General features: G+C 38.1%; 3 protein-coding genes and 3 pseudogenes across 7 annotated transcripts in view; all 6 read right to left on the bottom strand.

Annotated features, from left to right (window-relative positions):
• Nucleotides 1–37462: 37462 nt before the first annotated feature.
• LOC104110857 (putative late blight resistance protein homolog R1A-3) lies at nucleotides 37463–127202 on the bottom strand. Of its 4 annotated transcripts, none has more exons than XM_070202027.1 (5): nucleotides 126176–127202; nucleotides 125790–125880; nucleotides 124769–124893; nucleotides 107224–111250; nucleotides 37463–37489 (listed from the first exon to the last, which is right to left on the bottom strand). In XM_070202027.1, exons 3-5 carry the CDS (start codon nucleotides 124826–124828, stop codon nucleotides 37479–37481), a joined length of 4098 nt encoding a protein of 1365 aa, XP_070058128.1. In that variant the 5' UTR covers nucleotides 124829–124893; nucleotides 125790–125880; nucleotides 126176–127202; the 3' UTR covers nucleotides 37463–37478. The 4 variants fall into 4 exon arrangements, with proteins under 4 accessions (XP_070058128.1, XP_009618706.2, XP_018631367.2 ...); XM_009620411.3 differs by lacking the exon at nucleotides 37463–37489 and adding an exon at nucleotides 106867–107127 and having other exon boundaries at nucleotides 126176–127201; XM_018775851.3 differs by lacking the exons at nucleotides 37463–37489; nucleotides 126176–127202 and adding an exon at nucleotides 106867–107127 and having other exon boundaries at nucleotides 125790–126054.
• LOC104104679 (putative late blight resistance protein homolog R1A-3) lies at nucleotides 37496–41213 on the bottom strand (annotated as a pseudogene).
• On the bottom strand, nucleotides 58173–61926 carry LOC104120225 (putative late blight resistance protein homolog R1A-3; annotated as a pseudogene).
• Nucleotides 84501–88030, bottom strand: LOC104120224 (putative late blight resistance protein homolog R1A-3; annotated as a pseudogene).
• Nucleotides 127203–138640: 11438 nt separating the features above from the next.
• LOC104101829 (uncharacterized) lies at nucleotides 138641–139258 on the bottom strand. Its single transcript, XM_009609354.1, has one exon. The coding sequence runs from the start codon at nucleotides 139256–139258 to the stop codon at nucleotides 138641–138643; it is 618 nt and encodes a 205-aa protein (XP_009607649.1).
• A 2070-nt stretch (nucleotides 139259–141328) lies between these two features.
• Nucleotides 141329–144179, bottom strand: part of LOC104101828 (transcription repressor KAN1-like) — a 7340-nt gene continuing 4489 nt past the window's right edge. For both annotated transcript variants that reach the window (XM_070202026.1, XM_009609351.4), the window contains exons 5-6: nucleotides 143190–143289; nucleotides 141329–141817 (exon numbers count right to left, since the gene is read on the bottom strand). In XM_070202026.1, the coding sequence (XP_070058127.1) occupies nucleotides 141725–141817; nucleotides 143190–143289 (193 nt within the window). In that variant the 3' untranslated portion in view covers nucleotides 141329–141724. The remainder of the gene's footprint in view (nucleotides 141818–143189; nucleotides 143290–144179) is intronic.

Raw genomic sequence — 144179 nt, 5'->3', positions numbered from 1 at the left:
GGACTCAGAGGAAGTTCAATGCAGCTTGGGTGATTATGGATAGAATGACCAAGTCAGTTCATTGCATTCCCATGATGACGACCTACTCTTCCGAGCAGTTGACTCGAATCTATATTCGCGAGATTGTCAGATTTCATGGCGTACCGGTATCTATCATCTCTGACCGGGGTACGCAGTTTATATCTCGGTTTTGGGGGCAGTACAACATGATTTGGGTACTCGGGTAGAGTTGAGTACAACATTTCACCCTCAGATGGATGGGCAGTCCGAACGCACTATTCAGATACTGGAGGATATACTTCGTGCGTGTGTAATAGATTTTGGAGGTTTTTGGGATCACTTCTTACCATTTGCGGAGTTTGCTTACAACAATAGTTACCAGTCAAGCATTCAGATGGCTCCGTATGAGGCCTTGTATGGTAGGCGGTGCCGGTCTCCAGTGGGTTGGTTCGAACCGGGAGAGGCTAGGCTATTGGGTACAGACTTGGTTCAGGATGCCCTGGAAAAAGTTAAGTTGATTCGGGATCGACTTCATACAGCCCAATCTAGACAGAAAAGTTATGCGAATTGGAAGGTTTGTGATGTTGCATTCATGGTTGGTGAGCGGGTATTGCTCCGGGTTTCGCCTATGAAGGGTGTGATGAGGTTCGAGAAGAAGGGGAAGTTGAGCCCTAGGTATATTGGGCCTTTTGAGATTCTTTATAGAGTTGGAGAGGTGGCTTACAGACTTGCACTACCACCTAGTCTTTCTGCGGTTCATCCGATATTCCATATTTCTATGCTTCGGAAATATCACGGCGATCCGTCTCATGTGTTAGACTTCAGTTCGGTTCAGTTGGACAAGGATCTATCTTATGTTGAGGAACCAGTGCCTATTTTAGATAGGCAGGTTCGAAAGCTGAGGTTAAAGAACATTGCTTCCGTAAAGGTTCAGTGGAGGGGTCATCCGGTCGAGGAGGCAACTTGGGAGGTCGAGCATGATTTACGCAGTTGTTATCCACACTTATTCACCAGCTCAGGTACTTTTTTAACTCCGTTCGAGAACGAACGTTTGTTTTAGAGGTGAAAAATGTGATGACCCAAAATATCATCTTTAAATTTAATGATTAATTATGTGATCTAAGCACTACTTACCATTACTCGACTTGCGTGCACACTCCGTAAAATTTTTCGGAAAGTTTTCAGGTGAAAAATGGATTAAAATGTGAATTAGATGTTTAAAACATAACTGAGTTGACTTTAGTCAACATTTTGAGCAAACAGACTCGGATCAGTGCTTTGACAGTTCCTGTAGGTCCGTATCGTGAATTGGGACTTGGGCATATGCCCGGAATCAAATTCTGAATTCCCTAGCCCGAGATATGAAATTTTGATGAAAAATTTAAAGTTTAAGTTCAAATAGTGACCCGACGTCGAATTATATGCAAATAACCCCGGAATAGAATTTTGATGATTCCAACAGCTCCATATGATGAATTTGGAGTTAGGATCGTGATCGGAATTTTATTTGGTAGTCCGTAGTGGAATTAGGCTTGAAATACCGAAAGTTGAATTTTTGGGAAGTTTGACCAAGGTGTTGACTTTTTGATATCGGGGTCGAAATCTGATTCTGAAAATTTTCATAGCTCCGTTATATCATTTATGACTTGCGTGCAAAATTTGAAGTCAATTGGACTGGATTTGATAGGTTCCGGTGTTGTTTGTAGAAATTGAAAGTTCAAAGTTCATAAATTTTGATTTGAGGTGCGATTAGTCGTTTTGACGTTGTTTGATGTGGTTTGAAGCCTCGACTAAGTTCGTATTGTATTTTGGGACATGTTGTAATAATTGGTTAAGGTGCCGAAGGTCTCAGGTGGAATTCGGAAGGTAAACGGAATGAATTTCGGACAAATAAGGTTGCTAGAAATTTGAAGAAATTTCGCTAGAAATTTGTAGAAATTTCGCCAGAAATTTGTGGTGTGTGGAGCCAATTTTTGAAGCTTATATCTCGTAATTAATAAGGAATCGGAAAAATTATCAAAACATGAAAGTTGTAGTTGTTTGTTTCTAGTTTCCATAAAGCTAAACCATTCATTATTTGGACATTTGTACAGAAAGTTATGATGGATTGAATGAAGGTTGGTAGAGCAATTTTGCTAGAAATTCTACTGCATGGAGCCGACTTTGAAAGCTTATATCTCGTAATTCATAAGGAATCAGAAAAGTTGCAAAACTTGAAAGTTGTAGTCGGTTGATTCTAGTTTCTAGAAAGTTAAATCATTTATCATTTGGACATTTGTACCTAAAATTATGATCAATTGAAGGAAGGCTGGTAGAGTATTTTCTGGTGGACTTTTAGTAACAACCAGTTTGTCAAATTGGATGTTTTCGAGCCGAGTCGAGTTTTGGCTTGTGTGGTTTCTCAGTCTTCCCTTTATGACCGTATCATGGAACGTCAGTATGATGACCCCCATTTGCTTGTCTTAAGGATACAATTCAGCACGGTGATGCCAAAGAAGTCGCAATTGGAGATGACGGTGTATTACGGATGCAGGGCATGCTATGTGTGCCTAATGTAGATGGTTTTCGTGAATTGATTCTCCAGGAGGCTCAGAGTTCACGGTACTCCATACATCCGGGTGCTGCGAAGATGTAGCAGAACTTGAGGCAACATTATTGGTGGAGGAAGATGAAGAAAGGCATAGTGGAGTATGTAGCTCGGTGTCTAAATTGTCAACAAGTGAAATATGAGCATCAACGATAGAGTGGATTACTTCAGAAGTTAGAGATTCCGGAATGGAAATGGGAGAGGATCACTATGGATTTCAGAGTTGGGCTCCCACGGACTCAGAAGAAGTTCAATGCAGCTTGGGTGATTATGGATAGAATGACCAAGTCAGTTCATTGCATTCCTATGATGACGACCTACTCTTCCGAGCAGTTGACTCGAATCTATATTCGCGAGATTGTCAGATTTCAGGGTGTACTGGTATCTATCCTCTCTGACCGGGGTACGCAGTTTACATCACGATTCTGGGGGCAGTACAACGTGAGTTGGGTACTCGGGTAGAGTTAAGTACAACATTTCACCCTCAGACGGATGGTCAGTCCGAATGCACTATTCAGATACTGGAGGATATACTTCGTGCGTGTGTAATAGATTTTGGGGGTGTTTGGGATCACTTCTTACCACTTGGGGAGTTTGTTTACAACAACATTTACCAGTCAAGCATTCAGATGGCTCTGTTTGAGGCCTTGTATGGTAGGCGGTGCCGGTCTCCAGTGGGTTGGTTCGAACCGAGAGAAGCTAGGCTATTGGGTACAGACTTGGTTCAAGATGCCCTGAAAAAGGTTAAGTTGATTCAGGATCGACTTCGTACAGCCCAATCTAGACAGAAAAGATATACGGATCGGAAGGTTCGTGATGCTGCATTCATGTTTGGTGAGCGGGTATTGCTCTGGGTTTCGCCTATGAAGGGTGTGATGAGGTTCGGGAAGAAGGGCAAGTTGAGCCCTAGGTATATTGGGCCTTTTGAGATTCTTGAGAGAGTTGGAGAGGTGGCTTACAGACTTGCACTACCACCCAGTCGTTTTGCGGTTCATCCGGTATTCTATGTTTCTATGCTTCGGAAATATCACGGCGATCCATCTCATGTGTTCGACTTCAGTTCGGTTTAGTTGGACAAGGATCTATCTTATGTTGAGGAACCAGTGGCTATTTTAGATAGGCAGGTTCGAAAGCTGAGGTTAAAGAATATTGCTTCCGTAAAGGTTCAGTAGAGGGGTCATCCGGTCGAGGAGGCAACTTGGGAGGTCGAGCATGATTTACGCAGCTGTTATCCACACTTATTCACTAGCTCAGGTACTTTTCTAACTTCGTTCGAGGACGAACGTTTGTTTTAGAGGTGGAGAATGTGATGACCCAAAATGTCATCTTTAAATTTAATGATTAATTATGTAATCTAAGCACTATTTACCGTTGCTCGACTTGCATGCGCACTCCGTAAAATTTTTCGGAAAGTTTTCAGCTGAAAAATGGATTAAAATGTGAATTAGATGTTTTAAATACAACTGAGTTGACTTTGGTCAACATTTTGAGCAAACGGACTCGAATCAGTGTTTTGATAGTTCCGGTAGGTCCGTATCGTGAATTGGGACTTGGGCGTATGCCCTGAATCAAATTCCGAGGTCCCTAGCCCGATATATGGAATTTTGATGAAAACTTTAAAGTTTAAGTTCATATAGTGACCGGAAGTCTAATTATGTGCAAATGACCCCGGAATAGAATTTTGATGATTCCAATAGCTCTGTATGGTGAATTTGGACTTAGGATCGTGATCGGAATTTTATTTGGAAGTCCGTAGTGGAATTAGGATTGAAATACCGAAAGTTAAATTTTTGGGAAGTTCGACCGAGGGGTTGAGTTTTTGATATCGGGGTCGTAATCCGATTCTGAAAATTTTCATTTATGACTTGCGTGCAAAATTTGAGATCAATTGGACTAGATTTGATAGGTTCCGGTGTTGTTTGTAGAAATTGAAAGTTCAAAGTTCATAGATTTTGATTTGAGGTGCGATTAGTCATTATGATGTTGTTTGATGTGGTTTGAAGCCTCGACTAAGTTCGTATTGTATTTTGGGACATGTTGTAATAATTGGTTAAGGTCCCGAAGGTCTCGGGTGGAATTCGGAAGGTAAACGGAATGGATTTCGGACAAAGAAGGTTGTTGGAAATTTGCAGAAATTTCGCGAGAAATTTCTGGTGTGTGGAGACAAATTTGGATGCTTATATCTCGTATTTAATAAGGAATCGGAAAAATTATCAAAACATGAAAGTTGTAGTTGTTTGTTTCTAGTTTCCATAAATCTAAACCATTCATTATTTGGACATTTGTACAGAAAGTTATAATGGATTGAATAAAGGTTGGTAGAGCAATTTTGCTAGAAATTTTGATGCATGGAGCCAACTTTGAAAGCTTATATCTCATAATTCATAAGGAATCAGAAAAGTTGCAAAACTTGAAAGTTGTAGTCGGTTGATTCTAGTTTCCAAAAAGTTAAAGCATTTATCATTTGGACATTTGTACCTAAAATTATGATCAATTGAAGGAAGGCTGGTAGAGTATTTTCTGGTGGACTTTTAGTAACAACCAGTTTGTCAGATTGGATGTTTTCGAGCCGAGTCGAGTTTTGGCTTGTGTGGTTTCTCAGTATTCGCTTTATAACCGCATCATGGAACGTCATTTTGAGGACCCCCATTTACTTATCTTAAGGATACAATTCAGCACCGTGATGCCAAAGAAGTCACAATTGGAGATGACGGTATATTACGGATGCAGGGCATGCTATGTGTGCCTAATGTAGATGGTTTTCGTGAATTGATTCTCTAGGAATCTCACAGTTCACGGTACTCCATACATCCGGGTGCTGCGAAGATGTAGCAGGACTTGAGGTAACATTATTGGTGGAGGAAGATGAAGAAAGACATAGTAAAGTATGTAGCTCGGTGTCAAAATTGTCAACAAGTGAAATATGAGCATCAACGACAGAGTGGATTGCTTCAGAAGTTAGAGATTCCAGAATGGAAATGGGAGACGATCACTATGGATTTCAGAGTTGGGCTCCTACGGACTCAGAGGAAGTTCAATGCAGCTTGGGTGATTATGGATAGAATGACCAAGTCAGTTCATTGCATTCCTATGATGACGACCTACTCTTCCGAGCAGTTGACTCGAATCTATATTCGCGAGATTGTCAAATTTCACGGCGTACTGGTATCTATCATCTTTGACCGGGGTACGCAGTTTACATCACGGTTCTGGGGGCAGTACAACGTGAGTTGGGTACTCGGGTAGAGTTGAGTACAACATTTCACCCTCAGACGGATGGTCAGTCCGAACGCACTATTCAGATACTGGAGGATATACTTCGTGCGTGTGTAATAGATTTTGGGGATGTTTGGGATCACTTCTTACCACTTGTGGAGTTCGCTTACAACAACATTTACCAGTCAAGCATTCAGATGGCTCTGTTTGAGGCCTTGTATGGTAGGCGGTGCCGGTCTCCAGTGGGTTGGTTCGAACCGAGAGAGGCTAGGCTATTGGGTACAGACTTGGTTCGGGATGCCCTGAAAAAGGTTAAGTTGATTCAGGATCGACTTCGTACAGCCCAATCTAGACAGAAAAGATATGCGGATCGGAAAGTTCGTGATGCTGCATTCATGGTTGGTGAGCGGGTATTGCTCCGGGTTTCGCCTATGAAGGGTGTGATGAGGTTCGGGAAGAAGGGCAAGTTGAGCCCTAGGTATATTGGGCCTTTTGATATTCTTGAGAGAGTTGGAGAGGTGGCTTATAGACTTGCACTACCACTTAGTCGTTTTGCAGTTCTTCCGGTATTCTATGTTTCTATGCTTCGGAAATATCACGGCGATCCGTCTCATGTGTTAGACTTCAGTTCGGTTTAGTTGGACAAGGATCTATCTTATGTTGAGGAACCAGAGGAACCAGTGTCTATTTTAGATAGGCAGGTTCGAAAGCTGAGGTCAAAGAATATTGCTTCCGTAAAGGTTCAGTAGAGGGGTCATCCGGTCGAGGAGGCAACTTGGGAGGTCGAGCATGATTTACGCAGCTGTTATCCACACTTATTCACCAGCTCAGGTACTTTTCTAACTCCGTTCGAGGACGAACGTTTGTTTTAGAGGTGGAGAATGTGATGACCCAAAATGTCATCTTTAAATTTAATGATTAATTATGTAATCTAAGCACTATTTACCATTGCTCGACTTGCGTGCGCACTCCGTAAAATTTTCCGGAAAGTTTTCAGCTGAAAAATGGATTAAAATGTGAATTAGATGTTTTAAATACAACTGAGTTGACTTTGGTCAACATTTTGAGCAAACGGACTCGAATCAGTATTTTAACAGTTCCGGTAGATCCGTATCGTGAATTGGGACTTGGGCGTATGCCCTGAATCAAATTCCGAGGTCCCTAGCCCGATATATGGAATTTTGATGAAAAATTTAAAGTTTAAGTTCATATAGTGACCGTATGTCGAATTATGTGCAAATGACCCCGGAATAGAATTTTGATGATTCCAACAGCTCCGTATGGTGAATTTGGACTTAGGATCGTGATCGGAATTTTATTTGGAAGTCCGTAGTGGAATTAGGATTGAAATACCGAAAATTAAATTTTTGGGAAGTTTGACTGAGGGGTTGAGTTTTTGATATCGGGGTCGAAATCCGATTTTGAAAATTTTCATTTATGACTTGCGTGCAAAATTTGAGGTCAATTGGACTGGATTTGATAGGTTCCGGTGTTGTTTGTAGAAATTGAAAGTTCAAAGTTCATAGATTTTGATTTGAGGTGCGATTAGTCGTTATGATGTTGTTTGATGTGGTTTGAAGCCTGAACTAAGTTCGTATTGTATTTTGGGACATGATGTAATAATTGGTTAAGGTCCCGAAGGTCTCAGGTGGAATTCGGAGGGTAAACGAAATGGATTTCGGACAAAGAAGGTTGCTGGAAATTTGCAGAAATTTCGCGAGAAATTTCTGGTGTGTGGAGCCAAATTTGGATGCTTATATCTAGTAATTAATAAGGAATCGGAAAATTATCAAAGCATGAAAGTTGTAGTTGTTTGTTTCTAATTTCCATAGAGTTTAACCATTTATTATTTGGACATTTGTACAGAAAGTTATGATTAATTGAATGAAGGCTAGTAGAGTAGTTTTGCCAGAAATTCTGATGCATGGAGCCCACTTTGAAAGCTTATATCTCGCAATTCATAAAGAATTAGAAAAGTTGCAAAACTTAAAAGTTGTAGTCGGTTGATTCTAGTTTCCATAAAGTTAAATCATTTATCATTTGGACATTTGTACATTAAATTATAATCAATTGAAGGAAGGTTGTTAGAGCAGTTTCTGGTGGACTTTTAGTGACAACCAGTTTGTCAGATTGGATGTTTCCGAGCCGAGTCGAGTTTTGGCTTGTGTGGTTTCTCAGTCTTCTATTTATGACCGTATCATGGAACGTCAGTATGAGGACCCCCATTTACTTGGCTTAAGGATACAATTCAGCACGGTGATGCCAAAGAAGTCGCAATTGGAGATGACGGTGGATTACGGATTCAGGGAATGCTATGTGTGCCTAATGTAGATGGTTTTCGTGAATTGATTCTCCAGGAGGCTCACAGTTCGCGGTACTCCATACATCCGGGTGCTGCGAAGATGTAGCATGACTTGAGGCAACATTATTGGTAGAGGAAGATGAAGAAAGACATAGTGGAGTATGTAGCTCGGTGTCTAAATTGTCAACAAGTGAAATATGAGCATCAACGACCGAGTGGATTGCTTCAGAAGTTAGAGATTCCAGAATGAAAATGGAAGAGGATCACTATGGATTTCGTTGTTGGGCTCCCATGGACTCAGAGGAAGTTCAATGCAGCTTGGGTGATTGTGGATAGATTGACCAAGTCAGCTCATTGCAATCCTATGATGACTACCTACTCTTCCGAGCAGTTGGCTCGAATCTATATTCGCGAGATTGTCAGATTTCACGGCGTACTGGTATCTATCATCTCTAACCGGGGTACGCAGTTTACATCACGGTTCTGGGGGCAGTAGAACGTGAGTGGGGTACTCGGGTAGAGTTGAATTCAATATTTCACCCTCAGACGGATGGGCAGTCCGAACGCACTATTCAGATACTGGAGGATATACTTCGTGCGTGTGTAATAGATTTTAGGGGTGCTTGGGATTAGTTCTTACCACTTGTGGAGTTTGCTTATAACAATAGTTACCAGTCAAGCATTCAGATGGCTCCATATGAGGCCTTGTATGGTAGGCGGTGCCGATCTCCAGTGGGTTGGTTCGAACCGGGAGAGGCCTGGCTATTGGGTACAGACTTGTTTCAGGATGCCATGGAAAAGGTAAAGTTGATTCAGGATCGACTTCGTACAGCCCAATCTAAATAGAAAAGTTATGCGGATCGGAAGGTTCGTGATTTTGCATTCATGGTTGGTGAGCGGGTATTCCTCCGGGTTTTGCCTATGAAGGGTGTGATGAGGTTCGGGAAGAAGGGCAAGTTGAGCCCTAGGTTTATTAGGCCTTTTGAGATTCTTGAGAGAGTTGGAGAAGTGGCTTACAGACTAGCACTAACACCTAGTCTTTTTGCGGTTCATCCGGTATTCCACGTTTCTATGCTTCGAAAATATCACGGCGATCTGTCTCATGTGTTAGACTTCTGTTCGGTTCAGTTGGACAAGGATCTATCTTATGTTAAGGAACTAGTGGCTATTTTAGATAGGCAGGTTCGAAAGTTAAATCATTTATCATTTGGACGTTTGTACATAAAGTTATGATCAATTGAAGGAAGGCTGGTAGAGTAGTTTCTGGTGGACTTTTAGTGACAACCAGTTTGTCAGATTGGATGTTTCCGAGCCGAGTCGAGTTTTGGCTTGTGTGGTTTCTCAGTCTTCTCTTTATGACCATATCATGGAACATCAGTATGATGACCCCCATTTGCTTGTCTTAAGGATACAGTTCAGCACGGTGATGCCAAAGAAGTCGCAATTGGAGATGACAGTGTATTACGGATGCAGGGCATGCTATGTGTGCCTAATGTTGATGGTTTTCGTGAATTGATTCTCCAGGAGGCTCACAGTTCGCGGAACTCCATACATCCGGGTGCTGCGAAGATGTAGCAGGACTTGAGGCAACATTATTGGTGGAGGAAGATGAAATGAATTAGGATGAATAACGAACTGAAACTCAAGTTTTTTTAATACAAAATTTCCCAAAATCGTACCAAAAAGTCAGTATCCTTCTTAAAAAGTGTGATGACCCAAAATGTCATCTTTATATTTAATGATTAATTATGTGATCTAAGCACTATTTACCATTACTCGACTTGCCTGTGCAGTCCGTTAAAAATATTCCGGAAAGTTTTCAGGTGAAAAATAGATTAAAATGTGAATTAGATGTTTAAAACACAACTGAATTGACTTTGGTCAATATTTTGAGCAAACTGACTCGGATCAGTATTTTTACAGTTTTGATAGGTCCGTATCGTGAATTGGGACTTGGGTGTATGCCCGGAATCAAATTCTGAGGTCCTTAGCCCGAGATATGGAATGTTGATGAAAATTTTAAAGTTTAAGTTCAAATAGTGACCGGATGTCGAATTATGTACATATGACCCCGGAATAGAATTTTGATGATTCCAACCGCTCCGTATGGTGAATTTGGACTTAGCATCTTGATCGGAATTTTATTTGGAAGCTCGTAGAGGAATTAGGCTTGAAATACCGAAAGTTAAATTTTTAGGAAGTTTGACCGAGGGGTTAACTTTTTTATATCGGGGTCGAAATCCGATTCTGAAAATTTTTATAGCTCCGTTATATCATTTATGACTTGCGTGCAAAATTTGAGGTCAATTGGACTGGATTTGATAGGTTCCGGTGTTGTTTGTAGAAATTGAAAGTTCAAAGTTCATAGATTTTGATTTGAGGTGTGATTAGTCGTTTTGATGTTGTTTGAGGTAGTTTGAAGCCTCAACTAAGTTCGTATTGTAATTTGGGACATGTTGTAATAATTGGTTAAGGTACCGAAGTTCTCAGGTGGAATTCGGAAGGTAAAGAGAATGGATTTCGGACAAAGAAGATTGCTGGAAATTTGCAGAAATTTTCGGTGTGTGGAGCCAATGTTAGAAGTTTATATCTCATAATTCTTAAGGAATCAGAAAATTGTCAAAACATGAAAGTTGTAGTCGTTTGTTTATAGTTTCCATAAAGTTAAACCATTCATTATTTGGACATTTGTACATAACGTTATGATGGATTGAATGAAGGCTGATAGAGCAGTTTTGCTAGAAATTCTGATGCATGGAGCCGACTTTGGAAGCTTATATCTCGCAATTCATAAGTAATCAGAAATGTTGCAAAACATGAAAGTTGTAGTCTATTGATTCTAGTTTCCATAAAGTTAAAACATTTATTATTTAGACATTTGTACATAAAGTTATGATCAATTGAAGGAAGGCTGGTAGAGCGGTTTCTAGTGGACTTTTAGTGACAACCAGTTTGTCAGATTGGATGTTTCCGAGCCGAGTCAAGTTTTGGCTTGTGTGATTTCTCAGTCTTCTCTTTATGACTGTATCATGGAACGTCAGTATGATGACCCCCATTTGCTTGTCTTAAGGATACAGTTCAGCACGGTGATGCCAAAGAAGTCACAATTGGAGATGACGGTGTATTACGAATGTAGGGCAGGTTATGTGTGCCTAATGTTGATGGTTTTCGTGAATTGATTCTCCATGAGGCTCACGGTTCATGGTACTCCATACATCCGGGTGCTGCGAAGACATAGTGGAGTATGTAGCTCGGTGTCTAAATTGTCAACAAGTGACATATGAGCATCAACGACCGAGTGGATTGCTTCAGAAGTTAGAGATTCCAGAATGGAAATGGGAGAGGATCACTATGTATTTCGTTGTTGGGCTCCCACGGACTCAGAGGAAGTTCAATGCAACTTGGGTGATTGTGGATAGATTGACCAAGTCAGCTTATTGCAATCCTATGATGACTACCTACTCTTCCGAGCAGTTGGCTCGAATCTATATTCGCGAGATTGTCAGATTTCACGGCGTACTGGTATCTATCATCTCTGACCAGGGTACGCAGTTTACATCACGGTTACGGGGTGTAGTACAACATGAGTTGGGTACTCGAGTAGAGTTGAGTACAACATTTCACCCTCAGACGGATGAGCAGTCCGAACGCACTATTCAGATACTGGAGGATATACTTCGTGCGTGTGTAATAGATTTTGGGGGTGCTTGGGCTCAGTTCTTACCACTTGCGGATTTTGCTTACAATAACAGTTACCAGTCAAGCATTCAGATGGCTCCGTATGAGGCCTTGTATGGTAGGCAGTGCCGGTCTCCAGGGGGTTGGTTCGAACCGGGAGAGGCTAGGCTATTGGGTACAGACTTGGTTCAGGATGCCCTGAAAAAGGTTAAGTTGATTCAGGATTGACTTCGTAAAGCCCAATATAGATAGAAAAGTTATGCGGATCGGAAGGTTCATGATGTTGCATTCATGGTTGGTGAGCGGGTATTGCTCCGGGTTTCGCCTATAAAGGGTGTGATGAGGTTCGGGAAGAAGGGCAGGGTTGAGCCCTCGGTATATTGGGCCTTTTGAAATTTTTGAGAGAGTTGGAGAGGTGGCTTACAGACTTGCACTACCACCTAGTCTTTCTGTGGTTCATCCGGTATTCCATATTTCTATGCTTCGAAAATATCATGGCGATCCGTCTCACGTATTAGACTTCAGTTCGGTTCAGTTGGACAAGAATTTATCTTATGTTGAGGAACCAGTGGCTATTTTAGATAGGGAGGTTCGAAAGCAGGGGTCAAAGAATATTGCTTCCGTAAAGGTTCAGTGGAGAGTTCATCCGATTGAGGGGGCGACTTGGGAGGTCGAGCATGATTTACGCAGCTGTTATCTACACTTATTCACCAGCTCAGCTACTTTTTCTAACTCTGTTCGAGGACGAACGTTTGTTTTAGAGGTGGAGAATGTGATGACACAAAATGTCATCTTTAAATTTAATAATTAATTATGTGATCTAAGCACTATTTACCATTACTCGACTTGCGTGCGCACTCCGTAAAATTTTCCGGAAAGTTTTCAGGTGAAAATAGATTAAAATGTGAATTAGATGTTTAAAACACAACTTAGTTGACTTTGGTCAATATTTTGAGTAAACGAACTCAGATCAGTGTTTTAATAGTTCCGGTAGGTTCGTATCATGAATTGGGACTTGGGCGTATGCCCGGAATCAAATTCCGAGGTCCTTAACCCGAGATATGGAATTTTGATGAAAAATTTAAAGTTTAAGTTCAAATAGTGATCGGATGTCGAATTATGTGCAAATGACCCCGAAATAGAATTTTGATGAATCCAACAACTCCGTATGGTGAATTTGGACTTAGGAGCGTGATCAGAATTTTATTTGGAAGTCCGTAGTGGAATTAGGCTTGAAATGCCGAAAGTTGAATTTTTGGGAAAGTTGACCGAGGGGTTAAGTTTTTGATATCGGGGTCGAAATCCGATTCTGAAAATTTTCATAGCTCCGTTATGTCATTTATGACTTGCGTGCAAAATTTGAGGTCAATTGGACTGGATTTGATAGGTTCTGGTATTGTTTGTAGAAATTTAAAGTTCAAAGTTCATAGATTTTGATTTGAGGTGCGATTAGTCGTTTTGATATTGTTTGATGTGGTTTGAAGCCTCGACTAAGTTCGTATTGTATTTTGGGACATGTTGTAATAATTGGTTAATGTCCCGAAGGTCTCGGGTGGAATTCGGAAGGTAAACGGAATGGATTTTGGACAAAGAAGGTTGCTGGAAATTTGCAGAAATTTTGCCAGATATTTCTAGTGTGTGGAGCCAAATTTGGATGCTTATATCTCGTAATTAATAAGGAATCGGACAATTCTCAAAACATGAAAGTTGTAGTCGTTTGTTTCTAGTTTCCATAGAGTTTAACCATTCATTATTTGGACATTTGTACATAAAGTTATGATGGATTGAATGAAGGCTCATAGAACAGTTTTGCCAGAAATTCTGATGCATGGAGCCGACTTTAGAAGCTTATATCTCGTAATTTATAAGGAATCAGAAACGTTGCAAAACATTAAAATTGTAGTCGGTTGATTCTCGTTTCCAAAAAGTTAAACCATTTATCATTTGGACATTTATACATAAAGTTATGATCAATTGAAGGAAGGGTGGTAGAGCAGTTTCTGGTGGACTTTTAGTGACAAAATGGACTTTTAGTGACGAATTGACAGAAACTTAAGGACCAAAAATGGTCATTTCATTCATTTCGTTTTGGATTTTTGAAGCACGGTTCTTGGGCGATTTTCACGGGAAAATATTGGGGTAAGTGTTCCTTATACTATATTGATTATATTTAATGATTCCATACTCATTTACATTATTAATCCGTGAATTTATGGAAGAAAAATCAAGATTTTTGCAAAATCTTCCAAAAACGATAATTTAAGATTTGGAGGTCGAGTTGTTATCGGATTTTGGTAAAATTGGTATGGGTGGACTCGTAATTGAATGGGTTGTCGGATTTTGTAAGTTTCGCTGGATTCCGAGATGTGGGCACCAAGGGCAAATTTTGAGCTAATTTCGGATTTTAATAAAAATATAATATTTTCTTATGAAATTGATTACTATAATTTTTGTTGACTTTATCGAATTAATTATGACTAGATACGAGTCGATCGGAGTCGGAAAATCGAGGAAAAAGCATAATACTTGGTTAAATTGGAGCTAGTCGAGGTAAGTGACTTGTCTAACTTTGTGTGGGGGAAATTTCCCCTAGAATTGATATTAATGTGATTATTAAAATATGTTGAAAGTCGTGTACACAAGGTGACGAGTGTGTACACGGGCTAAATGTGAAAGATTATATTTTTAAATTGTGTAGATCATTGTTGCGCATTTATTAAATTATTTTATCTTGTTATATTCTTCATCATTGATATGTGATATATATTTTAAATTTGTTTGCCTTTTTTCTGCTAATTATTTTACGTGTTTAATTGAAACTTGGTTTCTTTCATACTGTGCATTATTTGAAGGTTGATTTTCTTTAAATTAAATATTATTAATATAAAGTATTTGACATTTTTAATTTTGATATTGAAGCAACGTATTAATATTTTGGAATATTATTTTCCTGAATTATTTATTCTTGAATATTTTCGTGAGATTTTTTTCGTGGAAAATTGAAATATTGGGCACTTGGGATGCAAATTGTGATATATTATGATATTGATACGCATGCGGTGGTATAAGGTCTGGGTGTTGAAACGCATGCGGTGAGATAAGGGTGGCTTGATACGCGTGGCTAGTAGGGGTGACTATTAGAAGTGATGCGGTGTGATAAGGGTGGCTAAAACGAGGGATGCAATTTCGAAAAAAAATATATTTTCTTTAAATAAATTGTGAAGGCTCCCGCGGTGATATAAGAAAATGAGATATTATGAATTTGTTTATGATTTGGGACCAAGAGGCGGTACCTCGGGAGTGCCCTTGTTGATATTGATTTATGGCCGCAGTTGTCTTTGATTATTGTTGTGATTTTCTTCAAGTTGGAAATAATTCTGTTTTGTTTCCACGAGGTATTTATTTGCCATTATTTGATGTAATTAAATGTGACATACTACTTGATTCATTTCCATTGTCATTTTATCTTATAATATTGTTTAAACATTTTAACATGCCATTATTTATTCTCCAGTAGGGCCTGACCTGACCTCGTCACTACTCTACCGAGGTTAGGCTTGATACTTACTGGGTACGGCTGTAGTGTACTCATACTACGCTTTTTTACATCTTTTTGTGCAGATCCAGGTACATCTTATCAGACCACGCATCAGTAAACTAGTTGTACGAGGAGACTTCGAGGTATATCTGCCAGCGTCCGCAGACTCCGGAGTCCCCTTCTATCTTACTATGTTGTCTTCCTTATTTGCTTTAGACTCTAATGTATAGATACATAGAGAATAAATTCTTAGAAGCTTGTGACTTATTTCTACCGGGTTTTGGGAGTTGAAATTGTTTGAATTGTAGTTTATTTATTTCAGATATTTATTATTATTCCACATTGATAGGCTTAGATAGTCTTAGAGACTAGGTGCCATCACGACATCCTACGGAGGGAATATGGGGTCGTGACAAAAAGGCAAGAATTCTCTCTATCAGTTTGAATAGTAATTCCTTTGATAGAATATCTTGTGCGCTTTCCGCTTAATCTGCCTTGTACTTGAGTTCCATTGTAGTTTTCCATATACACTAAACAGAATATGCAGAACAAATTACATCAAGTTAGAAGTTGTTCATTTTGCTGTTTCTGATCTAGTGACTGTGCAAATTGTCTTGTTATTTTGGCATTATATTAAATCAATTAAGTACAATTTTGAAGCAGCAAGCAGATTCAAATTTCTTTTTGAAAATAATCTCTGGCTCATTCTGTGGGAATGTTGTGCATGGCATTGGGAGCAAAAGTAAAGATGTCAGTAGATTTAATTTAAACATGTCCCAAAAGATAAAAGTTTTGTGGGATCTATAAAAGAAATAAAGAAAAAGATGTAAAAGTTGGAGAAGACAAATTAGGCGGCCAGAAAATTTGCAAAAGTTGGACGGTTGGACTTTGCAAATTATTGAACCAATTTGATTGGTTGGGTTGGGGGCAATTGTGTCTATAAAAGGAGTTATCCGTTCCTCGTTGAATACACACCAAAACAAAGAGAAGCAATAGAAGTTAGAGAGAGTAATCCACAGATTGTAGTCTGTGAGATAAATAGTGACCGTCAGTAATATTGTAGTAAAATATTTTAAATAAAGAGTGTTATTTCTTTCAAAATTATAGTAGTCTCCTGACACTACTAAGCTATAATATTATAGTGGTAATATTCCTCCGCTCGGATATTGTATTTACCTCGTTAAAAGAGTTGGTATCGGTGTTACTTTCTTGTGTTATTATTATTTTCCGTGGATATTATTTCTGGGCGGGATTATTATTTTTCCCAACAATGTAGTATCAGATCCATGGTGAATATTGGTCCGCTATCTTTTCAGTATCCCCGTCTCACAAAAGATAATTATGAGAAATGGTATCTACGTATGAAAGTCATTCTTGGCTCTCAGGATTGGAAAATCGTAGACAGATATGGAAAACCCGATAATGAGAAAACTCTTCCTCAAAATGAAAAAGAGGTCTTGGCAAAGACGAGTAAGAAGGATCAACAAGCCCTCGCGCTCATCCACCAATGTTTGGATGATGCCATGTTTTAGAAGGTGGCAGATGCTACCACCTCAAAGAAAGCTTGGGGGATTTTATAAAATTCTCTTCAAGGAGTTGACAAGGTGAGGAAAGTAAAACTTCAAACTCTAAGGGCTGATTTTGAAGTTTTAAAAATGAAAGAATCCGAATGCATTTCGGATTATTGTTCCAAAGTGAAGGCTGTTGTAAATTAACTAAGAAGATACGGGGAGGACATAGAAGATGTCCGTGTGGTAGAAAAGATTCTTCGCACTTTAACACCTAAATTTGATTTTGTGGTATGTATTATTGAGGAGTCTAAAGATTTAGACTATGATGGTAGAGAAATTGGAGGGCTTTTTACAGGCCCACGAAAAAAAGATCAAAAGGAGACAAGAAGTGTCATTAGAGCAACTTCTTAAAACTCAGGCATCCTTCAAGGATTATGGAGGTGAAAAGAGCTATCGTGGGAATGGACGGGGCCGAGTCCGTGGCGGTCATGGAAGAGGAAGAAGTAACGGTAACAACTTTAACAATGAAATTAAAATCCACCAGACATTCAGAGGTTGTGGTCGTGATCATAGAGGAGGAAGAGGGCGTGGCTACTACCAAGAAAATAATGGACAAAAGTATGACAAATCCAAAATTGAGTGTTATAATTGTCATAAATTTAGCCATTACTCTTGGGAATGTCGTAGCAATGTTGAAGAAAAAGCTAACCTTGTTGATGACAAGAAAGAAGAGGATGAGTCAACGTTGTTGCTGGCACTCAAGAAAGAAGACATTGATGATTGTAGCTCGTGGTATTTGAACAATAGAGCAAGCAATCATTGTGTGAATGCAAAGAGAAATTTGTGGATATCAATAAAACGGTGAGAGGTAATGTGTCCTTTGGAGATACCTCAAAGATTCAAATCGAAGGGATAGGTACGATTCCGATCTCCTGTAAAGATGGTAGTCACAAGCTAATTCAAGATATTTATTATGTGCCAAAATTAAAAAGTAATATTTTGAGTTTGGGCCAGCTTCTTGAAAAGGAATATGACATCCACATGAAAAATATGCATCTTTGTCTTAGAGATTAAAGTGGAATTCTAATTGCTAAAGTGCATATGGCAAAGAATAGATTATTTTCTCTGAATCTTAAGACAATTAATGCAAAGTGTTTGAAGGCTAATGTGCAAGATGAATCATGGTGTTGGCACATGCGATTTGGGCACTTGAATTTTGAAGTGCTCAAATCAATGGGAGAAAAGAACATCATGCATGGGATACCATCAATCAACCATCCCAATCAATTGTGTGAAGCTTGTCTTCTTGGAAAACATGCAAGGAGGAGTTTTTCAAAGGAGGCCATGTCAAGATCAACCAAACTGCTCCAGCTTATTCATACTGATGTGTGTGGGCCAATCAATCCACCTTCCATTGGTAAAAGTAAATACTTTATACTCTTCATTGATGACTTTAGTAGAATGACTTGGGTTTATTTCTTGAACCAAAAATCTGAAGCTTTTGATGTTTTTAAAATTTTTAAAGTACTTGTAGAAAAAGAAAGTGGCAATGAAATAAAAGTTTTAAGGTCCGATAAAGGAGGCGAATTCACTTCAAAAGAATTTAATGAATTTTGTCAATCTCATTAAATTCGTCGCCCTCTAACAGTACCTTATTCACCCCAACAAAATGGAGTTGCAGAGAGAAAGAATCGAACGATTCTTAATATGGCTAGATGTTTGTTGAAAGCTAAAAGTACGCCCAAGGAATTTTGGGCCGAAGTTGTTTCTTGTTGTCACGACCCAAAATCCTAACCAGTCGTGATGGCGCCTATCGTGGTACTAAGCAAGTCGACATTACGGAATAATCCCAACATTTCTAACAGAAAATGAATTAAAGTAGTTTAAATAACAAAAATTCTCATAAACAAGGATAGAAACCCAAAATCTCATCGAGGAATTCCCATCTACCGGGATGTTACAGAATACATGAGCATCTATACATCACAAGTATGGAAAACACTGTCTATAATAGTCTGAGACTAAATACAATAAGAAAGAAGATAAAGAAGGGTAGACAAGGTCTGCGAAACACCGACAACTACCTCAGAATCTCCGAAAAAATTCAACTGCACGAAGAAATCAACACCCATTGTGTTCAGGAACACCTGAATATGCACACGAAGTGCAGGGTGTAGTATGAGTAAAACCAACTCGATAAGTAACAATACTAAATAAAGAGCTGAAAGTAGTGACGAGCTTCACAGCTAAGTCCAATCACAGTAATTTCCAACTAAAGAAGGTAGGCATGCTTTCAAGTTCAACATTTAAAACTCAAACAATAATTTTATATCAAATTCGACTGAAACATAAGATAATGTCTTTTAGAAATTTCCAAAACACGTGATATATGACAACTGAAGTGCAAAAATAATAAAATCAATGCATCATCTCAGAGCAATAGTCATTCAGTCATCACAATCACTCTTTCGTCACAGTCACTCATTCCTCTCAATTACTCAGCACTCGGCACTCGCACTCAGTAGGTACATGCGCTCACTGGGGGTGTGTACAGAATCCGGAGGGGCTCCTTCAGCCCAAGCGCTATAACAAGCCAATCACGGCATAAATCAATGATACATGATGCGGCGTGCAGCCCGATCCCATAAATATCCTCACAATCAGGCCCTTGGCCTCACTCAATCATCAACCTCTCTAGTCTCTTGGGCTCAGAAATCATGATAAGCAGCCCCAAACAACAATGATACGATGCATCAATAATGAACAATAGAGACTGAAACGAAATGTGCAAGTAAAACTGTGACTGAGTGCAAAATAATAATTTAGCAGATAATTCAACAAGTACACGATCTATGTGGGTCCCTACAGTGTAAACAGATGTTTTAAACATGATTTATAGTTTGATTTCTCTAATATGTGGAAAATGTACAGATATCAATAGATTATTCAACCACATGGTTACATGGAATTTATCAAGACACAATTCCTACGGTGCACGCCCACACGCCCATCACCTAGCATGTGCGTCACCTCAAAACCAATCACATATCACAAAATCCGGGGTTTCGTACCCTTAGGATCAAATTTAAAACTGTTACTTACCTCAAACCGTATAATTCCTTACTCTGTTATGCCTTTGCCTCACGAATCGGTCTCCAAACACCTCGAATCTAGTCATAATTAATTCGATTGAGTCAATACAAATTATAAAAATTAGTTCCATATGAAAATACTAATTTTCCAACAAAATCCAAAATTTAACTCAAAAATCGTCCGTGGGACCCACGTCTCGGAACCTGAAAAAGTTACAAAATCCAAAATCCCATGCAACACGAGTTTAACCATACAAATTTTACCAAATTCCAACATCAACTCGACCTCCAAATCTTAAATTTTTATTTTGAAATCCCTAGGCCCAAATTAGGGGTGGCTAGTGGGCCGGTTAGGACCGAGACCGGCCCAGGACCGCAAGCCCACATGGGCGGTGGGCCTAAACGGTCCTAACAGGATAGGACCGGGACCGTGGGGTGGTGGGCCGGGTAGTGGGCCGGTCTCATAGGGGAGGCTCGCGAGCCGGGACCGTTTAGGACCGGGACCAGCTCAGAAGTGGGTCGGTTCAAACGGTCCTAAACGGGCCCAACGGATAATTTAAAAAAAACAAATTGACCGTTTGGCCATTTAAAAACTAGCCGTTTGGTAAAAAAACAAATTGACCGTTTGGCCATTTAAAAACTAGCCGTTTGGTCTACCAAAATAGCCGTTGGCTATTTGCAAAATAATATATGGGGCTGAGTGTTGGCCCGTTAAGAACTCACATATCCAGAAGATGAAAGTAGCAAAAATGAGGATGTTGCGGTGGATTTGCGGGTACACTAGGATAGATAAGATTAGGAATGATGATATCCGGGAGAAGGTGCATGTGGCTCCCATTGATGACAAGATGCGGGAAGCGAGGCTTAGATGGTTCGGACATGTTCTGAGGAGAATCCCAGATGCTCCGGTACGGAGGTGTGAGCAGCTGGTTATGGAAGGCACAAGAAGAGGTAGAGGGAGACCTAAGAAGTATTGGGGAGAGGTGATCAGGCAGGATATGGCGAGGCTCCAGATTTCCGAGGACATGTCACTTGATAGGAAGATGTGGAGGTCGAGCGTAGGGTTGTAGGTTAGGAGGTAGTTGAGTCGTGCCTTACTTCGTACCATTGTGGGACTAGCCAAGTAGGGCTTTTGTCTAAGATAGCTAGTGGCAATGTTGTGGCTTACTATTTCGCTTTTCAGTGCATGTCCTATTTACTAGCTATCGCTTTTGCTTTGCATCTTTCTTCTAGATTTCATGGTGTTCTTATTTTTCTTATGATTGTTGTGGTGATACTAATATTGTCTCTCTTTGTTTTGCATATTGCTTCTGGATTTCATGGTGTTCCTATTTATCCTATGATTGTTGTTGTGATACTAATATTGTCTCCTTTTTGTCTTTTTGTCATTTTGTCTTTTTATTTTTTTGAGCCGAGGGTCTTTCGGAAACAACATCTCTACCCCTTCGGGGTAGGCGTAAGGTCTGCGTACACACTACCCTCCCCAAACCCCATTAGTGGGATTTTACTGGGTCGTTGTTGTTGTTGTTATTTGCAAAATAGCCATTTAACCCCACAAATTTTGTTTTAACCCCATACTTTTTATAATTACAATTTTACGATTTATGCAAAATTATGAAGTTGGTGAATTGAAGTCTTCAAGTCTTCAACGATAATTATTTTTCAACAAGTTGTTCGTCAATTCGGTAAACTCATTCCAACTCTTAAGTTTTAATATTATAGTTTTGTTTGTTTTATTTACTTTGCTTGATTAATTAAGATGGCTTATTCCCTAAAAAAAATGTTTAGTAAAAATAAGGAAAAATTCAAGAGTGGTGAATCTAGTGGCCAATCTGTTCCTCCTCCACTTCCCCCGGCTCCCCGGCCGAAACCGGTTACCCGTCCTACACCTGCTATTCTTGATAGCGATAATAGTTTATTATAATTTACTGAGAGTCAATTTTGCCATAATATTTCACCCGGTGAACAATTAAACCATGAATATATGAATGCTCTTTATGGTAATCCAACTATTGATGAAAATGATGATGAAGAAATAGATTTTGATGAAACGCAATCGGATGACGATACATCCACTAGTCCTGCTCCTGAAGTTAACCCAACTAATAATAATCTAAATGATCCCCCATCTAACCCTCCTGTTACTGCCCCTACTTTTTCTAGACAACCTTCTAAACAGACAGAAACATCTCTTGTTTGGCCATTTTTACTCAACTAAGAGGAAAAAATAGGGCAAAGTGTAAAACTTGTGGCAAAGAGTTAGTTTTTAAATATGTTGGAAGTCGGGGGGGGGGGGGGGGGGGGAGTTTGACTAGACACATATTGCTATACCCTCAAGATAAAGCTAGATATTTTCATATGAAAGCTTTGGCCGAGGGGACAAGTGCACCTAGTATAGCTGACCTTAGTACCGAGTCAAATCAATTTCAACCGGGAATTAACACTGTTACCGGTGGTATTTTATATTATGATCCAAAAAAAGATCGGGAAGAATTGGCAAAAATGGTTACTGTTATGTGCTTACCCTATAGTTTTCCTTCTAACCCTCACTTTGTGCATTATATTAGAAAAGTTTATAATCCTACTTATAAAGGTTTTCCTCGCACAACCGTAAAGAGAGATATTTATAAATATAAACATGAATATGAACAATATTTACGCTATTTATTTACTCATATAAATTGTCGTGTTGCTATTGCAACTGATATTGGTATAAGTGGTAATGACTGTGATTACCTTACTGTTACCAGTCATTGAATTGATGAGGATTGGATAATACAAAAGCGCATTATTGCTTATAGAATAATTAATTCATGTCACACAGGGCAGTTTATTTCTAGAACGATTACGAATATTTGTAGATATTTTTGCATTAGTGATAAAATAATGTCAGTTTCAATGGATAATGCTACTAGTAACACAAATGTTGTAGCCTTACTTACCACTACACTAAGTCCTGCATTTAGTAATATTTTTCATGTTAGATGTATTTGTCATATTTACCATTTAATTGTGGGTGATGGTATGCGAATTTTAAATGTTGAAATTGAAAAGGTTAAAATGGCTCTTAATTGGCTTTTTTATTCAAACCGTAGAAGTAGACTTAGAGAATATTTTAAAAGATGCGATGAATTTGGCCTAAGAGAAAGAAAGGTTCCTAAACCTTGTCCAACTAGATGGAATTACATGTATGAAAGTTTAGTTGTTGCATATGAATATAGAAACCCCATAAACTCAACGTTTAATGCTCATGTAAGTGATGATGATGAGCACCTTACAAATGCGGATTGGGCTAATATTAAAATGCTTGTAGATTTTTTAGAAAAAATTCATATTGCTACAAATGAATTTTCTGGGCAATATTATCCTACTATTTCTAACTGTTTAGTTTATATTGCAGACTTGCAAATTTGTTTGATCATTTTTCAGAGGGTGGGGAAATTTATCAACTTGTTATTGATTCCATGAGAAAAAAATTTAAAAAATATTTTTTCCCTATTCCCCCTATTTATGGTGTTGCTGCATTGTTAAATCCTACTATGAAATTAGGAGGTCCTCAATTTTGGTATGAAACTGTTTATAATAGTTTAGCACTTGAAGATGAGGAGTTGTCTACACTTGCGGACGCAATAGTCTCAATTAAAATAAATGTTCAAACTATTTATAATGCTTATCAAGTTGCATTAGATCATGCTAAACCAAATGTTCCAACTCCTTCTTCTTCTAGTTCTCAATCATCTAAAAGAACTGCGGGAGTAAGAGCACTTAGTGCTTGGGCAGGGTTCAGGGTTCTCAAGGTTCTAGTACTAGTGATTTTTCACAACTAAATGAGCTTGAAGTTTATTTGTCACAGGAAATTGAGGGAGTGAATCCCGACGGCTCCTTTAATATTTTGGAATGGTGGAAGGACAAAGAAAAACACTTTCCGATTCTTTCAAGGATGGCCCGAGACATTTTAACTATTCAAGCTTCAACAGTGGCATCAGAGAGTGCTTTCAGTCAAGCAAGACTTCAACTCGGTGATTATAGAGCGTCTATGAGGGAGAGCTTGGAAAAAGCAGTACTTTTTAGAGATTGGATCCGTTCGGAAAGAAAAAATTTTGGACTTGCTGAATCACAACCAGAGGTAGACGAAGCTTATGAAGAAATGCTAGCTGAACTTGCGGAGGATGATGCTTCGCTGGAAGTGGTGATGACCAAGCTTCATTTCCGCCACCACCAACGAAAATTCCTCCGGACCTTGAAGGATTTATGAAATTTGTAAGAGATACCATGTAAATTAATATGTAACTTGTATTTTGGCACATCTTGATTAGTTTCTTTTTCTTCTCAATGGTGGTATTAGCACCTTGTTGTGCTCATTCCATAGGGGGGAGGAAGACTTAGACAGATATTGCCATGATTTTTTAATGCTATAATAAAAATATAACGTATTGCTTTGAATATCTCTTTACAATATTTTTGTCTTTTTATATACCTTAAGCTATACATATAGTATAATATAGTATATACTATACTCTCTCTCTCTCTCTCTCTCTCTCTATATATATATATATATATATATATACATCTTACTATATACATAGTATATAAGCCATATTCGATAGTATACATCTTACGATATACTATATATACATCTTAATATAGTAAGATGTATATTTAGTGTATATATATATATATATATCTTAAGCCATATTCGATAGTATATAAATATATATATCGAATATAGCGATAGTATATAAATATATATATCGAATATAGCTTATATATATACTATATATATAGTATACATCTTACGATATACTATATATACATCTTAATATAGTAAGATGTATATATATATATATATATATATATATATATATATATAAGATGTATAGTATACATCTTACGATATACTATATATACATCTTAATATAGTAAGATGTATATATATATATATATATATATATATATATATATATATATATATATATGAAATTGGGTCGTGACAGTATATATAGTATATAAATCGAATATTAATGTATAAATCTTAAGATGTATATATAGTAAATCGAATATAGCTTATATATCTTAAGATATATATATAGTATAGTATAGTATATATATTATAACGCATTGCTTTGAATATCTCTTTACAATATTTTTGTCTTTAAATTTGAATTAAAAAATTTAGGTGACAATTCTATAATATAATTTACTAGGAATTGCCTTGGATATTTTTATTACTATTTTTTTTCTCTAGCTTGTATAAAAATAATTTAAAAAATAGGAAGTTTCTGTTGGGCCCACTTGGGCCCGGGACCAGCCCACTTAACACGGGATCGCTAGTTCGTGGTCCCGGTCCCGGACCGGTTCCAACGAGAAGCCCACGAAGCCCGGGACCGCATAGGACCGGCGCACCTAGGACCGGCCCACTTAGGACCGGGCCCGGCCCACATGCCACCCCTAGCCCAAATCCTCTAATTTCACTTCAAAAATACGTAATCTAGCCGGAATACTCAATGGTAATCCAATATTATTGACTAACAATGATCACAAGTGAATTACCTCAACTTTTTCCATAAATTCCCTCTGAAATATCGTCCAAATCGTGCTTGAAATGTTACAAATGAAGTCAAAATCGCGAACCCTTATTTTTAACGTTCTGCCCAGGTTTTTCGCTTCTGCGGCTCACTAAGTCGCTTCTGCGGTGAAGCTTCCACTTCTGCGGCTGATCACGCTTCTGCGGAAACGCTTATGCGAAGAAGCTGTCTGCTTCTGTGATGGAGCCTGCCCCTCTGTGTTCCGCTTCTACGATCACAAAGCCGGTTATGCGGCTTCGCAGATGCGATGAAATCTCCAAACATGCGAACACTACCTTGCCAGCCCCTCTCCGCTTCTGCGCTTGCCCAGCTTACTTTTGAGAGCTCTCACCTGCGAGAAATTGTCCGCAGGTGCGATTACACCAGAAGGCAAAATTTTCAGATTTTTCCTTTAAGTCCAATTTTCGATCCGTTAACCATCCGAAACTCACTCGAGGCTCCCGAGACCTCAACAAAACATACCAACAAGTCCTAAAACATCATACAAACTTAGTCGAAATTTCAAATCACATTAAACAATGCAAAAACCATGAATCATACCCCAATTCAAGCTTAATGAAACAAAAAAAATTCAACTTCTACATTCGATGCCGAAACATATCAAATCAAGTCCGATTGACCTTAAATTTTGCGCACAAATCACAAATGACATAACGGACGTATTCCAATTTTCAAAATCGGATTCTGACCCCGATATAAAAAAGTCAACTCCTCGGTCAAACTTCCAAACTTAAATTTCTATTTTTAGCCATTTCAAGCCTAATTTAACTGCAGACTTCCAAATAATTTTTCGGACACGCTCCTATGTCCAAAATCAACATACGGAGCTATTGAAATCATCAAAATTCTATTCCGGGGTCGTTTACACATAAGTCAACATCCAGTCAATCTTTTCAACTTAAGTTTTCATTTTGGAGACTGGGCTAGCTTCAGCTAGAACTATAGACCAGGAAAGACCTAAGTGTCTCAATTCATTTCAAAACTTTACAGACTCCAACCAATTACCCTGGAAAGTCACATAACAACTGTAAAGCACAAATTGAGCAGTATATGGGGGAAGGGGGATGTAATACTCAAAATGACCGGCTGAGTCATTACACTTGTGCAGTTTATTTGAACAACAAGTCTCCAACAAGGAATGTTAGAGATCAAACCCCTCAAGAAGTATGGAGTGGAAGAAAACCTAGAATAACACTTGGGATTTAACAACTCTTCCCAAGGGTCATCGCGCAATTGGAGTAAAATGGGTATACAAGACAAAGAAGAATGTTGATGGAGATGTGGAGAAATATAAGGCATGACTTGTGGCTAAAGGCTACAAGAAAAGGCAAGGCATTGACTATGAAGAAGTTTATGCACCTGTTGCTCGCATAGAGATGATTCGTTTGCTGATCTCTTTGGCGACGCAAATGAAGTGGAAGATCTATCAACTAGACGCCAAGTCAGCCTTGTTGAATGGCTATCTTGAAGAAGAAGTCTATGTTGAACAACCATTAGGCTTCGTGGTCAAAAACCATGAAGATAAAGTGTTGAAGTTGAACAAAGCTTTATATGGATTGAAAAAAACCCCACGAGCATGGAATAGTTGCATCGACAAGTATTTTCAAGACAATGGGTTTACTCGTTGTCTCCATGAATATGCTCTTTACCTTAAAGTTCATACTAATGGAGATATCTTGCTTGTTTGTCTTTTTGTTGATGATATTATTTTCATGGGTAATAACCCAAGTTTGTTTGAAACTTTAAAGAAAGATATGTCCCGTGAGTTCGAGATGACAGGCGTAGGGCTCATGTCATACTACCTGGGCCTAGAGGTGAAGCAGATAGAGGATGAAATTTTCATATCTCAAGAAAGCTATACGAAGGAGATCTTGAAGAAGTTCAACATGCTCGATTGCAACCCCATGAACACATCGATGGAGAGTGGGATAAAATTGTCCAAGTTAGATGAAGGAGAAAATGTGGATACCTGATGGTAGTCTATAATCTCATGTTTTAGTCGATTATTACATTCCAGTTTACTGCACTTTAGTTGAGTTTGAGCTTTAATTGCTAATGTTTTGCACTAATTATGTGTTTTATGCCTTGTAGGAGTGATTCCGAGCTATGTAGATGTTGTGGAATGAATTCAAGTGATTTTGAGCTTTGAAATCTGAGTAAACGCCCAAGGAATTATGTCGGGATCATGTTCGGGGATCAACGGATGATAGTTTAGAACGAACGAAGAATCGAGCAGGCATATTGCGCAGTGTCTAGTAAAATGCACATAACATTTTGCTCGAAACTCGGTTTGGGCTCCCCAATATATTGTTGGAAAGATAATTCAAAGGGATACAACTTTCATGTTTTACATTAAACAGGATGAATATTGCACGGCAAGTGAGCGGTCGCGCACTGACCGCACATATGGGGCAGTCCAACTCCGAAAAAGTGTCTTTTGTTTGCGTAGGAGAAGGTGTATATGTTTGGGGCCGACCCTACTTGGTATATATACATAGAAAACGGTATTTTGAGGACTTTTGATATAATTTATACCTCAGGAAGCTAAGGAGAAGAGGGAGAAGCAAGAGCATAAGGATTTCACCATTCATCCTCACTCAAGACAAGGGTTTGGATGTTTTATGTTTTCCTTTGACTTAAACTTAATTGTGATGAATTTCTCCATATCCATGGAGTAATTCTTCCTTAGAGGTTGATGGATTTGGTGTTTTGAGAATTGTTTGTGGATATTAACTCTAGTTTTATGTATTGAATCGTTTTGGGTATTTTTATTATTGCATATATATTCACATGTTTATGTAATCGAAAAAGGCATAATTTGTGATGTTTTGCATTATCTTGTTGGTTGAATACATTGATTCTTATTAGTAATCTAAAGAGGCTAGTTGAATAAATGTTTAGACCTAGTTAGGAGGATAATCGAAAGAGGTTCTCCTAAAGACTATTCCACTACGAATTCCTGCATATTTTCACCGAGCTTAAGTTAGTTCATATTGCGAGGTTGAAACTTAATCGAGAGAGGAGTTTCTACTAAAAGGTTAACTATAATTGAGTGAATTCGAGAGACTCACTTGAACCTTAGAAGTGAATAAACTAGAGTTAATTCCCAAACAAGTATCTTACACCTATCCAATCAATCCCTATTTTCTCCCTTTGATATCTTCTTGCTTACTCTTGTTGCGATTGTCATTAGCCAATAGTTTAGACTTTTAGTAAATTTTAGCTTTAAATCATACAAATTTAAAGTGTTGTTCATCTTGGATAGCAATTAAAAGAAGCTACGAAAACACTGTTTAACTCCAATCCCTCTGGATACAATAATTTTCTAGACTATATTCGACTAGCGAGCATAATTTTAGTGTTGTGTTTTTATCTAGTCAAATTTGGCGTCGTTGTCGGGGATTGGCAATCAATAGTGTTTGAAATAGTTTGTAGTGCTAATTCAGGAATGTTTTTTATTTTATTTTATTTCTCTCTTTTTACGTTTAGGTGTTTTTTGATTGTGCGTAGGCTACAAGTTAGATTGGTGCATGACCCGATCTTCTGGGAAGGAGTTGCAACCATACGAACCAAAAATCTAGAAACATCTGCGATAGTTGAGGAAGGAAAGAAATCTCTTCGAGAATATAGAAACGGTTGGGCAATCCTCAACCAAAGAAAATATGGCTGGAGATGATGATAATGTTGATTTGGATGGGAGAGAGGCAGCCCCAACTCAGAGAGAAAGCTGCAAGAGATGCTGAAGAAGCAGCACTCGGAGATGCACAAATTTCTTATGAGGAGGAGAGAGATCGAAGAATAGCTCAGAATCAGCCCATGGGCGTTTCCGGCCAAGGGAGATCACTTGGTGATTATGCTAGACCGGTCTACAACCAAAGATTTATCAAGTGTGAGACCACCTTCAGTTGCAGCCAATAATTTCGAGCTGAAGCAAGGGTTGCTTCAAACCCTCCAAAAAATTTGTGTCTTCAGAGGTAAGATGAACTAAGATCCAAACAATCATCTAATGGATTTCGAGGAGATCATGAACACCTTTCAATACAATGGTGTGTCACAAGATGCAGTGTACTTAAGGACATTCCCCTTCACTCTGAAAGATGATGCAAAGCACTGGCTTCGAAGCTTGCCCCAGGGATCAATCAGAATATGGGAGAAGATGCCTCAAAGTTTCTTGCTAAATATTTTTCCTCATCTAAAACATGCAAGTTTAGAAGAGAAATCCATAACTTCTGCCAGAATGAGACTGAGACTATGTTTGAAGCATGGGAGAGGTTTAAAGAGATTGTGTGAAAGTGTCAACACAGCGGAATTGATCTCTGGATGCAACTCCAGAACTTTTGGGATGGTTTGACACCGACCTCATGCAGAACATTGAGCAATGCAGCTGGAGGTCCATTAATGAAGAAGACTCCAGAGGAGATAGTCACTATTCTAGATGTGTTATCTAAAGATGCAAACTAGTGGTCCTCAGAGATTGCTGAAAGAAGAAGATCAACTGGTGCTCACCAAGTTGATACTAACACATCGGTGCAGGTATAACTTGATGTCATGTCAAAGGAAATAAGGAAGCTAACCTTAACTTCAATACATAATGAGCCCTATGCAGCATGTGACATATGTGGAAGAGGACACCCTACTCATGAGTGTCAAGCTTTAATGGAGGAAGTTAATGCGGTGGGTAATTATAGTTTCAATGCAATGGGTCAGAAGCACCCCGATTTTTCATGGAGTTCACCGGGGGTACAGCAAATGCATGGCAACAAAACAACTCCAGATTTCAAGGAGTTCCTGGTTTTGTGAATCAGCAAAGGTCGCAGTTTCTGCCTCTACAGCCAATTCAGTCTAGATTAGAAGATCTAATGAAATCCTTCATTGCAAAGACTGATGAAAGATTAGATACTCATGGTGCAGCTATCAAGGAACTTGGGACAGGTTTGCGTAACTTGGAGAGACAAGTGAGACAAATTGCAACTATATTATCTGAGAGAATCCCAGGTACTCTGCCAGCTGACACTGAAAAGAATCCCAAAGAAACGGTAATTGTTGTGACCTTCAGAAGCGGACAAGTGTTGAAGGATACCACTCTATTTCACAAAGAACTTGCGCTTGAAAAAAGAAAGTGGGAAGGAGCTGAAAATTGAAGATGATAAAAAGACTGAAAAGAAGAAAGGTAAGAAGGGAGTAGAGAAAAAGAAGAAGGAGGAAACTTCAAGAAGGGAAGAATTTGAAGATGTGAGCAAGCACATGCCTGCTCTACCTTTTCCCCAAAAGCTCTATAGAGAAAAGATGGACAAGCAGTTTGAGAAATTTTTAGATATGCTAAGATAGGTTAATGTAAACCTGCCATTCACTGAAGTTCTCTCACAAATGTCAGCTTATGCAAAGTTCTTGGAGGAGATCCTTACAAATAAGAGGAAAATAGAAGATACCCAAGTGGTCAAACTTACAGAGCATTGCAGTGCTATCTTGCAAAATAAACTCCCGCAAAAGTGTGGAGATCCAGAGAGTTTTACTATACCTTACTCTTTAGGCACTCTAAATTTTGATAAGTTTTTATATGATTTCGGTGCCTCAATTAATATAATGACATTGTCTATTTATAGGAAACTGGAGAAGGAGATTGGAAAGATAAGGTCGGTGCCAATATCTTTGCAGTTGGTAGACCAAATGACTATAATACCCAAGGGGATAGTAGAAGATGTTTTGGTGCAGGTGGATAAGTTTGTATTTCCTGTAGATTTTATAGTGGTGAATATGGAGGAGAACAAGGAAGTCCCCCTCATCCTAGGAAGACCATTTTTAGAAACGGGTAGAGCTATACTGGATATACATGATAGAAAACTCATGCTTAGAGTGGGTGAGGAGATTGTGACTTTCGAGATGAATGTAGCAACTGGAGTGAAAAAGGAGAAGCCAACTGCAAGTGTTGAGTGGAAGGTGAAGAGTTTGAAAGAGAAGGCTGATGTTAGTGAAAAAGATAAGTGTGGGTTGTACTCCAAGAAGGCTGAGAAGAACCTGTCTGCATGGATGTGTGCACTAGTTCGGGCGCGTGGAATGGAGCTCGGCTTTGATTCAGGCCCCGACTAGAGATTCAGGGAAGTTTCCTCCACCTTATGCTTTTTAAGTGTGTGTCATGAGGACATACCACAACTTAAAGTGTGGGGTGGGGGATATTTGTATGTTGTATGTAGATTAGTCTTAGTTTTTGCTTTAATTAGCTTGATGTCTTAGTTTTTACTTTAATTAGCTTGATTGTTTTTGCTTTTGTTAGTTTGGGTAGTAGAAAAAAATTGAAAAATAAAACATTAAAATTTTCAATTTTTCCCGACGATGGATATCATTCGACATGTTTCTTGAGGGATTATAGTCGAAAGAAAAAGATCAAAAATATTTTCTTTTGTAGGTAGTGTATCAATTCCCCCTTGGTTTTTCTTTGTGTCGCGATTCTTTTTCAAGGGTTTTGTTTGAACCGGGTGTAGTTAGTTTTTATTTTTGTTAGGTGTAGGAAACCTTGTGCTGTCATTTGTAATGGAAGCAATGTCTTTTGACTTTATTATGCCTTGAGAATAGTAAGTGCTTTAATTGTGATGCTTAGGCTTAGTTTTTGACTCTTGTATAAGTACCTTAAACTGTATGATCTTAACTTTGCTTAACTGCTTTGACTAGAGTGTCTTGATGAGTCCAACCATGAGTGAGTTATGTGTCATGTGTGTGAGGTTTGTATGATTATGTGCATTACATTTGTTGTCTAGAACTTGCTCTGTGTGTCTACAAAACGAAATGGTAGTTGTGTTCAGTTTAGGAAGTGATATAGGTGTTTCTTTGTTGAACCAGTTATATGTTTTACCCACCAAATTGCTATGTAATCGTAGTTAACCCCATTGAGCCTGTAATCCTATTTCTTTGGCAACCACATTACAAGCCTTACCCAGTTGTTTGAATTGATCATCTATTTGAACCAATTACGTCTCGTAAGCACTTAAAATTATTATGAACTTTGTAAAAGTTGAAGTGCGGGATGGTTGGTTTGGCTTTTGAGTGGAACTATTGAAATAAGGAGAAAGGTACAATGAATTGAAAAAAAATAAGAGTCACTTGAATTGAAAAATAAAAATAAAAAAATAGTTGTATTGTTGTGAATGAGATTCATTGATAAATGGTAACTCTCGATGTAATGGTGCTTAAATAATTTGGGGAGTTAATGCATGTTGATGTAAATGTGGAGTATGGTTTGACATAAGTGTGAGATTTTGAATGTTAAAGTGTATGTATTAAAGTGCTCAGGGAGGTGTAGTCACTCTTATAACTAAATGTATCATACCCGTCCTGCGGCCTACATTACAACTAGTTAAAAGTCTTACTAGATCCTTGACTGAATGAGCTCAATTAGTAGAGTAGTACACTACGGGAAAGCCTATGGTGCATCTTTTGTGGCACATGAATGTCGTTTCTCAGAGTGAGTGAATTCTTTCTATCTTGAGTTCCTCATTGTTCTTGAATTTCATTATTTGTGGAACTACTCTCTTTTGTTGTGTGAGGGTACTTGATTCATGAAGGAAAGGTAATTCTTGACATCTATGTTAGATTAAGTGAGTAAGTTATGAATAATGTGTGGTGCTTGTGAGTCAATTCTTGAGGTGAATATGTTACACTATTGTGCTTAGTTTATTTTAAATATTCTCGGTGTGATGAGTTAGGAGAGTTACTTAGTAAGGTTGTGTCTATATAAAGTGTGGTTTGATTGCTCGAGGACGAGCAATGGTTTAAGTGTGGGGTGTTGATGGTAGGCTATAATCTCATGTTTTAGTCGATTATTACATTCCAATTTATTGCACTTTAGTTGAGTTTGAGCTTTAATCGCTAATGTTTTGCACTAATTATGTATTTTATGCCTTGTAAGAGTGATTCCGAGCTATATAGATATTATGGAATGAATTCAAGTGATTTGGAGCTTTGAAGTCTGAGTAAAAGCCCAAGGAATTAAGTCGGGATCGTGTTCGGGGATCAACGGATGATAGTTTAGAACGAACGAAGAATCGAGCAGGCATACTGCGCAGTGTCTAGTAAAATACACATAACTTTTCGTTCAGAACTCAGTTTGGTCTCCCCAATATATTGTTGGAAACCTAATTCAAAGGGATACAACTTTTATGTTTTACGTAATTTCAAATTCCCAACAGAACATGGTGAATAGAGAGCGGCAAGTGAGCAGCCGCACACTGACCGCGCATATGGGGTAGAAAAGTGTGAAAAGTGCGCAGCCAAGTGCGTAGGAGAAGGTGTATATGTTTGGACCCGTCCCTACTTGGTGTGTGTGTGTGTGTGTGTGTGTGTGTGTATATATATATATATATATATATATATATATATATATATAGAGAGAGAGAGAGAGAGAGAGAGAGAGAGAGAGAGAGAGAGAGAGAGAGAAACGGTATTTTGAGGACTTTTGACATAATTTAGACCTAAGGAAGCTAAGAAGAAGAGGGAGTAGCAAGAGCACAAGGATTTCACCATTCATCCTGACTCAAGACAAGGGTTTGGATATTTTATGTTTTCCTTTGACTTAAACTTAATTGTGATGAATTTCTCCATATCCATGGAGTAATTCTTCCTTAGGGGTTGATGGATTTGGTGTTTTGAGAATTGTTTGTGGATATTAACTCTAGTTTTATGTATTGAATCATTTTGAATATTTTTATTATTGCATATATATTCATATGTTTATGTAATCGAAAGAGGCATAATTTGTGATGTTTTGCATTATCTTGTTGGTTGAATCTGTTGATTCTTATTAGTAATCGAAAGAGGCTAGTTGAATTAATGTTTAGACCTAGTTAGGAGGATAATCGAAAGAGGTTCTCTTAAAGACTATTCCACTACGAATTCCTGAATATTTTCACCGAGCTTAATTTAGTTCTTATTGGGAGGTTGAGTCTTAATCTAGAGAGGAGTTTCTACTGAATGGTTGACTAGAATTGAGTGAATTCGAGAGACTCACTTGAACCTTAGAAGTGAATAAACTAGACTTAATTCCCAAACAAGTATCTTACACCTATCCAATCAACCTCTATTTTTTCCCTTTGATATCTTCTTGCTTACTCTTGTTGCGATTGTTATTAGCCAATAGTTTAGACTTTTAGTAAATTTTAGTTTTAAATCATAAAACTCTAAAGTGTTGATCATCTTAGATAAATATTAAAACTAGAAGCTAAGACACTGTTTAACTCCAATCCATGTGGACACGATAATTTTCTATACTATATTCGACTAGCGAGCATAATTTTAGTGTTGTGTTTTTAGCTCGTCAATCCACATTTTTCAAAAGTCTTGTGGGAAGTTTGAGGTACTTGACTTGTACCAAGCCAGATATACTCTTTGCAGTTGGAGCAGTAAGCCGCTTCATGGATGCTCCTACATCCACCTATTTGAAAGTCACTAGAAGAATTCTTTGTTACCTAAAAAGTACGATTGACTTTGGGTTATTTTATTCTTGTTCTAGTGATTTCAATCTTATGGAATTTTTTTATAGTGATTATGCGACAGATATTGATGATAGAAATAGCACAACTAGTTTTGTATTTTTCTTGGGTGATTCTGTTATTTTTTTGAGTTCAAAGAAACAATCAATTGTTACTCTCTCGACTTGTGAAGCTGAATATGTAGCAGCAACATCTTGTACGTGTCATGTTATTTGGCTAAGAAAATTATTGAAGGAGCTCAATTTGCACAAATTGAAGCTAAAGAGATTTGTATTGACAACAAATCCGCACATGCACTTGTCAAGAATCCGGTGTATCATGATCGAAGCAAGCACATAGATACAAGGTATCACTTCATCAGAGAATGCATTGCCAAGAAGGAAGTCGAGCTCAAATATATGAAGTCTCATAATCAGGCTGCAAATATCTTCACAAAGCCTCTCAAGTTCGAAAATTTTCCGATGTTGAGATCAAGACTTGGAATGACCAAGAAAATTTAAAATTAGGGGGAAGATTTGTGGGACCCATAAAGAAAATAAAGAAAAAGATGGAAAAGTTGGAGAAGACAAATTAGGCGGCTGGAAAATTTGCAAAAATTGGGCGGCTGGACTTTGCAAATTATTGAACCAATCTAATTGGTTGGGTTGTTAGCAATTGTGCTAGGAGTTATTCATTCCTCATTGAAGACACACCGAGACAAAGAGAAGCAATAGAAGTTAGAGAGAGTAATCTACAGATTGTAGTCTGTGAGATAAATAGTGAGTGTCAGTAATATTGTAGTGAGTTATTTTAAATAAAAAGTATTATTTCTTTCAAAATTATAGTAGTCTCTTGACACTACTAAGTTGTAATATTATAGTGGTAATATTGCTCCGCTCGGGTATTGTATTTACCTCGTTAAAAGGGTTGGTGTCGTTGTTACTCTCTTGTGTTATTATTATTATTTTCCGTGGATATTATTTTTAGGCGGGATTATTATTTTTCCCAACAAGTTTAAATGGTCACAATACGAGAGTAGTTGCAGAATCTCTATTTTCTGCTAAGCAAGTTAACTTCAAGAAATCTCTATTGCTTATATCTAAGATCTGTACAGTAGTTATGTTAGGTAAAGTTTAGTGACTTTACCGATATATACGGAGGGTAAAAGTTAATTACTTTACTATAGCGAATAATAGTTTTATGACTTTACTGTTATAATGAGTATTGTTCAGTGACCATATGTAAAGATAACTCTTTTGTTAGTTTTTGAAAATAAATAAATAAATAAAGAATGTTGAATTGGTTGGAAATTCAAAAAAGTTTATGTTCTGTGTACTGGCAATATAATGAATTCAAAATAGTCCGGTCTTGTTGACACTAAAAGTTCCACATGTATCAATTGTTATGTATGTGAGGCAAAGGAAAAAGAAGCTTCATCTTGAAAGGATAGTTAGATGGTCAAAATTTCAATTGGATCATGTATTAATTGCTATGTATGTGTGGCCAAAGGGACAAAGCTTCTTCTTGCACGAATAATCCAATGGTTAAAAGGTTAGAATTTGAAATAATATGTAACATCTATCATTCAATTGTATCAACTGCAATGTATGTGAGGCAAAAAAGACATAAGTTTGCTCCGGCAAAATGGTTAAAAAAATAATTATCTACTCATATTATCCATTAAAAATAGATTATATAATGATTTTTTTGAAAACAGGTCAAATATGAATAAAAACCATATTATCCACTTCGAAAATGGATAACCAATGAGTTTAACTTATACATTTGTAAAGCCTCAAATGATGGATTCCTCAAGTTTGGAAGACTAGGAATACTCCCAAAAGTAATCATATTCAAGAAGCCATGAATAATATGGATTTACATATTATCCGTCGATTAACCCGTTTTTTATCAGTATTAAATATGAGTCGTGTCGGATAATTTATCCGTTTTTACATTATCTGTTTTCGACCCGCTCATATCTGAACCAACCCGTCCGTTTACCACCCCTACGATCTTCCACAAATAGTATAATACTATAATGGTCATGAGGTTAAACTATAGTGTTACATCTACTGTTCAGTTAGATTCCATCTTCCTGTCTAACTATGTAAAAATAAAAACAACAGATACTGATCCTCAATCAATAAGTTGATGAAATTTTGTGACTGAAGATTACAGCTGCAATACAAGAGTCACAAGCTTTAGAAGAATTAATACATCCGTTCTGAGAAACCTCTTTCAGAAGAATCATAATCGCAGCTATTTTACTTTGAAGAAGCGGAATAGAACCAAATTTCGAACAAACATGATACTTTCTGTCTATAAGCAGCTTTAATCGCCAGAAAAGAAAAAGAAAAAGGAAAAGGAAATTGAACAGAAGTCCAATTGGAAAAACACTGCACAACCACATAAAAGAAATAGTAAAGAAACAGTTTGGAGAAGGCATAAGAGTGAGGATAGGTCCATCATTTGAAGCCTTAGCAGGTTGGTTAATGTGCTGGCCAACCTTTATATGCGCTCTGCGAACAAGATTGAACAGGTTAAACTACTACAACAACAACAACTCAGTATAATCCCACTAGTGGGATCTGAGAAGGGTAGTGTGTACGCAGACCTTACCCCTACCATGAGGTAGAGAGGCTGTTTCCAATAGAAACACTCGGCATCCTTTCCTCCAAGAACTCCCCACCTTGCTCTTGGGGTGACTCGAACTCACAACCTCTTGGTTGGAAGTGGAGGTTGCTTACCATCAGAGCAACCCCTCTTGTCAAAAGGAGTTAAACTAAATGGAATAAAATATCTATAAAACTTGACATACGAAAGAAATTAATTAGTTCGTATATACTCACAGAGATTCACCCAGATAAGGACCTAAAATACCCCAATTAACTCGAGCTTGTCTTCTCCCGTCATTTCTTCAACGTATTCCTTAATCTTTATTGCTGAATCTTTTAGTTGATAGTTGTTCCACAGTGAGATGGACTTTAATGAAGCAATATCCCCAAAACTGTCTGGGATCTCCTTAAGCTCATCACAGTATTCCATTTGTAATTCCTCGAGCACGGGAAAGGATTCCTCTCCATTTACCTGCCATTCAGAAAAAGACATCTTATACAATGTTAGCGATTAGAGATTCTGGAAGATGACTTGTTCCATGTTCCATTCTCCCCCCTGGATGCTTGCTAATTTTAGATGCAGGTCTTGAAGGTTGGGTAGCGATCTCGCAATTCTTGACAATACATGGGATGAAAGATGAAAATATGACAACACCAGTTTTTTCAAGCTCGAAGGTAAGTGAAAATCCCACTGATGTGTATGTTTTCCGGACTGACCGCAGTCCGCAACGAAAATATGTGGTAACTTCTTCAAGTTCATTAAGAACATCCAATCTTGGAAAACGAATCTTCTCTGCTGGACATTTCCTTGGTTCATTAAAAATGAAGTTAAGGCTTCGAAGATTGGGAAATCTTTGGAAAAACTCCTCTGTGTCTTCCGAATAGGTAAATCTGACCCATCTTAATATTCTCAAGTTCTCTAACTTTGAGTCCTCTTCCAACACTTTTTGTTCAAAGAAAGAACAGCGGGAGATGTTCACCTGTTGTAGCTTTGCAAGACTCCAAAGACAAGGTGATATATCCATGTTGTCTGGGCCAAACACCCGCAAAGTCTCTAGATTCAAGAGGTATGAAAATGATGGAGGGAGAACTTCCGCAAACGTATGAATGTGTAAGTACCTCAAATGGACAAGCATGCCTATATCATTCAGCAAAGAATCTGAAAGACTTATGCGGCGCAGCTCCAACCTTTTAAGAAGCCTCAAGTGTCTTATGTAGGGAAGATGATACATTCACTTTCATCCGTGTATAGCTTCAAAGAGAGGAGATGTTTAACATAAGGATTTTTCTTTTCTGGATTGAACAGGGCACAAAATTCATCCGACTTAACGAGATGTTCATTGTGCTGAATGGTAATTCCACGTGTCATCAGATCTAAAGAAGAACAAATATCTGAAGAAGAAAAACTGTTTCTTGAACTTATGAAGTCAAACAAATTTTCCTTTCTAGCTTTTATTGAACAAAAATCATGCACGAGATCATGAATTTGGCAACTCGGGCCCCTGCCACGTTTCTCATTGAGAACTATTACCAAGCTACTAGAAATTAACTCATCCATATAAACCTCCATTACTTCTTCCACACTCCTCATCTCAGACTGTTCAACAAACCCTTCGGCACTCCATAAATCTTTCAATTCAGAGATTTCAATATCTTGGTCCTTTGGATAGCTTGCAAAGTAAAGCAAGCACGGCTTGAGGTGATTAGATAGATGGTCATAACTTAATTGTACAACTTTCATCACTTCCTCTTCATCCTTAAAAATAAAGGAATTCAAATTTTTTAGAACTTCAAGCCACAAAACCTTTTTCTTTTCCTTTTTTGCAATGACTCCACCAATCAGATCAAGTACCAAAGGCAGCCCACCACACTTTCGGGCTATTTTTTCTCCAACATCCAATAGTTCATCAGGGCAATGTTCTTCTCCAAATACCCTTTTCTCTAATAACTCCCAACTTTCTCCTTGTGTGAATAATCGAAGATAAAGAGGATCACTGTGGCATTTCCCATGCAAAGCCACTTCCTGTTTTCGACTTGTTAAAATAATTCTGCTTCTTTTCTGAAATTCAGGAAAAGGTCTTGTCAGCTCATCCCATGTTGCAGTATCCCACAGGTCATCCAAGACAATTAGGTACCTCTTTCCAAATAGTCGCTTCCACAGCTTATCAGCAACACCATCATCTATGCGATCCTCACTGAATTTTTCTTTCATACCAAAAACTTGATTATAAATTTTCTGCAACAACTTTTTCTCATTACGTTCTTGGTCGACTATACACCAAACACGAACGTCAAAATGTTCAACAACAGACTTATCATTATATACTTTGTAAGCCATAGTAGTTTTTTCAAGTCCTGGCATACCCACTATGGATATGACATCTATCTTAGCTGGCCCAGTGGTGAGCTTCCTAATTATCCAGTTTGTCTCCTCCTCAAAACCTACAATTATTTTACTAGCTATTGATGACTTACTTTCAACTAGCTTGTTGGGAGAATTTACAACAATAAGACCCCTGTCCTTGGGGATCTTCTTTGGTACCTCTTCTTTGATGAACTTGATCTTTTCTACGGTATTGGGAAGTAAGAAGATAAGCTGCAAGAGACCATGATCTCTGACAAGAATTGATTTAATGCCATGTTCCGCCTCATATGCCACATCTAGGACACGAGTCCAGAGATCTCTATTCAATATTTGCTCAACATTCCCGAAGAAAAATCTTATGAATTCTAGGCCTTCTTTCACCATCCTAATTTCTTCCTTTATCACAGCAACAGAACAAGCATTGGAATTGTGCATGTCATGTAAGTTTTTGAGTAGAAGAGCCATGAAGAGTGGTCCATCACTCTTGGGGAAGCACATATGAGATGAGCCTGTAGGGGATTTCAAGAAAATATATTTGAGATCTTCCTTCAGAAGTTCAATACTTTCCAGCAAGTCTAGACTGCTGTGACTTGTTTCATTCATATTCTCTTCGTTCCTTGAGTTCTCTTCTAAGTTGCGAACAAGAATGGATACCTCCCGGGTAAGTGCTCCAACACGTGCCAAAAGAATAAATAATTTGTCATGATGAATAATGTCCTTGAGCGTATCAGTAACAATAATCAATAGGAACTCTATCATGACATGAATGTTTCGAGCTGAAGTGCTAGCAGTAATAACATTGACCATGTGCGCTTGTAGAAGAATCAGATATTTCCTGAGAATGTCTGGAGAGGCTTTTAGGAGCTGCGCGGTGAAGCTTCCAACTTGTTCGGACTTTAAAGCTTTCAAATTTGTAGAACATATGTGCATAACCTCCAGTTCGACAGGAATAATCTTCACAAGTAGATGAGCTAGCATGCAATTGACTTTAGGGACATCAAGTTCATGAGACAATAGGACAAAACAGAAGTGTCCTACTGTCTCAGCCATAAGTTGAAACTGAGGTAAGACATATTCAATTGTCCCACTCTCAATGCAACCATTTACTTTCAGCCCATGGAAATCTCTTAAATTGCGACATACATTCTGAAGAAGCCCATAGTGAGTCATTGATGGGAAAATCAACTCAGCATGACACTTGGGTAGATAATTGAGATTCAAAAGGAGGGCATCCAAAAGTTCAACCAACTGATCGTCAGTCATGTTGGCACTTGATTCATAATGATGATCTGAGGTGATAGAACTTTTGATGTTTTTCAGGAGGTGGGGAACAACATGATCCTTTAATTTTAACCAGCAGGTTATCTCCACTCTGATGAAAAAGTGACTGAACTAGATCATGAACCTCATATGATATGCACAACATTTCAGCATTGAAACCACCCAAAATGAAATAGTAAAGCTGTAAACATGCCGATATAAATGTCAGCTCCAATGCAAGCTTTTCAATTTCATCCATGTAAACAACAATTTTATCTAGTCCATTCTTTCGCCTCTCAATGAAATCCAGAAGATTGACAATGTCCTCGCGAAGTACAGCAGATGAAACCTGTCAAAAGACCAAATGTGTATCAAATTTTTAGTGCCACATATTCGCCATGTCAAATTTTACTCTAAATTAACAGGCAACTCACATAAGTGTAGAGAGCCTTCTTCAAAATAGCCTACTGGATAACTAAATGTTTGTCATGTAGTTACAACTTATGCCGCAAAGCAACCATGTCAAAGAAGTATGGTTTACTTTGTTTATGTTATTTACTAAAAATAAGGGTGAACCAAGTTCAACAGTAAAAAAAGAGAAAAAAAGAATTGGTATATATAATGATTTGCATATGAATTCCAATGATATTATGCTATGTCATTGACAACAAGAATTGTTATATATAATGTTGGCTGAATACGTAGTTTACCCCAGAACTATGGATCAAATCCCTGTGACACATTATTTGACCATGGAAATTGCTTTATACACCCAACCTTTTCAATCTGTATCTAAGGCACACCACTTTTTCTACGTGGCACGCATGCTTTAACAGAAAATATAAGCGCGTCAACTATTGATTTTTTATCCCAATGCTTATTTAGATGACACGTGTCAAAAAAATTCTTGTTCTTTAAACATTTGGTTCCTTAACTTTGACCCCCCCCCCCCCCCAAAGGTCTTCTTTCTCATGTCTCCGCACCATTATCTTCTTCTCTTGCAAAATTATTCCCATTCAATGGATTTCAAATTGTTAAAACCCTTTGAATCATTTTTCTCATAGATCCCTATTTTTTTTGGTTTTTAGCTTCTAGTTTTTCCCCTTCAGTTCTCTTTCATTTTGTTTAAAGATTCAATTTTTCGTCTTCTTCCCCACATTGTCTCTGTTCATAACTTTTGGAAATTGATAAAGAAAGCTAAATGATCGAGAAAAATTACAGAGCGCCATTGCTGTCTTCTCGGTACACACTAATACAGTACATGGATTTTTTTTTTTGATAAGGTAAATTGTATTAATCAAAAGGGAGAGAACTCCCGTATACACGAAATATACCAAAGACGTAGAGAATTTACATCAGAACATGATTCTCTATAAAAGACGCTCAATCTTCTATACAAGTAGGGGCTAAATGAGTGCACCAAAAAGCGATCAAAGATAAAAGACTATTCTTAAGATGTGAAAAAGGAGACTCAATCTCCTCAAAAGCTCTCCTATTTCTCTCCCCCCATACTACCAACATGAGAGCTAACGGGGCGAACTTTCATGCCTTTTGCTTTCTTCTTATACGGAAACTAGCCCAGCTATATAACATTTCCTTTACAGTGCTTGGCATCACCCATTGAACACCAAAAAGATTTAGGATTGCCCTCCACAAAGCAGAGGACACAGGACAATGCAACAAAAGGAGATCAACTTCTTCCCCTGAGCTTTTACACATGTAGCACCAACTAACAAGTGTAATTCCTCTCTTTCGGAGATTTTCAGCAGTCAAGATCACTCTCATCGCCGCTAGCCATGCAAAAAAGCACACCTTCGTGGGTGCCCTAGGAATCCAGATCGAGGATTATGGAAAAGTTGTCTCCTCTCTTACCAACATACTCTGGTAAAAAGACTTTACGGTGAACAAACCATCACGCAAGCCCCATCTCCAAGAGTTGCAGGGTGGCTGGGGCCTGTCTTGCCCGTATAGCAGTGCCAACAAATCTTGGAGCTCCACAATCTCCCAATCTTGCATGTTCCTTCTGAATGAGAGGTCCCATACTACCCCCTTCATGCTCATTACGAATCTGTTGGACCATCAGTTCCTTCTGGTTTGAAACTCTGAAGACATGGGGGAAGGAGACCCTCAGAGTATCCTCTCCACACCACCTATGATTCCAAAAGCTGATTCTCCTTCCATCTCCCACCCTGTAAGTGATGTTGCCACCGAATGCTTCCCAATTCTTCATGATGCTCCTCCACATGCCACACCCGAAAGGTGTTGTGATCGCCTTGGTCCTACAACCCCCTCCCGTTGAATCGTACTTTTCTACTATGACCTCCCTCCATAGAGCATGCTTTTCTATCCCGAATCGCCACAACCACTTTTCCATTAAAGCTCTGTTAAATACTCTAAGATCTTTCACACCAAGTCCACCCCACTTCTTTGGGGAAGTGACTGTCTGCCAATTCACTAGATGATACTTTCTAGTTCCATCTGCCGCATCCCACAGAAAGTTCCTTTGAAGTCGCTCCAGTTTTTGTGTGATGCTCACCGGTGCTTGCAACAGGGATAAGTAATAGGTGGACATACTCGATAGAGTGCTTTTGATAAGCACTTCCTTACCTCCTTTTGACAAATACCGTTTCTGCCACCCTGCTAATCTTTTTTCAACCTGTTCGATCACTGGATTCCAAGCCGTAGTATCCCTATATGAAGCGCCCAAAGGGAGGCCCAGGTAAGTAGTGGGAAGGGAGCCCACCTTGCATCTGAGAACATAAGACAAGGCATCAATATTAGTAATCTCACCTACCGAAAAAATCTCACACTTGCCGATGTTGATTTTGAGTCATGATTCTAACTGAAACCACTGCAGGACCTGCTTCAGGTAGGTCAACTGATCCATATCGGCATCACAGAAAACCAGTGTGTCATCCGCAAAAAGCAAATGTGAGACTCATCCGGTACTGAGCACCCCAATCGGAGCTGAGAATCCTCTCAAGAAACCTCTGCCCGCCGCACGATCCATCATTTTGCTCAGAGCATCCATCACTAGAATGAATAACATGGGGGATAGTGGGTCACCTTGCCTGAGACCCCTGGAGTTGCCAAAGAAACCACACGGGCTACCATTAACCAGGACAGAGAATCTGACTGACGAAATGCAGAACTTGATCCATCCCTTCCATTTTTCCCCAAACCCCATCTGCATCATAATGAAGCCCAGGAACTCCCAATTGACATGGTCGAAAGCCTTCTCAAGGTCCAAATTGCATAGTAAGTCGGGTTCTCTATTTTTCCTTCTGGAGTCTACAAGTTCATTTGCCACCAAGGCAGTATTCAGGATCTGCCTACCTTCCACAAACGCATTCTGGGAGGACGAAACAGTCATGTCAAGAAGTCTGTTGGTAAGCACTTTAGAAATAATCTTGTAAATGCTCCCCACGAGACTAATAGGCTTGTAATCTCTGATACAAGATGCACATTCTTTCTTAGGCACAATAGTAATAAAGGAAGCATTGATACTTCTCTCGAAAACACCATTCGCATGGAAGTATTCAATGACTTCCATCAACTCCCCCTTGATGGTGTCCCAAAAGAGCTGAAATAAAGCCAAGGAGAAACCATAAGGCCCGGGAGCCTTATCGCCAGCACAACTCGACACAGCCTCGTGCACCTCCTCCTCCTCGAAAACCCTTTCTAGCCACTCGTTGTCTCCCTCCCCTATATGGTTGAACTCTATTCCCCCCAAAGTCGGCCTCCAACTAACTTCCTCTTTATATAAGTTCTCATAAAACCCCGCTATCGCCCTTTTTACCTCCTCCTCTCCCTCAATCCTCACCCAATCCACAACTAAGGACTCTATGAAGTTTCTCCTTCGATTTGCAACCGTTACTCTATGGAAAAACTTGGTATTTGAATCCCCCTCCTTTAACTAGAGCGCCCTCGATTTTTGCCGCTAACTAGTCTCCTGAGCTATTGCTAACTCGACTATTTCCCTCTTAACCTCCCCCAATCTCTCTTTCTCAGATTCATCTAACTCCCTCGCCCCTTTCCCTCTTTCTAAATCCCCCAATTCATGCATAAGCTCCCTCATTTTAACCTCTACCCTCCCAAAAACCTCCTTATTCCATCTAATAATATCTCCCTTGAGCAATTTGAGTTTCTTTGAAAGACAGTATGAAGGTGTCCTTGATACCCCGTAGCTTGTCCACTATTCTTTCACCTTGTCACTGAATTCTGACATTTTCAACCACATGTTTTCGAATCAGAAGGGTGCACGCACCCCCCTCACTATGCATCCATCTAGCAAAATAGGCAAATGATCTGAAGTCAACCTAGGTAAAGGAATCTACAGCACATTCGGCACCAGCTCATCCCATGAGGGAGATGTTAGGAATCTATCAAGTCTAGACTTTGAGTTGGAATCCTCCGCCTTGGCCCAAGTAAACCTTTCCCCTGATAGAGAAAGGTCAATGAGAAAGTGATCATTGATGAAGTCAGAAAACTCCTCCATGGCCCTCGAAATCACACTACACCCTAATCTCTCCTCCGGGAATCTAATAGTGTTGAAGTCTCCCCCTAGAACCCATGGAATATCCCATTCCCCCATAATATTGGCCAGTTCCTCCCAGAAAGACACCTTGGACCCTTTCCCTACCGGCCCGTACACTCCCCCAAATCCCCACTCCAACCCACTCACTCTATCTTTGACGAGAGCTGCCAAAGAGAAAATTCCCTTCCAAATCTCATTTACCTCGAAGCTTCTATCATCCCACATAAGTAGAATGCCCCCGGCACTTCTCGCTGCTGGTACCCAGTCATATTTTACCCAACTACCTCCCCAGACACTTCTCACGATCGCATCCGACAAAACTTCCATTTTGGTCTCCTGAAAACGAACTAGGTTGGCACTCCACTCCCTAACTCCCACTTTGATGATAGACCTTTTGTTAGGGTCATTCATTCCCCTCACATTCCATGAAAGGATCTTAACTTTCATAAGCGACAATAGCCCCCATTTCCCCACCCCCCCTAGCCGAGGTCCCTTTCTTTCTGTCACACATTCGCCCCCTTCTCTGATACATCACTATATCCCCTAAGTTATTTTGCTTAACACTTTTACCCAACTCCCTCCCTGCACTATCGTAAAGAGATTGTTGCTCAATCTCCCTCAACAATTCTAACACCCTATCTTTCTTTCCATCAACAGAAACACCTAGAAACTTCCCAAAGTTTAATAGTTTGTCCTCCATCCAGAAAGACATATCCCCTCCTCCGATCCTTGACGAAATTGGGCAGGCGTCTTCTATATGTACCCTTTCCTTGCTACTACCAGAGGAATACAAGACCATAGCATTGCTAGCACTAGGAGTTTTAACCTCCGAAAGGGTCTCACCATGTCCTTGAGGGGCAGCAACCTCTGAAATTAACAACCCGATGTTAATAAAGGAACCCTTGGCGGCATATTAACTGAAAGTACTGGTCCGACACTAACATTAATTGGGATATGCTCAACAATCTCCCCAGAAGAAGAAGAAACTTTAAGTGTGACCTCAGCACAGCTAAGCTCATGAGCAGGTGAGGGGTTGATGGAACCGGGTCCATCAGAGGCGGGGGGCCGTGGATTAACAGCACCATCCTTAGCCGGTTCTGCCTGCAGCAGCGGCCATCGTAGAGGGGCACATGTCACTAGAGCTCGGCGAAGGAGTGCCACTGTGTGAAGTACCATAGCCAGAGGAAGGAGGAACGACTGTTCCCATATGCTTAGGAGCCTTATCATGCACAATGGGCCCTTTAGGATCAATTCTAATGGAATTGGGGAAAGTTGTTGAGCCCATATGAGGAGGCCCAGGCCTATACTTGCTGAAAACTTGCCCGGCCCTATGATAAATAGAAGAGGATCGTCCCATTCTGCCTTTCTAGCCCGCATCACTGACCCATTCACGTCTTCTCCTCCTGTTAAAATTTTGTCTTCCTCCCCCAATTTCAAACCTCCCGTCTCTTCTCGATCTAACGTCTGATTCCAGCTTAATCCAGTGATCCGGTAAGCCTTTCCCTCCCCTCAGAGACTATTTCCCCTCCCCTCCCTTCTATTTGACCTTCCCTTTTCTTCCGTCGCTATCACAGACTTTTGTAAGAGATAAAATGTTTTATTTAAAACATCATCCATACATTGTCAGAATCCTTGAACTATGTCAAAACCGAAACCACGGTCGTGACCGACGCATAGAGAGATCGAATCCTCCAATAAGCCTACTCATATCATATGAAAAACTCCATTCTGTTTTCCAAGTACTATAATACTTATCTCAACATTGTACTAGTCAGCAAACATATCCATCCTTTACATGCGATCACCCAAACTTTCAATAATCACAAATCATCAAATAACTCTAATTTAGTATCTGTATGATGTACAATGGAATGTAAAATTAGAGTTTAATATACACACCATTAGTTTAAAAAATCTCACACTATCAGGCTGTCCAAGTGATATCTATAGGTAAATCTCCTTAAAATGTGAATATCGTAATCTTGAAAACAAGACAAGTTACTTGCTAAAATAGATAAAGATTACTTGATGGTATCAAAATTCCTTACACTAACCGTGTATATAACTTTAACTCAAAATAATAATGTCGTACACATTACTTAACCATAACAATATTAGATGAATGCAAAATGTAGTAACTATGTCTCAGACAGTGTACCTAACAAAGAAGATACTACACCCACACAGAACAAATGCAGCGCTCACCAGAGTGCACAGATAGTAAATCGCGCAATTGGCTGAACTTGGAATCAACGGTCGTATGTGTATCATGTATAAACGAGTGGAGTGAATCCACAACTTAGTGAGAGATAATGTGATACACAACTTACGGACGAGACAAGTTATTTCATCATATGCAATGATATTACGTATCTTGAAACATATATAATTGAATTTTCAATAACAGAACATAATCAAAATATCTCAAGCATCAAAATAGTCTGTAAATTGTATGCCAAAATTATAAAACATGTCTTATCATTAAATCATGATTTTATTTTGATAGTCATAAGTCATAATACTAAAACTCTTTAGGGCAGGCTAAGACCACTCTTTTGGGGACACCAAATAGTTTAAGTAGGAAATTAACAAAAACGTGATAGTTTAAGGGGTTTTTAGGGTATTAACTCATTCTTTTAATCTAATAGCTCATTTTACATTAATCAAACAGATTGTTTCACTCCAAACCCACCTGATAACCCATTTCTAATTTATTTGAAGACAAATCTCACAAAAACTATTAGAAAGTTAAAATAGGAGAAACTATGAAAAACGATCAATGATAAAAACTTCACATTGCAATTCACCGTGAAAAACTGACTGGAAACTCGACCCGAGTTTTGATAGGAGGCTGTGCATGGCGGCATTGGATACGGAGAAGATGGGCTACCAGAAAACCATGTTAATGACAAGAAATGTCTAGGTGTATATTTAGACATGAATAATCACTCTAGGATACATCTTTCTTTAGTTGCTTTTTTGGACTAGAAGCTAGATAAAGCTCGAACCTGTTAACAGATTGTAGAGACTCTTCCTGAAATTGCCTGAAATTGATGCTGTACGTACTAACACCAGCATGCCCTCGCAACAGAGCATTCTATGGCCGAGACTCTTCCCTCTCTTCTTCCTCCTAAGATTCCACCATACCCATCAAGAGCCAAGCTCTCCGCGTCCAAACCCCAGTAAATTTCTCCGGCAACCGAGCCCTCACGCGCCGCCAACTCGCCTGTTTTTCCGGCGAGATCTCAGCCACGCGCCGGCACGTGTGCCTTTTTCCGGCGACCTTTCAAATTTTTTTCTTCAGACAGCCTCTTCTCGAGGCATTTCCGAGCCATCCCGTGCCAGTTTCACCAAATTCCGACGATTTTTTCTTTTTCCGGCCTTTAAACCCCAGATTCTGACGATTGTTTCCTTTGATCAGTACGAGAAAACCTTACTCCCTTCGTATATACTGTTTTCACCCACTGTGAATACTGTTATTCTAACTATTGAGATTTTTTCCGGCCAGATTTTTCGGGACAACCGCATTTAGAATATGATGAATTGTACAGAGAGAAACTCTTTTTTCTCTCTAGAATCTAGAAAACTGAAAAACATGTCTTTTATCAAAGTTGTCTCTTGGCCAGCCCTAGAACTTGGGGGAAGATGCCATCGAAAGCTCGACGTAGGACAGGAGCCACACTTCTCGCTATCCGAGGAGCACACTCTAAGGCGCAAGGGTTTCTTGGAATCTAGTCTCATTGGGTCTTTCTCCAAATGGGTTGGTTCTCCGGAAGCTGTTAGGAACTGGGCAGCAAAGGCATGGAACGTCAAGGACGGGCTGAAAATATCGCAATTGGGGGACACTCAATATCTCTTTCGTTTTGTTGACAAGTCTCAAGCTTCAGAAATTCTTGTCAGAAGAAACAAGTGGTTCGATGAGAACTTTTTAAATCTAGACAGATGGGTGGAGCATGATGGGTGTCTTGACCCTCGTTTCACTGGCGAAACATTGATGGTCAACATGGTGGGTCTCCCGGTGCATCTTTGGTGTCTTGACCTATTCAAGAAGATAGGGAAAATCTGTGGGGTTTTTATTGATGTCACTTGCAGTTTACACGATCTCTCGCGAGTGAGGATTGTGGTGAGGAAAGGGGGCAGAATCCCTGTCTCCACTGTGGTGGAAGATGGCTACTTGAGTTATCGGATTTGGTTGAGCCCTGAATTTTGCCCTATCTTTATATTGAAGTGAAAGTTCAATATCGCAGAATTAGCTGGGACATTTGAAAGCCTATACATACTTTAAACTTTGTCATTTGAATACTCAAACTCGTGATTCCCTTGACTAATAAACACATGTCACCGTTTACCATGCCTTTGTGGTAGTGACAAATGTGATGTGAATCAAATGTGTGTCAATCAGTAAATGCGCGTGAATGCAATAATCTACTACAACAACAACAACAACAACCTAATATAATCTCACTAGTGGGGTCTGGGTAAGGTAATGTGTACGCAGACCTTATCCCAGTATATACTGGGATGACCCTCGGCATCCTTACCTCCAAGAACTCATAACCTCTTGGTTGGAAGTGCTTACCATCAGAGCAAGCCAGCTTGTCAGTGAATGCAATAATCTGATTAAAGAAAATACTTTATCAAAAGGAAAAAAATTAAAAAATGAAAAAGAAAAGGAAAAGAAAGACCCCTAGCGTATTAGTACTCATTTCCGCTCTCTTGCTTCTCTTCAACTTAAGCGAGGAGAGAGAGCACATCAGAGAGTTTAATTCCGGCTAAATTCGATATGAAGGTTGTGTAGTTTTACTTATATATTATGATTTTGGAGTTTCTAGAAATGGGTTATATGATTGGTTGCCGGCGAAATGGAGGTGGCAACTATTGGAGTTTTTCGGTGGTCAAAAAGCACTCACCACTCTAAACCACCGATGATCTGAAAAAAAGCCTATCATCGAATTCATCTTCGTCAAAACACAAAAAAAGGACAGATATTTGCAATAGTTTGGGCGGCCTCCATTGTTTCAAAACCATGAATTCCTATTGATTTTTTTTGAAATTCCAAAATTAATTTCTTTTACTAGTCTAACCATGAGCATAGTGGTGTTCTGAATTTGATTTAGAAATAAGAGAGAGAAAAAGAATATCGAAGAAAAAGAGAAAGAAGAAGAATAAAAATAAGGAAAGAAATGGAGGTGGGTGAACACAAGAAGGGAGGGTTACTGGGAAGTAGAGAAGTGTCAAGGTCTTTTTCCTCTCTTTCTTTTTTCTTTTTTTAATTTGTAACTTCTTTTTTTCCTGATTATTTATTTTAAAATAGGACCCACAAATAACACATGTCAAGTAATAAATAGTGTGGTATATGCCGTGTTGTACATGTCAGCACAATCGATATACACGCACTACTGGATGTATTTATTAATACTCATTCTGTCAAGTTGAAGTATTCAAATGAGAAAGTTTACAGTTCATGTATCAGCTTTTAAATGTTCTACAAGTCTAAGTGGCCATGAAGCCATTCCGCCTTAAATTAGACCTAGTTATAGTAGGTATAGTGACTTTACACTGTTATAGAGCGTAGAATTCAATTACTTTAATATTACAAATTAATTATTTTATGATTTTATATTTTTTCTGTAACATTACAAATTACTTATTTTATGAATTTACAAATTTACCCTTTCCCTAGTTCTCAGAAGTTAAAAAAAAAGAACAAACATTAATTGAATATTCAAAAGAGTTTATGTTATGTGCGCTAATAGTGTAAAGAATACAAAATAGTCTAGCCTTATTGACATCCCGTATCAATTGTTATGTATGTGAGGCAAAAAGAACATAAGCTTCGTCCTGAAAGGATAGTTAGACGGTTTAGAATTCCAATTAGATCATGTATCAATTGCTATGCATGTGATGTGAGGCAAAAGGGACAAAGCTTCTTCTTGCACGAAAAATCTATTGGTTAAAAGGTTAGAACTTGAAATCCTATGTAACATCTATTATTCAATTAGGTTCTTGTATCAATTGCAATGTATGTGAGGCAAAAAGGATAGTAGCTTGCTCTTGCACAAATTGTGTAGCAGTCATGAGGTTAAACTATAGTGTTAAATCTACTATTCAGTTAGGTAATTAGGTTCCCGCTTCCTATCCAACTATGTAAAAATAAAGACAACAGATACTGATCTTCAATCAATAAGTTGATGAAACTTTGTGATTATTAGAATCTTGGACCAAAATGATAAATCATAGATCATTTCTTGTTAGTTTCCTTATAGGAACTATATACTTCTGGTGCAGACGAGACCAATTAATTGTGAAGAATATTGGAACAGCTAGATGATTATAGTTCTGTATAAGGGACTTCAGACTTGAAGGGAGCATTGGCGTATATAACCGGTAAAGTTACTGCCATGTGACCAGAAGGTCACGGGATCGAGCCGTGGAATCAGCCTCTTACAGAAATGTAGGGTAATGCTGCATACAATAAATCCTTGTGGTTCGGCCATTCTCTGGACCTCGCGCATAGCGGAAGCTAGTACACTGGGCTGCCCTTTTATCAGGGGAATTCAGACTTGGCTTGTGAAAAATTGGGGCAGCTAGATGATTATGATGATCCTTGTATTATATGCAAACTACCATTATATGCGCGCACTTCCAAATTGGATTATTGATCTATCAAACCAAGTTTATCATGCAAGGACGAAGCACATTGATGTTCGGTATCATTTCGTACGAGAAATCATAGAAGAAGGTGGAGTCACGGTGAAGAAAATTCATACTACGGAGAACCCTGCTGATATGCTGACAAAAGTGGTGACTGCGGTCAAGTTTCAACATTGTTTGGATTTGATCAACATTGTTGAACACTAAAGATTGAAGATGAAGACACAACCAAAATTTGTTATTGAGAGAAAATTGAAGATGTGGAATTTTGCCAAGGTGGAGATTTGTTGAAATTGGCAAAAGTACCACATCGGTGGATGACAATTTTGAATGAGAATTTCACCCTATAAAAGGAGGCCTAATGTTTAGGATTTAAATACACCTCTCATTTGCCTTTTATCTTCTTAAGGCATTTGTATCTTCTCTCTTTAGTATTATTTCACTTGTAATTTTGGAGTGGAATAAAATATTGATTGTGTCCGAGGAAGTAGGCAAAATTGGCCGAACCTCGTAAATTCTGGTGTTCTTTTATTGTTGTCTTATTGTCTTGTTTATTATTTAGTGGTTGTCATAATTTTTGGTATAGTAGTTGTGACTCATTCACACTATATACATTTGGCTTCCGCAACAATTGGTATCAGAGCCAAGGTACTGTCTAAGTATGCTCTGTGGTTGCAGCATAGTCTGATCTTCCACATCAGAAAAGATCTATCTTGGTAACTGAGTCAAGGTTCTGTCTGAGTATGCTCTGTGGTTGCAGCTTAGTCTGATCTTCCACACCAGAAAGGAAATAATCTTGATTTGTGTCGTCAGCTACTAAATAATATTTGTGTCAAAATGGGAGACAGTAAACAAGAAGAATCTACATCAAGTGTCAATAATACGTCATCGTTGGCATCTTCGCTTATGACAAGAATTGTGTCAAATGCGAAATTTGCGGTAGAAATTTTTGACGGGTCAGGACATTTTGGGATGTGGCAAGGCGAGGTTCTAGATGTTCTTTTTCAACAAGGGCTAGATCTTGCCATTGAAGAAAAGAAGCCAGATGTTATTGGAGAAGAAGATTGGAAAATTATCAATCGTGTTGCTTGCGGTACCATTCGATCCTACCTTGCTAGAGAGCAGAAATATCCATACACAAAGGAAACTTCTGCAAGTAAATTATGGAAAGCACTGGAGGATAAATTTTTGAAGAAAAACAGTCAAAATAAATTGTACATGAAGAAGAGACTGTTTCGCTTCACCTATGTTCCTGGTACCACAATGAATGAACATATCACCAGTTTCAATAAGTTGGTCACAGATTTGCAAAATATGGATGCAACTTTTGATGATGGTGACTTGGCCTTGATGTTGTTGGGGTCACTTCCTAATGAGTACGAGCACCTTGAAACTACTCTACTCCATGGAAATGACGAAATTTCTCTCAGAGAAGTTTGTTCGGCTTTGTACAGCTATGAACAAAGAAAGGGAGAAAAACAGAAGGGCGGAGAAGGAGAAGAACTAATTGTGAGGGGTCGTCCTCAAAATCAAACGAGGACTAAGAAGGGAAGATCCAAGTCGAGATCTAGACCCAGCAAAGATGAATGTGCCTTTTGTCGAGAAAAGGGGCACTGGAAGAAAGTCTGTCCGAAGTTGAAGAATAAGGCCAGACATAACAATGGAAAGGCCATTATGGATTCAAATGTAGTTGATTGTGATGATTCAGACTTCTCATTAGTTACAACAGAGTTATCAACATCATCAGACATATGGTTGATGGACTCGGCTTGTAGCTACCATATGTGTCCCAACAAGGACTGGTTCGTGAATTTTCAAGAAGGAGAATATGGAGTCATCCACACAGCGGATAACAGCCCTCTTACCTCATATGGCATTGGTTCAATAAGATTAAGGAGCCATGATGGAATGATCAGAACATTAACAGATGTTCGATATGTACCGGGTTTGAAGAAGAATCTCATCTCTGTGGGAGCCCTAGAATCAAAAGGGTTCAAAATCATTGCAGAAAATGGAGTGATGAGAATATGCTCCGGTGCACTAGTGGTAATGAAGGCCAATCGGAAGAACAATAACATGTACTGCTATCGTGGTAGCACAGTTATTGGGACAGCAACAGTGACATCCAGTGATGACAAAGAGGCAGAAGCAACCAGGCTATGGCACATGCGCTTGGGACATGCTGGAGGGAAATCCTTGAAAGCTTTATCTAATCAAGGATTGTTAAAAGGCGTAAAGACTTGCAACTTGGAGTTTTGCGAGTATTGTGTCAAAGGAAAACAGACAAGGGTTAAATTTGGTACAGCGATCCATAATACTAAAGGCATTTTGGATTATGTACACTCTGATGTTTGGGGTGCTTCCAAAACACCTTCATTGGGTGGGAAGCACTATTTTGTAACCTTTGTTGATGATTTTTTCCCGAAGAGTGTGGGTGTATACAATGAAGAGGAAAGATGAAGTGTTGGGAATTTTTCTCAAATGGAAAACGATGGTGGAGAATCAAACAGGCAGGAGGATCAAGTGTATTCGCACAGACAATGGAGGTGAATACAAAAATGATCATTTCAATAAGGTCTGTGAAAATGATGGCATCGTCCGACACTTCACTGTCAGAAATACACCACAACAGAATGGAGTGGCAGAACGTATGAACCGGACTTTACTGGAGAAGGTACGGTGTATGTTGTCCAATGCTGGCTTGGGCAAAGAATTTTGGGCTGAGGCAATTACATATGCATGCCACCTCATTAATCGTCTACCATCTGCTGCTATTGATGGCAAGACACCATTTGAAAAATGGTATGGAAAACCTGCTGTAGATTATGACTCTTTGCACGTGTTTGGCTCAATTGCATACTATCATGTGAAAGAGTCAAAATTGGATCCGAGAGCAAAGAAGGCTATATTTATGGGGATTACTTCTGGAGTCAAAGGATACCGCTTATGGTGTCCAGAGACAAGGAATATTATATTCAGCAGAGATGTTACCTTTGATGAATCTGCCATAACAGATAAGGTGACAGTTGAAGATGTCAAACAAACTGGTGGTGCATCAAAGCAGGTGGAGTTTGAGGGAAAATTTATTTTTCCTACACAAGAAGCAGAGGAGGAAACTCATGAAGATTACCCTCTGGAAGAAGAGCCAGTAGAAAGGGAGATTCCAACTCAGGAACCTCGACAACAACTTGAATCAATAGCAACCAGCAAGCCAAAAAGGACAATAACGAAACATGTTCGTCTCATAGAGACAGTTGCTTGTGCAACCTCAATTGTAACTGATGGTGTTCCTACCACTTATAAAGACGCAATCCAAAGTTCAGAAGAAGATAAGTGGAGGATTGCCATGAATGAAGAAATGCAGTCCCTTCATCAGAATCATACATGGAAATTGGCCAATCTCCCGAAGGAAAGAAAGCAATTGGGTGCAAATGGGTATTTGCAAAGAAAGAAGGATTTCCTAACCAAGAAGATGTTCGCTACAAAGCAAGATTGGTGGCCAAAGGATATGCTCAAAAGGAGGAATTGATTACAATGAAGTATTTTCTCCAGTTGTAAAACATTCCTCCATTAGAATTATGTTGGCTTTGGTAGCACAGTTGGATTTGGAACTAGTTCAGATGGATGTAAAAACTGCGTTTTTACATGAAAACTTGGAGGAGGAAATCTACATGACTCAGCCAGAAGGATTCAAAGTTGCTGGAAAAGAAAATATGGTATGCAAACTTGAAAAATCGTTGTACGGATTGAAACAATCTTCTAGACAATGGTACAAGCGATTTGACAAGTTTATGTTGCGGCAAGGGTACAAGAGAAGCAAATACGATCATTGTGTGTATTTGCGCAAACTTAATGATGGTTCCTTTGTATATCTTCTCCTATATGTTGATGATATGTTGATAACTTCCAAGAATTCGGAAGAAATTGATAAGTTGAAGATTCAACTGAAGGAGGAGTTCGAGATGAAGGATCTGGGTGAGGCAAAGAAAATTCTTGGCATGGAGATAATAAGAGATAGACATTCAAAGAAACTCTGTTTATCTCAGAAAGAATATTTGAAGAGAGTACTACAGCGTTTTGACATAGATAAGAAGACTAATCCAATTAGTACGCCACTTGCTCCCCATTTTAAGCTAAGTACTACTATGTCGCCAAAGGATGAAACTGAACAGGAGTATATATCAAGGGTACCATACGCAAATGCTGTTGGTAGCTTGATGTATGCAATGGTTTGTACGAGACCTGACATTTCACAAGCCGTTGGAGTTATTAGCAGATATATGCATAATCCAGGAAAGGAGCATTGGCAAGCTGTGAAATGGATTCTACGGTATATTCATAGTACTGTAGATGTTGGGTTAGTTTTTGAGCAGGAAGGCAATCGGTCTGTAGTTGGATATTGTGACTCAAATTTTGCGGGTGATCTGGACAAACGAAGGTCAACTACTGGTTATGTGTTTACTTTTATAAAGGCACCAGTTAGTTGAAAGTCTACTTTGCAGTCAATAGTTGCTTTGTCTACAACAGAGGCAGAGTACATGGCTATTACAGAGGCTGTGAAGGAGGCAATTTGGCTTCAGGGGTTGCTAAAGGAGCTTGGTATTGAACAAAAAAATATTACAATTTTTTGTGATAGTCAAAGTGCTATTCAATTAGCGAAGAACCAAGTTTATCATGCAAGGACGAAGCACATTGATGTTCGGTATCATTTCGTACGAGAAATCATAGAAGAAGGTGGAGTCACGGTGAAGAAAATTCATACTACGGAGAACCCTGCTGATATGCTGACAAAAGTGGTGACTGCGGTCAAGTTTCAACATTGTTTGGATTTGATCAACATTGTTGAACACTAAAGATTGAAGATGAAGACACAACCAAAATTTGTTATTGAGAGAAAATTGAAGATGTGGAATTTTGCCAAGGTAGAGATTTGTTGAAATTGGCAAAAGTACCACATCGGTGGATGACAATTTTGAATGGAAATTTCACCCTATAAAAGGAGGCCTAATGTTTAGGATTTAAATACACCTCACATTTGCCTTTTATCTTCTTAAGGCATTTGTATCTTCTCTCTTTAGTATTATTTCACTTGTAATTTTAGAGTGGAATAAAATATTGATTGTGTCCGAGGAAGTAGGCAAAATTGGCCGAACCTCGTAAATTCTTGTATTCTTTTATTGTTGTCTTATTGTCTTGTTTATTATTTAGTGGTTGTCATAATTTTTTGTATAATAGTTGTGACTCATTCACACTATATACATTTGGCTTCCGCAACAAATATGTCATCTGGTAAAGGCATCAAATGTTCCCAAACCACATAAGAAAAAGCTGTATGATTTAGCCTAGGATATTCTGTATTCTAAAGTGACGAAAATAATAGAAGAATCATAATATACAGAGTTTTTTTTTACTTTTAAGAAAAATAGATCGAATTTGGAACATAAAGGATACTTTTGTTTTTAAGATAATTTTGCTATCTATAAGGACCTTTACTCGCCAACAAAGGAAAAAAAAAGAAATTGATGGATCGTCTGAGGATCAATCCATCAATTGAAGCCTCAACAGGTTGATGTGCATGCCAAAGTAAATGGTATATCAACCTTTATAGACGCTGTGCAAAGAAGATTATACAAGTTAAAGTCATTGGAAAAAATATATATAAAAGGAACTCAAGTGTACGAAAGAACTTAATCATACTCACAGCTAGAAGAAAAGGCATAAAAGTCTGAGGATCGATCCATCATTTCGTGCAATAACTCACAAGCTGCACTTTACCTTAAGCTTCTCTCCCACGAGCTGCAGTTTACCTCAAGCTTGTCTTCTCCCGTCATTTCTGCAACATATTCCTTTATCTTTAGGGCTGAATCTTTTAGTTGAGTGTTGCGGATCAGTGAGATAGACTCTAATGAAGCAATATCTCCAAAACTGTCCGGGATCTCCTTAAGTTCATAACAGCTATATATTTTTAATTCCTCGAGCACAGGAAAGAATTCCTCTCCAACCTGCCATTTAGAAAAGGACACCTCAAGCAATCCTAGCGATTTGAGATTCTCAAAGGTGACTTCTTCCATGTTCCATTCTTTACCCCCCTGGATGATTACGTATTGTAGAATCAGGTTTTGAAGGTTGGGTAGTGATCTCGCAATTCTTGACAGTGAATCGGATGTTAGATTAAACCTCGTCAACTCCAATTTTTTCAAGCTCGCAGGGAAGTGAAAATCAAACTGTTGTGTATGTTCCATGGACGAAGCACAATGAAAAGTTGCGGAAACTTTTTCAAGCTCATTAAGGACATCCAATCTTGGAAAACAAATCTGCTCTACTGAACAATCCAATGGTTCCTCAAATATCGAGAATTCAAGGCTTCGAAGATTGGGAAACCTTTTGAAAATATCCTCTGTGTCCTCCGAATGGGAAAGGGTGAGCCCGTATAATTCTCTCAAATTTTCCAACTTTGAGTCCTCTTCTAACACTGTTGGTTCGTCAATGTACAAATCAAAGACAGAACAAGTCATGATCCTCAAATGTCGTAGCTTTGCAAGACTCCAGATAGTAAGTGATAGTACCATGGTTGATCTGAAGTTATACACCATCAGAGTTTCAAGATTCCAGAGATTTGAAAATGACGGAGGGAGAGCTTCTGCTTTCGTGTGAATGATTAAGCATCTCAAATGAACAAGCATGCCTATTTTATTCAGCAAAGAATATGTCAACCATATTTCGTGCAGCTCCAACCTTTTAAGAAGCCTCAAGTGTCTTAGGTGAAAGTTGTAGGAAAGATGAGTGTCCCTCCCATATGCCTCCAAAGAAAGGAGGTGTTTAACATAAGGAATTTTCTTTTCTAGATTGCGCAGGACAAGATTTTCATCCGAATGATCATAATGTATGGTTAGACCACGTGGCATCAGATCTGAAGAAGAAGAAAGAAGAAGAACTTGAACTTATCAAGTAAAACAACTTTTCCTTTCTAGATTTTATGGAACAAAACTCATGCACAAGATCATGAATTCGGCAAACAGGGTACTCGCCATCTATCATATTGAAATCTATTACCAAGCTACTGGAAATTAACTCGCCCACATAAACCTCCAGTACTTCTTCCACACTCTTCATATCAGTATGTACAACAAGTCCTTCGGCACTCCACAGATGTTTCAATTTAGAGATTTCAATATTTTCGTCCTTTGGATATCTCGCAAGGTGAAGCAAGCACGGCTTTAAGTGATCTGATAAATTGTCATAACTTAATTGTATTACCTTCATCACTTCCTCTTCATCCTTAAAAATAAAGGATTTCAAATTATGTAAAACTTCAAGCCACAAAGCCTTTTCCTTTTCCTTGCTTGCAATGACTCCACCGATCAGATCAAGTACCAAAGGAAGCCCATCACACTTTCGTGCTATTTTTTCTCCAACATCCAATAGTTCCTCAGGGCAACATTCTTCTTTTCCGAATACCCTTTTCTCTAATAACTCCCAACTTTCTTTTGGTCATAGCAATCGAAGATTAAGAGGATCACTGTGGCGTTTTCCATGCAAAGCCACTTCCTTTTTCCGACTTGTTAAAATAATTCTACTTCCTTTCTGAAGTTCCTGAAAAGGCACTGTTAGCTCATCCCATGCTACAGTATCCCACAAGTCATCCAAGACGATAAGGTACCTCCTTCCATATAGCTTTCTTCGAAGATCATCATAAACATCAAAATCCTCACTGAATTTCATATTCGAACCAGTGACTTGATTATAAATTTTCTGCAACATCTTTTTCATGTCATACCCTTGGTCGACTGTGCACCATGCACGAATGTCGAAATGACTAATAATTGACTTATCATTGTATACTTTGTAAGCTAGAGTAGTTTTACCGGAACCCGGCATACCAATGATCGAAATGACGTCTAGCTCTGATGGTCCACTAGTGAGCTGCCTAATTATCAGGATTGTTTCCTCCTCAAAACCTACAGTTATTTGTCTAGTTAGCTTTTTTGATGACTTGCTTTCAGCTGACTTGTTGGAAGAGTTTGCGACAATAAGACCTCTATTCTTGAAGATCTTCTCTGATACCTCTTCTTTGATCAGTTTGATCTTTTCTATAGTATCGGGAAGTAAGAAGATAAGGTGCAAGAGACCATGATCTCTCAGAAGAATTGAATTATTGGCATGTTCTGCCTCATATGCCACATCTAGAACACGAGTCCAAAGATCACTATTCAATTCTTGCTCAACATTTCCGAAGAACAATCTTATGAATTCTATGTCTTCTTTCACCAACTCAATTTCTTGTTGTATCAAAGCAACTGAGTAAGCATTGGAATTGAGCAAGTCATTTAAGTTTTTGAGTAGAAGAGTCATGAAGAGAGGTCCATCACTGATGGGAAAGCAACGTTGAGATGAGTCTTCTGGGGCTTTCAAGAAAACATTTTTGAGATCTTCCTTCAAGAGTTTAATATTTTCCAGCAAGTCTAGACTTGCACAACTTGTTTCGTTCATATTCTCTTCATGCATTGAGATCTCTTCAAACATGCAAAAAAGAATGGAAACCTCCCTGGTAAATGCTACAACGCGTACCAAGAGACCAAACAATTTGTCTTGATGAATAACGCCCTTGGCTACATCGGTAAGAATAATCAATAGGAACTCTATCGTGACATGAATGTTTCGAGCTAAAGTGTTTGCAGTAATAGTATTAACCATGTGGTCCTGCAGATGAATCAGATATTCTCTAAGAATGTCTCGAGAAGATTCTAGGAGCTACATAATGAAGCATCCAACTTCTGCTGACTTTGAAGCTATCAAATGTGTAAAAGATATGTACATAACATCTAGTTCAACAGGAATAATCTTCACAAGTAAGTGAGTCAGCAAAGAATTGACTAGAGGTACTTCAAGTATTTTATCAGGTTCATCAATTATATCAAATTGATAAGCCAGAATAAAAAAACAGAAGTGTCCAACTATCTCAGGCATATGTTGAAAATATAGCAAGATATGTTCAATTGTCTCATGCTCAACGTAACCATTTACTTTCAGCCCGTAGAAATCTCTTAAATTGCCACATACCTTCTGAAGAAGCTCATACTGAGTCGTCAATAGGAAAAACCACTCAGTACAGCACTTGGGTAGATAATGGAGATTCACGAGGACGGTGTCCAAAAGTTCAACCAACTGATTCTCAGTCATGGTGGCACTTGATTCAAAGTGATGATGTGAGCTGATTATATAACTCTGGATATTTTCCAGGAGAGGAACGACATGATCCTTTAATTTAACCAGAATGTCATCTCCATCCCGATGAAAAAGTGAGTGAACCAGATCATGAACCTCATATGCTATGCAAGATATTTCAGCATTAAAACAATCCGAAACGAAATAACTAAGCTGGAAAACTGTCGACATAAATGTCAGTTGGACTGCCAGCTTTTCAATTTCATCCATGTCAAGAGCAATTTGATCTCCACCATTCCTTAACCTTTCTATGAAATCCAGAAGATTGACAATGTCCTTGCGAAGTACAGCACATGGCATCTGCCAAAAGGCCAAATGTTGTATCAAAGCAACATATTTACCATAACAAATTTTTCTCTAAATTAATAGGCAGCTAACTTAAATGTAGAGGGCTTTCTCCAAAATAGCCTACCAGGACAAAATCAGAAATAGTCCTACCGTTTCAAAAGTAATCGAAATTTATGCACTTATCATGTAAAGATCACTTATCATGTAAAGATAAAATCTGAACAAAAATACTCTTAAAAATCTGGAAGTATTCCAACATAATATGTTGGAGTTATAATTTTTTACATATGAGTTTCCACCATAATATGTTGGAATTTATAATATGTTGGAGTTCCATCATAAAATGCTGGAAGTTTATAGGCAGGGGCTCCATAATCGCGCATATTATGTTGGAACTTTCTGTGTGCTGGAGTTTCAACATAATATGCTGGAAGTTTATACGCAGGAACTTCATAATTCAGCATATTATGCTATAACTTTCCATGTTTCAGCAAAACAGCGATTATTTTTCAATGACTCCATAAACGCTGGCTATATATTTTTCAATTACTAGTCCGAAAACTGGCTAGCGCGTACTATTTTTACTACCGGATATGCTAAATATTGTTGGTCCTGTAGTTACAGCCCATATCACAAAGCAATAAAGCAAGCATGTCAAAGAAAGATGGTTTGCTTTGTATATGTTATGTACCCAAAATAAGGTGACCCAAATTCGACAGTGAAAAAGAAAAAGGGTTTTCCAATTTATCCTTTTGAACTTTCGCACCATCGAGTTTCTACAGATCTATCCATCCACAAACGAGTTGGTTACTCGTGCATTGGAAAAGCTTGTATTCTATTGAAAGATTACTTTACAGGTATGCACTTGGATGATTTAGTACAGAATTTCTTAAACCATTTTTTGTAGGGAGAGATGAAGAGAGGTAACAAGCAAAGGTAGCAAACACCCGTCATCTTCCTAATTATAACTAGGCACAATACATAAACATGCCCTCAAACTTGGCCTCTGCTAGCAAGTATGCACCTCCAACTTTAGGTGTGCACAAGTAGGCACCTCAACTTGTCCCTACTTTGTCATTTGAACACTCTAACTTATAAAATGATTATCTAGATACCTCACTGTTCCAGCGGCACCACTAACTCCACCATAACGACCTGACTGGTCGTTTTGAGAATTTATACTTTTTTTAGTAGTTTGAGGCTCGAGTATCTCCGCATGATGTATTATGATTTCCGTAAGTCATTGGTGTTGGTTTTCAAGTTATCCAGAATTAATTTGGAAGAATGAACTTCAAGATTTAAGCTTTGAGTTGGAAGAGTTGACCAAGTTTGACCTTTTAGCATTGGATCTCGGAATGGAGTTTCGTGGGTTCCATTAGCTTCGATGGGTGATTTTGGACTTAGGAGTGCATACGGATTGTAATTTGGAGCTCTGTAGTCGAATTTGTACGAAAATGGCGTAAGTTGAATTTTGGAAAGTTTGACTGGGAACGGAATTTTTGATATCGGGGTCGGATTCGGATTCCGGAAGTTAGAATAGGTCCGTAATGTCAAATGTGATGTGTGTGCAAATTTTGAGGCCAATCGGACGTGTTTCGATAGGTTTCGGCATTGGTTGTAGAAGTTGAAGTTCCAAAGTTCATTGATTTTGACTTGAGGAGAGATTCATTGTTTCGAGGTTGTAATGCATGAGTTGAAGCTCCGAGTAGGTTCATTTCGTCATATAGAACTTGTCTGCAAGATTTGGCGCCATTTGGAGTTGATTTGATATGGTTCGGATGTTTGGCTATGATTCTAGAAGTTATTGATGTTTTCTTTGATTTTCATGCATTTTGGAGTCCGATTCGTGATTTTAGAGGTTATTTTGATGTTTGGATTGCTCGAACGAGTTCGTGTTATATTTTTAGACTCGTGTGGGTGTTTGGTTTGAAGCCTCGGGGGCTCGGGTGAGTTTCGGATTGTTTTTGTTCAAAGTTTGAGTTCTGGTTCACGTGTCATCATATTTGCGATGTATTTGTCGCAAATGTGACAGTCGCAATTGCGAAGAAGCCACCGCATTTGCAAAAATTTGGTTGTTGGGAAAGATTTGCATTTGCGACGTGTGGTTGTCCGCATTTGCGAGGGACCCTGCCGTTTTTTCGAAGTATTGGACTTCACATTTGCGAAGTATTATGTCACAAATGTGACCTTGACATGAAGGCTACTTTTTCGCATTTGTGATATATTATCCGCATTTGCGAGGGTCGCATTTGCGAACCCCCTATCGCAGATGCGACATCTGCAACCTGCTAAGTGCTGAGAATTCCGAGACTTAGCTTAATTTTGATATATTTTGAACCCTATCTTCGATGTGAGGCGATTTTGTGAAGGGATTTTCATACCAACTCATTGGGTAAGTGTCTCTAATCAATTCTCAATACTATTTCATAATTTTACACAAGATTCAACATCAAATTCAAAAGATATATAGGGAAAAATTTGGAAATTTTGTCAAAACTTTGAAAAATAGAAATTTGGGATTTGAGAGTCGAATAGGACTCGGATTTGGAAACAAAATACATATTTTTCACTCGTAAGGTTATGGGAAGTCAAGACCTACCCTTGGACCCGAGTTTTGACCGGGTGGGTCCGGGAGTTGACTTTTATTGACTTTTTAGAAATTGAATAAAAATCACAGCTTTATTAATTAAAATTATTTTCCCTTGCATTGTATGATATATTTAAGTCGTCTTTGGATAAATTGAGCCGTGCGGAAGTGGATCTTGTAAAGAAAAAGCTAAATTGAGTATTTAATTAGCCGAATTGAAGTAAGTGTCTTGCCTAGCTTTGTTGAGGGAATTTTTGCTACTATTTGATATTGTTTGCTACATGCGGGGGTGATACATATATGAGGTGATGAGCATATATGCATGTGCCAAGGTTAACCATGCTCGGGGGTAATTATATTATAAATTGTATCTTGTACATTCACGTGATCTTCTTGCCTCATACCTCACTTGATTCCTAGGTACTAAGAATATAGTATTAAATGTTGGAACCTAAGATTTAGTTCATTATGACTTGATCAAATTTGATGGAATCCTGAGGATACATTGATGTGTTTAAGTCGGTCATCACTATGCGTACTCATTATTATATTGCTACAGCCTTTATTAGTTTGTTTATGTAGTTTTTAGAAGCTCATGATTTGTACTACCAGTTCTTGGAAAATATGTACAAGTTCTGATATTTCTTCATTATTTTCCTATAATTTGTTTTGGCTTGTTTTGTCTGTCAGTTGGCTTACCTAGCGGGTCGAGTTTGGTACCATCACGACTGGTGATTTTTGGGTCGTGACAAGTTGGTATCAGTGCTCTAGGTTCATAGGTTCTACGAGTCATGAGCAAGTGTCTAGTAGAGTCTTGTGGATCGGTATGATGACGTCCATACCTATCATTGAGAGGCTACGGGGCATTTAGGATATACTTCCCATCTTTCTTTCCTTATTGTGCAGCATTGATTCAGCTTGAAGCTAACTCTTTGAATTCCTTCCACCCATTCGTATGCGCATGCGAGCGCTCGGTTTCGGTCGTGCATCAACGGCTTGTGATCCCATGGATGAGGTGCTAGATCTTATTTTTGTGTGCTGATGGCAGGTCAGACTAGAGGACTTGAGGCCGAGTTTGGACTGTAGCTTGAGCACATGGATTTTCGGGTGTGTGAACATGTGATTTTGGACCTAAACGTCAGGTAATATCCCTATGAGTGGAATTTGTGGTCGGCAAGTGGTTGGATGACTAAATGATGAGTAGGATATGACCGCGGGTTATGTTCAGATGATTGGAATGGGAAGAGAGGAGTTTGCTTGAGGTGTAAAAAGGACTGATGGGTGCTTGGTTTCTGTCTTCATGTGACGTGTAGTTCCGAGTTATAAGTGTGTTGGAAGGTTTTTCATGTTGTTTGGCTGCGGGACGAATTTGATTCGCATGCCTTATTGAGGAATTCAGTCTCAAGAAGATTAAGTGATGGCTTAGTCGTTGTGTCTGGGATCTGATATTTATAATGGATGGTGTCGAGACTCGTAGTATTTCTATGTCATTGCGATTATGCATTTCATTAACAAGAAGACTAAGTGGTGGAGGAAACGGATTTAGATTCACAGAAGGTCTCTTCAGAGTGGGTGCCTAGACTGTGGTGCTTTGGGGTTCCAAGAGGGAATGCAGCGGTTTATGGGCCTTGAGGCGGTGTGGTTCTTATGCTAGGATCTCTTATGGCGAGCTTTGGGGTAAGGATTATGGTGTTCTCGCAAGGAGGGGTATCAACTTAAGGGTAATTTGGAAGGAACTCCGAGGAAACAGGGCAGTTTGATTGTAAATTGGATCAACACTGTAATGATATGATCGGTTCTTTGAGTACTTATTATGTGGTGGGTCTCTACAGGTGTTTCGTGGCAATGCTCATGGGTTTTATGCAACTGCGTGGCTTGGTTGAGTTATAGGGATTCAGTTCTGATAGCTTGGTTATGTGCAAATGGATTTCCAAGGGGTTCTCGATGATTTCTACCATGGTTCGAGGTGAATATTTCCTACTTGTGTGAGGAACATGTTGCGTTTTGGGATTTTCTCCAGGATGAGATCAAATAGAAGGTTTCTGGCTGATCGAGATTGAGTTTTGCATGTGCAAGGTCACGGTTTAGTTTGGAATGGAAGGTCATGGATTCTTAGACAACACAGACGGTTTCAGATGCCTAGATGGATGTTATTACTACCTGGTGTTGCCTGAGAAGGGTGTGCATTTCTGAAGGCGCATTGTGTTTTGACTTACATATGCATCCTTGATATTGTGGTGCTCTCCTGTTTGGTTGACTGCTGAGATTCAGATTTGGTTATGTGGCATGAAAGAATTATGGGAATATTACTTGTGGGATAATCGTATTCGAGAGATGTGTTAGATATTTGGGCGGTGGAGTTGGGATCAGGAAGGGTGATTCGTGTGTTCTATTGATTTGAAAATCGAGAGTTCTCAGAAGAGGATCGTTTCATGATTGTGGATTGTGAGATATAAAGCTAGCCAGATGATAGTGTGTGTCAAGGTTATATTGTTATGGGATTTTGGAGGGCTATTTGTCTATTCGGGAATGACCATAGTTGAATTGGGTTTCTATTGGTAGGCCCAATGAGAATGTGTATTCTGTATCAGATCGGATTTGCTTGCCCCTGCGCAACTGTTACCACAGGTATATCATCGGGCTGAATAGATTCTATTCACGCCCTAGTTTATCTTATGTATTTCTCTCTTATGCTATGACGGGTTGTGAGGGTTACATGATTCTTCGCAGGCATAATGTGATTCAGTTTAGGCCTCATGGCATTATGGGCGAGATGGCCTTCGTGATATTGATTTGCTTATTTCACTATAGTTGTACTTAGACAAGAGTGGGTTGCTCTAGTTAGGGGTGGGCATAATACCGACCGAACCGAAAAAACCGGTCGAACCGAAAATTTCGGTTTATTCGGTTTCGATTTTCGGTTTATTCGGTCGGTTTGCGGTTTATAGTTTTAAAAAGTTCGGTTTTCGGTTTTAACGGTTCGGTTTTTGGTTAAACTGAAAACCGAATTTTTTTTCCTTTTTTTTTTTTTTTACTCTTAGTCCCTTTCCGTGTTACTGTTTGAAAGAATATATAGTTTTTACTAATATGGCTATATATATTTCCCACGATATGAATGCATAACTTTTACTAGTTCAAGACTATTAAGTAGTAATGGAATAGTGCGTTTGCTGAGGTAGAGATTTAAAAGAGGGAGCAACTACAGAGAGTATGTCAAGTGAAGCTTCTTTTCTTCGCGTCCACTTCTCTTGATATATTTAGTTATACAGTACACCCTTGTTTTACTTTGTTTCCTTCTTTTCTTTAGGTTTTTTCCATATAATGTAAAATACTAAATGCATTTAACTTTTGGGAAGCTTCTTTTTATTATTTTTTCCGGGATTTAATTAAGGTAAAAATTTACCGGAATTTATACTAAATGCATCAAACTCTTTAGTTAAGTTACACTTCCATAACTCTTGCATATAGATTCTTATCTTTTTAGTGTATTTGATGGGATTTCTTATTTATTTTGTTCTTTTTTGTAATAAGTAATTTATTTTCGTTGTTTTGTACTATTTTTACCATGGCCTGAAACCGAAAAATCGAACCGATTAAACCGAACCGAAAATGAATAAACCGAACCGAACCGAAGTTATTATGGTTCGGTTTTGGTTATTAAAATCACAAACCGAAAACCGAATAAACCGAACCGAAATTCTACAAAATCGAACCGAACCGACCGATGCCCACACCTAGCTCTAGTGATGAGAACCCTCCACTTTCAACCTAGAGGTTGTGAGTTCGAGTCACCCCAAGAGCAAGGTGAGGAGTTCTTGGAGGGAGTGAGCTGAGGGTCTATCGGAAACAGCCTCTCTACCCCAGAGTAGGGGTAAGGTTTGCGTACACACTACCATCTTCAGACCTCACTAGTGGGATTATATTGGGTTGTTGTTGTTGTTGTTGTTGTTGTTGTGCTTTACCTTCTCAGCATTGTTTGTTCCTAATAATTTTTTCACAGTTATATTTTGTGCACTCTGATGTGCTTGGTATTGACGCACATGTGATCAGTGAGCCCGAGTATTATGGCTCGATGGGTACCCTATGTGGATTGAGATTTAGGGATCGGGTTGCACACCGCAATGGTACTGTGATGAAATGTAACCCCTGATATTTACTGTGTAGTTTTACTTTCACTTTGTTAAAAATAGTTCATAGTAAAATGCTAAAATTTCCCTGCATGCTTAACTTGTTTAGTAGTCTTCTTATTTAGCTCTCCTACTGTTATCTGTCATATCTGAATTACTACTTGTTGGTATTCGGGACCGTGTTGTGTGGGGGCTCCGTATGATTATTATTGATGTATATCGGTGAGGCTGTTTAAATTAGCTGAGAAAAGATTTCTAGACTTGAGATTTGCACTATCATATTAGGATGAGGAAGGTTTGGAAGAACAATATTATATCTTGCTGAGGATTTAGGCAATGGCCCTGGTCGGACGAGTGAGTTTCTTGGCTTATTGATCAGATGGATAGTTAAGAGGTTATGCGTATTTCTTTCATCATCAGCAGGGTATGAAGGTTTTGAACAAGGCCCCAAATTGATATGAGGTTTGTTACCGGCACCGGGTTTGTTTTAGGTAGTAATGGTGGTCAACAGTTCCTGCTGTGAGTGTCTGAGTAATGGGGCATATTATGAGATTTCATCTTGGGGTTATGGTTATGAACGGATACAGTTGTTCAGGTTTATACAGTGTGTATATGTGAGAATCGGGGCTTGTAATAAATTCTGGATGTTGGGGATTTGGGTTCTAAGGTTAAGAACCAAATTTGAAGTAAGGATATTTAGTTATGTTGTGTTGGAAGGCTTATCTGGAGCAGGATGACGTGGATATCATCCCCGGGTATATGCATAGTAAGGTTACGTCATGGCTTGATAGCTTTGGAAGGACTCTTGGCACGTTCGAGGACGAACGTGAGTTTAAGTGGTACAGGATGTAACGACCCGACTAGTCGTTTTGAGCATTTGTACTTTTCTGGGTAGTTTAAGGCTCGAGTATCTCTGCATGATGTATTATGATTTGCGTAAGTCGTCGGTGTTGGTTTCAAGTTATCCGGAATTGATTTGGAAGATTGAACTTCAAGATTTAATCTTTGATTTGGAAGAGTTGACCAAGTTTGACCTTTTAGGATTGGATCTCGGAATGGAGTTCCTGGGTTCTGTTAGCTCAGTTGGGTGATTTTGGACTTAGGAGAGCGTACAGATTGTAATTTCGAGGTCTATAGTCGAATTTGTATTGAAATAGCGGAAGTTGGATTTTGGGAAATTTGACCGGGAATAGACTTTTTGATATCGGAGTCGGATTCCGATTTTGGAAGTTGGAATAGGTCCGTAATGTCAAATGTGACATGTGCGTAAATTTTAAGGTCAATCAGATGTGTTTTGATAGGTTTCGGCATTGGTTGTAGAAGTTGAAATTCCAAAGGTCATTAATTTTGGCTTGAGGTGCGAATCGTTGTTTCGAGGTTGTTATACATGAGTTGAAGCTCCAAGTAGGTTTGTTTTGTCATGTAGAACTTGTCTGCAAGATTTGGCGCCATTTGGAGTTAATTTGATATAGTTCGGACGTTTGGTTGCGATTCTAGAAGTTCTTGAAGTTTTCTTTGATCTTCATGCATTTTGGCATCCGATTCATAATTTTAGAGTTTATTTTGATTTTTAGATCACTCGAGCAAGTTCGTGTTATGTTTTTAGACTCGTTTGGGTGTTTGGTTTGGAGCCTCGGGGGCTCGGGTGAGTTTCAGATTGGTTTCAGATTATTTTTGTTCAAAGTTTGAGTTCTGGTTCTAATGTCATCGCATTTGCGATGTATTTGTAGCAAATGCGACAGTCGCAATTGCGAATCAGCCACCGCATTTGTGAAACGTTAGCTGCTGGGGAAGATTTGCATTTGCGAAGAAACCCATCGCATTTGCGATGTGGGGTTGTCCGCATTTGCGAGGGACCTTGCCGCTTTTGTGAAGTATTGGACATCGCATTTGCGAAGTATTGTGTCGCAAATGTGACCTTGACAGGAAGGCTTCTTTTTCGCATTTGCGAGGGTCGCATTTGCGAACCCCCTATCGTAAATGCGGCATCTGCAACCTGTTAAGTGCTGAGAATTCCGAGACTTAGCTTAATTTTGATATATTTTGAACCCTAACTTCGATGGGAGGCGATTCTGTGAAGGGATTTTCATACCAAATCATTGAGTAAGTGTCTCTAATCAATTCTCAACTATATTTCATGATTTTACACAAGATTTAACATCAAATTCATAAGACATCTAGGGAAATACTTGTGAATTTTGTCAAAACATTGAAAAATAGAAATTTGGACTCGTGAGGCCATGGGTAGTCAAGACCTATCCTTGGACCCGGGTTTTGACCGGGCGTGCCCAAAAGTTAACGTTTGTTGACTTTTTTAGAAATTGAATAAAAAATATAACTTTATTAATTAAAATTGGTTTTCCTTGCATTGTGTGTTGTATTTAAGTCGTCTTTGGATAGATTGAGCCGGGTGGAGGTGGATCTTGTAATGGAAAAGCTAAATTGAGTATTGAATTAGCCGAATTGAGGTAAGTGTCTTACCTAGCTTTGTTGAGGAAATTTTCCCTACTATTTGATATTGTTTGCTACATGTGGGGATGATACATATATGAGGTGACGAGCATATATACATGTGCCAGGGTTAACCATGCTCGAGGGTAATTATGTTATAAATTGTGTCTTGTACATTCACATGATCTTCTTGCCTCATGCCTCACTTGATTCCTAGGTACTAAGAATATAGTATTAAATGTTGGAACCTAAGATTTAGTTCATTATGACTTGATCAAATTTGATGGAATCTTGAGGATACATTGATGTGTTTAACTCGGTCATCACTATGCGTACTCATTATTACATTGCTATGACCGACATTCCTGAGATACTAGATTCTATGCTTGGTTGTAGATTATTCATGAGATTTGTGGAAATACCTGAAAAATAAGGTTCTTGTTGGTTTATTGAACCATTGTTGGCTTGGAAAGTTGTAATTAAGATTATTTTGGATTATCCATTTAAACCCTCTCCTTGATATTATTTATGTTCCTTGCCTTGTTATTATTGTTATACACATGCTTAGTGAGGAAGAGTGTAAAGCACGAAGGGTGATGTCGTGCCATTATATATACATTATCATGTGAGGAGAGTGTAAAGCACGAAGGGTGATGACGTTCCATATGATTGAGGACGAGAGACATGCATTATGTTGTGATATCCTTTTCTTGCAGATATCTTCATGTCTTTACTTTGAGTTGTTATTTTCGTGTTCATGGTTCGTATGTGATTTTTCGTTACTGTTCTGTCTTTATCCTCTATCACAATTATTGTCGTGTTACCATGCCTTCTATTTGCTTAACTTGCCAATATTATGCCGACTTTCTACTGTTATGATTGCATCCATGTTATCTGTTTTGTTGCACTTAAGTATAGGCCTTCTTCCATGTTAGTCGTTCATGTCTCTACTTGTTAACTTATAAAGAACATGTGTTCGCTTCCTTATTTGTCATATCTATCTTCATGCCTTCACCATGCTAGTTAGTTGAAGTTACATTCTTTTACCTAATCGTTGTCATTACCTTTATGCTTTCTGCCTAGTCTGTTACTGATTTTCTTATGTACATTCTCGTTCATCATTGCTACTTGCGTATTTCTTGCTTTGTTATTTCTGTTATCGGCATTTCTGTCATTTGGTTGGTACTGTTTTACGCATAATTGGTGAGGATGAGATAAATGCACGAAGGGTGTTGTCGTGCTGTTGGATTTGATGTCTTAAGTATATTTATCACACTATGAAAGTTTTGAGGTGATCATTATGATTTATTAGTTTTCGCTCTAAGGAAAGGATTGGGGTGAGATGTTGGAATCCGTTGAATTGCGATTTCTTCTAGTACTCTGTTATTATTTTGTATATTCGTTTCATGTATTATATTATGTTATACTATAGTATAGTTCTATTGCTAGATTTTGGTACAGATCTTTATTTGTAAGCATCCTTTTACTAAAAAGCCTCGTCACTACTTCGACGAGGTTAGATAAAATACTTACTGAGTGCATGGGGTCGGTTGTACTCATACTGCACTTATGCACCTTGTGTGCAGACTTTTGGAGCGGAGCTGCTGGTGATGTCGGGAGCTGACCCTGAAGATGTTCGTGCATTTTGGATATAGCCGCTACTTGTCGTTGGTGGCTTTAGATTTTATTAGTTTGCTTATGTAGTTTTCAACAGATCGTGCAAATTATTCGTATCATCTTGTAAATTCAAATTCTTAGAAACTCATGATTTGTACTACCAGTTCTCGGAAAATTTGTAAAAGTTCAGATATTTCTTCATTATTTTTCTATAATTTTATTTGGCTTGTTTTGTCTGTCAGTTGTCTTACTTAGCGGGTCGAGTTAGGTGCCATCACGACTGGTGGTATTTGGGTCATGACATCCACACAGTGAACTACAAAGAAATTTAACAACAATTTGGTTTGCAACTTTGAATTTTAAACCAACAGATGTGAACTTTCGAACACCCAACAATGTAGGTTCCCAACATTCACTATAGTGGACGAATCCAAATATCATTTCAGTCAGAACACAAATCGATTCTAAAAACTCAACTTGTAATATAGCCATTCAATTTCACCAACCATAATATAAAGTTAGAAATTGACGATCTGGAGCTGCAGGTGCAACTTTATCGAACTGCTGAATTTTCAGCTCAAAAGTGGTCTAAATCTTCATGAATCAGCTCCAAAATATGGGTATGAACTCTACAAAACGTTTTCGATTGTTTGGAACAATACCCAATCGAAATAGTTTCGATTTACCGAAACCCGATTATTGAATTCGGAGCTTCAAACTTCGTTAATGGTTGTTATGGAGTTTTCAAATTTCAGGTTCTCCCTCAAGCTTCTCAACTTAGTGAATTACACAACTCACCAGACAACATTTTATCCTACAGATGGAACTTAAACAATGATTCATTTCATTGTCAAGCCGAATTTTTTCTACGCCAAATGCACAAGCATTTTTGGGGTTGCTTTCAATTGTGTTATTATAAGCCGATCGCCCAGTTTTTCTAACTTCAATTTCTGTAATTTTCTTGTTGATTGGGCCAACCAAAGTTATGTGGTTTGAGGTTTCACAAATAGGGTCTCGGATAATTCAAGGTTTCATGAGAATGTTTATTAAGGATTGAGGATGTTTATTAAGAGTTCCATGGTAGAATCTCTTATTTTTACATCTTGTCATATGAATGGTTTGGGGGGTCTGTGGGATTTTAATTTGGTGGGGTCGAGTGACTTGGCAGCTGACATGGAAAACACTAAGGGGTTAGCTGCCACAGTGTAAATATGTTAGGGTTATGGGCAATTTTTAAAAGTTGATTAACGGTAGGGACTAGATTGGACAAATAGTATAACAAGTGACAGAAGTAAACAATATAGTATAGTAGAGGGGTAATTTTGGACCTTTTTCCTGTATTGGTGAAAAATAGACTTGACACTGGGATTAATGATGCGCTGACAGATGGCACAAGAGTTAGAACAACAAAAAAGAACGGAGGTTGGAAGAAAGGCATGGGGAAAACATTGTTTACAAAGAAACTGTATCTGACAATTGGGAAAGAAGAAATAGGCGCGGGATGCATAATTAAAGACTACAAAGAAGGAAGATTCATTAATAGTTGCAGATATGGAAAAGAAATCGACATGATCCCTGATTTAGCGCGATTTGTTATTATTACCATAACTGTTACAAACTATTCAAGCAACGGGCAATCAATGTAATTAATATCAGTAAAGAGAGGGAATTGAATATGGCAAAGCAGTTACATATCACATCTGTCATGGCCCAAAATCCATTAAGGATTGTGATGGCGTCGGACACCACTGTCAGGCAAGCCAAAGATAAATACTTAGTTTGAATCTCATTTTTAATATTTTTGAAATTTCTATTTCCTTCAATTAAGTAGTAAAAGATGGGATTTACAGAGTAAATTAATAATATTTATAACAAATTTCAATACAGTACAACACATAATCATCCCAAAACCCGCTGTCACAAGTGCATGAGAATCAACTAGGAATATAAAATAAAATACAGCATCTGTCCCGAATACAAATTGGACAGGAGAAATATAAATACTCTGAAGGAGACTCTGCTGGCTGCGGGTCGACAAATGGAATGCAGCTCACCTAAGTCCCTGCATGTATACACACCTCTGCTCTCACAAGGCCTCTATACATATATGTACTTGCACAAAAATGTGCAGCAAGTATAGTATAAGTACGTAAATCTACGTGTACCCAGTAAATATCTAGCCTAACTCCGGAGGAGTAGTGACGAGGGATCGACATCGACACACACTAGTTGTCCAATAACATCAGGTACGGTAAAGAGGTAAATAAGTATGGGGTAGAGTAAATAAATGAAATAAACAAGTATAAATCACGTGGTACAAATCCCGCTCTTTACGAGGAACTCAAGCTCTCCATTAGAAATTCCCTCCTTATCCAGAGTATATATATATATAGATATAGTGGATCTCGTCAAATAGATTGCCACAATTAAAATCCGGAAAACTCATAGATATATTGGCTTCTTGCCGAATATTACGCATGATTTCATGAGGATATGTTATAGAAATTGCCGAGGCGTACGGCCAGATCCAACATATTGATTACACCATGCACTGTCGAGGGTCGAACGACACGAATCACAGATGCATATATTAACCTGCCGAGGCGAACGGCCCGATCTCATAAGAGTAAAATACATAAACCTGCCGAAGCGAACAACCTAATCCCATAAGAGTGAAATACATAATCCTGCTGAGGCGACCGGCCCGATCCCATTAGAATAAGAAGCTTTGACGGGTCCTTGACCCCACTTACGAATAAACATATGAGTTGTAATTTCTTTAATAAAAACCTTTCAATGAAATATATATATAACGGAGACATGCCGTAGGAGGAGGAAAATTATCCGGTGACTAATCATGACCCCGTGAAGTCTCTACAATAGCAAGTCTAGTCTCAAGTAGAAATGTAAAACAGAGGAATTTGATAGGCGAGAGACTACTCAAATAGTACAGCTATAACATGATGTGAACCTATGTCTACCCGGACAGTATCATGAATGTAACTACGTACGGGCCCTCGTCACCTCGCGCGTACGTAGCGCCCACAACAAGTAGCATACATCAATAGTCAATGCCTAGGGGTAATTTTCCCCTCATAAAGTTAGACAGGAGACTTACCACGTCTCAAAGCTTTCTTTCCTGTCCAACATTGCTCTTTCAATCCTCAACTCGGTGCCAAACTACCCGAAGTTAGTCAAATGTTATATAAAATAGTCAATACATGCTCAAGAGTTCACATCCTAACTATTAAATTGAATTTTCAACCCAATTTAAAGAATTCCTAAAATTCACCCTCGGGCCCACGTGCCCGGATTCCGGAATTTTTCGAAGATAAATACTACCCATAACATTATGAACCCAAATTTATGATTTGTTCTCAATTCCATGCCCATATTCGTGTTCATAATAAAAAATTATCAATTCTAGGTTTTCCTCTTAAATCCCACAATTTCTTCAAATTTTCATGCTTAAATCCTTATAGAATCCATGTATTTAACTCATAATATGTGGGAATAACTTACCTTGCCATTGATGATGAAAACCTCCTCTTGAAACTCTCCAAGAATAGCCCAAACCAAGAGAGAATGAAAGAAAAATGGGCCAAATCCTGTTCTTAAAGAAACACACTGTCCAGCGACCTCTCGCACCTGCGGTCACTTGACCGCTTCTGCGGTCCTCCTTCAGGCCCCTTAACTCCGCATCTGCGGCCCCATCTGTGCTTTTGCGACTCCACGTGCGTAGATGCGGTCCTGCAGAAGCGGAACTCGACCACATCTGCAGTCCCAGCCTTCCCTAGCATGAACCGCTCATGCGACCCTCATGGCCGCTTCTGTGGCTCCACACCTGCGGCTCTAACCTCGCAGGTGCGGTTACACCAGAAGACAGCAGCCTCAACATTTCCCCCAAACACAACTCGATACGTTAACCGTCTGAAATCCAGCTGAGGGCCCTGTGACCTCAACCAAGCCTACAAACAAGTCCTAAAACACCATACGCACTTAGTCGATCCTTCAAATCCCATCACGCAATGCTAAAACCATGAATTGCATTCCAATTCAAGTCACATTCGACATTACGGACCTACTCCAATTTTCGAAATCAGATTCCGACCCCGATCAAAAAGTCCACTCCCGGTCAAACTTTTCAAAAACCTTCAAATTCCTAACTTTTGCCAAATGACCCCGAAGTGACCTACGGATCTCCAAATCCACTTACGAACGTGCTCCCAATACCAGAATCACCATACGGAGTTGTTCCCAGACTCGAAATCCCAAACGGATATCGATAACATTGAAATACACATCAACCCCAATTTATGAAATTCTTTCAAAATGCCAATTTCCACATTTGGCGCTGAAACTCTCCCGGGTCATCCAAAATCCGATATGGACATACGCTCAAGTCCAAAATCATCATACGAACCTGTTAAAACCTTCAAATCCCGATTCTGAGGCCGTTTACCCAAAAATTATACTTTAGTCAATTCCTCTAACTTAAGGCTTCCAAAATTAAAATTTTCTTTCCAAATCAACTCCAAACTTCCCGAAATTCAATTCCGACCATGCGTACAAGTCATAATACCTTAAGTGAAGCTGCTCAAGGCCTCAAACCGTCGAACAATACGCTGTGGCTCAAAACGACCGATCGGATCGTTATAGTATCCTTATATAAACTACCCTTACCATACATTATCTTAAGTTTGCATTGTAAAGTACACATTCACTAACTCTTTGTAACATTGTGTTCTAAAATAACATAATCATCGAGGAGTTCACAAATATATACTATCAGTCTCTTATTCTTACTTTTAAGCCTGATTGAAGATTCTTACTCTCAACTCTTGAAATTTTTAAGTTTGATTGAAGATTTTTACTCTCAACTCTTGGTAAGAAGCTACAATTAACAATAAGATTTCCTTTTCTTTATTCTCTGAATATTTTGCTTTCATTATTTCTTATTCTTCTATTGTATTAGTAAAAGTGAAGTAAAATTGGTTAAATTAGAAATTTGATTTATTTTATTATTTATTTTGACCACAAAAATTATTTTTTGGTTAAACACCAAGTACATGAGAAGTTCTCAACAGGAAAGTAATGTGGCTGTTTCGTCAGTTTCACATTCCTCTTGCATTTAAAATTTTGTTTTTAAAGGTATAGAAGAGTAACAAATAGTAGGCATAATATTTCAAGACTACGTACCTACCAGCAATTGCTTCTGGTTTGTACTCTTGATTGTGACACTTGCAAATCTTACTTCACATGCTAGTAATGTGAGGACAAGGTGTATAAGTTTCCAAAATAAATAACAAAATACCTTAGTATTATAGACTAGTGTATTTGCCCGCGCTTTGAGCGATTATAAAAAAATAAAAAAAATCATAAAAGAGTAATATTATAATTTTTCTATAAGCAAATAATATTTACTAATCAACCATTTTACATGATTTTATCATCTTTTCTCTCTTTTCATGATTCTCTTAAAAAACTATATATAAAATATTTACAGTAAAATCTTTTCATGATTTTATTTAGATATTATATATATAAAAAAACGGGACAAATTGTGAATATCCTTGGTTTTGAAACAATTCTTTTAAAATCATTTAGATAAATACATGTTACTTGAATTAGGAAAACACAATATTTTAAAGAAAGAACTAATGAAAAAAGAGAAAAAATGATAAGACAAAAATCTAGGAATATGAATCTGTGATATCGTTTGCATTCTTTTCTTTCTCTAAGGCTTCTTTTCCTTAATTTTTTTATTTTTTATAAAGTAGTAATTGTTCATATATATATATGTTTCATAAAGTTGACAGTTTTTCAATTCTCTCAAATAAAAGTTAATCAAAGAAGTAAAAAGAGAAGGGTAGAAAAAAGAAATAATTAAAAAAAAGAATCAATTAAATGTATTTCTCTTACTTGAGTACTTATTCCTTTTTAAGAGTTTCTTTTCCTTTCTTTCTTCTTTTTCTTCACCATCACTCATAATCAAATACTGCGCCAAACATGCATGCATGTAGTAAACTTCTTCTTCAATGACAAAGGCAAACACTTCAAGTAGCCCTTGACAAAAAGATAATCCATTCATTGTAGGCAGAATAAAGTTGTTGCAAGAATAAGTCACTCTACTAGTTTCGTAAAGTTCCTTTCTACTCCACCTCTCACGATATCATATTTACGAATTATCGGGTTTGTGTCGTCTATTGATGTTTAATGAAAATGTCGCATATTTCCAATATTTGCCATAGAGTAGGATATATCAAAAAGTTAAGTAACCAAAAATCATCAAATTAAAGACATATGCATTTGTCAAAAACATAACATTAATAAAATGATACAATTTGTCGATGTATTACAGTGCCATAAACTGCTCATTGGGAAGTACCGACGAGAATGGGGAAGGAAAACACGTGAAATATAGAATGACTCATAAGAGAGTCTTACATTTTGATTTATAAAGAAAACGGACTCAAAATAGATGTAGAAGATGTAGTAAACCCATACCAGTTTCGCTGTCTCGTTAGTTTTCTTTTTTCTGTTAAGCAAGCGCTTTCTTTTCATCAGCTATTGCCTTATCTTCTCCCAATTCTTCAGATGTAGATTTTTCTCAAGAAGTGTAGCAAGTTCTTTTGACTTTTAGACGCAATCACTCAACATAATAATGTACAAACTATCATATAAAAAAGAATTTGTGAAAGTTAAAACATAAGTTTGGAATATGGAAATACTATTCTGCAAGCCAAGAGGCACTTGTGCAACTTTAACGACCCATTATTTTAATTCAATGGTTGCAACTTTAATGACCCATTTTAGTATCAATTCAATCGTTGTAACCGTTAGTTTAATTGTTGCAACGTTTTAAATTCTCCAAGTTGGAACAAAGAAAATAAGACATTTAAACTTAATAAAAAATTAGAGGAAAAGTCCCAAAAAGGAGAAAAAAGATAAGTGAGTTCCTTGGCTAAATAGAGGTGTCACCTCACTTTTTTATTGATCTCTTTTATATATATACTAGTTTCTAGACACGTACGTTGTTTCACGTGTATCCATATTTCTTTAGAATGACATAAATATTATTAGAAAATGTGTATCAAGTATATATCACAAAGAATTAAAGGGAACAAATATAAACCGAAAAAGATGAACGGTGGAAATGATAGAGTGATGTAGTCAAATGACTGGACAAGCGAAGGTAAACAAGTCTATTTAGTTAGGTAGGAATGTTTCTGATTACATTAATTTTGATTTTATGAGGTATAATTAAATGATATGATTGTATATCTCACCTAATAAAATAATGGATGTCCTATCATAACAAGAACTTTTGATATTGATCGACATTAATATCCTTTCTTGTAAGTGCAATTTAAAGTTGTTCATACAACAAACACAAATAGAAACTAAAATTCCATTCGCACGTATTATATTTTTTCTGAAAGAATGTACAAATAAATATTTGCAAAAAAAGTTTGCCAATTAAGTATCAAGCAACTAACAATAATAAAAATAGAAAAAAATGAAAATATTGCAAAATAATACAAAAATTAGATAAAAGTGGAGGAATTTTCAGAAACGACAAGATGTAATAGTTTGCTATACCAGTAAAATTTCCTTAAAAGTATCGGTTGCCGTAGCTAATATGGAAACCATACTTTGACCCAAAAACTAAAAAAGAAATACCAACATCGTTAATAAAATAAATAAACTTCTCCCAAGGAATAATGCACTTGTTCTAATTTTAATAAATAAGAGAATTAAGTGAAATGCAAAACAAAAAAGTAAATGAATTGATCTGTTTTAATTGCTGCTTACTGACTCATAGATTGCAAGACTTTTCTCTTCTTCTTCTTAACGTCATCATTGTCGTTCTTCAGTTTTGCTGGCTTCTTGTCAATGTATAGACTTCTTTATCTTTGTAACCATACAGTAGAGAGTAAATTGGATGGAAAAAAATAAGTAAGTTAATAACATGCTAATCCAGGAACAAAAACTAATGATTGGATTTTAATAATATTTAGAGTCATATACTATAAGATCAGTATTCATATTAATGAAGCACTCCATTTCCTTGGACAAATTTGTTTCCTTCCTCCCCGTTTATTCCTTTTTTTAAATGAAAAGGCATCGAATACACTTACAAGCACAAGATCAAGAAAAAAGAATTATCGAACTTAAAAGCCAGGAAATTGAGGATACGACGACATTTATTTAATGACTATTGAAATAAATGTCGAAAAATTTCCTTTTTTTTTTGACATTTATGACAAAATGTCGTAAAAACTACGACATTTAATATTAATTGTCGTAGAAACAACGACATTTGATACTAAATGTCGTAAAAATGACATTTGATAGGAAATATCATTAAAACAACGACATTTGATACAAAATGTCGTCAACATAATGACATTTTTTAAGAAATGTCGTAAAAAGTACGGCATTTGATACAAAATGTTGTAAAAAGGATGACATTTGGTATAAATTATCATAAAAACAATGATATTTGGTCCAAATTGTAGTAAAAATACGACACTTATATCAAATGTTGTAAAAATATTTTTGATACAAATGACAAAAAAAATATGATCTAACTTTAAATGTCATATTATTTATCGGTAATTACGAACATTTACATCTACAATTGGAAATTTCTCTATATTTTCTAAATTTTAAATCATTCCGTCTTAAAAAAAATATCACACCCTTTATATTTAATATTTAATTTGTTAAAATATTATGATAATTACTTACAATATAGACGATTTCTCTTCTTGCTGCTTAATATTTTAAAAGGCTTGTCCAGGACTAGCTCCTGGGCGAGGCATTTGCACAATGCCTTGAGGCGGCTCAAGTGTAGGGCTTAATTTGTGAGGCTTACATACATCCCGAACATAAGATTATGCGCCCTACGCCTATCGCTCAGCGTTCGGGCTCGCTCAATAAGTACTAGGCAAATCATCTGTTAAATTTTATAATTAATAGCGTTGACCCTCAAAATACATTAACAAATGAATGATCTTAACTCAAATAACGAGTCATAGTATTGTATATTTACTAAGTGAGAACATCGTGAGGGTAAATATTATTTGAACATTTTCTCTGAATATATAAGGGTTTCAAGTTGAGCAGGACGAAGACGGAATACCTGGAGTGTAAATTCAGCGCTGAGCCAGGGGAAATGGGCGTGGATGTGAGATTTGATTCACAGGTCATCCCGAGTAGAGGCAACTTCAAGTACCTTGGTTCGGTTATCCGGGGGGGATGGGGGGGGAGGGGGAGATCGACGAGGATGTCACACACCGTACTGGGGTAGGATGGATGAAGTGGAGGTTAGCACCTGGAGTCATGTGTGACAAGAGAGTGCCACCAATACTCAAAGGTAAGTTCTATAAAGCGGTGGTTAGACCAGCCATGTTGTATGGTGCTGAGTGTTGGCCCGTTAAGAACTCACATATCCAGAAGATGAAAGTAGCAGAAATGAGGATGTTGAGGTGGATGTGCGGGCACACTAGGATAGATAAGATTAGGAATGATGTTATTCGGGAGAAGGTGCACGCGGCTCCCATTGATGACAAGATGCTGGAAGCGAGGCTTAGATAGTTCGGATATGTTCAAAGGAGAAACCTAGATGCTCCGGTACGGAGGTGTGAGTGGATGGTTGTGGAGGGTACGAGAAGAGGTAGAGAGCGGCCTAAGAAGTATTGGGGAAAGATGATCAGACAGGATATGGCGAGGCTCCAGATTTCCGAGGACATGACACTTGATAGGAAAATATGGAGGTCGAGAATTGGAGTTGTAGGTTAGGATGTAGTTGAGTCTTGACTTACTTCGTACCATTGTGGGACTGGCCACGTAAGGTTTTTGTCTAGGGTAGCTAGTGATAATGTTGTATTTTACTACTTCGCTTTTCAGTGCATGTCCTATTTACTAGCTATCGTTTTTGCTTTGCATCTTTCTTTTGCATTTCATGGTGTTCCTATTTTTTCTATGATTGTTGTGGTGATACTAATATTGTTTCCTCTTGTCGTTTTGTCTTTTTATTTTCTTGAGCCGAGGGTCTTTCGGAAACAACCTCTCTACTCCTTTGGGGTAGGGGTAAGGTCTGCGTACACACTACCCTCCCCAAACCCCATTAGTGGGATTTTACTGGGTTGTTGTTGTTGTTATTGTTGTTGTTGTTGTTTCTCTGAATATATAGATAGTCGAACTGTATATCTTCACTCGCTATTGATTTTTATTTCTTAGTTTTTTGTCTACCAAAAGAGACTTTAATACTTTGTATTTATTTTTGAAGGAGTAATATTTTGAATTATAATATTGATAAAGTTTATTGATTATTATTTTTAGGAAGGTAATTAAATGTGTAGTTTGATAATAATTTATAACTTCTAGCCTTTTAGGGAAGTAATCAAATATGTAGTTTGATAACAATTTTAACACTATTGCATTGTTTATACTTGTAAAACATGTTAGATATTTTGTTTTTTTTATGAGTTTCCTTAATTCTTTGATTTTCTTAAACTTTTAATATACTTTCTATATTTTTATGTTATATATATATATATATATATATATATATATATATATATTATTTTTATTTTTATTTCTTGAACTAAAAAATTTAAAGATTCATGAGGCTTACGACTCGCCCGATATTAAGTGAAATGCCCACGTATGATGGACTTTCGGACATAATTAATTAAGTAATTGAAACAAAAAATTAATTATATATGGGCTTTCGGACAGAATAAGTATGATGCAATTGATATTAAAATTATCCATTACCACTTCAATTTGCAAATAACAACTACTACTATATTTCCAATGTTTAACTACAATAAACAGAATAATGAAGAGAAAAATAAGCAATAATGAGAACTTCCAAAAGGAAAACTAACCATTGGAAGAATGTTTGCCATGTTATAGATTTAAGAGGTGGTTGCAACGATTTTTCGAATCAACACTCAATCAGCAGAAAAATCTCACTATTTAAATTTGACGTGTGATTAATGTTAAAACATGGTTTGGTAAGTTTCTTTTTAAGTAGTATTTAGTGTTGGAATTTAAGAGTTCCATAAATGTGGAAGTGGAAGAGACTGACGTACATTAAGGTGAAAGTGTATTTATTCCGAACTGGTTGTACAGAATTGGAATGGACTCTCGGGTATCAATACTGAATAGTGTAACTGAAATTATTTATTTAATAGATTTTTTTTGAAAAGGGCAAAATAGTGAATAAGTTTTTGATGGATATTTTCGTAATTCAACTTTGAATTTAGGAGCTTCCCACTTTTAGCATAATATATATATATATATGATTGGTTAATATGTCATTTCAAAAAAGCATGAAACGTTTCAAAACTGCATGGGAAAAAGCTAAATTTGAGATTCTCTGAATTCTAAAGTGACAAAAAGAGTCATTAATAGAAGAATCACATGCAGAGCTATATATGTTACTTTTAAGATACTTGTTTTTAGGATAATTTTGCTGTCCCTTAGCAGCTAATTTACTCACCAAAAAGGTAAAAAGAAGAAATTAAACAGAAATCCCAGTAACACTTGACAATCAGTTTTTGGCCACAATGGAATGGAAAGGAAACAGCTGGAATAAGATCCATCATTTGAAGCCTCTACAGGTTGATGTGTTGGCCAAAGTAAATGGTATGCCAACCTTTATATGTGCTCTCTCTGCAAACAAGATTATACTGGTTTAAGTAACTGGAAAAAGTACACTGGAAAGGAACTTAATGTACGAAGAAGATAATAAATTCGTATATACTCTCAGAGATTTGTGCAGATAAGGACCTAAAAGGACTCCTTTAACTCAAGCTTGTCTTCTCCTGTCATTTCTGAAACATATTCTTTAATCCTTAGGACTGAATCTTCAAGTTGAGGGCTGCTATCCAGTGTGATAGACTTCAATGAAGTTATATCACCAAAACTCTCTGGGATCTCCGTAAGCTCAGTACAATATCGTAATTGTAATTCCTCGAGCACAGGAAACGATTCCTCTCCAACCTGCCATTCACAAAAAGACACACTATACAATGTTAGCACTTTGAGATTCTCGAATGTGACTTCTTCCATGTTCCATTCTTTCCCCTGGATGGTTAATCTGCGTAGACACAGTTCTTGAAGGTTGGGTAATCCCGCAATTCTTGATAGTGAATTGGATGTCAGATCAAACCCTCTCAGCTCCAATTTTTTCAAGCTCGAAAGGAAGTGAAAATCCCACTGATGTCTATGTGTACTGATGTGCCAAAAGTGGTCCAAAAATGCGGAAACTTCTTCTAGTTCATTAAGGACGTCCAATCTTGGAAAATAAATCTGCTCTTTTATTGATCTGAAATTCCTTGGTATTCTAATGCTGAATTTAAGGCTTCGAAGATTGGGAAACCTTTTGAATATCTCCTTTCTGTCTTCCAAACAGAAAATGGTGGGATTATGTAATATTCTCAAATTCTCTAACTTCGACTCCTCTTCTAACACTGTTGGTTTGTCGATGGTCGGTTCAAAGAGAAAAAAACTATTCATTCTCACATGTTGTAGCTTTGGAAGACTCCAAATACTAGGTGATATTACCATTGTTGATCGACCATTATCCACCACCAGAGTTTCCAGATTCAAGAGGTTTGCAAATGATGGAGGGAAAGCTCTTGCCTTTGTCCGAATGTTTAAGCACCTCAAATGAACAAGCATGCCTATTTCATTCAGCAAAGAATCTGTCAATGTTATATCAGGTAGCTCCAACCTTTTAAGAAGCCTCAAGTGTCTTAGGTGACAGTTTTCAGGAAGCTTGCCATAAGGATTTTTAACAGTTTTCAGGAAGCTTGCCATGACTAGCTTCAAAGAGAGGAGGTGTTTAACATAAGGATTTTTCTTTTCTGGGCTGAACAGGACAAAATTTCTTTCTGAACGATCATAATGAATGGTCATTCCCCGTGGCATCAGATCTGAAGAAGAGGATGGATCACTTGAACTTATAAAGCTAAACAACTTTTCCTTTTCAGCTTTTCTCGAACAAAAATCATGCACAAGATCATGAATTTTGATACTCGGGTCCCTGATACCTCTCTCATTGAAAAGTATTACCAAGCTACTAGAAATTAACTCATCCACATAAGATTCCGATACTTCTTCCACACTCTTCATGTCATTTTGTTCCACAAACCCTTCGGCACTCCATAAGTCATTCAATTGAGAGATTTGAATATCTTCGTCCTTTGGGTAGCTTGCGAGGTAGAGCAAGCATGGCTTTAGGTGATCCAATAAATGGTCATAACTTAACTCTATAACCTCCATCACCTCCCCTTCATTCTTAAAGGATTTCAAATTATTTAAAACTTCCAGCCACAAATCCTCTTTCTTTTCCATCTTCGCAATGACTCCACCAATCAGATCAAGTGCCAAAGGAAGACCTTCACACTTTAGGGCTATTTCTTCTCCAACATCCTTTAGTTCATCAGGGCAACTTTCTTCTCCGAATACCTTTTTCTCTAATAACTCCCAACTTTCTTCTTGTCTTAGCAATCGAAGGTTAAGAGGATCACTGTGATGTTTTCCATGCAAAGCTACTTTCTTTTCTCGACTTGTTAAAATAATTCTACTTCCTTTCTGAAAATCCTGAAAAGGCATTGTTAGCTCGTCCCATGCTTTAGTATCCCACAAGTCATCCAAAACAATAAGGTACCTCCTACTGTGCAGCTTTTTTCGAAGCTCATCATAAACATCAAAATTCTCAGTAAATTTTGCATCTAAACCAATGACTTGATTAAAAATTTTATGCAACACCTTTTTGCTGTCATACTCTTGGTCGACTGTGCACCATGCACGAATATCGAAATGACTAGTAACTGACTTATCATTGAATACTTTGTATGCAAGAGTAGTTTTACCTGCACCAGGCATGCCAATGATCGAAATAACATCTAGCTCTGCTAGTCGATTGGTAAGCTGTGAAATTATCAGGTTTTTCTCCTCCTCAAAGCCTACAATTATTTGCCCAACTTGCTTTCTTGATGACTTTCTTTCAACTGGTTTGTTGGGAGAGTTTACAATAATAAGACTCATGTTTTCTTGTACCTCTTTCTTGATAAGCTTGATCTTTTCTACGGTATCAGGTAGTAAGAAAATAAGCTGCAAGAGACCATGATCTCTGACAAGAATTGAATTGATGACATGTTCTGCCTCATATGCCACATCTAGAACACGAGTCCAAAGATCCCTATTCAATTCTTGCTCAACATTCCCAAAGAACGATCTTATGAACTGTAGGTATTCTTTTACCAATCCAATTTCTTCCTTTATCAAAGCAACTGCATAAGCATTGGAATTGAGCAAACCATTTAAGTTTATGAGTAGAAGATTCATGAAGAGTGATCCATCACTATTGGGGAAGCAAAGTTGATATGAGTCTTCAGGGGCTTTCAAGAAAACATGTTTGAGATTTCCTTCAGGAATTCAATATTTCCCAGCAAATCTAGACTTGCACAACTTGTTTCATTCGTATTCTCTTCATTTCTTGAGTTCTCTTCTAAATTGCGAACAAGAATGGATACCTCCCTGGTAAGAGCTACAACATGTGATAAGAATACAAACAGTTTGTCGTGATGAATAATGTCTTTGGGCAATTCTGTAAGAATAATCAATAAAAACTCTATCATGACATGAATGTTTTGAGCTGAAGTGCTAGCAGTAATAACATTAACCCTATGCTCTTGTAGATGAATCAGATATTCTCTAAGAATGTCTGGGGAGGCTTCTAAGAGCTGCTTATTGAAGTGTCCAACTTCTGCTGATTTTGAAGCTTTCAAATTTGTACAACATATGTGCATAACCTCCAGCTGAACAGGAACAATCTCCAGAAGCATATGAGCTAGCTTGACTTGAGAGACGTCATCTATCACATCAAACTGATAAGCCAAAAAGGCAAAACAGTAGTGTCGTAATTTCTCAGCCATAAGTTGAAACTGAGGTAAGACATATTCAAATGTCTCATACTCAATGTAACCATTTACTTTTAGCCCATGGAAATCTCTTAAATTATCACATACATTCTCAAGAACCTCATATTCAGTCTTTAATGGGCAAATCAACTCAGCAAACAACTTGGATTGATCATGGAGATACACGAGGAGGGCGTCCAAAAATTCGACCAACTGATCCTCAGTCATAGACTCATAGTTGCACTTGGTTCAGAATTATGATATGAGCTGAGACAACTTTCCATTTTTTCCGGGAGGTAAGGAGCGACATCATCCGTCAATTTACGCAGCATGTCATCTTCACTCTGATGAAAAAGTGACTGAACCAAATCATGAACCTCATATGATATGCACAATGTAGGTCAAACATCGAATGGTGTGTGTGGAGCAATTATTTTGATGAATAACAACTTTCTGTACAATTAGACCCTAACACCAGAAATGTCAATCATAATCACACAAATGTCTAGACACGAAATCATACACATAATATCCCACATAATTATTAATATTTAAAAGAAGTTTATAAGATTATAAACTTATTTCCAACTCTTGGATATAAGAATGACCTTTGATTATATTGAACAAATATAGCTACCACAAACAGAGACAAAATCAGCAATTTTTCAGCATCACAGACATAATTAAAATATGGCGGAATACCTAAAAAAATTTTTTAACTTGACACGGATTATTAGTTACACCCCTAAACTATTCGTGGTCTTAATTACCCCCGAACTTGGCCTTTTGAGAGTTATAACCTCCCTGGACGCTGATGTGGCAAAGAGTGTGGGTGCACTCTCTTTTAAGCGGGTGGGAATGAAGAAAAATTGAAAAATCAGCTTCCAAGTAGGTTATTTTTTAACTTTTAATTGTTATATAGTCATATATAATGATTTATTTGTTACAATTATGTATTTCTTCTTGCTTCATCTTAGCATATAATGTGGACTTCACTTTAACTTTTATTCTTTTTTTATTTCTTCTATAGATATAATGTCTATTTGTTCCAACTGCATATTTCTTCTTTTTTTTGGGCTAAATTTGTAAAAGTTTGGTTGGAACTCCGTCATTTTAGCCAAATAGAAAACTTTTAGCAAAAATAATGGAGTACTAGTTGTGTATTTTCCGTTATTATTTTTTTTAGATATAATGTCTATTTATTTTAATTGCATGTTTTTATTTTCGAGTCAAATTAGTAAAAAAAAATGGCCACATCTCCATTATTTTTTAACAAATAAACGGTATAGCCAAAATAATGTTTGCAACTGTACATTCTTTTTATTTCTTCTTTTGATGCAATGACTATTGATTTCAACTTTGTATTTTTATTTTTTCCGGTAATATCTGTAAAAAAAATATTTTTAGAGCTATATAAAAAATTATAGCCAAAATAATAAAAATCAACTATGTATTCTTTATATCTTTTTATATGCCTTGACAATTTATTTCAATTGTATAAATTTTTATTTTCAGGTCAAATTCAAAAAATAATAAATAAAACTTTATTATTTTTAGCCAAATAAAAAAATGGAAAAGGGCCTCCTTTAATCTTTTGGTCTAAAAATACCCATAACGTTTTATTTTTTGCTCACATATATCCTTGTAACTAACAGAACATGGATGGTAAATTTTGGCACTTTAAAATATCCATGTGGTATATTTTAAGCTTGGCACGTGTATTTTTTATAAATAAAATTAAAACCCACCCATTTTCTTGTAACCCAACCCACCTAAGTCCCTATAACCCGCGGGTGGCTTCCCTCTTCTTTTAGAATTGACCACTTCAATAATGGAGGTAAGCAGAATAGACCCATCTCATTCTTCTCCTTCTTCCCGTCAGATAACCATAAATTTTCTTTTCTTTTTTTTTCATTCTATAGTCATTAAAAAAAAGATTCTAAGAAGAAGAAGAAAGAGAGGAATCAGTAGTAGAAGAAGGATAAGATGAAGCCATGGGACATGTGAAGAAAACTGGAAACGAAAGCTGAAGAAGTAGAAAAAGAAATATCCAATAGAACTCTTTAAATTGAGATCTGAGAAGTTGTTGAAAAGATTCCAGTACAAATTCAATTTTTCAGTTACAGATCACATCCGATTTGCAATTTTATTTTTATAATAATTTCAACTCCATCTTCATGTTTCAAGATCAAATCTGTAAAACCAATCTAAATCAACTATGCGTTTCATAAATAAATAAACAAAATCTTCATCCTCCTAATTTCATTTCTAACCGAAAGAAAGACTATGGTGGCAAAGATAATTAGAGTGGAAGACATCAGAAATAATGGAGAGAGAACTAGTGTTTGTCTGAAGAGAAAAATTAAGAATTTACTAAAAGGATCAATAAATTCTTATTTGTGTTTGATCTGGCAAGAATATTATAAGAGTATTTTAGATGATAAAAAAGAATCCAAGTCTAATAAAAAGGGTGGATGATGGGGACTTGGGTGTGTTGGGTTGTAAGAAAATGGGTGGGTTTTAATTTTGTTTATAAGAAATACACATGGTAAGCTTAAAAAATGTCATGAATATTTTAAAGTGCCAAAATTCATCATCTATGTTCTATTAGTTTCAAGGGTATATGTGAGTCAAAAATAAAAAGTTAAGGATATATTTAGACCAAAAGGTTAACGGAGGGCATTTGTGAGTCATTCTCAATACGTTATGGGTATTTTTGACCATTTTCCGTAAAAATAATTAGCCTAAATAATGTAGTTCTAGCCAAGTTTTATTATAAATATTATTCGAAAAAGATTATCTAAAACAATAACACACTTAAAAAGGTATAAAATATTTATTTTTTTTCAAAAAATGCCACATGGACAAGAAAATCCACGTGAGAGGCGAGTGCATGCCACTTAGGGGTGGCAAATGGGCGGGTTGGGCTAAATTTGAGCGGGTCAAGATGGGTTAGGTCAATAAATGAGTCATTGCATGTAACGACTCAGCCGGTCATTTTGAGTGTTATAACCTTTTTCCCCCATTTACTGCTCAATTTATGCTATATAGTTGTTTTATGACTTACTGGGTTAGTTGATTCGGGTCCGGAAGGAATTCGGAATGAAATGAGACACTTAGTCTCATAATTGAAAATTTAAGTTAGAAAAATATACCGGATATAGACCTATGTGTAAATGACCTCGGATTTGAATTTTTATGATTCCAATAGCTCTGTATGGTGATTTTGGGCTTAGGAGAGTGCCCGGAATATTATTTGGAGGTCCGTAGTGGAATTAGGCTTGAAAGGCCGAAAGTTTAATTTTTGGGAAGTTTGACCGGGGGGTTGACTTTTTGATATCGGGGTCAAAATCCGATTTTGAAAATTTGATGTCACGACCCCAAATTCCCTCCGTAGGATGTCGTGATAGCACCTAATCTCTAAGACTAGGTAAGCCTAACAATGCGGAATAACAATAAATATCTGAAATAAATAAACTACAATTCAAACAATTTCAACTCCCAAAACCCGGTAGAAATAAATTACAAGCTTCTAAGAATTTATTCTCAATGTCTCTATATATCAAAGTCTAAATAAAAATAAGGAAGCAATATAAAAATGATATAAGGGGACTCCGGAATCTGCAGATGCTGGCAGATATACCTCGAAGTCTCCGTGCACAAGTAACTCACTGACGTCTAGGCTGGTAAGATGTACCTGAATTTGCACAAAAAGATATGCAGAAGCGTAGTATGAGTACACCACAGCGGTACCCGGTAAGTGTCAAGTCTAACCTCGGTAGAGTAGTGACGAGATCAGGCCAGGCCCTACTAGAGAATAAATAATGGCATGGTAAAATGTTTAAACAATATTGTAAGATAAAATGACAATGGAAATGAATCAAGTAGTATGTCACATTTAATTACACCAAATAATGGCAAATAAATACCTCATGGAAACAAAACAAAATTCTTTTCAACTTTAAGAAAATCACAACAATAATCAAAGGCAACGGTGGCCATAAATCAATATCAACAAGGGCACTCCCCCGAGGTAACGACTCGTAGTCCCAAATCATAAACAAATTCACAATATCTCATTTTCTTATCTCACCGCGAGAGCCTTCACAATTTATTTTAAAGAAAATATTTTTCCAGAAATAGCATCCCGCATTTTAGCTATCCTTATCACACCGCATGACTTCTAGTACTCCCCCCTACTATCCACGCGTATCAAGCCACCCTTATCTCACCGCATGCGTTTCAATACCCAGACTTTATACCACCGCATGCGTATCAATATCACAATCACAATTTGCACCTCAAGTGCTAAAATAATTTAACTTGCAAAACTAATTCAACAACAATATTTTTTCACAATAAAGATCTCACGGCTCATGCCAAAATAAATTATCAATAATATTCTTCCACAATAAAGAACTCACGGCTCCATCACAATGAATACGAAAATCTTACAAAAATATTCAAGAATAAATAATTCAGGAAAATAATATTTCAAAATCTTTAATACGTTGCTTCAATATCAAATTTAAAATTGTCTAATACTTAATATTAATAATATTTAATTTTAAAAAAATCAACCTTCAAATAATGCACAGAATAAAAGAAACCAAGTTTCAACTAAACAGGTAAAACAATTAGCAGGAAAAGGTCAAACAAATTTAAGGTTTATATTTCAAATTAATGATGAAGAATATAACAAGATAAAATAATTTAATAAATGCGCAACAGTGATCTACACAATTTAAAACTTTAATACTTCACATTTAGCCCGTGTACACACTCGTCACCTCGTGTACACGACTTTCAACACATTTCAATAATCATATTAATATCAATCTTAGGAGAAATTTTCCCCACACAAGGTTAGACAAGTCACTTACCTCGACTTGCTCAAATTTAACCAAGTATTATGCTTTTCCTCGATTTTTCGACTCCGATCGACTCGTATCTAGTCATAATTAATTCGATATAATCAACAAAAATTATAGGAATCAATTTCATAAAAAAATATTATATTTTTCAATAAAATCCGAAATTAGCTCAAACATTGCTCGTGGGGCCCACACCTCGGAATCCAAAAAAATTTATAAAATCCGACAACCTATTCAATTACGAGTCCAACCATACTAGTTTCACTCAAATCCGACTCCGGATCGACACCGAAATCTCAAAAATTTATTTCTATGAGATTTCTAAAACTTTCTCAAATTTCTATTTCAAAACACTAATTAAATGGTGAAAACAATGATATATTCGTGTATATTGACCAAATCCTAGATAGAATCACTTACCCAATATTTTTCCTTGAAAATATATCAAAATCGCCTCTCTTCAAGCTCTAATTCGTCAAAAGGGCAAATGGGATGAAGTCCCCTGTTTTTCTAACTTATAGATTTGTCAGGGAGATCGATTTGTCAGGAGGCTCGCTATGTCAGGAGGCTCGATTTGTCAGAGAGCTCGATTTGTCAGGGAGCTCGATTTTGTCAGGGAGCTCGATTTGTCAGGGATCTCGATTTTGTCAGGGAGCTCGATTTGTCAGGGAGCTCGTTTTGTCAGGGAGCTCGATTTTATCAGGGAGCTCGATTTGTCAGGGAGCTCGATTTTGTTAGGGAGCTCAATTTTGACAGGCAACCCGATTTTGACAGGCATCCCGATTTTGACAGCATTTCCAGCAGAAAAATTGCAGCAGCTAAGTCCCACTTTTGATCCGTTAATCATCCGAAACTCACCCGAGGTCCTCGGGACCTCAACCCAATACACCAACAAGTCCTAAAATATCATACGAACTTATTTGAAACCTCAAATCACATCAAACAACGCTAAAATCACGAATCATGCTCCAATTCAAGCTTAATGAAACTTAGAATTTCCAACTTCTACATTCGATGTCAAAACCTATCAAATCAAGTCCGATTGACCTCAAATTTTGCACCCAAGTCATAAATGACATAACGGAGTTGTAAAAATTTTCAGTACTGGATTCCGACCTTGATATCAAAAAGTCAACTCCCCGGTCAAACTTCCAAACTTTAAATTCCTATTTTAGCCATTTCAAGCCTAATTTCACTACGGACTTCCAAATAAAATTTCGATCACGCTCCTAAGTTCAAAATCACCATACGGAGCTGTTGGAATTATCAAAACTCTATTCCGGGGCCGTCTGCATATAATTCGACATCCGATCACTATTTGAACTTAAACCATCAAAATTCCATATCACATTAGGGACCTCGGAATTTGATTCCTGGCATACGCCCAAATCCCAAATCACGATACATACCTATCGGAACTGTCAAAATACTGATCCGAGTCCGTTTGCTCAAAATATTGACCAAAGTCAACTCAGTTGAGCTTTAATGTTCTAATTCATATTTTAATCCATTTTGCACCTAAAAACTTTTCGAAAAATTTTACGGACTGCGCACGCAAGTCGATGAATAATAAATAGTGCTTTTTGAGGTCTTAGAACACAGAATTAATTATTAAATTTAAAGATGACATTTTGGGTCATCACATTCCCCACTTCTAAAACAAACGTTCGTCCTCGAACGGAGTTAGAAAAAAATACCTGAGCTGGTGAATAAGTGTGGATAACAGTTGCGCATATCATGTTCGGTCTCCCAAGTCACCTCCTCGACCAGATGACCCCTCTATTGAACCTTCATGGAAGCAATATTCTTTGACCTCAGCTTTTGAACCTACCTATCTAAAATAGCCATTGGTTCCTTAACATAAGATAGATCTTTGTCCAACTAAACCGAACTGAAATCTAACACATGAGACAGATCGTCGTGATATTTCTGAAGCATAGAAACATGGAATACCGGATAAACTGCAGAGAGACTAAGTGGTAGCGCAAGTCTGTAAGCCACCTCTCCAACTCTTTCAAGAATCTCAAAAGGCCCAATATATCTAGGGCTCAACTTGCCCTTCTTCCCGAACCTCATCACACCCTTTATAGGCGAAACCCGGAGCAATACCCGCTCACCAACCATGAATTCAACATCACGAACCTTCCGATCCGCATAACTCTTCTGTCTAGATTGGGCTGTACGAAGTCGATCCTGAATCAACTTAACCTTTTCCAAGGCATCCTGAACCAAGTTTGTACCCAATAGTCTAGCCTCGCCCGATTCGAACCAACCCACCGGAGACCGGCACCGACTACCATACAACGCCTCATACGGAGCCATCTGAATGTTTGACTGGTAACTGTTGTTGTAAGAAAACTTCGCAAGTCGTGATGTCACGACCCAATTTCACCTATAGGTCATGATGGTGCCCAACACTATAGCTAGGCAAGCCAACTAATAAGTCATACGTACATTGGTTAAACTTTTATTCCAAGAAAATAATAAAATACTAACTTCTACCAATGTGTGTGTGCCAAGACCCGGTGTCATAAGTGCATGAGCATCTGGTCTATCATACAAAACTCCAAATACTGTCTAAATTGAAATAGACAGAATATAAATATAAGAAGAGACACTGGTAGCTGCAGAACGGCTCAGAAAGGCAGCTCACCACTATGCCTCGGGATGATGTGGGTATGTGATGATAGGTCCTCCACTAGTACCTGTCTAAGATCCTGCACAAAAAGTGCAGCAAGTGTAGTATGAGTACGTAAACAACGTGTACCCAGTAAGTATCAAGCCTAATCTCGAAGTGGTAGAGACGAGATGGCCGACTTTGACACTCACTATGGGTCAATAATAATAACTGAAATATAACTAGAATATTTAAATCAGCATGATTTACAGAATTTACAATAATTTGTTTAATCAGCAGAGATAATCAAATTCCTTTAAATGTAACAATTCTTAATATATTAATTAAATTCCTTCAATTCAGAAAAATTCCAATTTATCAATTTAAATCTCATTTACAGGAGTAACAATTAATTCTATAAACAAGCAAGAATAATAATTCATTAAATTTCAAGGATTTTCCAATTTATTAATTAGCTTCTCAAGCTGAAATAAATTATTAAAGTATCGTATAATTATTATTATTAAGCACGATTTCTGTCGAGGACGTACGTCCCGATCCAGAGTGTCGTGTACACTGCCGAGGGACGTGCGGCGCGATCCATAGATGCATCTATCCTGCCGAGGCATTCGGCCCGCTATACAAGAAAGGAGGACATTTTCTTATGTGCCTCCGGAAGGACAGTATGTTTATTATAAGATAAATTTGGGAGGAGAACAATTTCTTTTAATAATTAATTAATTTAAATAGAAAATCAAGCCTATGAGATTTCCATCCTTTAATATCTTTATCAAACAATTCACAATATATATATCAATTATATATATATCAATTAATATTAATTAATCAAAGAATATAATTTACACAATTAAGGCATGCTTTGAGTTCTAAACTACCCGGACTTTACCATTAATAGTAGCTACGCACGAACTCTCGTCACCACGTGCGTACGTAGCCCCCCACAATTAGAAATAATTATTTAATTTTAATCACCTATGAGGTAATTTTTCCCTCACAAGATTAGACAAGAGACTTACCTCATCTTGCTCCAATTTAATCCACAATTTTGCCTTTTCCACGATTATCCAACTCTGTCTGGCTCGAATCTAGCCAAAATAATTCGATACAATCACTAAAAATTATAGGAAATAAATTCTATAAGGAAATACTACATTTTTAATAAAAGTCCCGAAATTAATTAAAAATTCGCTCACGGGGCCCACATCTCGGAATCCGGCAAAAGTTATGAAATCTGATAACCCATTCAATTACGAGTCCAACCATACCAGTTTTACTCAATTCCGACTCCGAATCGATACCGAAATCTCAAAATTTCGTTTCTATGAGATTTCTAAACTTTTACAAATCTCAAATCTCAAAACACTAATTAAATTGTGAAAAACAATGATACACTTGTATATGTACACCAAATACGAGTTAGAATCACTTACCCCCAATGTTTTTCCCTTGAAAATCTGCCAATAGTCATCTCTGCTCAAGTTCAAGTTCGTCAAAAATGGCAAATGGGACAAATGCCCTCTTTTTATAAAACTGCCCAACAGCCTTCGGAACTGGTCCTCGAACTGGGCCTCGATCACGGCATCGAACATGTACCCTCGATCAGGGCATCGAGGTTGTACCTTCGATCATGGCTTCGATACACTAGCTCGAGCCTGTACCTCGTCAACCCTGGGCTCGATATCTGGGCTCGATCACAGCTCAGAATGTCCAACAGAAGAGGAAAAATTGCAGCAGCTTTTTAACTCAAATTTTTGATCCGCTAACCATCCGAAACTCATCCGAGGCCCTCGGGACCTCAACCAAATATACCAATAAGTCCTAAAATATCATACGAACTTAGTCGAACCTCTAAATCACATCAAACAACGCTAAAATCATGAATCATACCCCAATTCAAGCTTAATGAAACTAAGAGTTTTCAACTTCTACATTCAATGCCGCAACCTATCAAATCAACTCCGATTGACCTCAAATTTTACACACAAGTCATAAATTACATAACTGAGCTATGAAAATTTTCGGAACTGGATTCCGACTCCGGTATCAAAAAGTCAACTCCCCGGTCAAACTTTCAAACTTTAAATTCCTATTTTAGCCATTTCAAGCCTAATTTCACTACGGACTTCCAAATAAAATTCCGATCACGCTCCTAAGTCCAAAATCACCATACGGAGCTGTTGGAATCATCAAAATTCTATTCCGGGATCATTTTCTCAAAATATTGACCGAAGTCAAACTTAGCACTTTAAGGCCAACTTAAGGAACCAAGTGTTCCGGTTTCACCTCAAACACTTTCAAATCCCGAATCAACCATCCCCGCAAGTCATAAATCATTACAAGCACCTACGGTAAGTTTTATTTTAGGGAACGGGCTTCTAAAAGTTAAAATGACCGGTTGGGTCATTACATTCTCCACCTCTTAAACAAACTTTCATCCTCGAACGGGTTTAGAATTATACCTGAAGTGCTGAATAAGTCTGGATATCTGCTCCGCATGTTTTCCTCGATCTCCCAAATCGCTTCCTCGACTGGTTGGCCCCTCCACTGGACTTTTACTGCAGAAATCTTCTTGGATCTCAACTGGCGTACCTGTTTATCAACAATGGCAATTGGCTCCTCTTCATAACCCAAGCTATTATCTAGCTGAACTGTGCTGAAGTCTAACACATGTGATAGGTCGGCATTATACTTCCGGAGCATAGATACGTGAAAAACCGGATGAACTCCCGATAGGCTGGGAGGCAAGGCAAGCTCATAAGCAACCTCCCCAACTCGTTTCAACACCTCAAATGGGCCTATAAACCTTGGACTCAACTTGCCCTTCTTCCCGAATCTCATAATTCCCTTCATCGGCGAAACCTTCAAGAGAACTTTTTCACCTACCATAAATGATATATCACACGCTTTCTGATCCGCGTAACTCTTTTGTCTGGACTATGCTGTACGAAGTCGCTCCTGAATCAACTTTACCTTTTCCAAGGCATCCCTTACCAAATTAGTACCATATAACTTAGCCTCACCTGGCTCAAACCATCCGATAGGTGAACGACATCGCCAACCATATAAAGCCTCAAATGGAGCCATCTCGATGTTGGATTGGTAAATGTTATTATAAGCAAACTCGGCCAAAGGCAGGAAACGATCCCACTGACCTCCAAAGTCAATCACACATGCCCTGAGCATATCCTCCAAAATCTGAATTGTCCTCTCTGACTGTCCATCGGTCTGCGGATGAAAGGCTGTGCTGAGCTCTACACGGGTCCCCAACTCACTCTGTACTGCTCTCCAGAAATGTAAAGTAAACTGAGGGCCTCTATCTAATATGATGGAAATTGGCACACCGTGCAACCGAACTATATCCTGAATATAAATCTGGGCCAACCTCTCTGAAATATACGTAGTCACAACAGGAATAAAATGTGCCGACTTGGTCAACCTGTCAACAATCACCCAAACTGCATCAAACTTCCTCAAGGTCCGCGGTAACCCAACTACAAAATCCATAGTAATTCGTTCCCATTTCCACTCTGGTATGGTCATCTGCTGGAGTAGGCCACCTGGCCTCTGGTGCTCATATTTAACTTGCTGGCAATTTAGACACCGAGCTACATACTCAAATATGTCCTTTTTTATTCGTCGCCACCAATAATGTTGCCTCAAGTCATGATACATCTTAGTAGCACCTGGATGAATAGAATATCGAGAACTGTGTGCCTCTTTCAGGATCTTTTTCCTCAGCCCATCCACATTAGGAACACATAGAGGATCCTGGAGTCGCAGAACATCATCCGCTCTAATAGTAACTTCCTTGGTATCACCTCGTAGTACCGTTTCACGAAGAACCACCAGGTGTGGGTCATCATACTAGCGAGCCTTGATCTGCTCCAATAGTGAAGATTGGGCCACAACACATGCAAGAACTCGGCTGGGCTCTGAAATGTCCAGCCTCACAAGTCTATTAGCCAAGGACTGAATATCTGAGGCTAATGGCCTTTCCTCTACTGAAATGAAAGCCAAACTACCCATACTCTACGCCTTTCTGCTCAAGGCATCTGCAACCACATTTGCTTTGCCCAGATGATACAAGATAGTAATATCATAATCTTTTAGTAACTCCAGCCATCTACGCTGCCTCAAATTTAGATCCCTCTGCTTGAACAAATGCTGCAAATTGCGATGATCAGTGTAAACTTCACAAGACACCCCATAAAGATAATGCCTCCAAATCTTAAGAGCGTGAACAATCGCAGCTAACTCCAAATCATGTACCGGATAATTCTTTTCGTGGGGCTTCAGCTGACGTGAAACATATGCAATAACTTGCCTTTCCTGCATCAATACACAACCTAAGCCAACGCACGAAGCGTCGCAATACACTGTATACATCCCCGAACCAGAAGGCAACACTAACACTGGTGATGTAGTCAATGATGTCTTGAGCTTCTGAAAGCTCACCTCACAATCATCGGACCATCGGAATGGAGCACCCTTCTGGGTTAATTTGGTCAAAGGTGCTGCAATAGATGAAAAACCTTCCACGAACCGACGATAATAACCTGCCAAACCCAGAAAACTCCTGATCTCCATCGCCGAAGTAGGACGATGCCAATTCTGAACTGCCTCAATCTTTTTGGGATCAACTTTCATACCTTCGCCCGATATGATATGTCCCAAAAATGCTATAGACTCTAGCCAAAACTCACATTTAGAGAACTTAGCATATAGCTTTTGTTCCCGCAATGTCTGAAGCACTACTCTCATATGTTGCTCATGCTCCTCCTTACTACGTGAGTAGATCAAAATGTCATCAATGAAGACAATGACAAATGAGTTAATATATGGCCTGAATACCCTGTTCATCAGATCCATAAACGCTGCTGGGGCATTAGTTAAACCAAAAGACATTATCAGAAACTCATAATTACCATATCTAGTACGGAAAGCAGTCTTCGGAATATCCGAATCCTGAATCTTCAACTGATGGTACCCCGACCTCAAGTCGATCTTAGAGAATAACCTAGCACCCTGCAACTGGTCAAATAGATCATCAATACGCGGCAACGGGTACTTGTTCTTAATAGTGACTTTGTTCAATTGGCGATAATCAATACACATCTGCATTGTTCCATCCTTCTTTTTCACAAATAATACTGGTGCACCCCAAGGCGATACACTCGGTCTGACGAACCCTTTGGCTAGTAACTCTTCAAGCTGTTCTTTCAATTCTTTCAGAGCCATGCGATACAGTGGGATAGATATAGGCTGGGTATCTGAAGCCAAGTCAATACAGAAATTAATATCACGATCAGGTGGCATACCTAGAAGATCTGACGGGAATACATCGGGGAACTCCCGAACTACAGGCACTGAATCTATAGCCGGAGTCTCTGCAGTAGTATCCCGAACATAGGCTAGATAAGCCAAACAACCCTTCTCAACCATGTGTTGAGCCTTTATAAAAGAAATAACTCGATTAAATGAACTAACATGCAAACCCTTCCACTCCAGCTTAGGCAATGCTGGAATAGCCAAGGTAACAGTATTGGCATGACAATCTAGAATAGCATGATATGGAGATAACCAATCCATGCCTAGAATAATTTCAAAATCGATCATCTCAAGCAATAGGAGATCTGCTCTAGTTTCATAACCACAAAATATAATAATACAGGACCGGTAGATCCGGTTCACAATAATAGAATCGCCCACAGGAGTGGACACATTAACAGGAATACTCAAGGACTCACGAGAAACACCCAGGAATGGAGCAAATAGAGATGACACATATGAATACGTAGATCCTGGATCAAATAATACTAAGGCATCTTTGCCACAAACAGAAATAATACCTATAATCACAGCATCTGAGGCCTCTACATTTGGTCTAGCCGAAAAAGCATAGAACCGAGCTGGAGCGCCAACTGTTTGGCCTCCGCCTGGCTGACCTCCACCTCTAGGACGACCCCTACCTACCTGTCCTCCACCTCTGGGTGGTCGGACTACTGTGGAGCAACTGGTCCGGTAAGCATAGGCTGCTGACCCTGCTGTACTGGTCTACCTCGAAGCCTGGGGCAAAACCTCCGCATATGACTGGGATCCCCGCACTCGTAACAATTCTTCGGTGCGATGGGCTGATGACTAAGTGTCTGGCCCTGGGGACCTGAATACCCACTGGGAGGACCCTGAATAGCTGATGGGCGGTAAGAACTCTCTAGGATAGCACTGAGATAAGGTCGCACTGGAGCACCTCGAGGAGGTGGTGGTGCTGGATATGGGGATCTGCTGGACTGTCCCTTCACGAACTGACCTCTGCCCCCGGACAGAGCACCTCTGAACTCTCCAGAGTACCTGAACCGCTTATCTCTCATAATCTGCTCTCGGCTGACGTACACCCTCAATCCTCTGGGCTATCTCCACAACTCGCTCATAAGAAGTACACATCTCAACCTCTCGAGCCATAGTGGCCTGAATACCAGTATGTAAACCGGCTACAAACCTTCGCACTCTCTCCGCCTCAGTAGGGAGTATCATTAGTGCATGGCGAGATAATTCAGAAAACCTCGCCTCATAATCAGTCACTGACATCTGACCCTGCTGGAGCTGCTCAAACTGAAACCGCAACTCTTTCCTCTGGGAGGGTGGAATATACCTGTCCAAGAAGATACGGGTGAACTTGTCCCAAGTCATGGGAGGAGAATCTGTTGGTCTGCCAAGAGCATAAGACTGCCACCATCTACGGGCTCTACCCTCTAGCTAAAAAGTAGCGAAATCAACCCCATGGGATTCCAATATCCTCATGTTGTACAGTCTATCCTTGCAACGATCAATGAAATCCTGTGGATCCTCGTGCCGCTCACCCCCGAAGACAGGAGGATATAGTCTAGTCCATCTGTCCAATAGTTTCTGAGGATCGACGGCTACAGCTGGCCTGGGCTCAGGTGTAGCTGCTGCCACTGGCTGGACTCCACCCACGGATAGTGCACCCTGGGTTTGATATACAACAGCTGCTTGTCCATGAGCCTGCGCGTTAGGGGTCTGTGCTCCCCCGCCCGCCTGAGATGTGGCTGGGTCTGCCGGAAATAAACCGGCCTGAGTCATATTATCCATGAATCGCAGCATACGACCCATGACATCCTGAAATCCCAGTGCAGATGTGAAGTCCACCGGAGCTGGCTCTGCCACGGGCACCTCACCCTGCTCCTCAATAATGGGATTCTCTGCTGGATCCATTGGCGGCATAACCGAAATAGTCCTGGGACGTCCTCGCCCTCTACCACGGGCTGGAACCCTCCCTCGGCCTCTGCCTCGGCCTCTAGCAACTGGGGGAGTAGCTCTTCCCTGGTCTGGAATCTCATTAGAGCATGTTCTCACCATCTGTGAGAGAATAAGAGAAGGATATTTAGTACTACATCAATTGCACGATAGAATATGAAGAAAGGTAGTTTCCTAATACCATATAGCCTCTCGAAGATAATTACAGACGTCTCCGTACCGATCCGCAAGACTCTATTAGGTCTGCTCATAACTTGTGAGACCTACGTGAACCTAGAGCTCTGATACCATGTTGTCACGACCCAATTTCACCTATAGGTCGTGATGGCGCCCAACACTACAGCTAGGCAAGCCAACTAATAAGTCATACGTATATTGGTTAAACTTTTATTCCAAGAAAATAATAAAATACCAACTTCTATCAATGTGTGTGTGCCAAGACCCGGTGTCACAAGTGCATGAGCATCTGGTCTATTATACAAAACTCCAAATACTGTCTGAAATGAAATAGACAGAATATAAATATAAGAAGAGACACTAGTAGCTGCAGAACGGCTCAGAAAGGCAGCTCACCACTATGCCCCGGGATGATGTGGGTATGTGATGATAGGTCCTCCACTAGTACTTATCTAAGATCCTGCACAAAAAGTGCAGCAAGTGTAGTATGAGTACGTAAACAACGTGTACCCAGTAAGTATCAAGCCTAATCTCGAAGTGGTAGAGACGAGATGGCCGACTTTGACACTCACTATGGGTCAATAATAATAACTGAAATATAACTAGAATATTTAAATCAGCATGATTTACAGAATTTACAATAATTTGTTTAATCAGCAGAGATAATCAAATTCCTTTAAATGTAACAATTCTTAATATATTAATTAAATTCCTTCAATTCAGAAAAATTCTAATTTATCAATTTAAATCTCATTTACAGGAGTAACAATTAATTCTATAAACAAGCAAGAATAATAATTCATTAAATTTCAAGGATTTTCCAATTTATTAATTAGCTTCTCAAGCTGAAATAAATTATTAAAGTATCGTGTAATTATTATTATTAAGCATGATTTCTGTCGAGGACGTACGTCCCAATCCAGAGTGTCGTGTACACTGCCGAGGGACGTGCGGCGCGATCCATAGATGCATCTATCCTGCCGAGGCATTCGGCCCGCTCCACAAGAAAGGAGGACATTTTCTTATATGCCTCCGGAAGGACAGTATGTTTATTATAAGATAAATTTGGGAGGAGAACAATTTCTTTTAACAATTAATTGATTTAAATAGAAAATCAAGCCTATGAGATTTCCATCCTTTAATATCTTTATCAAACAATTCACAATATATTCATATATATCAATTAATATTAATTAATCAAAGAATATATATATATATATATATATATATATATATCAATTAATATTAATTAATCAAAGAATATAATTTACACAAGTAAGGCATGCTTTGAGTTCTAAACTACCCGGACTTTAGCATTAATAGTAGCTACGCACGGACTCTCGTCACCACGTGCGTACGTAGCCCCACCACAATTAGCAACAATTATTTAATTTTAATCACCTATGCGGTAATTTCCTCCTCACAAGATTAGACAAGAGACTTACCTCGTCTTGCTCCAATTTAATCCACAATTTTGCCTTTTCCACGATTATCCAACTCTGTCTGGCTCGAATCTAGCCAGAATAATTCGATACAATCACTAAAAATTATAGAAAATAAATTCTATAAAGAAATACTACATTTTAAATAAAAATTTCGAAATTAATTAAAAATTCGCCAGCGGGGCCCACATCTCGAAATCCGATAAAAGTTATGAAATCCGACAACCCATTCAATTACGAGTCCAACCACACCAGTTTCACTCAATTCCGACTCCGAATCGATACCGAAATCTTAAATTTTCGTTTCTATGAGATTTCTAAACTTTTCCAAATCTCAAATCTCAAAACACTAATTAAATTGTGAAAAACAATGATACACTTATATATGTACACCAAATCCGAGTTAGAATCACTTACCCCAATGTTTTTCCCTTGAAAATCTGCCAAAAGTCGTCTCTGCTCAAGCTCAAGTTCGTCAAAAATGGCAAATGGGACGAATGCCCTCTTTTTATAAAACTGCCCAGCAGCCTTCAGAACTGGTCCTCGAACTGGGCCTCGATCGCGGCATCGAACATGTGCCCTCGATCAGGGCATCGAGGTTGTACCTTCAATCATGGCATCGAGCTTGGGTCTCGATCCTAGCCCTCGAGCCATACCTTGGAACTGGTCCTCGAACAGGGCCTCGATCAGGGCTTCGATCACAGGCTCGAGCCTGGACCTCGGTCATGGCCTCGATCAGGGCATCGAGGTTGGGCCTTCGATCATAGCCTCAATCATGGCATCGAGCTTGAGCCTTCGATTGTGACCCTCGATCTTGGGTCTCGATCCTGGCCCTCGAGCCTTGCCTTCGATCATGGCCCTCGAGCTGGACCTTCGATCATGGCCCTCGAGTTGGACCTTCGATCATGGCTTCGATACACTAGCTCGAGCATGTACTTCGTCAACCCTGGGCTCGATATCTGGGCTCGATCACAGCTCAGAATGTCCAACAAAAGAGGAAAAATTGCAGCAGCTTTTTAACTCAAATTTTTGATCCGCTAACCATCCGAAACTCATCCGAGGCCCTCAGGACCTCAACCAAATATACCAACAAGTCCTAAAACATCATACAAACTTAGTCGAACCTCTAAATCACATCAAACAACGCTAAAACCATGAATCATACCCCAATTCAAGCTTAATGAAACTAAGAGTTTTCAACTTCTACATTCAATGCTGCAACCTATCAAATCAACTCCGATTGATCTCAAATTTTATACACAAGTCATAAATTACATAACGGAGCTAAAAAAAATTTTGGAACTGGATTCCGACTCCGGTATCAAAAAGTCAACTCCCCGGTCAAACTTTCAAACTTTAAATTCCTATTTTAGCCATTTCAAGCCTAATTTTACTACGGACTTCCAAATAAAATTCCGATCACGCTCCTAAGTCCAAAATTACCATACAGAGCTGTTGGAATCATCAAAATTCTATTCCGGGGTCGTTTTCTCAAAATGTTGACCGAAGTCAAACTTAGCACTTTAAGGCCAACTTAAGGAACCAAGTGTTCCGGTTTCACCTCAAACACTTCCAAATCCCGAACCAACCATCCCCGCAAGTCATAAATCATTACAAGCACCTACGGAAAGTTTTATTTTAGAGAACGGGGTTCTAAAAGTTAAAATGATCGGTTGGGTCATTACAATAGAAATGTATCATTCTTTTTTAAACTGAATAATAAGAAAAGTATGTCACATAAATTAAAAGGGAGGGAGTAATGGTTTTACGACTTTACTGTTATAGTGAGTAATGTTGTTTGGACATAAAAAATAAAATAAAAAAAAAGAGAAAAAAAAAAGAATGTTACATTGATTGGATATTGAAAAGAGTTAACAACATCCCTATATAACAACCATTCACTATAAAAGCCAAGTTTCTCTCGGAATCGATCTTTTATGTTATATTATAATAACAGTACTTCACTATAGCATCCAAAAAATATCAGAACAAATGCGGTTGTTATAGAGAGGTTTGACAGTATATATTCTGTGGATTGACATTGTAAAGAATTCAAAATAGTCTAGATTGTTATTATGAGAGGGAAAGGAAACATAAGCTTAGTCCTGAAAGGATAGTTAGATGGTCAAAATTCCAATTGGATCAGTATCAATATAGATGGATAACTGTTCTTTTTATTCATTTTGCCACTACTATTTTTGCACGAATAATCCATTGGTTAAAAGATTAGAATTTGAAATCCTATGTAACATCTATTATTCAGTTAGGTTCTTGTATCAATTGTAATGTATGTGAGGCAAAAAGTACAGAAGCTTGCTCTTGCCAAATAGTATAATGGTCAAGAGATTAAACTATACTGTTAAATCTACTGTTCAGTTAGGTTCCCTCTTCCTGTCTAAATCTGTAAAATAAAAACTACAGATACTGAAACTTTGTGTTGATTGGAATCTTGAACCAAATGATAAATCATACTGTAGCATTTTTCTTGTAACGTTTCTAATAGGACTATATATTTCTGGCACTGACGAGACCGATTAATTGTGAAGAATATTGATTCAGTTCTATATTAGGGACTTCAGACTTGGCTTGTGAATATTGGAATAGCAAGATGATTATGATGATCCATGCATTGCCCTAATTTTGTCTATTTAATCTGTTCTTGTACCTGTATTTTCATTTCCAAGTTGTCATTTTTAGTGCTCTTAATACCCCTTCTATTTACTTTTATAGACTACCATATGCACACCTATTCCAAGTTAGGCTAATTATCAGAATAATTGATCTAACTGTTGTTAATATTTGAAATATGCCTATGCTAATAGAAGATGAGATTGGAACTTGCTACATTTTCTTTTGAAACTATAAAAGAGCAACAAATGTTAGGCATGAAATTTTAACACAAGCTACCAAAAAACAGGTTCACTTTATACCATACAGGGAAACAAAAGTTAGTGATTCAAAAGGGAAGTTTGGAAAAGAAACAGCTGAAAGAAGGCAAAAAAGTCTGAGGATCAGTCCATCATTTGAAGCCTCAACAGGTTGATGTACTACAAATCGTATGCTCTTCCTTTATACGCGCTCTGCAAAGAAGATTATACAGGTTAAAGTAACAGGAAAAAATATACTGAAAAGGAACTTAATGTATATAAGAAGTTAATAAGTTAGTATATACGTACTGAGATTTGGCTGGTCATAAGGACGTAAGATGACCGCATTCAACTTTACCTCAAGCTTGTCTTCTCCCGTCATTTCTGAAACATATTTCTTAACCTTTATGGCTGAATCTACAAGTTGACGGTTGCCAACCAGGTAGATGGACTTTAATGAAGCAATATCCCCAAAACTTTCCGGGATCTCCATAAGCTCATCACACCATTGTATATGTAATTCCTCGAGGAGGAAAAAGGATTCCTCTCCAACCTGCCATTCAGAAAAAGACACTGATTCCAGTTTCAGCGATCTGAGATTCTCGAAGGTGACTTCTTCCATGTTCCATTCTTTCCCCTCGATGATTGCGTTTCTTAGATGCAGGATTTGAAGGTTGGGTATTCTCGCAATTCCTGACAGTGAATCAGATGAAAGATCAAACCCCTTCAAGTCCAATTCTTTCAAGCTCAAAGGGAAGTGAAAATCCCACTGATGTGCATGTGAACACTTACGACGCTGAAACCATGCGGAGACTTCTTCAAGTTCATTAAGGACATCCAATCTTGGAAAATAAACCTCCTCTGAAAAATCCCATGGTCCGCTAATTTCGCATGTAAGGCTTCGAAGATTAGGAAACCTTTTTAAAATATCCTCTGTGTCATCCAAACAGGAAAAACTGAACTTATCTAAAATTCTCAAATTCTCTAACTTCCAGTCCTCTTCTAACACTTTTGGTTCGCCGTCATCATCCCAATCAAAGAAAGTACAACTATCAATGTTAAAACGTCGTAGCTTTGCTAGACTCCAAATACTAGGTGATACTACCATCCTTGATCCCCAATTTGCCACCACCAGAGTTTCTAGATTACATAGGTTTGAAAATGATGGAGGGAGAGCTTCTGTCTCCGTCCAAATGTTTAAACACCTCAAATGAAAAAGCATGCCTATTTCATTCAGCAAGGAATCTGTCAATCTTATGTTGCGCAGCTCCAACCTTTTAAGAAGCCTCAAGTGTTGTAGGTGACAACTGTAGGAAAGACAAGTGTCCTTCCCATCTTCCACGATTACCTTCAACGAGAGGAGGTGTTTAACATAAGGATTTTTCTTTTCTGGATTGAACAGGACAACATTTTCATCCGGATGATCATAATGAATGGTCATTCCACGTGGCATCAAATCTGAAGAAGAAGAAGAAGAAGAAGAAGAAGAAGAAGAAGAAGAAGAGGAAGACGACAATGGAGCATTTGAATTTGTGAAGTCAAACAACTTTTCCTTTCTAGCTTTTATGGAACAAAAATCATGCACAAGATCATGGATTTTGCAACTCTGGCCCCAACCTCTCTCATTGAAAGCTATTACCAAGCTACTGGAAATTAACTCATCCACATAAACCTCCAGTACTTCTTCCACACTCTTCATCTCAATTTGTTCCACAAGTCCTTCGGCACTCCATAAAGCTTTCAATTCAGAAATTTCAATATCTTCGTCCTTTGGATAGCTTGCAAGGTAAATCAAGCAAGGCTTAAGGTGATCTGGTAAATGGTCATAACTTAATTGTACAACCTTCATCACTTCCTCTTCATCCTTAAAAATAAAGGAATTCAAGTTATTTAGAACTTCAAGCCACGAAGCCTCTTTCTTTTCCTTCCGTGCAAGAACTCCACAGATCAGATCAAGTACCAATGGCAGCCCATCACAGGTTCGGGCTATTTTTTCTCCAACCTCCTTTAGTTCATCAGGGCAATGTTCTTCTCCGAATACCCTTTTCTCTAATAACTCCCAACTTTCTTCTAGTCTTAGCAATCGAAGGCTAAGAGGATCAGAGTGGAGTTTTCCATGCAAAGCCACATCCTTTTTTCGACTAGTTAAAATAACTCTGCCTCCTTTCTTACGTACAGGAAAAGGCATTGTTAGCTCATCCCATGTTGCATTATCCCACAAGTCATCCAAGACAATAAGGTACCTTTTTCCAAACAGTTGTTTCCGTAGCTTATCAGCAACGTCGTCATCTATGTCATCCTCGCTGAATCTTTTTCCCAAACCAACAACTTGATTATAAATTTCCTGCAACAACTTTTTCACATTGCGCTCTTGGTCAACTGTGCACCAAGCACGAACGTCAAAATGATCAACAACAGATTTATCATTATATACTTTGTAAGCCAAAGTAGTTTTTCCGACTCCTGGCATACCAATTATGGAAATGACATCTTCTTTACCTGGTTCACTGGTGAGCTTCCTAATTATCCAATCTGTCTCCTCCTTAAAACCTACAATTATTTGGCCAGCTGTTGATGATTTTCTTTCCACTAACTTGTTGAGAGAGTTCACAACAATAAGACCCTTGTTCTTGGAGATCTTCTCTAGTACCTCTTTTTTGATGCGCTTGATCTTTTCTACGGCAGCAGGAAGCAAGAAGATAAGCTGCAAGAGACCATGGTCTCTGACAAGAATTGATTTAATGGAATGTTCTGCCTCATATGCCACATCTAGAACATGAGTCCAAAGATCTCTATTCAATTCTTGCTCAACATTCCCGAAGATCGATCTAATAAATTCTAAGTCTTCTTTCACTAGCCCAATTTCTTTCTTTATCAAAGCAACTGAACAAACATTAGAATTGAGCAAGTCATTTAATTTTTTGAGTAGAAGAGTCATGAAGAGTGGCCCGTCACTCATGGGGAAGCAGAGTTGAGATGAGTCTGCAGGGGCTTTTAGGAAAACATGTTTGAGATCTTCCTTCATGAGTTCAATACTTTCCAACAAGTCTAGAGTTGCACAGTTAGTTTCACTCATATTCTCGCCGTTCCTTGATTTATCTTCTAAGTTGCGAACAAGAATGGATACCTTCATGGTAAGTGCTCCAACACGTGTTAAGAGACCAGAGAAGTTCTCCTTGGGCAAATCTGTGAGAATAATTAATAGGAACTCCATCATGACATGAATGTTTCGAGCAATAGTGCTAGCAGTAAGAACATTTACCATGTGCGCTTGTAGAACAATTAGATATTCTCTAAGAATGCCCGGAGAGGCTTCTAAGAGATGCTTAATGAAGCGTCCAACTTCTGCTGACTTTGAAGCTTTCAAATATGTGGAACATATGTGCATAACCTCCAGTTCAACAGGAATAATCTTCAAAAATAGATGAACTATCATGGAATTGACTTCATGGAGTATTTCATCAGAATCATATATTTCATCAGGACTATCTGTTTCATGAGGTTCAGCTGTTTCATCTATTTCATCAGAATCATATATTTCATCAGGATCATCTGTTTCATGAGGTTCAGCTGTTTCATCAGAATCATATATTTCATCTGAATCATCTGCTTCATCTATTTCATCAGAATCATATATTTCATCAGGATCATCTGTTTCATGAGGTTCAGCTGTTTCATCAGAATCATATATTTCATCTGAATCATCTGCTTCATCTATTTCATCAAGTTGACAAGACAAAAGGTCAAAACAGAAGTGCCCTACTCTCTCAGCCATAAGTTGAAACTGAGGTAAGACATATTCAACTGTCTCATGCTCAACATAACCATTTACTTTCAGCACAAGAAAATCTCTTAAATTTCCACATATATCCCGGAGAAGCTCATATTGAGTCATTAATGGCAAAATCAGCTTGGCACAACACTCGGGTAGATCATGGAGATTCACAAGGAGGGCGTCTAAAAGTTCAACCAACTGCGCCTCAGTCATGGTGGCACTTGATTCAGGATAATGATGTGAGCTGATATAACTTTTGATATTTTCCAGGACGTGAGGAACAACGCGGTCCATATCATATTTAACCAAGAAGTCATCTCCACTCTTATAGAAAACTGACTGAACCATATCATCAACCTGTTGTGCTTTGCGAGACATTTTGGCACTAAAACCATCCAAATTGAAATAAGAAAGCTGAAGAAATGTTGACATAAATGTCAGCTCCAATTTCAGCTTTACAATTTGATCCATGTCAAGAGCAATTTGATCTTCTTCGTTCTTTAACCTCTCTATGAAATCCAGAAGATTTACAATGTCCTTGCGAAGTACAGCAGATGACATCTGCCAAAAGACCAAATCTCATATCAACTTTATTAAAGCTACATATGCACTCTAAATTAACAGGCAGCTAACATAACTGTAGAGGTCCTTCTTCAAATAGCCTACTGGATAAGCTAAATGTTTATCCTGTCGTTACATCTAATATCACAAAGCAAGCATGTCAAAAGATAATGGTTTACTTTGTATATGTTATTTACTCAAAATAAGAGTGAACCAAGTTCGACGGCAAACAAAGAAAAAAAACTATTTTCCAATTTATTTGTACGATCGAGTTTCTACTGATCTGTCCATCCAAAAAATAGTAAATTACTCGAGAGTCAGAAAAGATTTTATGCTATTTGATAGATTATATTACAGAGTAGACACTAGAGAAGGATGGATGATTCTGTAAAGACTTCCTTAAACTATTTTCTTGGAGAAAGAGGTGAAAAGAGGTAATTGGCAAACATGTAAAACAACGCCTTGCAAATTATAACTGACGAGGATCAATAAGCTTTATACTGTTTATATAGATTTTTTTGCTTTAATTATAAACATGCGACTTAACTCCACTGTACTTGCTCATATTGCCGGCCTAAACGCGATTAAAGGAAGGGGGTTGCGGTAGGCTGACAACTAGTGTAGCCCCTGATTTCACCCTTTCGGATTTCAAGCTACTTGCCTCTAATGTTTGTTGGTCCAATGGCCTCACCACTGGCTATCCCTCTATTAAAATGATGGGCAAGTGGCGGGGAATCACCCGTATTTAGTACGAGCAGAGTAGAAATTGCTCATACCTTTCGGTCTTTGGCATTCACCTGTCACCCGTGATCCGAAAAGACTAACCTCAATAACGTGCGCAATCATACCTTAGTTCAGGATCTACATACGAGTATGTAGGAGGAGAAAAACTGGTCAATCTATGATGAATCGTTGCATATAGAATATATTGAGCTAAATGAAACGAGATGATTAGTGAAGATTCATAGAGCCTACCCCAACTTGTTTGGGATTGAGATAGTAGTAGTTGTTGTATAAAACTTGATTAGCTCAAATTCGTGACTATTCACACAGATATTAGCACTAACCTGGATGGGTAAGGCCAAAATAAGTTCGTACACATGATAAATAATTGAGAATGAACAAGAATATTGTTTGAGATCTTAGTTTCCCAAATCCAATATTCCATCTCGGCTTAATTAATTGAATGAGTCTCTCAGTTTAGGGCTTTTCCACTCAAACACTTAATAGAAATTGCAAGAGTTGTTAGTAAAGGGGAATGGTAAACATGTGAATGGCTTAATAGTGCTGGAGCCAGGTCCTACCCTGCAGCTACAAAAGACTGAGTCTTTGACTAATTCTTCGACCGCCTCTGAAGAGTAAATGTTTCTTTGTAGTAAAAAAGATTAGACACATTGAAAAAATTTAGTTGTTTCAAGAATGTAAAAATTGATAGCGAATTAGACTGTTATTCATTGTAATGCGTTCCCCTTGGCTAAACAAACTAGCTTACACTTTACTGTCTTATTATCATAAAAAATATTCGATTGGAAGTGTAACACCCCGAAAAATTTTGAAGTGTTTTAAGGCTACTAAGAAGATTAACGTGTGCTAATTATATTAATCCGGATGTGAACAAGGACTAATGATATGAAAGATATCAATTTATCATGGTAATATGTGTACAAGGTATATTAATAATGGTTTATGGTCTAAGAAGAGCCCTAAGGATAAGTCAGTTGGAAACTATATGATGGGCTAAAGTTTCAAATGAGTTTGCACAAGACCTAACTTTAAACGGGCATAACTCCCAATATATGAAGATTTATGTGGTGTACGAGCTATCAAATTAAAGATCTGTGAGTCTAGTTTTCAATGCTTCAAACCATTTGTCTTTTGGATATTGTTACAAGAAGTTATGATCTTTTTACTAAAAGTTAGCTAGCAGCCACGTAGCTACGCGAGCTGTGCGTAGCTACGCTGCCTTGTGCGTAGCTGATTCCAGCAAGCTTGCCAAAGGAAGGGGAGCTGAAGAGGAAGTGAGCGTAGCTACGCACGTCATCAAAATTATAAAAGTGGCTATTTTGGGGAAGAGAAAGAGATGAAATTTTGGAGTTAGGTCTTGAATCTAGAGAGAAGGATGAGCACATCCCTCATCAACATACTTCAAGGTAAGTGTTTACGATGCATTTGTGGCTACATAACACCATTTAATGTTAATTCTAACATCATTCATGGATCAAAATCCATAAGAAATGTATTGAATTTTCAAAAAATACATGTAATGACCGGGCCGGTCGTTTTGAGTATTACAGTCTCATTCCCCCATTTACTGCTCTATTTGTGCTTTATAGCTGTATTATAACCTATCGGATTAGTTAGTTCGGATCCGGAGAGATTTCGGAATGATGAGCACATATATTGTTGGTGGAGGCATGATGCAATATGTGGTATTTGCAAACAAACAGGCCATGTTACAAAAGTATGTAAGTTCAAAGACACTCAACATAATCCTCAAGCAAAAATAGCAGAAGCAGTAATTGAGGAGGAGCAATTGTTTTAGAGCAACTGAAGCAAAGGAGGAATATTGATGATTTGCTTCAGTTACCGTTGAATCTTTTTAGCATAATAAGTTAGCTTAGTTTTAGGATGAATTTCAATTTTAAATTTTTATTAGATTATTTAAGTTAGTTGAGATATTTTAGCTTTTTTGAATTTTAAATTATGTGATTTTTTTTCCCTAATTGGCTATTTAAAACCTTGTTATGCTTAATAAAATTATTGAGAGACTTTTTCAATCAATACTTTTAATCTTTTTGTTGCCCCATCTTTTAAAAAAACCAACAAACATCTTATTTATTATTGAAAGGATTTTTGGGAAAATTACTATTTTCAAACTTACTCATATTTTTGGCAATTTTGGTAAACGATTTGGGTTTTCACTGATGTACTTGAAAGGTAGAACTATTTTTAGAAATCATGATTTAAGCTGAGCATTTTATTGCTTTATGTTGATATGAACTGTTGTTGGTTATGGCAGTTGAACTTTGACCTTAGTACAAGCTCGTCACTACTTTCAACCTAAGGTTAGGTTTGTTACTTATTGAGTACATGGGGTCGGTTGTACTCATACTACACTTCTGCACCTTGCGTGCAGATGTTGGCTGCTGATGTTGCTGTGTACGTTGGGAGCTGGATCTGAAGATGTACCTGCGTTCCGGTTTTAGCTTCCTCTTGTTCATGGTAGCCGTAGATTCATAAAACTCTGTTTATGTACTTTTCAAACAGATGATGTATTTACTTCATACCAGCTTTGTAAACTTTATTCTTAGAAACTCATGATTTGTACTACCAGTCCTCGGGGAATGTATCAAATTCAAATATTTCTTTATTTAATGGCTTTATTAATTATTATTGGAATTGGTTAGTGGTTAATGGGCTTACCTAGCGGGTTGGGTTAGGTGCCATCACGACAAGTTGGATTTTGGGTCGTGACAAGGTGGTATCAGAGCTCTAGGTTCATAGGTTCTACAAGTCATGAGCAAGTGTCTAGTAGAGTCTTGCAGATCGGTATGATGACGTCCATACTTATCTTCGAGAGGCTACAGGACATTTAAGGTAATTTCCCATCTTTCTTTCCTTATCGTGCGAAATTGATTCAGCTTGAAATATCACTCTTTGAATTCCATCCACACATTCGTATGCGCACATGAGCGCTCGGTATCAGTTGTGCATCGCCAGCTTATGATTCTATGAATGAGGTTCGAGATGTGTAGTCTGTGTTTTGGTGATGGGCCAGTCTGGAGGACTTGAGGCCATGGTTAGACCGCAGCTTATGCTCGGTAGCTTCAGTTGTAACTTGTACGTTTGGACTCATATGTATGGTAATGTCTCCACGAGTGGAAATTTGTGGCTCGATGAGCAGTGGAATGGCTTTGTGATGAGTATGATGTGACTGCGGGATGTGGTAAGACGATTTGAATGTGACGAGAAGTATTTCCTTGAAATGTAAAAAGGGCCGTAGGATGCTTGATTTTCGTTTTTATGTAACGTACAATCTCGAGTATTAATATTTTGAAGGATCTTTCACGTTGTTAAATTTTGGGACAAATTAAATTCTCATGTCTAGTTAATAAGTTTGGACTCAGATACACTAAGTGATTGCGTAGAAATTGTGGCTGCGAAAGGGTATAGCAAGATGCCAATTTGAGATTAAGCAGGTGGATTATCTCCTGTGGAGTAATCTACAGCGGGGCGTATGTGTTGAGGTTTGAATTTGAATCTGGTTGAGAAAGTTGACTTGAGTGTTAAGAGAAAGAATGCGAGTCTAGGTACGATTGAGGTATTTTTATGGTTGGCGTTGTATGAGCTTGAGAAGAATTTTCGTTGTACTGACTGCAGTATTATGGCAGTAATAAAGTATGGGTATTGTCAGTTATCGAGTGTTTTAATTTATGGCTTTGAGCCAAGTGGGGGAGCCTGCTATTGACAACTCAATTCATGGTTATATGTTAAGTTTTAGTTTTGGTCTGAGGCATACTTGTGGATTAGTTATGACTTGCAGAGGTTGAGATCGAGGATGACTCGAGTACTGAAATTCCTGAATACGGGTTATATTGCGCTTTATGAGTATATGAAAGTCATGGGATGAGTGAGTTATTATTAGTGAATGATGCAGTGCGCACAGAGAATGAATTTGATCGGTGGTGTTAAGGCAGGATTACCTCTTTGAGTGTTGTTGTGCTAATGGGGCACAAGTCTTTCAGCCCGTTTGGGCGGTGCAATTTTCATATTTGAGCAAAATGGGTGACTCTCGAGAAGGTGCTAATGTATTCAAAAATGTATAAGTGCCAATTGAAAATTTTTCAAATTCGTATATCGCTAGAATCAGTTATTTACATTGGATGGTGTCGGGACTTGCGGCAATTTTGTATGACTATGGATTCTACATTTCAGTATAAGAAAGGAAAGGGAGACAATTTTAAATTTACATAAGGTCTTTCAGAGTGGATACCTCGGTTGTGGTGCTTTTGGGATAATTAAGAGAGAATTCAGCGGCGTATGGGCCTTAGGGCGTAGTGGTTCTATGCTAGGATTCGTGGGGTGAGTTGTGGTTAAAGATTGTGGTGTGATAGCAAGGAGAAGTATCAATATGAAGACAAATTCGGAAGGGACTCGGAGATATAGGACAACTTGGTAGTAGGTTGGATCAGTATTGTAATGAATATGATCGGTTCTTTGGGTGCTAATGATGTGGGGGTTTTCTACAGGTGCCTTGTGGCAATACTCTTGGGTTTGGCGACCTGCGTGGCTTGGTTGAGTTAGAGAGATTCAGTTCTGATGGCTTGATTATGTGCAAATGGATTCCAAGTCATTCTCGAGGATTTCTACCACGGTTTGGGATGGATATTTCCTACCGGCCTGAGAAGCATGTTGAGTATTGTGATTTTCTACCGGATGGGATTAAATGGAAGGCTTTTGGCTGATCGGATATGTATTCTGCTTGTGACTCAGAATGATTATAAGGTTCTCGTATTTTTCATATGATGGCATGATAGATGCAGTGTGTTGTGTGGGATTAAGGTTTGCATGTGCAAGGTCACGGTTTAGTTTTGAAGGGGAGGTCATAAATTCTTAGAGGGCGTGGACGGTTTTCGATGTTTAGATGAATGCTATAACTATTGGGTATTGAGTGAGTAGAGTGTACATTTCAGAAGGCGCAATATGTTTTGAATTATGGATATTTCATAGGTATTGCGGCACTCTCCTGGTTGATCGACTACTGATTTTAAGATGTTGTTATGTGGCACGAAAGAATGGGAGAAGTATTCCTCGTGGGATGATCGTGTATGAGAGATGTGTTAGACATTCGGGCTGTGGAGATGGAATCAAAAATGGTGATTCGTGTGTTCTATGGATTTGGAGAATGGGAGTTGTCAGGAGCAGATTGTTTCATGGTTACGGACTGTGAAGTCGTGGCCGAAGCTATCCAGATAATAGTATGTATTATGACTCAGTCGTTGTGGATTTTCGGAGGGTTATTTATCTATTTGTGGGTGACCAGAGTTGATTTGGGGGTCCATTGGTAGGCCCAATTAGGATGTGTATTCTACACCGAGTCAGATTGGTTGGCTCCCTACTGCTATTGTCGAAGAATGTGCCATTCGGTTGGTGTTGGACTTATTCGTGTTCTGAAATGATCAGTGAGTTACTATTCTATGCTACAAACAGTTGTGATTCATTGGTTATATGTACATATGGAACGGTTCTATTGGGGGCCTTATGGCGAAATTCGGGCGAGATGAGTATTTGGGTACTGCATGATCGATTGCGTATTGGTTATGTTCTTTCATGTTTTGTATGGCATTGTGTCATTTGCTTCTCCGTGGTTATTGATTTTGAGCAGGGTGGCTCGAGGTATATAATATGGACCAGCGTTTGGATGGGGTCACGCATTGCAGCGGAGTTATATTAAGGTATAAACCTTTTGTTAGAATCGTGTGATGGTTCTACGGTGTGTGATGGATTTTCAGCATTTCGTTGTGGCGGTATTTGTTAATCTTGTGGGGCAGTTCTCTTATTTGAATCATTTTTCCATGACTGAGTACATTTGAATTGTTGCGTATTGGTGCACGGATGGCACGGTTTGTGGCTCTGAGTTATATGAGTGTGGCATATATGTGGGATAGTTGTGTTTAATAATATAAGGTCATTGGACCTAGAATGGGTACTACCAGGTTCGATTACGGTATATTCGGGAGGACAATATTGAAATTCGGCTTAGAAGTGATTATGGTTCTAGTTGGGGCGAGAGAGCTCTATGACTTGTTGATCTAATAAGGGGTCATGAGATTTTTGCGTGTTTCTTTCATTATCAGGAGTGTACGAAGGTTTTGGAACGAGGTTTTATTTGATATGGGGTTTAATACCAGTACCGGGTTAGTTGGAGTAGTTACTGTGATCGGGAATGGTGTTGCGAGCATGCGAGTTGTTTAGTATGTTATGTGATTATGTCTAGGATTACGGTTATGGCTTGATACAGCTTGTTCGGACTCATACAGTGTGTAGTGTGTAGATGTGAGATTCGTGTCTTGAAAAGAAATTCTGAATGTTGAAAAATTGAATTCCAAGGTTTTTGGGCCAAGATTAAATTAATGATATTTGTTATGTTGTGTTATCGGGCCTATATGGAATAGGGTGTCGTGGGATCACCCCCGGGTACGTGTGTGGTAAGATGAAATAGTGATTTGATGGCTTGGAAACAACTCTTGGCACGTTCGGCTGTAATACTCAAAATGACCGACCGGGTCATTACATTCTCCCCCACTTAAACATACGTTCGAGGACGAACGTATTTTTAAGTGGGGGAGAATGTAACGACCCGGCCGGTCATTTTGAGTATTACAGCCTCGTTTCCCCATTTACTGCTCTATTTATGCTTTATAGCTGTACTATGACCTATCGGATTAGTTAGTTCGGGTCCGGAGAGATTTCGGAATGAATTGAGACACTTAGTCTCATAATGGAAAGCTTAAGTTGGGAAAAGTCGACCGCATGTCGATTTATGTGTAAACGACCTCGGATTTGAATTCTGATGATTCCAATAGCTTCGTATGGTGTTTCTGGATTTAGGAGCGTGTCCGGAAAGTTATTTGAAAGTCCGTAGTGGAATTAGGCTTGAAATGGCGAAAGTTGAATTTTTGGAAAGTTTGACCGAGGGGTTGACTTTTTGATATCGGAGTCAGAATCCGATTCTGGAAATTGGAATAGGTCCTTAATGTGAAATGTGACTTGTATGCAAAATTTAAGGTCAATCGGACGTGATTTGATAGGTTTCGGCATCGGTTATGGAAGTTGAATTTTCAAAGTTCATTAGGCTTGAATTGGAGTATGATTTGTGATTTTGATGTTGTTTGATATAATTTGAGACCTAGCGTAGGTCCGAGTTATGTTATGGAACTTGTCGGTATATTTGGACGGGGTCCGAAAGACTCGGGTGAGTTTCGGACGAGGTTTGGAGCATTTTGGAAGTTTTGGCTAAGGCTGGAATTTTTCTGGTTCTGGTGTGACCGCACCTGCGGAGTGTTGGGCGCAGGTGCGGAGCTGCAAAAGCGGCAATGCCATCGCAAAAGCGTGAAGGGAGCTGGGCGTGAGGACCGCAGATGCGGGTGCTTGGACGCACCTGCGCAACCGCAGATGCGGTTCACGTGCGCAGAAGCGGGCACCGCAGATGCGACAATGGCCATCGCAAAAGCGGCCTCGCTCGCAAATGCGCGCATTTTTCCGCATAAGCGAGGGTCGCAGGTGCGACCTCTTGTCCGCAGATACTGAAGTCGCTGGGGCAGAAGCTTAAATTCGGGGTTTCGTGATTTTTCACCCATTTTCGGATCTTGGAGCTCGGTTTGGGCGATTTTGGAGAGGAATGTTTTCACACAACTTGGGGTAAGTGTTCTTGACTCCCTTGTGATTATATTTCATGAATCTATCTTCATTTTTAGCAATTGGTTGATGAATTTAAAGAGGAAATTGGGGGTGTTGGCCTACAGTTTCATAATATGAATTTTTGAGTTTTGAACATCGATTTGGAGACGGAATTGAGTAAAATTAGTATGGTTGAACTTGTAATTGGATGGGTTATCGGATTTGTGAGTTTCGTCGGATTCCGAGACGTGGGCTCCACGAGCGATTTTGGGTGTAATTTCGGATTTTGTGGGAAACATTAGTATTTTGATATGGAATTAATTCCTATAATTTGTGTGGACTGAATCAATTAATTTTGTCTAGATTCGAGCCGTTCGGGAGTTGATACGCGCAGAATGGAATTTCTTGAGCATTGTTTAGCTTGCTCGACATTGGATTCGTCTTGTTCGAGGTAAGTAACTCTTCTAATCTTGGAGCTGAGGGTATGAACCCTAAATATACGTGTTATGTGTTTGGTGTTGAGGTGACGCACATGCTAGGTGACGGGCTTGTGGGCGTGCACCGTGTGAACTGTGACTCCGTTATTTCTGTGGTACTGTGTAGTTACCTGAACTTATCTGTAATCATGAAATCTCTACGTACTAGAGTTATCGAGCTGTGATTCATATTAGAAGCCATGTCTAGGCTACATGCCTATTCTGTTGGGACCCACCGAGGTCATTTCTGTTGTTGAGTTATCTGCTTTCATTGCATTACATACTCAGTCATACGCATTCATATGCATATCATATCTCAGTCTCTGTTGTTATTTATTGATGCATCATATTATTATTTTCGGGCTAGTATCATGACACTGTGAGCCCGTGAGAGAGAGACTGGAGAGATTGATGACTGAGTGAGGCCGAGTGCCTGATTATGAGTGACATTTATGAGATCGGGCTGCACGCCGCAGTGGTTATACTGATTTATGATAGCGCTTGGGCTGAAGGAGCTCCTCCGGAGTCTGCACATGCCCCAGTGAGCGCGGTTGATATTATTGAGGGATGGATCTTCCCTGAGCATGGATCTTGTCCGAAGCATTATATACCTGGAGATGGATCTTCTCCACGAGCTGGATTGGCCCTACTCGGTACTGAGTGAATGATGATCAGTTGATGTGTATATTCCGGGATGGATCTTCCCTGGGCCGGATTGGCCATATATAGTACCGAGTGATTGAGCATGATGAGTGGAGTGTGTGAGAAAGTAAGATTGAGTACTCTGAGAGTGTGAGTACATGAGTTCATCTCTGAGATACATTGCATTGACATGCACACATGACATACAGGCATAGAGATGTATTTTTCTCGTGTTGTACGATATCACGTCATTCATGATTTCTCACACATATTGACATATGGGCATAGTGATGCACTTGTTTTACACTGGTCATCTGGAATGAAAATGAAACATCTTATTTATTATTGAAAGGATTTTTGGGAAAATTACTGTTTTCCAACTTACTCATATTTTTGGCAACTTCGGTAAACGATTTGGGTTTACACTGATGTACTTGAAAGGCAGAATTATTTTAAGAAATCATGATTTAAGCTGAGCATTTTATCTCTGAGTTACTTTTTGTATTACTTGATTTATGTTGTTATGGCAGTTGAACTCTGACCTTGGTACAAGCTCGTCACTACTTTCAACCTAAAGTTAGGTTTGTTATTTATTGAGTACATGGGGTCGGTTGTACTCATACTACACTTCTATATCTTGCGTGTAGATGTTGGCTGCTGATGTTGCTGTGTTCGTTGGGAGCTGGATCTGAAGATATACCTGCGTTCCGGTTGTAGCTGCCTCGTGTTTATGGTAGCCTTAGCTTCATAAAACTCGGTTTATGTACTTTTCAAACAGATGATGTATTTACTTCATACCAGCTTTGTATATTCTATTCTTAGAAGCTCATGATTTATACTACCAGTTCTTGAAAAATGTATCAGATTCAGATATTTCTTTACTTAATTGCTTTATTAATTGTTATTGGAATTGGTTAGTGGTTAATTGGCTTACCTAGCGGGTTGGGTTAGGTGCCATCACGACTAGTTGGATTTTGGGTCGTGACACCAAAAAGAGGAAAAGTGAGATTCTTCCACCAAGAGATAGTCCTTTCACTTGAACTTCAGATATATGATATATTGGAGTATGGGTAACATGTTTATGAGTTTTATTTGACGTTGTAATGAGATATTGTATGAACCCTAAGGGTGGGTCTTGAGAATGCCATTTTGAGTAAAAAAGAAGATGTATAGTGATGAATTGATATAATTGGAATTGTTTTGAGTTTCTAATGATTTCCTAAGTTGTGCGGATTCTTCGATTTTGGTGTCGTCCCCATCCGGATACGGGACGGTACGGGAACGGGATACGTCCTGGATACGGTCAACTGACTTCGGACACTTTGACCGGAGTCCATCGACAAATTTGGGAGAAAAATTGAGATTTTGATTTCTCAAAATCAAAAATAAAACAGATTTAAAACAACGAAAGAATAATGTCCATCTTGGAGAATGAAAGATTGAATTGTACAATATTCATGTAAGTTTTTCACAGAATATCTCTCAAAATTTACAATCTTTTTATAGCTCTAATTTTTATTACCTGAATCCCCGCACCCATATCCATATCCGAATCCGCACTCTCGAATCTTAAAATTTAGATTTTGCTGAATCCAATACTCGGATCCGTCCCCGTATCGGATACCCGCACCCGAATCCGAGCAACTTAGATGATTCCAACAGACTTGATAATGTAATGATGAACGAATTGAATTGGGAATCACCATTTGGGTAAAATACAACACTAGTTCTTGAAATGGGTTTTTTTGAACCTAGAGTTTTGTTGGAGAAGACAATGAATAGTGACTTGATGATATTGGGTAATTAACGTAGTATCATTAATGACTCCCAATGAATATTAAATGATAAGAATGGAATTGAATAAGCTAATGGGTGAACCATCCAATTTGGGATGGTTGAAGTCTCGTTGCCGAATTGTGAAGCCTAAATGGATATTTATAAATCTTTTCATATTTGTTTTGATGTAGTTGGGATATCTAATGGTAGATATTGAATTGTGTGTGATATTTGAGCATTTTAATCAATTGGAGCATTTGTAGTATTTTTGGAGCTTGAAATTTGAGGTAAGTTGATTATGACTTGCTCTTCTTGAAGGAATCTCTCTAAAGTCATGTTTTGAGTTAATACGTGTTATTATTTATAAATGTGCATCTATACTTGTAGGGACAAGCGGAAGGATGTCACCATGTGTTTCTAAGTTTGTTAGTTTTGAAGTGTGATGTGATTTTATATAAAAGTCTTATTTTCAAAACTTGTTTGCAAGATGATACCTAAGAAAAATTTTATAAGTTTTATTAAAACTTATGTGTTGATAAGAGTATAAACTATTTGAGTGATAAGGATACGTTTCATGAAAAAGTATGTGTTTTGAAATTTAAAAAATGGAGTAGCACTTGTTGTATCTTTAAAAAATTGATGTTAAATTGCTAAAGGCATTGACATGAAAATGGTTATTCATTTGATTTTGTTCAAAATGGTTTGGATTGACTATGAAAATCATGATTTGATAAAACAAATCTTTCGAGGCTATTAGGCTATGAATCTATTTTTGATATTCAAATGTTTTGGGAGTTACTAGTAGAGACGACCGAGATTGGTTCGAATATTAAGTTCGTTACCATGAAACTACACGTGCCGGTGTATGGACGTATTCCAAGGCTAAGCCGAGGTTTGTAGGATAAAGTCCCCCATTGAGAGGGCAAATGATCATTACTTAAAGTAATAAGGTTAAGTCAACTCGTACGGCACTACGGGAAGCCGCCCAGACAAGTAGGGTCAAATACTTGTTGCTAGGTCGATCACCTAGTAGTTGTTTATTATGTCGGTGTTGGTATAGTACTCCCAGTGAAAGATAAAGAATACTTTCTTATGTTTATGCCTAAGGAGCCGAAAGTGATTTCGATGAATTAATGAAGGTGAAATGGTTTTGTATGATTTTATTAAAAATCTTGGATTGATATAAATGTTTTAAGAATTTATATCATGGTTTATACTTCACTTGTCTTTTCATTTGAAATGATAAAGAGCATGATTTATATTATTGTTTATCACTTTATATCAAATATTGGTTGCATAGTTTTTGTAAAATCTTGTCCTAGGAACTTGAGTTAGTGAGAGTCTATGACACTTATTGAGTACCGTGGTGGTGTACTCAGCCCTCAGGGGCCCCTCTTCGGGGCTCCACTTACTTTACATGTTTCAGAATTAGGGATATGATATGTAGCATGCAGACATGGCTAGGATGACTTTCTTCCCAAAATATATGGTGAGGCACCACTCCTATTTCGTGGTAGCTATCATGTTGTCTTTTTATTTTATGCTAGTCAGACATTGGCCCAAATATTGAGTTCTATTCTTGGTATAGAGGGTCCATAAATAGTTGTGATGAGTTGTAATAACGGGATGGTACACGACATATGTAAAAAGATATTTATTGCATTTGATCCCATTATTATCATGAAAGGCGTCATGTGTGATTTTGAATTGGAAAAATATTTTATCATTTAACTTGAAAATGTGTATGATTTTCAAAGAGCCTCCGCAGTTAAATTGGTTTTCATGCATATTGTTTGGGTACATCATATGGTTTGGTTCGCTCGGATCGGGCAGTGTGTCTGGTGCCGGTCAAGTGGTTTTGGGTCGTGACAGGAAGATTACTGATTTCGTCTTACAATGATTTTTAACATTATTGTTAGATAGTGGTATGCTTATTTATTACTACTACTTACTACATCTGAGTAAGAATTTTTTTAATTAAATCTATTATCGCGATGTTAATATTCTAAAATGTGTTACTTAGTCCGGATGTTCACCTAATAAATATTTTTATGCCTTAGCAAGTAATAAATATTCTACCAAAAAAGATGCCATTATCAGATTATGAACTTCTAAACAACAATTCCCAATTGATATGAATAACATTATATTGTGATGAAGATTATTTGGATAATCATCCAATTTAATATATTAGTTTTAATACAATAACTATTGTATGACATACCAATGAGTTGCTTGCTTCCCCTTTCTCTCCTTCTCCGTCTTTTTCTTTTCCTCTTTCCATTTATGTAATCTTCACTGCTCGAGTCAAAGTAGCTTCTCCTTCCCTTCCTCTCAAGTTCTCAAGACCTGATGTATATAAAGTGCATAAACCTTTATATGGAGAAAGAAGTGAAAGAAGTAGAAACTGAAGGAAGAAGCATAAGCATATACCAGGAAACAGTTTACTGCAGATATAGCCAGACATCTCAAAAAAAAAAAGTTGATTGACCATAGTACTCTCAGCCCAATTACCAAAATAGAAATAGCAGTACTGTACTTCAGCCTGAGCCCAAAATTTGTAAAGCTTGTTGTCAAGTTGATTGCATAGGGTTTTTGCTAATTTTTTTAATATTTTAACACAAGATTTTCACCTTGTAGTAGTGTTATATAAAACGGCAGCCCGATGAACAAAGCATCTCGGTTCATGTAGGGTTCGCGGAAGGGCGGGTGTGATGTAGGCAGCCTAATTGGAGTAGTGTTATATATTAGAAAAAATATACACATTCAGTTTTTTGTTCCTTAACTATCGATCTAGGTCAAACATCGAATGTTGTGTAATTAGCAATTATTTTGAAGAATAGTAACTTTCTATGCAATTAGTTTCTAACCAGAAATGCCAATCTTAATTACACATAACAGCTGTTAATTTTTTAAGAAGGAACTTATAAGATAAAGAAGAAAATATAACACCCAAATATTCAGAAACAAAACCCGTCATATATTTCTTCCCTAGTCCTGCTCATTTACCATGACTTTTCAAGAACAGCTAGATTTATTGTATTCAGTATTTGTTGCTTCTATTTCTATCAAGAGATCAAGATCTGTTGTTGATTTACGCTGCAAGTGTTAACAAGCTAGTATACTTCATCAAGCTCCTAATTCTATAACTCATAAGTATATGATTTAGCTGAGCCTCACCCATCATATATTGTGCTTAAATAATCAATAAAGTCAAATAAAAACCTTTGTTAGAATAAACATACCTTTTGACCGCTTAAAGTTCAGCAACCAAGATTAAGCTGTTATCAGCTCTTGTTTGTTTGAGAAATAGGTGAAGAATGGCCAAGAAAGTACCTGGGATTCAGAAAATATATGTGAGAGAAGTTGAAGTAATTGGCTAAAGACAACTTACAAGGCCACCAGTAGAAAGAAGAATCAAATACAGATTGATAATTCCATTATTAAATACAATTCATTGACTTCTGAATTAAAGTCTGTTTAATGCTAATTCTTTTCTTAGTCTTTGTAATCCATTGTGAATACTATATATATGTCCCTTGTTATGAGATCTGGCCTATCATATTATATACTCCACTTGTCTAGATATTCGTTTTTTTTTTGTTTTGTTTGGGCAATTTCCGGTCCTCACCTGCAGAAGTCAGAAGCTCTTGCTCAAGCTCTTCCATCTTCTTCTTTGAGCATTCAAATTTGAGGATAAGTTTATCGAATGCCTCCTTAAAATTTACATGCTCCTCAGTATTCGATTCTTGAGCTTGAAATGCCTTCTGCAATGCATTAAGCTCAGTGTCATCAATTTTTTTTTTCTACAATCTGCTTTTGCAATTTCTACAAGCTCTCCAAATTCCTTGACAGTCTCATGTAGCCAGAGGCGGACCTATGTGTTATAGTGAGGGGTCACCGGACCTGTAAGTATCGGCAGAAATCTTGTATACATATATGAATATACCTTGAAAATTGTTAATTTAAATCACTTGGCACCATGAACACTAGAAAGTAGAATATTGTGCCCCTTCGCATAAAAATTACGGGTCCGCCTCTGCAGGAAGCAGTCTCTTTTGTGAGTGACAATTCATCCTTTAACTTCACATTTTGAGATTCAGTGTCTACTAATGCTCCAGCAACTCTTTGTAATCCTAGCTCAAGCAGCCTTTTCTTGTGCTTCTGATATTCTCTACAAGCAGATGAAACACTTGAATTGCCACTTTACCCTCTGCAGGAGAAGTTGTGAAATGTGAACCACCCCAGTGCTTCTCAATTTGAACTAGATTTTCAGAGACGGAAGCTAATTCGTCAAAAGGTTCCAGTACCTCACAAATTGGCATTTCATCGAACATCTTCCGCCCACCGTACAGCAAGTAGTAAAAACCCTTAAAGACAATTATGTTTCTCTCTTCTCTTCCCCGTCTCCCTCTAGTAGGCAATTCTTATGCAGTAAAATTTAATAGAACGATCAAATTGTGTTAGAAGAAGATAATTTTGTCTTTGAATTCTTTTATTCCGCAGTGCTACTAGAACAGGCTCAAATTCATCCTCCTCTCTCTTTCTTTCTTTCTTTCTTTCTTTTCCTTCTAATAAATTATGAGCACACAATTAATGATTTTAATTAATTTGGTTGGAGAAAATTGAAAAGCATCATTATTGGACTTTGTTGAGCTTGAAAAAAAATTATTAAAGAAGATAATATGTGTCTGTTAATTTTTGAAGGTTTAGGTTGGATCTAACTTGTCACGACCCAATTTCACCTATAGGTCGTGATGACGTCGGACACCGCTGTCAGACAAGCTAACAATAAATACTAAATAAATTCTCATTTTAATATTTTTGAAGTCATAGTTGTTCCCCTCAATTAAATAGCAGAAGATGACATTTACCAAATACGTACTAATATCTTTAAAAAATTTCAATACAATGCAACCCATAATCATCCCAAAACCCAGTGTCACAAGTGCATGAGCATTTACTAGGGAATTAAAATAAAATACAGCATCGGTCTAGAATACAAATTAGACAAGAAAATATAATAACTCTAAAGGAGACTCTATTAGTTGTGGATCGTAATATAGAATGCAGCTCACCTATATCCCCACAATTATTAACCACACATCTGCGCCAACAAGGCCGCTATACATATATGTACCTGCACAATAAAATGTGCAGTAAGTGCAGTATGAGTACGAAAACAACGTGTACCCAGTAAGTATCAAGCCTAATCTCGAAGAGGTAAAGACGAGATAGCCGACTATGACACTCACTATAGGTCAATAATATTAAATAATCATGAAAATAGAAATATTTATATCAACGTGATTCACAGAGTTAACAATAATTTTATTGTACCAGCAGAGGCAATTAAATTCCTTCAATTCCAATAATTTTTAATATATTAATTAAATTCCTTTCATTCAAATAATTTCTAATCTATTAATTAAATCCTTCAATTTCAATAAAAATTCCAATTTATCAAATAGTTTTACAAGCTGCAATTCAATTTCAATAATTTTTCAATTTATCAAATAGCTTTACAATCTGCAATTCAATTTCAATAAATTTTCAATTTATCAAATAGCTTTACAAGCTGTAATAAACTGTCCAAGTATCGTGTAATTATTATTATTATTAAGCATGATTTCTGTCGAGGTCGTACGGCCCGATCCAGAGTTTCGTGTACACTATCGAGGGACGCGCAGCACGATCCATAGATGCATCTATCCTGTCGAGGCGTTCGGCCCGCTCCACAAGAAAGGAGGATATTTTCTTATGTACCTCCGGAAGGAGAGTATATTCATTATGAGATAAATTCGGGAGGATGAACAATTTCTTTAAACAGTTAATTAATTTAAACAGAAAATTAAGCATATGAAATTTTCATCTTTATTATATTTCCTAACAATTCACAATTTATATATCAAATAATTCAATTAAATAAAGAATACAATTTACACAAGTAATTCATGCTTTGAGTCCTAAACTACCCGGACTTTAGCATTAATAGTAGCTACGCACGGACTCTCGTCACCTCGCGCGTACGTAGCCCCCGCAATTAGCAATAATTATTCAATTAGATCCCTATGGGATAATTTTCCCCTCACAAAATTAGGCAAGAGACTTACCTCGCTTCGAAGTTCCATAGCCGGCTCCCAAGCTTTTCAAATAACTCGACCGATGCCCAATGCTCCAAAACTCGCTTTCGCTTTATTAACATTCACAAGCTTTTAATCCTCCTCTGATATCGTAACATTGAGTAAAATGCTCATATGCCACCAACAAATTGGTATTTATAATTACAATCCCAATTACAATCAAAATATGACTCAAAAATATTTATCAATATCCATTTACGGCTCTCAAGTTGGCTACAAGCCTCCAACTCAAATCGTCTAATAAGTTCACTTACTAGCACATTCGGCTCCACTCTTATCATTCAATACCCATTTGAAGTCATCAATGATACTACATAAATTCTCCAACACCGCCAAATTACTATTCATCGTCTTCCTTAACCAACATTTCCAAAACATTCAATTTTGTGATTACTTAGTTGAATACTTCCAACTAAGATAGAAAATGATTTCATAGATTTATTGCATCCTTTAATTTCATTTCTAATAACACTATTCATCTTTCCCTCATTTTCTCAAGAACATTATTCATGTCATGAACTAGAGTTTATGAAATAAATTATCCAACAACAACAACTTGAAACAACTATTAGAATTACTCTCACCGACTCATAAGAAATGAGCTTGAAGCATTAGTATTACCTTCTTGAAGCTTTTTCTTGAAATTCCAATGTTTGAGAAATTTGGTGTTCTTGAACAACTTAAAAGATTTCTAGGGATTTCAAAGATTGAAGTATGTTAATACTAGTGTTAATAGGATGTTATTAACTTAAAATATCCAAAAAAAACTCACCTTGTATTCTTAAGTAGTCCCCAAGGTCGAATCCACCATGAAAGAACCAATCCCTAGCTCAAGAAAATCCCCAAAAATGGTTGTTGCCCGTGACTGCCTTATAAAGGCACAGGTGCTTCAGCGAGTTGTACCTTACGCTGTGCAGGTTGTACCTCGTATTACAAGTTTTGCCCTGCTGGACACCATTTACTAAAACGTCCATAAGTCCTTGTAGAAATATCCAAATGACGAACGGTCAAAAGCGTTAGAAACTAGACTCGAAGATCTTTCATTTGATAGGTTGTACATCATATAATCCTTATATATATATATATATATATATATATATATATATATATATATATATATATATATATATATATATGTATATATGCATGGTCGTCCAAAGTTAGATTTTTATGTGTACTTATTTAGAACTTTAGTCTATCATGTAATTTCCAACTTGATTAAGACTTAGGGCTCTCCTTAGACCCTACATCACTTATAATATGACTCGTTCACTTATTAACATACAAACCTGTTAGAACCTTAAAATCCCGATTCCGGGGTCGTTTTCTCAAAGTGTTGACCGAAGTCAAATTTGCCCTTTTAAGGCTAACTTAAGGAACCAAGTGTTCCGATTTTAACCCAAACACTTCCAAATCCCGAACCAACCATCCCCGCAAGTCATAAATTATTAAAAACACATTCGGAGAGTTTTATTTAGGGAAACGGGGTTCTAAAAGTCGAAACGACCGGTTGGGTCGTTACATTCTCACACTTAAATATACGTTTGTCCTCAAACGTGCTAAGGATTATTCCAGAGTTATCCAAAATCATTGTTTAACACCTCGTGCACCTACCCGTGCTACCACACCCAGTTGAGCACATTAACTCGAGCCAATTTGAAAATTCTCCCCTTTATTTAGGCAAATAAGCCTTAGAGCCGAATTCTAACATTCAGAATTCTCCACTATGCCTGTTTCCAACCTATGAATGTCGTATCAATCACTACACGATGCACCAATACAAGATTGCATACCTTTGTTGAATTTAGACCATGCACTGCATGATTCACATAACTATAATAACATCCTCTGATAACAATAGCCAAAATTTCACGAATCTGATATTCATAACACACCTCATGATACATATAAGTCATGTTCCAACTCTTGAAATGCTTCCACGATGGAAGAAATGTGTAGAAATTCATAACCAACTGCCGAGTCAACAATTATTGAGTTTCTCCTTCTGACAAGAACCATTGCCTCATTATAACCAAATAATGGTATTTGCTCTTTATTACACTTCATATAATCCGATCGCACTGATCCTGAATCTAGTAATCTCGTCTCACCAAGTATAAGTTGCTCAGGCAATAAACCACCTCAGACGCGATCAAAAAGCCTCATATGACGCCACAATGAGCTAATAAGCTACGGACTCGATTGCGATACATAAGAAAAACGAACTCTGGAAAGGATTTCTCAACCCACACGACTAATTAGACAAATGAAAAGGTGTCATGAACCTTCCTTAGAAAATGGGACACAAACACACAAAATAGAATATAAGGGACTGTACTCAACATTACACTGTTGCGGCGTGCAACCCGATCTACACATGATACCATTGCGGCGTGCAACCCGATCCATACATGATACCCGTGGCGGCGTGCCACCCTATCCGCACAAAAAGAATCTATAAGAAAATACTTACCGAGCTAGAATGCTCATTACTATAAAATATCTGAATATCGGACACAAGCACGCTCAGTGCGTAATATCATCCCTGGAAGGACCGATAGCGCCATACGCTACAAAACTCAAGCACAACAAAGGTGTGATATATGATCTGAATCTCGAGAGCCATCCTGCTCACATAACACCATCGTTATGCAGAACCTCAACACATAAGAAAATTATCAAGCCATTTCGCAACTCACACAGCACAATATAGTATTACATGAAATAACCGACGACGAAATGACATCCAACGTCTGAATACTCCTCCATAGGGAGCGGTTATGCTGAAATGAACATATCCAGCTAGATATAGATCCCATATTCATATTCAAATCCTTCCATAGACCTCAAGCCGATTCTGATCGCATCGTACTAGGCTAATAACCTTTCAAGTATCCATAATAACCCTTTTTCCCATAACATACAAGAATAGCCATCATAACCGGAACAATACTTCCACAGTCGACAACCAAATAAACCAAGCACCCTCCGGGCATAAATTCTCGAATTAGCGATATTACCAAAATCTTCATAATTGGTTTCAATATTCGCTCAATCAAGTGACTACATGTCACTCTTACACAATCTTTCCGTGAGACACGCTCCCACGACCTTCCACACCAAGTAACAAATCTGCACATCCATGCTACCAGTTACACTAATGCTGTAAAGCATATCGAGAATCCACAAATCAATACACAAGGTCTCTTACACCTGACATCGACCTTAGATGATGCCAAAAACAATACCATCTTACTTTAAACATCTAAATCCCTTTCATGCTCATCCAAGCTCATAACATCCTTGTCAACACCGAACCAAAATCTTAAATCCTCAACTTTCGAATCCCATGCTACTTAGTGCACTTAACCACGCCAATACGCAGGAGTACAAGAATTCCATCATAACTCTCGAACCACTAATAGGATAAACACTTCATCATATAGAAACCTTCTTCTTAACTAATTTGAAGAGAACTATTACAACACGTGACTGAATTCCCATATCCGTAGAAAATACCAGCCTCAAGTAGTGGTCTAAACCACCATAACTCTTCTGGGATCCCTCTACACATAACATGTCATAATACTTGAATTCTTCCAAACAAAATCAATTACGGCGGCCGTCAAGCCTCGCACGTACTACCACAATTCACATGCATAATTCAATGCGTTGAAGGAACTGATCATTGCCACCATCGTGCCGATTCAACCATTGTTAGTCGATCCGTCTTTTCTCAATTTACTCTCAACTTGACTTAGAAATAATAATAGCTCCATTCATTACATCACGAACTCAAATTCGCACTCATCCCAAGTGACCTTATTTCACGAAACTACGTTGTTTCAAAACCCACGAATCATCTCATACCCCTTATTTTGCGCACTTTTACATCTTCAATCGGTATATCAAAAAATCCATTTTGATACTTTTTTTATGAATCCAAAGTTATTTTCTTCCGTTTCTCAAATGCTATACCACAATCTAAGATAACGCATAGTACTCCAAATCCCATTTCATAACTGCTGCAAAAGCTCGATACTCAACTATACTACAGACTCGAGATTCTTAGGCACCGTACTTTAAATTTTTGAGCCCTCAAAGACCGTTATCGAGAGTCACTTGCTCTGACTTGTTCCCAAATATGATCAACACCAAGGCTTTGCTAGCACATGGACATTTTCTCAAGGAAACACCTGACTGTCTCACTTTCCCTGTGCATTACATCTACATGAAGCATAAACTTTGAGTCTTCCAAAAACCTGATTATGAGTCGATAAGGCCAAATATGGCACACATTTCCCAAATTATTTGCTCAAATTACCACTGATGTTTTCTTTCCTTAGTTACAATAATCCACCAATACACCGATAACCAGGAACCTCACAAATAGACAACCATGCAATCCAATTGTAGATGGTGAGGCTCTCTCACTTAGCTTGAAGCTACAATTACATAAATTCTGGAATCCACCGAGATTCTTTCTTTATCGTTGACATGATTCTGCACACGCAACTCGCCAAATTTCTCGAAATTTTTCTATTAACCTTTAATAAACACTCCGAACCACTAGCCACATTTACATATTAAATCTCTTACCGGGTAGCCAATAGAATTCTTCGCAGAAGCTTCGTCAACACCACGCGACCGCTAATTTGCTCACAGGAGATAACCCACTTGTGAAAATTGCATGCCGACATATTCCAACGCCGTTGCACTAGGTGCAATTACTATGAAATCAGTAGATTATCCTGAGTCTGAGCTCATTCACCATCTACATCAGTGCGTTCACTCCTCATGGACGTCAACTAGAGGTGCGACAATACATTCCAATCCAAAGTCATGTTGTATCCTTCTTCATATCAAGCAACTCCCTCATGTTGTTTTCAATGTTCCTCAATATAGCAGCTAATATTACAACTTAAGTCCGTAGACCTAGTCATTGTCCATTCTACATCCCAAATCACTCCAAACTTTTCTCAAGATGTGTAATTATCCTACCACGTAACCCATGTGCTACCTTGCCACTCTCCCACTTTGGTCAACCATCTCCTTTAAGCAACTACTCGACTTTTGTTTTCTTGCACTTGGCCTTCTCGAAACCTAACCACTACAAGACACCTTTCACATGTCCTTCCTCATCCTTCGCTGCCCAGTTGTTGCCTTAACTAAAAATCTGTCTCTGTAGCACTTGAACCAATAGGTCGTTACCAGCTTTAAACCTTTCCGAGGATTATCCTTCTCGAGCCATTAATACTAGGAACGCTGCTTCGATCCTGAATCATTGCACACCACGATCTCTAATGACTGCTTCCCCTATATCAATTCCTAACACCCTACCGTGAAGGCGAGTTGAAGAAAACTATAACACCGACAAACCTTAACGCATTTAACTAGGCGATAACACCACATCAAAATTGAGAACTCTACCACACTCGAAAATATCAAGCTTCGTTACTCCATCAACCCCAAACCTAAACATTCAAAGTCTGGTTGCCTTTTCTCCGCTGGAAATAAAACATGGAACCTCTGAATCATGTACTGAGAAAAACCTTCTTGCAAGTCGTTTACTGCCCTGACACATAGACATACATTTTACTATTTCATAAACACTGCGCGATAACAACGCACGAATCATCATAACAATCAATGCCAAATCTCAAAACCTTAGGTAGTACTGATACTTAATTTGAAATGACAGAACGGTCTTTCGCAAAGCGACGGCAATAGCCCAATTAATTACACATGGAGAAGCATCCTGTACTACATCTGTAGTAGCATTAAAAATTTCCTCGATCCCCAATTTATAACAAGCACTTCACATCGTATAAGATTGAGTAGGAAGGAAATTAAGGCATAAGCATCAAAGGAATCGAATCGCATGATGAGGAATCAAAAAGGGAAGTATTCCTAACAGCCTTGTAGCCTCTCAAAGATAAGTACAGATGTCTCCGTACCGATCCGCGAGACTCTACTAGACTTGCTCATGACTTGTGAGACCTACGTGAACCTAGTGCTCTGATACCATGTTGTCACGACCCAATTTCACCTATAGGTCGCGATGGCGTCGGACACCGCTGTCAGACAAGCCAACAATAAATACTAAATAAATTCTCATTTTAATATTTTTGAAGTCATAGTTGTTTCCCTCAATTAAATACCAGAAGATGACATTTACCAAATATATACTAATATCTTTAAAAATTTCCAATACAGTGCAACCCATAATCAAATAAAACTTTTATTTGGATTTGCAATTAAACGTGATGCTGCAGAGAATATCTGGGACTGTTGATGTAAAATCTTGACTGATTGTATGTCTCCTCTACAAAATAGAAGTAAATCATCACCAAATTCCAATTGTACTAGGTTGACTTTAGCACATTTTGGGTGGAATTTAAACTTTTTGTTCTTCTTCAGTGTCTTCAGTAATCTACACAAATATTCCATGGCCATCACAAATAACACTGATGACAGGGGATCCCTTTGTCTAAGTCCTTTCCTTGCCTCAAATGGCTTAGTTGGCTTGCCATTAATTATCACAGAGTAAGCAGCTGTACTAATACACACCATTATTCACTTTACAAATTTTTCAGAAAATCCCAGCAGCTTCATCACTTGCTCAATATATACGCATTCCACAGAATCATAAGCTTTCTGCATATCAATCTTAACAATACACCTTGGCGATATGTTCTGTAACACTCTGAAAAATTTCGAAGTTTTTAAGTGTAAATACCGGTAAAATTTGCAAAGAAAATAATGTTTCATGGTGCCGGATTAGGCTTACGTGTTTGAGGATCCGCGACTCAGACTTTTTGGGTTGAACAGTGCACGGAAAAATAAAGAAATATTTTTGCCGGAAAAGATGCGGTCCATTATGCGACCGCATAATCACTCTGTGGGCCGCATAATGGCCGCAGAAGTGAGCAGGAGAGGGCCATTTTGGAAGCGGCTATGCGGTCGACTATGCGATCGCATAACTGTTATGCGGTGCATTATGCGACCGCATAACAGTTATGCGGACCGCATAGTGACCGCATACACAGACAGTTCTTTTGGCTATTTTGTAACTAATTATGAGACCGGTATGCGGTCCGCATATCGGTTATGCGATCGCATACCTTGTTTCGGAACTCTATTTTTGGATTTTTAAAACCCGACTCTATTTTGTTAAATACACTCTTTGGGCTATTTTTGAGTTATAATCTGACACTTTAGAGTGAGAGAGAGTGCCCTAGAGTGAGAAGGTGTTCTTCAATAATTGTTCTTCAATTCTTTCTCAAGATTTGGATGATTAGGAAGGGAAGCTCACTAGGTCTTCATCCTAGAGGTAAGATTCTACACCCTAAACCCTAATTTCAAAATTATCTAAAAATGAGTAATCAGCAAGATAATTTTTTGGCATGAGAGTTATTTATTTTACATACATGTGATATCAAGGGGTGTAGGACGATTGTTGAATTAAGCATGGTAAAGATTGGGTTGTGGGATGATGGAATCCTCCATAAAAGGACTTTGAAACCTTAATGCACACCTAGTGTTTGATAAAATGCTCAAATGAGCTAGAACCATAATCATCTTCCTAATTTTGATTCAATTTGTTATATTTCTAAAATAGATTGAAGTGGCTAAGAATTCCGGAATGTTTTAGAGTTTAAGGAAGCTCAATTGAGGTATGTTGGCTAAACTCTTCTTTAAGAATTGGAATTCCCGACATCCTTGTAAGTTCCGAGATGTTGATTATAAATGGAGTATTTCGATAAGTTTTGTGATGAATATATATGTTCAATTTGGGTTTCAAATGCTCTTATCATATTGTATTATAAATTGAGAATGTGTCCTAAACTATGGATTATGTATCCACATGTTATAATTTCTAGTCGTGATTTAGGTGAAAGTTATTATGCCAAGTTGTGTAGAGATTGTGATTGTGATACACCTCCACCTGCATACATTGGGGTGAGGCGACATGACCACTTTGTGTGGGGATTATGGTATAGAGATTGTGATTGTGATACACCTCCACTCGCATATATATTGGGGTGAGGCGGCATGACCGCTTTGTATAGGGATTATGGTATTGTGGGACTGCACCTCCACCCGCATACATTGGGGTGAGGCGGTATGACTGCTTTGTGTATAATTTGGTATTGTTGTGGCACAACCACTCACATATATATTGGGGTGAGGCGGCATAGCCACTTTGTATTGGTATTGGTATCGTTGATGCATTTTCACCCGCATACATTGGGGTGAGGAGGCATATCCTCTTTGTGTTGGTATTGGTATCGTTGATGCATTTCCACCTGCGTACATTGGGGTGAGGCGGCATAGCCATTTTGTGTTGGTATTGGTATCGTTGATGCATTTCCACCTGCAAACATTGGGGTGAGGCGGCATAGCCACTTGTATAGGTTCTTGGTACTGTGGTTATATATCCACCCGCATACATTGTGGTGAGGCGGCATGGCCGCTTGAGTAGAGTTGTGGTATTGTACTTACACCTCCACCTGCATACACCGGGTGAGGCGGCAGGGCCGCTTTGTGTGAAGATGGTTACAGAGGATCTCATTTTAAATCCTATAAATGTTATTGATAGCTCTTAACAAGCTTGCTCTGGTTTAAACGGTTATCTGTATTATTCTATTGATGCACTGGTTCATCATATTCACCTTGTATTTCTGAATTCTTAAATTGGTATTTAGTTTTCATACTAGTAATATTCTACGGTACTAACGTCCCTTTTGTCGGAGGCGCTGCATCTTTAAATGGATGTAGGTGGTTCCACAGCAGGAGATATTGATCAGAGATAGCATCACACCTTCTTCCCAGCTGACTTGGTGATCCCCACTTCATCCCGGGGTGATGTATCTTTTGTTCTTTGTGTATTCTGTTTGAGGTATAGCCGGGGGCTTATTGCCGGCATTATCATTGTACTCATCTTTATCTATAGAGGCTTCGTAGAAATAGTGTGAGTTGTATGATGGTGCTGGGGAAGTCAAACTCGAGTGTTGTACTTGAATTATTATTTCCACTTCAGATTATGAAAAATATGTTTGGAATTGAGACTTTAAAATAAAGTAACTGATGGTAAGAAATTAGTATTGCAACATAATCACTTTATTGGTTGATTAACGAAAACATATATATTCTCTTTATTCATGAATGAGTTTGGGTAGAAGAAAATCTAATAGGCTTGCTTGGCCGGATTCACTCGGTTGAGCGCCGGTCGTGCTCCTCGGTTTTTGGGGCGTGACATGTTCTTCCTCCCATAACCTTTCACCAATTCATGAATCATAATGATGTTATCAGTAATCATTCTATCTAGCACAAAAGTTGTTTGGCAGTTATCAATTAGGTCTGGCATAACTTCCTGTAATCTTGCTGTTAGGACTTTTGATATTATCCTATAGAGCATAGTGCAACAAGATATAGGCTAGAACTCCTTGATGCTCGTTGGGTTCTTGACTTTAGGTATCAAGGTAATATTGGTGCAGTTAATGGCTTTACACATTTCTGCACTTTCAAAGAATTCCGTCACTGCTGCAGTAACCTCATCCCCCAGAATATGACATGTCTTTTTGAAGAAATATGAGTTATATCCATCACATCCCGGTGCTTTATTATCATCAATATCTAGTATTGCTTTCGTAACTTCCTCTCTAGTAACTGGCTTGATTAGCTATAGCTTTTGCTGCCTGCTCAACATGTAACCATTCTGCATGATCTCTGGTATGACCACTGGTAATTGTGAAGCTATTGTACCAAGTAGTTTTTTTTGTAGAAACTCATTATTTCCTCTTCTACTTCATTTGCACTTTGAAGTATTTGCCCTTCACTATTGATTAGTGTGCCAATATGATTCTTTGCTTGTCTATTTTTCACACAGGCATGGAAGTATGATGTGCTGGGATCCCCTAGTTTGAGCCATTTGATTCTTGATTTCTGCTTCAGTATACACTCATCCACCTCCAACCATTTAGCAGTTCAAGTTTTGCAGTCTTTTCTTGTAATATTGCCTCATTGTCATTCCCTGGAGTTGTAATTTGAGCCTGGATATCTTCTAATTTGTTCCTTGCTACTTCAATCTTGTGCCCAATATTGTTAAATTTTTGATTGTTCAGCTGCTTTAGATCTCCTTTTAGCATTTTGAGCTTATTCCACACCTTTAGCATTGCATTTTCCCTTTGCCTCTTTCTCCAGAAGTGCTTAACTATGTCATCAAATTCTTTGTGATTTTCCAAACAATTGAGAAACTTGAAAGGTCGCCTACCTTCTTGGCTAGTGTCATCAATAACTAGGCTCAAAGGACAATGATCTGAAAAGCCAGGGTTCATAATAATCCCCTCCATCGCAGGCCATTTTTGAATCCACTCTGCATTTATTAGTATTCTATCAATTCTACTATGAACATGGTTATTTGTCCAGGTGAACTTTCTCCCCACTGTTCTGAGTTCGTCTAATCCAACATCCATTATGAAATTTTTAAAAACTCTCACCTTTATCTCTTGTACTGCATTCCCCTGCACTCTATCCTCGCTAGATAGAATAGTATTAAAATCACCCATTATTAAGCTCGGGCCACTGACTCTAGCCATAGTTCTCCCCAGATCCTCCCATAATATCTTCCTGTCTTGTATAGTATGCATTCTATAAACAACACCAAAGTTAAACTTGATTCTGTTCTGGTTCATGTTCACATGTCCTACAATATATTGTTCATGTATTTGCAATACCTTAAACTCTACCTTTGTTTGATCCCATACTACCCATATCCTGCCTCATGGAGCTGCATCATAATTTGCTACCCATTGCCAGTTATTAAACACCTTCTTAATTATTGAATCAATATTAGGTTACTTGACTCTATTCTCCAGAATAGCTATTAGTACCACATTATTTTCTCTACTAATATTTTGAGTTCTTTTTACTTATATACTTTATTTAGACCCCTAACATTCCATGATATGATATTCATCATTATATAGTAGGTATTTTATATTCTCCTCCTCTATCCCTTCCACTATACTGCCCTCTTTTCTCATGAGCCTTAGAGAGTTGCACAATCTTCTGTGCTGTATCAAATAGAGCTTTGAAAGCATTGCCTATGTTTACTTCATTTTCACTTATAGCTCCCATGTTTTTTTTTATGCAGACTTTCCTCTAGCCAGTTTCCATTGTTCTTCTTTTACCTGCTTGGTAGGAACCTCATCACCTTCTGATTTCAGTTGATCCAGAAATCTACCATGAGCATCAACTTTATCCACCTTAGGGTCAATCACCCTCACTATTCTCCATTCTTGTTTCTGTTTCTGCTTAAGAACTCTTTATTGTCCATCCTCCTGGTTTTGCTTCTTTTTGTCTCTACATGAATGGCCTATTTGGCAACATGTCTGGCAGTACTGAGGCTTCTAGTCATATTGTATTATCTGCTCAATCACCTTTCCCTTGGGATCATATAATTTGATTGATCCTGGTAATGGCCTAGTGATATCCATTTCAATTAATACCCTAGCATATGAGACTCTATCAGCTACTGTAGTACATGCATTAGCATATAAGGGCTTTCCCAAACCACTCCCAATTTTACTTAGGTCCTGGTTACTCCAATAGTTCAGTGGTAGCTTGGGGAATTTGACCCATAGAGGAATGGTTTTAAGCACTTCCTCATTGAAATCGAATCCTTCTGTCCATGGCCTGAGTATGATTGGTCTGCTATTCATAGTATACCCATTCATTAACGCTTCATCCCTCTCTTTACAGCTATTCATCAAAATTATGAAATACCCATCATTATGGAAGAGTACCTTAGGTTTTCTGACCTTACTCCACTAGCTTGCTATGAATCGTTCAATTGCCCCAATAGTTGGAGTATTTCCAACCACGTACAAGATTATTGCTCGATTCTACTTTTGATTTTCCTCTGCTATGTCCTCTTCCAATAATTGCATTACAACTTTCCCGTCCTGTATCACCGGTGGAATGTACGATAAGTTCATTCCCTTTGCTGCAAATTTGTTTTCATGGAACAAACCTTCCCAGGATCTTCCCCCATATCCATTCTGTACTGCTTTCTTCTCATGCATGTGTTTCTCAGCGTCAATCGCAACATTTTCCTGTTCCTTTGTCAAGTTTGCATTTACTGGTCCATTGCTTTGTGCTTTGCTCGTACTCACACCACCAACTGAGGTCATCGATACAGCTAATCCCTTCACTCCGGAGTTCATTTTAGGCATCAATTGAGTGACTAGGCTCATCATTGTTGCCAATTTAGTTCGATTGCTACTCAGATCTGGCCAATTTAGGTCGCTATCACTTACCAGATCCAGATCTTCCTCTTGTATTTTCTCTTTTGCTTTTGCATTTTGTTTTCCTTGCTCTCGCGTGATGATATCAGTTAATTGTCGTTCTAACACTGGTGTTTTGCTGGTATTTTTCTTTGGTCTCCCTCTTCCTTCCATTTCTGGCGAAGGCGCAGGTTAGCTAGCACCTAACGTGTACCGAGAGAAAAAAGGATTATTGTATATTTTTTATATATCAATATATATATATTTTTTTTATATATTTGGCTAGTAATTATTTTTGACTAATCTGCCAAATGTGTAATTTGCTCTAGTTTGTTTGCTTTTGGACTAATATTCCGAATGTGTCCTTACATGCCTCAAGCTACATTCAGTACAATCTTCTAACAACTTTTACATTACAAACTCATAGCCAACCCAAGAGATTCAAACAAGAAAAAATGAACCAAAAAAAAAAGAGAAAAAATAAAAGTCAAATTGACAAAACCCAAAAAAAATTATATATGCATGGGAGATCAGCAACGAAAGAGCCCCGAGTTGAAGCTGCATGTGAAAACCATTCCTTTTTTCTTTTCTTTTTTATCCAATAACTCTTAATATTTCAAACTTGATACCATCTCTTTTCATCTCAAATTACAAAAAAAAGAAGAAGAGGAAGATTAGAAGAATCAGCTAAGCCAAAAACAAAGTTAATTGAAGGGTTTATGCACTTCAATCATGCTCCTTTTCTACCTAATCTGGTCTTCCTAATGTGAACTCCAAGCTAAGATTTCTCTGATCCAAACTGCAACCTACATAACTCACTGGCCTTGAATATTCACGTTCCTGCAAAATATATTATCTTCACACATTTAGTTCAAATTTAAACTCCAGAACTATTGGACACATTTGGGAGAAACGGGGAAGTCTCATTTCCCATTGATAAGCTAGATCCAATACACTAAAGTCTTTGCAAAAATAACTAAGAATCTAGTAAAGATTGCTCCTTGATTTTAATTGACTCGTTTAAAACGTCGAATAAATGTGAAATTTAAGTTACAATTTGGGCTAAAACAACTAACATTTGATTAAGTTGACATAATTACGGAATTATACAACAACAACAATAACATACCCAGTAGTATCCCACACCGTGGGGTCTGGGAAAGGTAGTGTGTATGCAGACCTTACTCCTACCTTGTGAGGATAGAGAGATGTTGTTTTCAATTGACCCTCGACTCAGGAAAGCATAAGCACCACATTAATGAAAATATTGACAAGAAGGGACAGCACCAAAAAGCCATATAAAAGCAGAATAAAAACAACAAGATAGTAAGGTGATCAACAATAAAAGAAAATAATGGTTAGTCATAAAAACCTACTACCAACAGAAAGCGAAACTGCGTGCCAATACTACTATTATGAACACACTAGACTACCTACTCTACTACCCTAATCCTCGACATCCATACCTTCCTATCAAGGGCCATGTCCTCGGTCAGCTGAAGGTATGCCATGTCTTGCCTAATCACCTCTCCCCACCTCTTCTTTGGCCTACCTCTACCTCTCCGTAGGCCCTCCAATGTCAACATCTCACACCTCCTCACTGGGGCGTCTGTGCTCCTCCTCCTCACATGACCAAACTACCTAAGTCGCGTTTCCCGCATCTTGTCCTCAATAAGGGCCACATCCACCTTATCGCGAATAACCTCATTTCTAATCCTATCTAACCTGGTGTGCCCACACATCCATCTCAACATCCTCATCTCTACTACCTTCATCTTCTGGTACATAACCGATCTTGACTGGCCAACACTCAACCCCATACAATATCGTCGGTCTGACCACCACTCTGTAGAAATTACCTTTAAGTTTTGGTGGCACGTTCTTGTCACACAAAACATCGAAAGCGAGTCTATATTTCATCCATCCTGCCCCAATACGATGTCAGAAGAAAATATTGCTTTTGAGGTTCATAGATAAATTATAACTATATTAGTTTGAAGTTTATGGGTTCTGAATTTGTCACAAAACTCATAGTTTATCTTAGTTAATGGGTTCGTAATTAAATATTTATATATATTTAATATATTTTCTAGTACAAATTCAATATTTAAGCAAATGTGACGGCACGAATAGGCTAGTTCCGCCTCTGACTGCATTAATAGATTTGACACTTGTACGGTATAGAACGAGAAAAGAATGAGGGATGTAGTACCTCTATATGGTGGCCAGATCTTTGTTGAGATGGAAAAGAGGTTGATCTGAGGCCATTCGCGTCATTGAAGTTTGCTTGTGACCATCTATCTCTACTGCCGCTGAAAATTCAAGTAGAAAATAAACATTTCAGCATGTACTGTTATATATGTCGATAACCTTATTAATGAAGCACGGAAGTAATACGGTCAAATCTTTCTGTAATAATCTTACTTGTTATGAGATATTTGCCTGTTATGGCGAACTGTTATTATAGAGCATATATTATATTATAACATAACATGACCATTAGCAATATTATTATAAAAAGACATGGTTGGACTAAATAGGACCAGTTGTAAATAGGAGACGTCCTCCTATCTTTGGTGTAAGTTATCCTACTAACCCAACCACACTAGTGAAAGCTTGCGTTTATGGATTCAATTTAAGAAAAAAATAATCTACAATGAATAAATTACCTTCAGAATGAAATATTATTTCTTTATAAAGTTAGTGGTTTGACTTGTGCATAATATATACTATATGTCTTTAATTTTAAGGTTTTAGCATATTTCTTAAGAAAGATATTTAATAGCCTTAATTATATTATAAGATCATTTATCTAAAATATCCACTATATATCTCTTAAACGTTTCACTTAATTAACCATAATCACATCAAGCCGTTTTAGCTTCTTTCATCTCTCTCGGCTTATCCAGCTTTAACTTTTGTTATAGGTCCACTCTTTAGCCTGTTGAGAAGAATTAGGCTTATTCAGATTCTTTCATATTTATGTGGATTTTCTGGACTATGTATACTTGCTTTGAAGAAGAACTAGGAATACGTTTAAGGAACTCACCAAAAGAATAAAATTAAGGAAAAGGACAAGTTATAGAAACAGGTTTTCCTAATTAATACGTACATAGAAGCTGCATTTTACCAAGATATGATTGTTTTCTAATACATATATTAAGCACACATAGAAAAGACAAAAGAAGCCCACACGAACACC

Source organism: Nicotiana tomentosiformis, chromosome 5, assembly GCF_000390325.3.
Source record: "Nicotiana tomentosiformis chromosome 5, ASM39032v3, whole genome shotgun sequence".
NCBI classification, from domain to species: Eukaryota; Viridiplantae; Streptophyta; class Magnoliopsida; order Solanales; family Solanaceae; genus Nicotiana; species Nicotiana tomentosiformis.
The sequence above is the reverse complement of the archived record's forward strand: the minus strand, read 5'-3'. Positions and strand labels throughout refer to the sequence as shown.

What these genes read in the sequence shown, in the direction of transcription:
- LOC104101829 (XM_009609354.1), bottom strand. Translation starts at nt 139,258, where the DNA reads ATGGGTGATTTTAATACTATTCTATCTAGCGAGGATAGAGTGCAGGGG.
- LOC104110857 (XM_070202027.1), bottom strand. Translation starts at nt 124,828, where the DNA reads ATGGAAAGAGGAAAAGAAAAAGACGGAGAAGGAGAGAAAGGGGAAGCA. An exon ending in GGGAAGCAAGCAACTCATTG is followed by an intron (nt 111,251 to 124,768) that starts GTATGTCATACA and finishes GTCTTTTGGCAG; the next exon opens with ATGTCATCTGCTGTACTTCG.